The 118,872-nt window shown below is 53.5% G+C and overlaps 29 protein-coding genes across 29 annotated transcripts; 15 read left to right on the forward strand and 14 right to left on the reverse strand.

Moving 5' to 3' along the window:
- Window positions 1-6,586: 6,586 nt before the first annotated feature.
- TRIREDRAFT_39911 (uncharacterized protein) lies at window positions 6,587-7,805 on the reverse strand (the record flags this gene model as incomplete). The annotated part of the gene is made up of 4 exons (XM_006964803.1): window positions 6,587-7,046; window positions 7,100-7,322; window positions 7,451-7,480; window positions 7,583-7,805. Coding segments are annotated over 4 exons (936 nt in total), but the record flags the coding sequence as incomplete, so codon positions are not given.
- Window positions 7,806-12,310: 4,505 nt separating this feature from the next.
- On the reverse strand, window positions 12,311-13,864 carry TRIREDRAFT_121702 (uncharacterized protein; the record flags this gene model as incomplete). The annotated part of the gene is made up of 2 exons (XM_006965123.1): window positions 13,543-13,864; window positions 12,311-13,454 (listed from the first exon to the last, which is right to left on the reverse strand). The coding sequence occupies exons 1-2, from the start codon at window positions 13,794-13,796 to the stop codon at window positions 12,311-12,313; spliced, it is 1,398 nt and encodes a 465-aa protein (XP_006965185.1). The 5' UTR covers window positions 13,797-13,864.
- Window positions 13,865-15,668: 1,804 nt separating this feature from the next.
- On the forward strand, window positions 15,669-16,942 carry TRIREDRAFT_3823 (uncharacterized protein; the record flags this gene model as incomplete). The annotated part of the gene is made up of 2 exons (XM_006964763.1): window positions 15,669-16,434; window positions 16,521-16,942. The coding sequence occupies 2 exons, from the start codon at window positions 15,669-15,671 to the stop codon at window positions 16,940-16,942; spliced, it is 1,188 nt and encodes a 395-aa protein (XP_006964825.1).
- A 1,086-nt stretch (window positions 16,943-18,028) lies between these two features.
- Window positions 18,029-18,817, forward strand: TRIREDRAFT_61142 (uncharacterized protein; the record flags this gene model as incomplete). Its single annotated transcript, XM_006964964.1, has 1 exon — window positions 18,029-18,817. The coding sequence occupies one exon, from the start codon at window positions 18,029-18,031 to the stop codon at window positions 18,815-18,817; it is 789 nt and encodes a 262-aa protein (XP_006965026.1).
- Window positions 18,818-20,692: 1,875 nt separating this feature from the next.
- Window positions 20,693-21,900, forward strand: TRIREDRAFT_3824 (uncharacterized protein; the record flags this gene model as incomplete). The annotated part of the gene is made up of 3 exons (XM_006964764.1): window positions 20,693-20,721; window positions 20,799-20,948; window positions 21,054-21,900. The coding sequence occupies 3 exons, from the start codon at window positions 20,693-20,695 to the stop codon at window positions 21,898-21,900; spliced, it is 1,026 nt and encodes a 341-aa protein (XP_006964826.1).
- Window positions 21,901-22,049: 149 nt separating this feature from the next.
- TRIREDRAFT_77713 (uncharacterized protein) lies at window positions 22,050-24,192 on the reverse strand (the record flags this gene model as incomplete). The annotated part of the gene is made up of 5 exons (XM_006965124.1): window positions 22,050-22,562; window positions 22,636-23,348; window positions 23,770-23,834; window positions 23,980-24,011; window positions 24,107-24,192. 5 exons carry the CDS (start codon window positions 24,190-24,192, stop codon window positions 22,292-22,294), a joined length of 1,167 nt encoding a protein of 388 aa, XP_006965186.1. The 3' UTR covers window positions 22,050-22,291.
- A 168-nt stretch (window positions 24,193-24,360) lies between these two features.
- Window positions 24,361-26,737, forward strand: TRIREDRAFT_77714 (uncharacterized protein; the record flags this gene model as incomplete). The annotated part of the gene is made up of 5 exons (XM_006964965.1): window positions 24,361-24,397; window positions 24,462-25,095; window positions 25,165-25,719; window positions 25,786-26,057; window positions 26,139-26,737. The coding sequence occupies 5 exons, from the start codon at window positions 24,361-24,363 to the stop codon at window positions 26,630-26,632; spliced, it is 1,992 nt and encodes a 663-aa protein (XP_006965027.1). The 3' UTR covers window positions 26,633-26,737.
- A 479-nt stretch (window positions 26,738-27,216) lies between these two features.
- Window positions 27,217-27,809, reverse strand: TRIREDRAFT_107123 (uncharacterized protein; the record flags this gene model as incomplete). Its single annotated transcript, XM_006965125.1, has 2 exons — window positions 27,217-27,636; window positions 27,807-27,809. The coding sequence occupies 2 exons, from the start codon at window positions 27,807-27,809 to the stop codon at window positions 27,217-27,219; spliced, it is 423 nt and encodes a 140-aa protein (XP_006965187.1).
- An 869-nt stretch (window positions 27,810-28,678) lies between these two features.
- On the forward strand, window positions 28,679-35,210 carry TRIREDRAFT_107124 (uncharacterized protein; the record flags this gene model as incomplete). Its single annotated transcript, XM_006964966.1, has 5 exons — window positions 28,679-28,865; window positions 28,986-29,237; window positions 29,312-30,613; window positions 30,674-30,815; window positions 35,183-35,210. 5 exons carry the CDS (start codon window positions 28,679-28,681, stop codon window positions 35,208-35,210), a joined length of 1,911 nt encoding a protein of 636 aa, XP_006965028.1.
- Window positions 35,211-36,020: 810 nt separating this feature from the next.
- TRIREDRAFT_61076 (uncharacterized protein) lies at window positions 36,021-36,986 on the forward strand (the record flags this gene model as incomplete). The annotated part of the gene is made up of 2 exons (XM_006964967.1): window positions 36,021-36,104; window positions 36,222-36,986. The coding sequence occupies 2 exons, from the start codon at window positions 36,021-36,023 to the stop codon at window positions 36,984-36,986; spliced, it is 849 nt and encodes a 282-aa protein (XP_006965029.1).
- A 3,024-nt stretch (window positions 36,987-40,010) lies between these two features.
- On the forward strand, window positions 40,011-41,724 carry TRIREDRAFT_121706 (DAHP synthase-like protein). The gene is made up of 3 exons (XM_006964968.1): window positions 40,011-40,071; window positions 40,289-41,068; window positions 41,148-41,724. The coding sequence occupies exons 1-3, from the start codon at window positions 40,029-40,031 to the stop codon at window positions 41,453-41,455; spliced, it is 1,131 nt and encodes a 376-aa protein (XP_006965030.1). The 5' UTR covers window positions 40,011-40,028; the 3' UTR covers window positions 41,456-41,724.
- Window positions 41,725-41,912: 188 nt separating this feature from the next.
- On the reverse strand, window positions 41,913-42,451 carry TRIREDRAFT_107131 (uncharacterized protein; the record flags this gene model as incomplete). The annotated part of the gene is made up of 2 exons (XM_006965126.1): window positions 41,913-42,304; window positions 42,388-42,451. The coding sequence occupies 2 exons, from the start codon at window positions 42,449-42,451 to the stop codon at window positions 41,913-41,915; spliced, it is 456 nt and encodes a 151-aa protein (XP_006965188.1).
- A 355-nt stretch (window positions 42,452-42,806) lies between these two features.
- On the forward strand, window positions 42,807-44,036 carry TRIREDRAFT_107132 (uncharacterized protein; the record flags this gene model as incomplete). The annotated part of the gene is made up of 2 exons (XM_006964969.1): window positions 42,807-43,625; window positions 43,710-44,036. 2 exons carry the CDS (start codon window positions 42,807-42,809, stop codon window positions 44,034-44,036), a joined length of 1,146 nt encoding a protein of 381 aa, XP_006965031.1.
- A 6,309-nt stretch (window positions 44,037-50,345) lies between these two features.
- Window positions 50,346-51,806, forward strand: TRIREDRAFT_60758 (uncharacterized protein; the record flags this gene model as incomplete). Its single annotated transcript, XM_006964970.1, has 7 exons — window positions 50,346-50,520; window positions 50,615-50,761; window positions 50,832-50,875; window positions 50,948-50,954; window positions 50,997-51,183; window positions 51,263-51,682; window positions 51,770-51,806. 7 exons carry the CDS (start codon window positions 50,346-50,348, stop codon window positions 51,804-51,806), a joined length of 1,017 nt encoding a protein of 338 aa, XP_006965032.1.
- Window positions 51,807-53,075: 1,269 nt separating this feature from the next.
- Window positions 53,076-54,084, reverse strand: TRIREDRAFT_61420 (uncharacterized protein; the record flags this gene model as incomplete). Its single annotated transcript, XM_006965127.1, has 2 exons — window positions 53,076-53,747; window positions 53,830-54,084. The coding sequence occupies 2 exons, from the start codon at window positions 54,082-54,084 to the stop codon at window positions 53,076-53,078; spliced, it is 927 nt and encodes a 308-aa protein (XP_006965189.1).
- Window positions 54,085-60,341: 6,257 nt separating this feature from the next.
- On the forward strand, window positions 60,342-65,360 carry TRIREDRAFT_3830 (protein kinase; the record flags this gene model as incomplete). The annotated part of the gene is made up of 7 exons (XM_006964765.1): window positions 60,342-60,913; window positions 60,989-61,999; window positions 62,051-62,296; window positions 62,414-63,067; window positions 63,175-63,222; window positions 63,377-65,170; window positions 65,231-65,360. The coding sequence occupies 7 exons, from the start codon at window positions 60,342-60,344 to the stop codon at window positions 65,358-65,360; spliced, it is 4,455 nt and encodes a 1,484-aa protein (XP_006964827.1).
- A 485-nt stretch (window positions 65,361-65,845) lies between these two features.
- On the reverse strand, window positions 65,846-66,622 carry TRIREDRAFT_107137 (uncharacterized protein; the record flags this gene model as incomplete). The annotated part of the gene is made up of 1 exon (XM_006965128.1): window positions 65,846-66,622. The coding sequence occupies one exon, from the start codon at window positions 66,620-66,622 to the stop codon at window positions 65,846-65,848; it is 777 nt and encodes a 258-aa protein (XP_006965190.1).
- Window positions 66,623-67,313: 691 nt separating this feature from the next.
- Window positions 67,314-68,686, reverse strand: TRIREDRAFT_61127 (uncharacterized protein; the record flags this gene model as incomplete). Its single annotated transcript, XM_006965129.1, has 2 exons — window positions 67,314-67,816; window positions 67,924-68,686. Coding segments are annotated over 2 exons (1,266 nt in total), but the record flags the coding sequence as incomplete, so codon positions are not given.
- Window positions 68,687-69,756: 1,070 nt separating this feature from the next.
- On the reverse strand, window positions 69,757-71,801 carry TRIREDRAFT_107140 (uncharacterized protein; the record flags this gene model as incomplete). The annotated part of the gene is made up of 7 exons (XM_006965130.1): window positions 69,757-69,803; window positions 69,926-70,110; window positions 70,342-70,514; window positions 70,578-70,621; window positions 70,695-70,776; window positions 70,863-71,109; window positions 71,266-71,801. The coding sequence occupies 7 exons, from the start codon at window positions 71,799-71,801 to the stop codon at window positions 69,757-69,759; spliced, it is 1,314 nt and encodes a 437-aa protein (XP_006965192.1).
- A 2,157-nt stretch (window positions 71,802-73,958) lies between these two features.
- TRIREDRAFT_107141 (uncharacterized protein) lies at window positions 73,959-74,549 on the reverse strand (the record flags this gene model as incomplete). Its single annotated transcript, XM_006965131.1, has 2 exons — window positions 73,959-74,231; window positions 74,523-74,549. Coding segments are annotated over 2 exons (300 nt in total), but the record flags the coding sequence as incomplete, so codon positions are not given.
- A 259-nt stretch (window positions 74,550-74,808) lies between these two features.
- TRIREDRAFT_107142 (uncharacterized protein) lies at window positions 74,809-76,025 on the reverse strand (the record flags this gene model as incomplete). Its single annotated transcript, XM_006965132.1, has 2 exons — window positions 74,809-75,638; window positions 75,812-76,025. The coding sequence occupies 2 exons, from the start codon at window positions 76,023-76,025 to the stop codon at window positions 74,809-74,811; spliced, it is 1,044 nt and encodes a 347-aa protein (XP_006965194.1).
- A 2,929-nt stretch (window positions 76,026-78,954) lies between these two features.
- TRIREDRAFT_61097 (uncharacterized protein) lies at window positions 78,955-79,452 on the forward strand (the record flags this gene model as incomplete). The annotated part of the gene is made up of 1 exon (XM_006964971.1): window positions 78,955-79,452. The coding sequence occupies one exon, from the start codon at window positions 78,955-78,957 to the stop codon at window positions 79,450-79,452; it is 498 nt and encodes a 165-aa protein (XP_006965033.1).
- Window positions 79,453-79,836: 384 nt separating this feature from the next.
- On the forward strand, window positions 79,837-80,766 carry TRIREDRAFT_107144 (uncharacterized protein; the record flags this gene model as incomplete). Its single annotated transcript, XM_006964972.1, has 1 exon — window positions 79,837-80,766. One exon carries the CDS (start codon window positions 79,837-79,839, stop codon window positions 80,764-80,766), a length of 930 nt encoding a protein of 309 aa, XP_006965034.1.
- Window positions 80,767-82,409: 1,643 nt separating this feature from the next.
- Window positions 82,410-85,272, forward strand: TRIREDRAFT_61441 (uncharacterized protein; the record flags this gene model as incomplete). Its single annotated transcript, XM_006964973.1, has 4 exons — window positions 82,410-82,895; window positions 82,929-83,585; window positions 83,641-84,381; window positions 84,472-85,272. Coding segments are annotated over 4 exons (2,685 nt in total), but the record flags the coding sequence as incomplete, so codon positions are not given.
- Window positions 85,273-85,944: 672 nt separating this feature from the next.
- TRIREDRAFT_107146 (uncharacterized protein) lies at window positions 85,945-86,746 on the forward strand (the record flags this gene model as incomplete). The annotated part of the gene is made up of 2 exons (XM_006964974.1): window positions 85,945-86,418; window positions 86,729-86,746. 2 exons carry the CDS (start codon window positions 85,945-85,947, stop codon window positions 86,744-86,746), a joined length of 492 nt encoding a protein of 163 aa, XP_006965036.1.
- A 1,012-nt stretch (window positions 86,747-87,758) lies between these two features.
- TRIREDRAFT_3835 (uncharacterized protein) lies at window positions 87,759-93,754 on the forward strand (the record flags this gene model as incomplete). The annotated part of the gene is made up of 3 exons (XM_006964766.1): window positions 87,759-88,537; window positions 88,673-89,409; window positions 92,493-93,754. The coding sequence occupies 3 exons, from the start codon at window positions 87,759-87,761 to the stop codon at window positions 93,752-93,754; spliced, it is 2,778 nt and encodes a 925-aa protein (XP_006964828.1).
- A 72-nt stretch (window positions 93,755-93,826) lies between these two features.
- Window positions 93,827-96,154, reverse strand: TRIREDRAFT_61350 (uncharacterized protein; the record flags this gene model as incomplete). The annotated part of the gene is made up of 1 exon (XM_006965133.1): window positions 93,827-96,154. The coding sequence occupies one exon, from the start codon at window positions 96,152-96,154 to the stop codon at window positions 93,827-93,829; it is 2,328 nt and encodes a 775-aa protein (XP_006965195.1).
- Window positions 96,155-105,591: 9,437 nt separating this feature from the next.
- TRIREDRAFT_22257 (uncharacterized protein) lies at window positions 105,592-106,530 on the reverse strand (the record flags this gene model as incomplete). Its single annotated transcript, XM_006964783.1, has 2 exons — window positions 105,592-106,215; window positions 106,477-106,530. 2 exons carry the CDS (start codon window positions 106,528-106,530, stop codon window positions 105,592-105,594), a joined length of 678 nt encoding a protein of 225 aa, XP_006964845.1.
- Window positions 106,531-108,103: 1,573 nt separating this feature from the next.
- Window positions 108,104-111,217, reverse strand: TRIREDRAFT_107151 (uncharacterized protein; the record flags this gene model as incomplete). The annotated part of the gene is made up of 1 exon (XM_006965134.1): window positions 108,104-111,217. The coding sequence occupies one exon, from the start codon at window positions 111,215-111,217 to the stop codon at window positions 108,104-108,106; it is 3,114 nt and encodes a 1,037-aa protein (XP_006965196.1).
- Window positions 111,218-118,872: the final 7,655 nt, after the last annotated feature.

The following is a 118,872-nucleotide window of genomic DNA, read 5'->3' on the forward strand; positions in this document are numbered from 1 at the left end:
ACTCGAGGTCAACGCCCCCCCTGGCCCTGCTTATCTGGGTCGCTCAGATGTCATCCATTAATAGGCATTACAATGGGGGTTTCCACGGCGGAGTTTGATAGCAGATGCTACCAGAAGGGTCCTACATACAGTCATGCACAACACATCAGTCTGGTGTTAATTCGCGAAGCTTAGGTCATCCCATACAGTATCGTATGCACCGGGAGTGTGTGCCGGAGAGTGTGACAAAAGATTTACAGATGGCGAGCTTGACGACCAGACTCCATGTCCACGCCACGGCAGCAAGGTGATCACGACCAGTGCAATGCCGCCAGCTCAGCCTGACTGGCGTCTACCCGCAATGTGATGACAACAATCGAGCCCTGACAGATCAATATCGGTACCATCAGGTCGATAGGCGCACGACGGGTGATACTGGTCGCGGCGCTCTGCAGGTTGCCTGCCACAAGAGCCCAGGGGCAATGTTCAAGCCCAACGCAGCAGCGAGCCGTCGTGGCCGATCAGACAGCCTCAACAAGACAGGCACCAGTTGGCCCCTTGGGTCAGCGGCGGGAAGCGCGAGGCTTTCTCGTGTGGTACCCCCATTCGTATACCCATTCGTTCATGCAAACGGGGAACAAATCCAGATGAAGATCGCGATGCAGTCCTGCATTAATCCTGAAATCGCGATGCACGTGTCACGTTTCCCTGACGGATACATGGCACATCTCTACTTGCATGCGGTAAGCGTGAGCGGTAGAAGGAGAGATATGAGAGAGAGACAACCAAAGAGGGAATGGAGGCCCTATCGTCTCAGACCTGCTCGCTGGTCGCTGCAAGGCCCGACAGGAAGCCGTGGTGTGTGGCTGTTTGCATGCACGATGTGCCGATGGGGTCCGTTTCTGACCTGCAATACTGCTGCTGCTGCTGCTGCTGCCGCCTGTGCTAGCATCACGTCCCCCATCACCCTCATTGCAAACGCCCCCTTCTCGCGGTAGTTCAGGCCACTGCAGATTCATGCCTTACGATGCGGCAGCGACCATGACCAGCTAATGCGGACGGGCTGGCGGCGAGAGGGGTGACTGTGGCATCGTTTGCGCCTTGTCTATCCGAGCAAACGGACGAGCCTAGAGCTTCTCCGTGTTGCAATTCCAGCTCCGAGGCGAAGCCATGTAGGACGTGATGTTGCACGAACGACTGCTGCTACCGCTGCTGCTGTTGCTACTGTGACTTGCTTGGATGCACGATGCTATTCTTAGGAGGGAGTGGTGAACGGCGGCCAAGCATATTAAGTACAGGCTGCGCTTCGTCCTCTTCAGCTGTCTTCTGCACCGCCTTGCGTTCATTCCATTGGACACACACCGGACCGAATGGCATCCTACAGCATACGCTAGCACTGTTGGAAATGCTGCTGAAGATATTCCGAATGGATTGGGATCACACGAGGAAAGACATTTCCTTGACTACTTAGGTACTACCTACTACTAGTATTACAATCTGGCCCCCCACTGTGATCCATTGATGCAGCAAAAGAGTGATAATGGAATCCACCCGGATCTGCCAAAGATTTTGTCATTCATGCCGCCCACTACGTATGTACGAGTAGTACTACTAATCCATGTGTTTTAGAGGGCTTGGTTCGAATTTGCAGCGGAGAGGGGCGCATTGACGACATGGTGTGCTGTAAATAGCAGAGGGATCGCTCATGCTAATGCAAGTTCTTGCAAATAGACTGGGGGGGTCCTATTGAATATGTACTAGTACTAGTAGTAGCAGTGGCATCTCACTACCGTCATGCAGAGTGGCAGTCTTTTACGGAGGCGGTGACGGCAACGTACATTTTTTTGATGGATCACGTTTGCAGCAGATTTTTTTTTCTCTTGGTTTTTTTCCTAGTGGCGTGTTTTCTTCTTGAGGACGATGCGAGAGGTGATTTCATCGATTCAGCGCGTTGAATAATATGCTGCTGTTGGTATTAAGGCTTGATATCGTGGAAACTCTCTGTCTTAAGACGCGGCGGGAGGAATCAGCCCTCCCTTTGCTTGCGTATTGAATGCCAGACACTTGCACAAAACAAAAACAGACGGGAATCTCTCTCTCTCTCTCTCAGAGTCATAAACTGCCAAGATCTCTTTTTTCCGCTTTATCCTTCTTTGGGTTTTATACATGTAGTATACCTAAACTGAGTGCCCCTGGCAGTGCTAATAAACTCTGTGCCTTGCACTTGAGGGATCAGGTGGGAACACAAAAAAAGAAAAAAAAAAAAAAAAAAAAGCTTTTCTAGTATTTCGCTTTCACAGTATCTCAAAGATTTCAGGGACTGTTGCTAACTTCAAGCCCATGGAGGCTTGTGCCTGGATCGCGGGTGCCTCCCTTGCGGGAGCCAGCGGGATGGGCGTCTGAGAGGCTTGCGCTGACAACGATCAATAACTACGTACAACAACATAACACAAGAATAGCGAGAAAAAGATGGGATAGCCTCCCTTTTTTTTTCTTTTTTTTTTTCCTTCTTCTTCTTCTTCCTGATCTAGCCACGTGGAGATGAGATGGCAGAGAGAGTGGGCAAAGAGCAAAGATGTGGCTGTGCATGATTTGATGTCAAAGTTGAGAATCTTGAGATGATACCAGAAAAATTGTGAGTACCTATGCTGGCACAGTATGTGAACGTCCCTACGCCCTTTTCAGCCAAGCGGCCGGGACCGCAAGCCACAGCACGAGGAAGAAGCTCTTGGGGTGTGGCGTCTACGTCATGGGCGCGGAACCGGCTTTTTTTTTTTTTTTTTTTTTTTTTCCTGCTGGGTTGACAAGGTTGAGTCTCCAGCAACACGAAGGCATTTGTTGTCAGTTTCTCGGCTCTGCACGCGGTTGTTGTTGAGGAGGTGGTGATTCATTGGGTGCCCAACGGAAAAAAAAAGAAAACGAGACTTGACTTGCTCGTTGTCGATCTGCAAGCTCTTACCATGATTCTTTTGCCTATTTTGGGAGCTGTACAGTAGCTCTCTGTTCCTCTCTCTTCCCCCCCCCCCCCCCCCCCCCCCCTTCTTTCTTTTCAGAGGGTGTGATGTGTGTGCTTTGCAAAAAAAGGCGGGTTGATTGATGGGCAGGATATTGTCGCTGGCATGACGCAATGGACGTTCAATGAATCAGGGGACAAGACCGGGGGAGGGGGTTGATTGCTTTCCTCATGACACGTCCTCCGTCCACAATACACCCACACACACACATAGTACGCTGCTTTCTTGTGATGTGATGCGGAATATTACCCGGGGCCAGCAGCACGTTTGATACACAACCCGCAAAACTAAACACAGAAAAGGTTCCAGGATTTCGGGAATCGTCAGGTGTGCGATGGCTGGGGGAGTTTTGGGGTGGTTGGGGGAGGCAAAAAAAGGAGAAACACAAGTGGTCGGGTAGAATGACTCACCGACAACGACCTTGCTATGCTATGCTATGCTACCTATTTGCCAAAAGCCGCATTCACGAATCAAGGCGAAATGTATTACACTAGAAATGCGTGATGGGGATTTTTGTGAGGCAGCGTCGTCACGCCTCTTCCCCGACCCCCCAACCCCTTCTTGCTTCATGTTCCATTCATTGGATGGGAAGAACTCGCCTTGTGTCTTGGATAGATGGGGCTGAGAGAGGCTGGGGGTTGGGGCTGGGCGTGGTGTGGAAAGGCAAGGCAAGGCAAGGCAAGGCAAAAAGAGGACGCGCGTGTATGAGATGCCTCACCAGACTCGCGGCTGAAGGCGATCACGAAGGCGTCTTTTCGCGTCGTGAGGCTAAGATTCTAAGGCGTGAATAGGAGAAGAGAGTTGTGATATAAGTCGTGAATGAGGCTAATTAGTAGTAAGGTACTCGTAGGCAGCAGCCAGACGCGGCGCTTCTGGACGTAAAAAAACCGTGGCGAAGGATTCAATGCGTTTTGAGCGAATCAGCATTCGCGCATGTATCTTAAAGGAGCCGTGTCCATTTGTCGATGTCGCCTCATGGGAACATTCTCGATGCGAACCCACGCGTCGACGTGTTCACGTGCCACGTTCTGCTCTCTCTCTCTCTTCCTATTTCATTCGCCTCGTGTCTAATGTAAGGAACGCGCATGTGAAAGGACGATATACCCGCGTGGAGAAAAAGAGGCGCGCACCGCACCGGATTTGCAGAGAATGGGGGCGATTTACGATTTTGCGATATGCAGGCTTTTGACTCATTGGAGCTGTCAGTTGCCTTGTTCGCGTGCAAGTGATGGGAATGATTGGTTAACAAGTGTTCCGCGGTAGTTGGATGATGTCTACCTTTTCTCTGATTTACCTGTTTTTGCTTCTTTCCCAGATGGCTGCTGTCTTATCGTTTCATGCATGCAGGGGAGCATAGTCTTCTCATCCTTCTTTGCCTGTGATGGTGGAGGGGGGGTATGATCATTGCGTCGGGTGGCGATGTTGCTTCGTCGACACCGCGGTGAGATGTGAAGATTCACGGCGTGCGGTGGATGGGTTGGCTTAGGGAGATGGGTGTCTCTCGCACTGGGCTGATGTTAAGGAGCTTGCTTTAGCTCCTTATTGGTGAAAATGGTGGTTGACGCCGTGATGATGCTGGCTCATGGATGTGATGGGTGTTGTCATGGGGAGGAACGGTGTTTGCCTCATGTCAAAGCCAGGGGGGGTTGCTTCGCCAGGTGTAGGTGCGAATCTGCCTTGGGCTCGAAGTGAACAAGACGAAGGAGTGGTTTTTGGGCAGTGGATTAGAGTCACTCGAGTCACTTGATGGCTTTGATGGCTTTGATGCCCATTCCATCTCTGCTTCACTCCTCCCAAGCATGTGAAAGCGTCGACTCATCAGTTTGATGTGCCTTTAGACATGGAAGTCTTCTATTTTCTTGGTTTATTGGGAAAGGAGGGTTTGGAGTGCTGTCTATGGACTTTCTTTGTCTGGTTCAGCTATAGTCTTTCTGATGGTGCATCCCAGTGTTCGATTGGCTGTCGACCGCTTCCCTGGCAGCAGTACCTTACTTTCGTGTAAGTCAATGTCTGCCCCTGAGATATGTAGCAATGGCCAAGCTCCGTCAGGGTGCTCAATATCAGCACAGGATGAGATGCTCTGTGTTTTCAGCTCAGCGCAGCAAGTCCAATGGATTGTGTTGATCACAAGTTCTCATCCTGGAGCTTTGCAGTGAAGGTTCCAAATCCATTTGGTCGTGAATCACATTAGTATGTACTTCATCACCATCCTCCTCCTCCAGACAGGAGCGCGAAGCCAAATTCTGAGCACGCTGCCTCTACAGACAGGCCACTGCGGGTATGTTATATTGAATTTATCCAGTCAAACGTTTAAATGAGTCACCAAAGAGCTCCCCTCTCTGTCGACTAGCTTAGCTACAAACCCGTGGGCAGATAGGCGATCTATCAAGGGGCTTGTTAGTTGGTCAGCATCTGGTGTGGCGTTTTATCCTGGCTCCTCTTCTCTTTATGTCTACAAGAGCTCCGTTTCACCTAGGATTGTTTAGATTCGGCCTTGAGCTCACGACTACAAATTGCTTGTAACACCGTCAAAGCTACACCGACCATGGGAGCATCAATGATCAAGGACACCAGCAGAATCTTTCCAGGGATCGGATGTCGCGTACCGAGTATTGACCCCCGTACTCTTCTCTAGAGATATTGAGCAGCTCTGCTCCATATCACCAGGAGAAATCAACTTGTCAACCTGTCTTTTGAGATCTGTCTTCTACTTCTCAGCCAGAACGCCGACATATCTGGGTGAGGTTAAGCATAATCACCGCCATTGAACATCGATCTCATTGCACATGAGGACAAAATCGCTCAAGACCAGATCTATAATGCTTTCTCTACGTCATCGTCTTTGTTTGAACAGTCTACCTTCATTGTTTATTGTCATCCCAAGATGATGGACTTCTTCAATGCCAAACTGACATTACGACTTCATTTTGCCCCTGAGCGGATGGCAAGTCTCCATGTGTCAATTTTAGTAGTCTACACAAACTCTACTGTCAATGAAATTTCGAGCCAACTTCAACTCTCTCGGGATAAGCAAGTCTTGCAGCAATCCATTCTCTTCGACACCGCCAGCGGATCGGCAACGTTCGAATACATGTGTATATATCTACACTTGACTGCGAGCAAAGCCGACCACATGCGCCAATATCATGACTATGCGAATATCAATGAGCATGTTCTTCGAATCCATGGTCACCACAGCCCAACCCAGTTAAGACCTCGATAGGAATCTTGATCCTTGACGTTGCAGTAACTCCCCAGGTCTGATTCAAACACCGCTTGCTAGTAAACAATCCCATCTTGCGCCAAATCACCCAACCATCTACCAGATGCATCCCGGGGTATTCCAGTAAAAGGCATCTCTTCAACGAGAGGCTGCACAATGATTCCCAGGTAAGTAAGGTTATGCTTCTCGTCCATTGATGTTCGAGAGGGAGACGATCGGGTTAATGCACAACTGACCCCATATAATGTCCTGTCTCAACACTGCTACTCAAACCGAGCAAATCATGCAGCCTCGAATCTCTATATCATTTGCCGTCATATGCAAAAAGGACCATGTTTGATGGTGAAACAGGCAATCAAGCGCCGTCCAAGGGCTTGTATCCGTATATAGTGTGGAAAGGAAAGTATGAATGGAACTTGGGTATGCCGTTGTGTTCGGCAATGATGGATTTGCGGACCTCGACGAGGAACATTTCGATTTGAATCGTCGTCCATCCCAGTCCGTGATGGAGTGGGCGCCTGGCTAGCCCAACAAGCCCCCACATGATAACATCTCGCAGAATGTGGCCGCACTCTTGGAGTCGCCTCAGCTTTGGCCATGGGCCGTTGGGGCACTTGAGGTCTACCTGGCGGATCCCCTGGAAGCCAGCGGCAGCGAGCTCGTCCTTGACGTTGAGGATGGCGTGGAGATTGGAGCCGAGGGCGGCAAGACCGTCCCCCAGATATCGTAAAAAGTCACGCCAGGCATATGGTTGGTTGCACGAATCGTCGTCACAGGCAGCAGCATAGTGGAACTCTTGAACCTCGACGTAGCCACCGGGCTTCAAGTGCCTGTAATGAGACAGTTCTGTTAGTTGGGTACGTAGTTCAAGTGCTGAAGACACGGGCAGACTTGCTTGTAAACCCGACTCCACAGCTCAGCCCGGTCCTTTATTGAGTGGCAGGTGTGGCGGATGTGGATAAAATCAAACGAGTTTTCAGGATACGTCCACCCCGCTTCATGTTCGATGTCGTCGACAACGAACATGACGTTTTCTGGGACCCAATCGGGCTGGATAGGTGATAGATCCATGCCGTGAAATGTTGTGTTGGGATACATGTCGGCCACTAGGGGAGACGATGTTAGAGGGGAAGATGGAACGAGACAAACGCATGAGACGTGCAAGGGGGTGGTCCGCGCCTCGTCCCATAGGTGTGCAAGACCGTAGCAAGACAAACCATGAGAAGTTACTCACTTTCCATAGGCCATTTTCCTGTCCCGGTACCTGTTTCCCTCCTGTTAGTACAGGAATAGGTACGTCGAAGCAAAGTGTGGAAATCAAAAGGAGGTCGTGAGCAGATTTTTGGGCAGATTGTCTGAGGCTCACCTAAATCGAGGACCTCAGCACCAGGCTGTTGCAGCCGTTCATGGACAGGGGAATAAAAGTATACGCCTTCGCAAAGGTGTATGATCAGATGATGCTTGAGGTCGTCACGGTACTGTTCTGTCTCGTCGTTGGGGAAGGCATATTGCCCGGCATGGTAAGCATGGTACCGTAGGCCTCCATCGATGATGTGTTGGCGAATGCTCTCGGTGAGACTCCGTGTATCGTCACAGCTGTCTTCATCCTCGACGTATTCGCCTTGCTCCAGATTCTTGATACGAAGCGCCTCTTGTGATGTACCCACGGTGATGGCTGAGCCGGTAGAGGCGGGTGTTGGAGGGCGACCGGTACGTGGTGGAACCGGTTCGCTACTTGCGTCGTCCTCGGTCATTGTTGTTTGTCGAAAAGGGGAGATGGGGATGAAGTCGTATGTAGCATGTAGGTTTGTCTAGACGTGGGATTGGATGCGAGAATGTGCAAAGGCCGAGTGTGCAAGTGGAAAGATGCGCTGCAAATTATGATGGCTGATTGTGGGTATCGAGGAGGTGAACAGAGTCTGGAGGTTGAAGGCGATTTTTGAGTGAGTGAAGGTTTGGTGGCCAGTCGTGTTTGTTAAAAGAAACTCTGCAGGTAGAGGTTGGCGATGTCCGTGGCCCAATCGAGACCAAGACCGGCCTGAAGCCTCTAGTATGATGCTGACTGACGACAAGCAGTAATGACCTTCAGCACCCGTGGTAGGGGATCGGATTATCGATAGGTAAGAAGCAGCTGTGGGCGGACGGTTACGGCATCATCTGGCGTACCGGGGGGATGGTCGACTAAAGTACTGTATGCTTCTCACAAAGCATTACCGATCAGGCGGCGCTAGACCCGGCCAACGGAGACGATTCTGGAGCCTCTGCTGGGTCCTGTTGTCCAAATAGAGACGGACAGGTTGCTATCGTGTTGCCAGTGTCGGCGAATGCAGAGCGGCGGCAGCCTATTGCAGTAGCGCTGAAGACCAACAGCGCGGCGGACAGCTTCACGCCTCGGTCTCGTCCGGCCGTAGTACAAGTCGGCGCCGGGCACGGCGTTCGGCAGGGAGTCGGAAGAAGGATGGAAGCTGGCACGATCGATCAGCAGGAGACAGACAGCCTCAGTCGTGATCGGTGCTGTTGGTTGCAAGTGGGAGAAGGACGAGACAGAAACCCCTTCGAAGCGTCTCGCAGCACCACTCAGACAAGGGGCCGAGTCAAAGCAGATGAGCTTAATACGCAGGGCGACGTTATACCGGGTCGTGCTCTGGGAGCGGAGTCCACCGCCAGGAACATGGGGAAGCTGACGTTGGCAGGGGGCGGAACGCAGGGTTCTTTGGATTTGGCAAAGCACGGCGTGAAGGAGTGCTTGTGCTCGTGAATAGTAGTAGTAGGTGAATGGCAAATGAGGGCGCTGACCGCCCACCGTTCGCGAATCGATCCAGGGTCTTGGTGCTCGCGAACCAGCCACAGGAGAGGAGGGGGCAAGAAGTTGGAGGGGACCGTATCAGACGAAGTACATCGGATTGGCCACCTCGTGATGGGCACGAGGGTTCGAGAGATTGCAACAACTCGGCACTCTTGCTCCGGCTCCGCAGTCCGGTACTCGCAAGCTGTGCCATACTGGTTGGCACACGTACTCTGTGGGTGCTGCAGCCTTTTCCTGCTGATTTACAGGCGTGAGCACTGCCGGCCATGGCCTCTCGGGTCCATTCAGGACGCTAGCAATCGAAAGTCCTGCCGTCATGCAGAAGGCTGTCCTTCTGAGCAGACGCTTGTATGTCTCCGACGGCGATGCTCCCCTCAGCCCATGACAAGCAACGGTGTAACCAACACATTCTTGAAGAGCGGACCAACGGCGTCTAAGGAGTCGTCTGGAATTCGGGACCAGCATCGATGCCGTGAAGCTTGGAGTTGGTGGCTGGCGGCCGCTCACGACTAGTCTCCAGCCCATGCCAGTGGCTGAAGCCTCAACCCGACCTGCTCTCGCGCTCTCCCGCATGGCGGCGCTTGCACTCCGTCGAGACGGTCCGTGATATGGCGTGACTGTTGTGTGGCGGCAGGATGTCATTGGTCGCAGCCCCGTCTGAGACGGAGCATGATGCATCGTAACCCCAAGCTCCGGAGACATACAGCAAGACAGCAACAAGCTTGTCTTGTGATGCTCAGGGTCGATCGACGTCGCATGATTCAGCGACCTTGCCTGCTCTTTTGTCTGCCCGCAAACGGGTTCAACTGCTGCTGTACAATTACTTGTACGGCCAAACGGCGACAGGAGCGAATGATTGACAAATGGATGCAACAACTGCTGATGATTTGGCGAGAGCTGTTTCTTTGGTTGGCGATTGATGATGATGATGAAGATTCTCCGTATTCGTTTGCCTTCAACAAAGCATTGGAAAAAAAAAAAATCTGTTTTAGTAACTCCGACACGGCTCAAGCAAATGAAAGGAAAAAAGTCTTGCAACTTCCAAATGGAATTAGCCCTGCATGTGCCTTCCTCCATCCGTCTGCGCATGCATCTCACTTGCACCTTCTCCGAGCCAGCATCCAGTAACAAGGGATTGTTCATCCTCGATAACGCCTGCCTGAGGCTGCTGGACCCTTCTGCCTATCTACGGCAGGTGCAATGTTCTTGCTTTACCTTACCAGCAGTTTCCCAAGTTGTCCGTGCCTTACGGTACCGAGTACATGGTACGAGCGCTTTGTACCTACTCCAGAACCTGGCTCGCGAGTCATCTCTGCCTTTCCACTCCAATTTACCTGCCAGTAGTTCGTCTCACCATCTCATCGATCAGATTAGGGCAGGGTTTTGCTCTCTCCAGCCTCTGTCTTTGCTCGGTCTCAGTCGCAGATGCTTGACGCTTCGCTTCGCTTCTTGGCTATATCGCAAGTTTGCCGGCATCAATGAAAGTCTGTCGTCTAAACATGCCAGCAGCACAGTCAACCGCTACCAAAATACAACTACAGACCACCACCCTTTGACCGCTGGATCATCCAACGCGATATTACGAATCCCCTCTCCTTGCGGACCGACAAGTACCAAAAATCTGCGGATACCAACAGCCCTTTTCTTCCCTGGGTCCCCCCCCTAGTCGGTTTCTGGGCCCCCTGTCCTTCCGAGGTCCTCTTTTTGCGTCCTCTCTCGGCTTCGACACTTCCAGTCGACCCGACAGAAGGGAACGCTAGACGCCTCCTCTGGTCTGCTTGGACTCGTCTTACCCACCACGAGAGGCATGGGATTGGCAGCTATGCCCGTTTGGAGCAACGAGCCGGGCGGGGAAGCATGAAATATCCTACGGCTATGGCGGTCCCTTTGAAACGATACGTGCAAGAGGGCACAGAGTGCAAGTCTTGCATTTGCTCATCGAGACTGGTCAGCGCCATGCATGATTTCACGATAACAGGCTAGTAGTAGTTCGAGTTCACTGGTCCATGCCTTGTGACCCATTGACATAGAGGACGGAGATGCTGGCGAGTTGGGATGGTGTGTCCTCCATCGTCTCTGCTGCTTACGGCGAGCGCCACCTTTGCCAATTTGATGCTGGCAAACTCTCACGACCCTTTGGCAGTGACGGTACTGCAATCGTGATTCCGGTTCTTCAAGGAGCTCTGTAGAGTTGAGGCACACAAGAGCTTAATGGTAGCCTATGATCAATGTGGCCCATGCAGCCATTGGAATTGAAATAGTATACTCCAGACAGTATACCCCAGATCATATCATACCCAAGCTCTCTCCGATTCTTCCTTTCCTTTGGGCTGAGTGAATGACTTGCCCAGTACCAATCACTTACCAACAAGACAAGTTGGTTGCTTCCCCAGCATTATGTCGATGTTTTGCAGACGCGGAGCCGGCTGATATGATCCAAGTTCTTCGATCACCAGGTGGCCCGAGTGGCCCTTATCACAAGACGCTGAGTAAACATCGTTTGCGCCCAACAGACAACTAAGCCAGATATTCTTATTACGATTCGTTCGGCTATTCCATATGTTAAGATGAAGGTTACGATTCCAGGGAAGGTCGAGACTAGCATTGTCCATATCTATATGCAAGACGAAATTTCGAACCATGGTATTGGGACTGAGATTACGCACTTGTGTTGGATCAATTCTCCGTCCCCAGACCCAAGAGAGCGGTGCCTGGCGTTTATCATGTTCTACCGGATTGCCGGGCCTGTAACAGTCGCTATGCATATCTTTCTTTCCTAAGAATGACTGTGGCTCATGCAGGAGTCTCATCCCAGCCCGCGCTCCTTAAGCTGGTGTAAGTGTGTGATATGGGGATTAATTCACACCCATCACTAGGTTCTGACATTATTTCTTGTCGATTGTAGCCACTGAATTAATCAGTCTTGATACACCGGAATGTTGCAAACGTAGAGCCTAGCTCTCGGAGAATGCTGTTGGGTGCTACAGGGCGTATGAATGCACTTCTGATGCTGCCGCTATGAGTCGAGGTCTATATCAACAAGGAGTGGTGCGCTTAGCCGTCGGAAACTCAATGAACAAGAAATATCAGTCTTATTAATGATAATTGTCAGGGAACCTTCAAAGCCCCTCTCCCATCTAATATTACGCAAACGTTTTGTCTTGAGATAGTCAACATTATTGTTCCAAGTGCCCTCCAACGTGCCGATTACATGTCCTGAGGCTCTATCGCTCTCATATTATGCCCTTCCTTTCGAACAGAGTGCCATTTCGTAGGCTGATAGATCGATTACAAGAAGACGACGAAGCTCAGTAGGACTCCGAAAAGAGTAGCCCCCAACTGGGTAGATCCAGCAACGACAGGAACTCCCGTCGGATGCGGCAAGCTGTAGCCATTCGTAGGCGCAGCAGGCTGAGGATAAGCCGTCTCATGGCCAGGACGGTGCTGCGTAGGAGCAGGAGACTCGGGCTTGTAAGCAGGAGACTCGGGTTTAGACGCAGGAGACTCAGGCTCGGACGCAGCAGGATACCAAGGCTTGAACGCGGGAGACTCAGGCTTGGACACAGGGGGAGGCGGAACAGGGCACTCCGGACCGCTGCAAGGAGACTGAGCCTGGCAGTCGTCGCCAGACTCGCTGCAGACGTGGTGCGCGTGGCAGTCCTCGCCGTCCTCGCAAGCCTCGTGCCGGCACTCGGGCCCCTTGCAGACGAACTTTGTGCGGCACTCGTCGCCCCAGCACTTTTGCTTTGCGCACTGGCCGTCGTAGCAGACAATCTTGGTGCCGCACTCTTCGCCGGCGCACTGGCGGTAGTGGCAGTCACTGTTGTCGTTGTCGTCGCAGACGACCAGCTTGTGCCAATCGTCGTCCTTGTCGGAGCAGGGCTCCGGGTGGCAGCTTTCGCCGTTGCAGACGACACGTTGGCGCTGGCATTGCTCGTCGTCGTCATCGCCTTCGCGGCAGGGCTCGTCGGGGGCGCAGTGGTCGCCGTAGCAGGTGATCTTCTTCCTGCTCCATTCGGGCGTCGGGCAGAGCTCGGTGGTGACGGTCACGGCCTGGACGACTCTGTCGCCGAGGGGGCAGTGCGGGACGTCGGGGGCGCAGGAGGTGATTGTGCTGGTTGTGGTGCTGGTGATTGTGCTTGTGTATGTCTGATGGGGGGGAGGGCGGGTGAACTGCCATCCGCCGTGGCTATCGCCCTTCTCCTCCTCGCAGGTGTCCTCGTCTTCATGGTCGCGCTGCTCGTAATGGTTTTCGCCGAGCCTGATGTACAGGCTCAAGGTGACGACGGACGATGGACTCTGTTTGTCCCAGTCTGATGCGGAACGACCACCACAGATCTGGCTCCCATCACCGGGACAAGGGGTGTCGCATTGATCAGAGTCGACTTTGTCCGCTGTTTCAGCGTCAAGTTCATCACCACAGTAGCAGTCCCTACAGAGAAAGACCCACGGTCAGTATGAGCATGAATTAGGAGAGAGGTAGTTCGACTTGGATGGTGGCAAGACGAAGCGCAACATACTTGTCCGAAGTGCCAAAGTATCTACCGGGACAGCTCGCCGCGCAGAAATCAAGATTCATAAAGTCCGTAAAGGCCACCTTTTTGAAGAGCGGGAATCCAGCAGTCGAAGCTGCACATCCAAAGAATCGAAAGTCACCGACGACCCATGGCTGTGCGGCGGCATCGTCGTCAGACTGCGGCCAGGAGTCCGAGGTGTTGCTGAAGTGGCCGAGGGCGAGTTTGGCGCCGAAGGCGATGATCAAGGGGAGGTGCATGATTGAGACCGAAAAGAAGAATATTGTTCAAAAGAGTGAATGAGAAGGCTCTCGGATTATAAAAGAGGGGAATCAGAGAACTGGCTGTAATGCTGCCGGTACACGCCTTGATGGGGAAGAAAAACTGCTTCGTCGAAAGGGAAGAGTATCGCCATTTATAAGTCGGCGAATGAAGCATTGTAGCCTGCCGGGCGCGTCGAGGAACATAAACACAGCTCATCTTGAAAGATGCTCACGCACAACCAACAGCAGACTCTCATACTTCATCTTGAAGAATGTTCATGCACCAACACCCAGCTTCTATGCACACAGCAAAGAGCGTTATCCCTCGTTACTTCAGCATTCTTCACTCACAAATGAAGATACCAGCACCCAACGCCCATAATCAGTCCTTCTCAAGGCATTCTGTTACAACATGTTGCTTCAGCTGCCAACGCCGTCTCAGATTCACCGAAAAGGCAGCAGCCATCTCAGATCTCGTCTAAATCGTGTAAATCGTAGGAATAAGGCATGCGAATTGGGGCGATCTTGGCGTAGAGAAACATTGGAGTCCAGATACTCAAGCCTAGGCTACACTCCCAGCGTCACTGACAATGATGATGCTAGGTAGTGTCAGCTCAGCTATCCCGATGAAGACATTGGTCTCACTTGATTGAGAGAAGCTGCTAAAGAAAAAGAAATAGGATGACGTTGTGAGACGAACGCGTCAACGTGGGACTATGTCAAGGGATCGTAGAGTTGGTGGGGGGGCTGTGAGACATGAAGGTACGGAGAACAAGGAGAAAGTTCCTGTCAAGTCGAGGGAGGACTTGCGTTATGCTAAAGCAGACTCGTACAGTAGGACCAGACTCTGTTGCAGTAGCACAAACAGTTGTGTTATTCTACATAGCTTGTCCAGGTGTCCATGCAAGCAGAGTGTGAGGAAAGTGTGTGGGACGGTTGGGAGATCAATAAGATGGCACGGTGTGCTCATAAAGCGCCTTGGAACAGAGTCGTGTTAGCAACTCTATAGCGACCGTTTAAACTGACGGCATTCACAGGGTTAAAATGCTGACTGAACCCATCACCTAAGAGTCTATCGCCGTCACCGTTGAGAGCTCTCACAAATCTGGTGCAAATATTACAACAAGGGCCCACCGCAAATCCTCCGATCAAGTCATCTAGAACAGTAGTAATTAGTAAATGTCACGATATAACAACTCTATCTCCTCTTGGTCCTTTTGTCCAAGAGAACTGGAGCCACGGCATCTCGCTCCATCGGCACATCAAGTCCCGCCACGAAAATAGCCTCAAAACACCCCCCCAATTTCAACCCACAACCAAACGACTTTATCCGGGAATAAGGCAAGCGACCCTCATCACGAAAGCCTTGCGAAGAGTCAATCAACTCTTTATTAGCTATATCAATTTTCGGTCGAGCATTGCCGATGCTAAATCCCGGGTGGAACGCTCTTGAATTGCTCCTCATTGAAAAACCCTGCAAGCTCGAGGCACACGGCACACACGAAACCCACATGTTCATGCGGAGAACTCGTGGGTGATTCGCGCCTCTGCTCTGCGAAGCGGGATTCGTTGCTTGCGAACAAGACGGCTTGAGGCCAGCTGCGGGGAAAAAAAAGAGAGAGTTCGGAGATGGGAGCGTTTCCAGGGTTGCGGATGTTGCCACTGCTAACAGCGGCAAAGCGGCTATTGATGTCATGGATGAAAAAGACGAACTGTATGGTGTTTTGCAGAGGCAAGCATATAATATATGGAGGGCTCGTCGGCGCCGACACCATGACATGACCGCACTCCTTCACACACCTATCTCAAGTTCGTGGCCAAGGTGAAAGCTGTTTCGAAACACACCAGCAACAGCACATCTCACACAAGATGACGAGACTCCCCTTTCACGCCGACCACATCGGCTCCCTCATCCGGCCAGACTATGTCTCGGAGCACCAGAAGCAGTTTGACCAAGGCAAAATCACCGCCGAGGAGCTGCGCACAGTCCAGCAGTCCGCCATCAAGGAGGCCGTCGACAAGCAGCTGCTCAACAACGTGCGAGCCCTCTCGTCGGGCGAGTTCGACCGCAAGTACTACTTCTCGGGCTTCTTCGAGAGGCTCGGCGGCTTCCGCGAGGTCAGCCCCGTGCCGTGGGAGCTCGCGCGCCTCTCCGCGCCGCCCATTGCCGCGCTCAAGAAGTCGGGCCAGCAGTACCCCATGGCCGCCGTCTGCGAGGGCAAGATCACCTACGAGAGCAGCCCGTACCTGGACAACTGGCGGCTGCTGCGCGATACCCTGCCGCCGGAGCAGTGGGCCGAGTGCAAGTTCACCATGCCGCCGCCGTGCTACTTCCACCTGAGGCTGGCGCCCGGCAAGTGCTACAGCCCGGAGGCGTACGGCTCTGACGAAGACTTCTTTGCGGACCTGGCTGTGGCGTATCAGAAGGAGATCAGGACGCTGTACGGCGAGGGGCTGCGGAACCTCCAGATCGACGACCCGACGTTGGCGTACTTTTGCTCAGATGAAATGGTGGAATCGTTGCGCAAGGAGGGCGTGGATCCGGATGAGCTGTTTGAGCTTTATCTGAAAGCCCACAACGACTGTATCGCGGATCGTCCTGATGACATGCATGTTGGGCTTCACATCTGCCGAGGTGAGTTCTGAAGCTTATAGGTTTCACATTATTGTGTCGTCTGTGTCGTCAGAGCTAACAGTTTTTCTTCTTCCCTGCACTGCCAGGCAACTTTTCAAAGTCTCTTCATTTCAGCGAGGGATCGTATGAAAAGATTGCCGAGCGTTTCTTCAAGGTCCTCAACTACGACACCTTCTTCCTCGAGTACGACAATGAGAGGTCCGGCGGCTTCGAGCCCTTGCGCTTCCTGCCCAAGGGCAAGAACGTCGTCCTCGGCGTTGTGACCACCAAGGACCCTGCCCTCGAGGATCCTCAGGAGATCAAGCGGCGCGTCCTGGAAGCCGCAAGGATCATTGCAGACGGTCAACAGCGCAGCGTCGAGGAGGTCATGGAGAACATCGGCATTAGCCCGCAGTGCGGCTTTGCCAGCGTGGCTGTTGGTGCCGAGGGCATGACGGAGGAGAAGATGTTTGCGAAGCTGAGGCTGGTGAGAGACGTTGCAAAGGAGCTTTGGCCTGATCGGCCTTGAGAGATATGGAACTAGGATATTGCGAGTGAATTCCATAGCAGTTATACCATTGATATAACGTCTGACTGTACCGACCTAGAGCATTGATGTAAGTGATTGGCGCGGGAGCAGAGCTGTGACGACCTGCACACTTCATTGTGAGAAACATACCATATAAGTATATTCGTCTTCTAACAACTGTATGAACCTGGGGATGACTGTCACGTATCATAAGCTTGAGTCGCCCTCAAGTTGTGATTGTTGGTAATTTCCTTCTGGTTCGTCCGTCCAATAGCATGGCCATTTCGGGCTCAGTTGATCTTTCTGCAAGCGATGTGTAAGATGTCATGACATTTGCCTGTTCGATTTATTATATACCGCTTGCTTGAAGAGGTTTCAGCTCGCCAAACCCTGGATCAAATCCTTCAGCCTACCAGTAGGATTCGATTTAACGTAAGCCCTAGGCACAGACAGGCGATCCTCTTGTCCATTGGGAGGACGATGAGGGTGCATGTAGTGGGTGTGGTCTGTCTCGTCCACGCCCGAGGGCCCGACGTGCATCTGCGAGTTCCGCTAAGCCCCCTGCAGGTCGACCGACATGCCGTACCAAGAATATATGCCAGTTTGTAATGTTGAATAATGGCTTCTGATACAGCCCCTACTTTCCAATGAGAAACTGGTACGTAGAGATCACCAGATGAGGATCGTGATATTGGTCGATACAATGGCCGTGCTGCCGTCAAAGAGTAGCTAGTCCTGAAGGATATACCTCAAAAAGGGATGAAATGCAACCATTGGGAAGGGACACTGAGCCAGAGTGCGATACTCGGCATGATAACGAAGGGATTCGATGCGCATCGTGCATAGAAGAAAGCTGAGTGGCCGGGTTGTCTGCGAGAGGGTGTGAAGCGACAGCAAACCAAAAGGGCCATGTAATTCGATCAGCAAGCGATATATAAACACCATCCTATTTCATGTCCAAAAGCTTGCGAATTCACTTATTACTTTCATATGCCAACCTGATCAAGCTCATCGCTTGTCCCCGCAGTCACCATGCGCTTCCTTTCTAATTCCATGGGCCCAGATCGGCAAGCCCTGGGCCCCCAGATGCAGGTCATCGCTGCTGGTCTTCCACGATGCGCAACATCTTCACTTCAAGCTGCTCTGGAATCTCCCCATCTGGGATATTTCCCCTGCATGCACATGGCCCATGTGATGCCCAGCAATGAGCGTGCCGAAATCGTCATCGAAGCCATGCAAGAAAGCGACAAGAAGAAGCGACAGGCACTCCTACACAGGATTTTCGACGGCTACAAGGCCTCTGCCGACTTTCCTGGGTTCTGGTTCATCGAAGACCTTATGGACATGTACCCAGACGCCAAGCTGATACTGAATCAGCGAAAGGGAGGCGACGAGTCTTGGCTGCAGAGCTGGAACAACAGCCTTGCGTTCTTCCGCACCTGGACGTATCTGCTGCTCTGCCTGCCCGTCAAAAACGACCGTCTTCACTGGCATATGCACCAAATAGCAAAGAAGCAGATAGGCAAGCGGTGGCACACAAAGGATCTAGATGGCTTCTATGACGCATACCAGACGTTTGTGCTCGAAGAGGCCAGGAAGCGAAACCGTGAGGTATTGACTTGGACGGCCGAGGATGGCTGGGAGCCGCTGTGCAAGTTCCTGGGCAAGGGTGTGCCAAAGGAGGAGCCATTTCCCTGGGTCAACGACGCTGCAACCATGACGCTCATCAAGAGGATCCTCATCGCGAGGGGAGTTGCATCGTGGCTGGCAATCTTTGGCAGTGCTTATGCGGCATGGACTTATGGACCAGTTCTTGTGCAGAATGCATCGCATCTCGCTCAGCACCGGCTGCGGCACGCTCGTCAGCTGCTGTAAAGGAGGCTGGCGAAGGACATCAGGACACTCATCTCGAGCCGAGATTATCCGCTGAAGTAGGTATGGAGTATGATGCGGAATAGAGAGGACAGTCAGTGTTCATCTGAGGATCAAGGAGAGAGGTCATCAGTCTGTGTATCGTTATCGTTGGTTGAGGTGAGTGAACAAGGACTGTTGTTGAATGCAAGATTGAGTCCGCAGCATCAAAGACAAGGCACGTGAAGAATCAGTAAATTCTCGTTGTTCCAGTCAGCTGGACTGCAGGTGATACAGTTGATGCCCAAATTGGCATGCGGTAAGGGGGCAGGTGCTACTGCTCCGCCTGCCATCTGTGAGCGTCGATCAAGCGAGATGACGTCCACGAATGATGAGCCTGGGGAAAGGGGAAGGAGGAGGAGCTGGTTATAACGTCGACTTCGCAATAGTTAGGTAGTAGGTAAGTTTAAATGCCTGGTGATTACATCGGAAGTGCTACATCAAAAGTGTTGATATGGTCAACTGGCAAAAAAAGAAAAGAATCGTGGTTGCATCTCCTCCGGGAAGGCTCGAACTTCCAACCTCCTGATTAACAGTCAGACGCGCTAGCCAATTGCGCCACAGAGGAAATCGATTATTGATTTCAGTTGCCTAATTTTAACTTATACATGCACAGCTCGGTTGTGCGTCTTCACAAGCCTGTATACACCCTATGCTCGTCTTTACACTGGCACCCTTATTACTGCTCGTTTCGTGCATCCTTTCATTAGTATTACCATTCGATCGGGGTCCTCCGCATGTTACATGTGATGCTGATGCCTTGCCCTGTGCTGCTGCGTATCACTGCAATGTTTGACACGTGAATGCCCCTCGATCCGTCCGTCCGTCCCTTTGGCTGGCATCCATACCAGCGACTTCTCCTCCTCAACGCCCCTCGAGTCACTCTGACATCCGCAATCATCTTGCTATTATTACAGCAACCTCGTAAAATATCCCTACCAAGACACTAACCTTAGTAAGGTACCGTGAATACCCCCCTCCCCGGCCTCGAGGAAGACACCACGGTGCGTCATCCACAGCTCCCGAAGCCACCCTGACAGCCGCTTCAGGCGCAGTCACGAGCACCACCAGCCGCCGCATTCGCCATTTGCGGGGGAAAGTCTCACAGCTCTTCCAAAGTACCTTAACCGCTGCAAAGCACGCACACAGCTCGGCACCAAACGGCTGATTCTCTCCCACTGCACCAGACGCTTCATCCCGTCCGCTTTCAGCCATCTCAGGTGCCCGCCCTGCCATTATTACCTACTACCACCAGACGACACACCGAGTCCGGCTCACACGACACGACAAGCCGCATCCCGACTCCTGTTTGCCCTCATTGCCGGCCCCCTTCCACAGCAGTTCGTCTTCGACCAAAATTTCCATTACCAGCTGCAGGCAGGCGAATAACTGCCCACTGCTGATCCCTGCCGAAAGGTCTCTCTGCCACCGGAACCTTGGCCGCTTAGAGGCGTTTTGCTCGTCGCCGTCGCTGTCATCATCGTTCTTGTGTCAATCGCCGTTCCGTCTAGAGACCCCGAGGCTGGGCTGGGTTGCAAACAAAACGGGCTGCTGGGCTGAGGCTGCCGTTGAGCCCAAGCCTAGGTTTTCTCCCAACGCAGACAACCCCTACCTTACCTTACCTTACCTTACCTTGCCTTATTCTGCCTTGTTATTACCTCCTACTCTACCTCTCTAATAAACGGCCACTTTCGCATATCCTCATCCTTACAGTAGCTTGGAGGCATTAAGCGACATTGACCATCTCTCCTCCGACTCCTCAACCCGTCCGCCCTAGAATATATAAGCCATCCTCTAGACAGCTCAGGCGGCCGCGTCAGGCCTCGTCGTCCCGCCATCATGTTCGACCTCTTCGCGATGCTCTTATCGTGCGTATCATCTGCCCCGCCATCCATCCGATGCCGTCACTGCTAATCACGGAACGCTAACGCTTCAAGCACAACAGCTCGATCGCATCCTTCCTCTTCCCCATCTTCGCCTCCTACAAAGCCCTCAAGACGTCGGATCCCGCCCAGCTGACGCCATGGCTCATGTACTGGGTCGTCTTTAGCTGCTGTCTGCTGGTGGAATCCTGGGTCTACTTTATCCTTGCGTGGTACGTCTTACAGCTGTTCCCGCCGTCTCCGTCTCCGTCTCCTACCGGCTAGTGATTGCTTGTGTGTGGTCTGGGTTTCGATATTCATTCTCGCGGGTTTTCTAGGGTCCCATTCTATGGCTACATCCGCCTTCTCTTCTTCCTCTACCTGATCCTGCCGCAAACCCAGGGCGCCCGCGTCCTGTACGAGCAGCACGTTCACCCCTTCCTGCGCGAGAACGAAGCGCAGATCGACGACTTCATCGCCAGCGCCCACGAGCGCCTCAAGGCCGCCGGCATCGACTACTTCCGAAAGGCGATTGACTACCTGAGGGTTAATGTCCTCGGCCTCCCGCCGTCCGAGCCCGAGCCTGCCACCCCTCCGCCCAGCGCCTACCAGAGCTACACGCAGTCGCTGCTCGCTCGGTTTAGCATTCCTTCGGCGGCCACGCCTGCTGGCGCCGCAAATGTGGGATCGGATCTCTTTGGTCTGCTGGCCAGCGCCGTGAACGCGGCGACGGGCGGCTCGGGCAGTCGGACCGATGCTGGTAGCTACTCGGCGTCGTCGGTGGTCCCGTCGCACATACAAGATTCGAACGAGAGGATGACCTTCATCGCCTCTCAGCGAGACCGCCTCAGCGTCCTCCTCACGGCCCTCGATCGGGAAGCTGCGCAGCTTCAGCGGAACAACGGGCAGTCGCAGTCGCGATCGCGCTCCAGGCACATGGACAGCGATGAGGAGGTCACGCAGCGGCCCCCCAGCGGACTCAGCGGCTGGAGCGGACTAAGCAAGAGCCGCAGCGAGACGGATTTCGAGAAGATTGACGCCGAGAGCGGGGCCGAGGACGAGTCCAACCTTCGGCGCCGCCATGCCGGAGGCGGCGAGGGTGGCGGCAGCGGCTCATGGATGCCCTGGGGGGGCCGCGGTGGACAGCCGGGCGCAGGCCATATCTCTGGACCAGAAGAAGACTAGGAGGATTAGGAGCGTCGAGGCAAATGGCTGGCCCGTGAGTATGTAGACAGTCCGTCACCACCGCCAGGCCGCATGGGCACTCGTGTGGGTGCTGTGCGTGCCTGCGTTAGGAGAATAGAATCTGGCACTCGTTGAGAGGTTAATGGTATATCGAGGGGAGTGATCAGAGTCGCGCCCCCATGCAAATGAGTCTTGCCATATACTATGCCCTGTTTGTGTGTGTGTACATGATATTGCCCCTTGGGTCTAACCGGAACTGCTGCACAGCATCAACCCACAAACCGATTCTCTAAATCATCATACAAGTCCACTGCTCGCCCGTAACGCCACCGAGATTTTTTTATCGTTTCCCCCCATTAGAACTTCCTCAACGCCGGATGGATGAAGCACCTTATTTGCTGATCTTGTAAGGGTATGCCACATCCACGTCGCCTTTCCTGTACCACTGAAGTCGCTTCTTCTTGGTCGTGACGTGCTCTACCCACACCTCCTCCATGTGGTTCTTCTTGAACCAGCGGATGAAGTGAGGATCCCACAGCTCGGAGGCGATGCCCAGGTCCTTGCAGCAACGCATCAGGGCATTGGACTTGCATCCTTCAACGGCGGAAGGCAGCTGGTCGGCTGAGAAGTACGAGTTTTCGCCCTGGGCTTGCGAGACAAAGCTAGAAAGCAGTCAACGTTAGTAAAGACAGAGAGCTCGCAGCAATGACGTAACGGAGTTTTTTCTTTTCTTACCGGCCATCCACAATGAGCGCATACTCCCGCGTCACAATGGTGTCGCCAACGACGGCCTCGCCCTTTGGAATCAAGCCCCAGCCCATGGGGCCAAAGGCCTCGTTCAGCCTCCTCCGGTACTTGATCTCCGGCAGGTAGACGACGCCGTCGGGCTTGACCTCAATGTCCTTTTCCTCCAGGGGCTGCATCAGGACCTTGAACTGCTTCTCCGTCACCGGGCGGGCGGATATCCCGTAGAAGCTCCTCGTCCAGTCCACGCTGACCGGCTCCGCCAGGTCGGCGGCATTGTCCTCCCTTGCGTCTTCGTAGGCGATGCTCTTGGCCTGGTAGACGACGTCGCTGTAGCTGGTGGGCACGGAGGCTGCTATCGCGGGCTTGGGCGTCGGCTTGGGAGCGGGCTTTGCGTATCTCGGCGGGACGGGAGAGGAGGAGGAGGAGGAGGAGGAGGAGGTGCTTGGCTTTGCGGGAGGCGGCGGTGCGGAGGATGATGCGTCTTCCGTTGTGGACGTCGTTGATGGTGTTGCTGAGTCTGTGGCATAGAGGCGTGCTGGGGCTTGGAGCTGTCTGAGGGGGAGGCGGGCGAGAGGCCGCGAGGCGACGGCGAAGGATCTGCGTGCGGGAAGCATGTTGACTTTCTTGGAGATCAAGCTGGCCAACAATTTGTAAGGGGGTGTTTGTCCGGTGAGAGTCTGGAAGCAATGGCTGAAGGTTTGCTGGATTCACGGTATTATCTGAAGAATTTCATGTGTTATCGGCGAGATGGGGCCGGTGAAAAGAAGTTCCGGGCGGCCGATCTGGTTTGCCTCTACCTAATGATGAATCATTGCAAGCAAAAGATAGAATAGCCTCCACTGGTTCTAGAGACAAAGTAGATATAAAATAAGTTTGAACTCTTGAGAATCGATGCATGAGTCAAGGTAGGTCTATTTGATATTGATACAGTTGCAGCTTGTTGTGGTGATACACGTCCGTCTACGTGTCTTTGGTGCTGGTTCTCTCGTTGTTGCCATGACGTTTCCAGCATTCCTTGAACTCCTCCATCTAAAGCGAACAAGCCATGCGTCAGTGTTGCTAGGAACATGATATAGGACAGAATGGAAGAGTTGCAGGATGTTCCATTCATAAGGGACTTACCTCTTTTGCACATGCTCTCCAGTCCTTCTTTTCGTAGTAGCAGTCTGTCATCTTGGCGTTTTCGTCTGTTCGTCCAAGTCAGCCCTACCCTATACCGGGAATGCAGTTTCCTGTCTTCAATTCTTCAAACTCGACTCTGAATTCCTCTTCGGTCCTTGAGGCTGATGGAATAGACCCCCTCATAAATCACTCGTTTTCAACTCAACTCACCTGCACATCCTGTGCTGAATATCCGTTTGTCCCTATAACCCCCAGAAAGAGGAAGCACGGCTTAGCGTCGGCACACTCTCAACTCTCACGCAACAAGAAAAAAACAGGTCAACAACCCGCTACTCACCACTCGTCCGGCTCATCGTCGTCCTCAATTGCCGCGGCTGCTGAAGCTTCCACTGCCGGCGGCTTTTCCTGCGCTTGTCCGGGCATCTCGAGAGGAATCCGCAAGGTTTTCAAAGCTTTCGGGAGACGAGCTGTGTTGCTGCCGCAGCGCTGGTGGATGTAAGAGAGAAAGAAAAGAGCAAATATCGATTACACATATTTAGGTGGCGTGACTCGGCCTCCTTTCATTCCCACGCAACGGGAATATCCGTCATCATGGCGCCCAGCCGACTCAATGTTCTCGTGCACACAGGTATAACAGCCTCAATATCTGCTGCGTTACTTGGTATATAATGGCAACTAACTGCAAGCCAAAGGCACCGGGACCACGGCCGAGTCTGTCCGGCACTGCATGTATTCGCTCCGCCGGCTGCTCTCGCCAAACTACGCCATCATCCCCATCACCGAGACGGTCCTGCTCAAGGAGCCGTGGGCACAGACTTGCGCTCTTCTCGTGTTCCCCGGAGGCGCCGACCTGGGCTACTGTCGGGTGTTCAACGGCGAGGGGAATCGACGCATCAGCGACTTTGTCCGCCGCGGGGGCGCGTATCTCGGGCTCTGTGCCGGCGGGTACTATGGCAGCAGCAGATGCGAGTTTGAAGTTGGGAACAAGGCCCTCGAGGTCGTCGGCAACAGAGAGCTTGGCTTCTTCCCGGGGACGTGTCGCGGCGGGGCGTTTAAGGGATTCGAGTACAGGAGCGAGAGGGGAGCGCGGGCTGCTGCCATCAAGGCGGAGAAGCAGGCCCTGCGAGACAAGTTGCCGGATGACTTCGCCGTCTACTACAATGGAGGAGGCGTCTTTGTTGGTGGCAATGCAACTGGAGGAGGCAAAGTCGAGGTGCTGGCGTCGTACAAGGACGACTTGGATGTGGACGGGGGGGACGAAAAGGCCGCAGTGATTCTATGCCATGTGGGAGAAGGCAAAGCAATTCTAAGCGGGCCGCACCCAGAGTGAGTATCCTTCTTGTGAACATCAAAGAGAGGGGAATTGCTCTCTTAGCTGACCTTGATCATGTCAAGATTCGCACCCGCCAATCTCAAGCCCCAAGCAGACATTCCAGGATACGGCGAACTCGTTGACAAACTCGCTGCAGACGACAGATCTCGAACCCTCTTTTTAAAGGCCCTGCTATCCGAACTCGGCCTCGAGGTCGTTCAAGACGATTACACGCCCCCCTCGCTGTCCAGCCTTCATCTTACCGCCCTCGACAGCGGCAAGGTAACGGAGCTGCTGTGCGACTGGGGGGACGCCATCGAAAAGGAGGACGGCCATGAGTTCATCCGCGGAGAGGCGGACACCTTCCAGATTGTAGCCCATCAAGAAGGACTGAAGTTGGATGAGCTTGAAGAGGCTCTCCCGCAGGTCGACACGATTGATGATCCGAGCTCCATTATCAAGAAGATTGTTACTCATGAGGACAAGTTGCCTAGCGATTCCCTAACACCTCACTTTAGCCACGAGCGGTTCTACTCTGGTTTGAAGAGGTACAGGAGGATTGAATCTGGGGCCGAACACTGGGGCGATGCCTTGCTCTATGGGGATGTCGTCACCAGCACCAATACTCTACTTGAAAAGTGCGTCGCTTCATTCATTTGCCGTCCGTTTAATCATTCACAGCTACTGACTCAAACTCGTGAAAGAAATCCCAAGCTCAACAGCAAGCTGCCAACCGGCTTCGTCTTCACTGCCACCACTCAAATCGCAGGACGTGGACGAGGATCCAACGTCTGGGTCGCACCCCCGGGCTCGCTTCTCTTTTCCGTCGTCATCAACCATCCAGCTCACCTCGCCGCTTCGCGGCCCATAGTCTTCATCCAGTACATCGCAGCTGTCGCCATTGTCGAGGCCATCCGCTCGTATGATGCGGGCTATGAGAACATGCCAGTCAAGCTGAAGTGGCCCAATGACATCTGTAAGACACTACTCTTCATCCCCCCCTTCTCAAACATGCTCACTTTGCATGCATCCACCTCGCTAACAGCAGCAACAATAGACGCCCTTGATCCCACAAAGCCAGCATCCTCCCAATCCTACGTCAAGATCGGCGGCATCCTCTCCCAGTGCAGCTACTTCAACGGCGCCTACCAAGTCGTCCTGGGCATCGGCATCAACGCCACCAACCCGCGCCCAACAACGTCCCTCTCCGACCTGCTCCCGCAGACCGCCGCCGCGCCTTTCCACATCGAGACTCTCCTCGCCCGCATCATCACGCGGCTCGAGGCCGTGTACGAGCAGTTCCGGCGCGAGGGCTTCTCCCAGGACCTGGAGACGCGGTACTACCGCCACTGGCTGCATACCGGCCAGTCTATTACGCTAGAGGCCGAGGGCGGCGTCAAGGCGAGGGTCGTGGGCATTACGCGCGATTGGGGGATGCTGCGGGTCGAGGAGACGGATTCTGAGGGGCGAGGGATCGGGAAGATGTGGAGTCTTCAGAGTGACGAGAACAGCTTTGACTATTGGAAGGGACTCGTCCGGAGAAGGGCGTAAAGCTTGCAAAGCATAAAACCCCCTCCTGATGCTAAGGTACTGCACTGCATCGCATCCTCAAGGTCCCGCGGTAGACAAAGGCTCATCTAATCATCAAATTTACACAAGTGGTATGTTACATTGTTTCCTTATCGTACAAACAAAGCAAGCGAATAACGCGTCTTGAAGTCGACTCCAAAAGAACGCCTCTTGCTTCCTCTCCCTTCTCCCTTTTTTGTGTGTTCGTCTAGACCCAGTCTCCTGTTGGCTTCGAAGCCTCTAGATGTCCTCTCCTCCATAAACGCCGTGCCATGCCACTGTTCGAGTGAAGATGTGGTAGTATAATTACCCAGAAATAAAGGAAAGAAGGTCAAAGAAAAATCGTGTGCAAGAAAAAAGAAAGGGAAGAGGCTGTCTTGTTTCTCTTTCGTCATCTGCCCCCCCTTTTTGCAGTGGAGGAGCCTTCGCGGCCCTGCTCCCCTCATCCCACTTAGCACAGCGAGCTGCCGCGTAAGCTGTCCCTCCCTCCAAGCCAATCGCATGATACCGCAGTCGATTAGAATAGTATGTATCATCCGCTTCGTTCAAAATGGAGAATCCCTGGCTCATTTATCCTTGTAGATCTTTGGCTTCCACCCGTCCTTGGCCTCAGCTTCCATCTCGGCCTTTTCTCGTATGGGCCCGAGCTCGGCCTCGAAGCGCTCCTTTGCCCGCACAATCTTGCTCTGCAGGTAGAAGCTGCCGCCCTTTTCCGGGTTGTTGGCGTCGAATAGCCGCTTGTACCGCTCGAGCACCTCCTCGACGTTGGCCTGGCCGTTGGCGGGCGGCTTGACGTTGAGGATGCGGCAGGCCTCCTCCAGCGTCATCCCCGCCGTCAGAGAGGCTCGGCCGGAGGGCGTGACGCCGGCCTTTGCTTGTGCGCGCTGGTACTGCGACGAGGCTTGGGCCTGTCGGTAGGCGGCCATGAAGGACCGGCCGAGGATGCGGGAGCCTGTGAGGAAGGCCGTGAGGACGAATTTGTGCGCCTGTTTGTGTAGGAGAGGTTAGTTGCTGTCGATCCGTCACAGAAAAGCGCCGCGGCCTCGAGCATTCATTCCGCCATGCTGTCTCTTGTCGCAAAGAGGAAAAACGTCACGATGGCGGCATGAAGACTCGGGACCTCGGCAAGCAAAGGAAGAGAACGGCGCGGACATACCATGATGATGATGTAGAACCCAGTGCAGTCAACGCCAGCAAGATAGAATATACACTCTCTTGACACAATAGAGAGTCTGTGAAAGTCGTTGGAAGTGCAAATGTCCAGCAGACAAGGCGTGAACACCGTCCTGCGGTTTGAAAGTGCGAACGTTCGAGAATCAGTTTGCCTCTCGAATTTTGCCAATGCCGGCGTTGCGACTTGATGCGGGAGGCAAGCTGCATTTTTCTCGTTTACCCGGGATTCTGCCGCTCACCGAGATCTCTCACCGCGGTCAATGGGAGAAAGGCGCCCACCACTCGCCCCCCCACCATCTTCGTATCCCAGCAACTTCCAGCCACAGCCGAGCAGGTATTAGTATTATTATTATCTGTCCCCCCCCCCTGAGTGCCACGCAATTGCCAGTCACATTAGTAACCTTGGCTGGGTCCGGCAAACTCGAGCCCTATTGGCAGGATATTCTCCTTGTTGTTGCTCCTAGACCGGAGAGTCAGAAGCTAAATTGCTATCTCTCCGGCATCTGCAAACCGCCCACTCTAGCTTTGCCGTTATACGCGGGTTCTGCTGGCTAGACGGGGGTTGTCTTCCCCAGAAGCTTCACAAGCCTGTTTCATTTTCTGGTGGTGAGGCTGAGGGTCCTTGCTTGTGGTCTGTTCCTAGCAGCAGAGAGTCGTCATCACCTGCAAGGGTTTGCTTGTGAAGAGGCCAGCTTCGAAAAGCGATTTATTACCTGACCTCTTTGGATCCTCTCCTCTGCTCTCCATCCGCTCATTACTACGAGTTATAGTTTGTTCAAACGCTTTATTGTTGTCAAGTGAACCGGAGATCAGACAAGATTCAAAGCAGTCATGGCGCCCCATGAAATCGAAGAGATGCTGCGGCGAGAGGGTAGCAAAGTCTCTCCCGATCAATACGATGAGTCCACTGAGCCAGCTGAGGCTCGCCAGCGACGGACGGGGCTCTTGGTGCCCATCTTGGCAGCTTGTCGAGAAGTGTGGGTGTCTGAGCCGGACGAGCTGGAGCTCATGGTTGAGAAACTGGGTGACGGCAGCAGAGACGGTGAGTTGCTATCAGGCAATCCAATGAACCACAACCTGAGCAAGCTAGTTGCGGCAAACAGGACGAGAACGGCATTTACTGGAAACCTCCCCGACTGACCACATATTTGTATCCATGCAGTCGCTTGGCGGGGCCCCTTTGGTGATTCAGGAATCCTTGAGTTCTTCCTCCGGATCTTGGCAGGCAATGGCCTGAAGCAAGGGCTCAAAATTCACATCTTGCGGCTGGTCGGGAACTCTTGTGCAGATACAGACGAGAACCGTGCGAGGGTGATCCAAGGAAATCATCTCGATACCGTCATCAATCTTCTGCAAGATGAGAGCCTAATTCCCTTCACCATTCCCGTGCTGTTCAACATTCTGGTTGATTACGGTAAGAGCATTTTCTTCTCAAAAGATTACCTGAGTCGAGACATCAAGGATACTAATGGATGCCTGCATAAAAAGAACCTGCACAGCTGGCTGCTTCACAGGCGAATCTCAACCAGCGACTCATCGACCTCCTGTCCTCTCCAACTCTTTCCAACTTCATCGTCTTCGTCCCCTATTTCTGCAAGATTCTCGCCCTGCTGGTCAGCCAAGAAGGCGAAGCAGCTCGTGCCAGTCCCAGAACTGTCGAGGTCCTTCTCAACCTGGCCATGAGCCCGCCGTCTCGAGATGACCTTGACGACTTCACATCGCTTGTTTCCGTGGCGGGTGCTTATCTTGCCAATGACAGGTTCCAGGCCGCCTTGATCCAGGGACCACTGATGCAACTTTTCCTCTCTACCTTTTATCACGCCCATACGCACTTTGACCTTTCGGATATTGATGATGCCGATCCGGCAGCGTCCCTGAAGAAGCTTCACTCCTCCCTCCTCATCAATCTGGCGGATATTACCGGCAACGACCTGTTCGCCGCAAGTTATCCATTGCAGAGCCCCATCGCGCAAAACCTGCTCGCGTGGCTTCAGAGCTCGAACCTGCAGCTCCAGACTGCAGCTTGTCTCGCCTTGGGCAACATCTCCCGCTCCGACGAAACCACGACCTCACTCGTCCAAACCTACTCGGCGCATGTCCCCTTGGTGAGGCTCCTCTCGAATCCCGATATCACAGATGCGCAGCTCCTCCATTCAGCCTTGTCCTTCTTGAAGAACCTGGCCATCCCGGTACAAAACAAGCCGCTTCTCGGCGACCTGCTGGATGTCGGCTGTGTGCCGCGATTCTTCACCCTGGATACCTCGCCGCAGGTGCAATTTGCCGCCGTGTCTCTGACTCGGCTGCTCCTCATCAACTGCCCTCCCAACGTCGCTCGCATCTGCGCCCCTCTCAGCGCCGACCCGGCCAGCCCTGCGCACGAACGCTCCAGCGTAAGCGGCATCATCTCCCTCTACGAGCGCTCCGATGCCGAGCCCACAAGACTCGAGGCCGCCCGGGCTGTGGCTGCAGTGTGCCGCATGCTTCACTCCAGCCCAGTCGCCCCCTTGCTGCCGGACTGGGACGGTCCGGTCGAGCAAGACGACGACGACGCACCTCTGGACGAAGAAGGTCGGCGGCGGGCATACTTTTACAGCAAGCACGACGTAGCGAGGGTCCTCTCGTTCCTGATTAGCCAGCAGAAGTGGCCGAGTCTCCGCTCGGAAGCGTGGTTCGTCTTCGCCCTCATGTGTCGCTCCAAGGAAGGCGGCCGCGTCATCGTCGAACTGCTCCAGATCCACGGCACCATGACGGCCCTCATCAAAGCCATCACAGGCAGGGACACGCCCCTCAGTGAGACGGCATCCACCACCACCACCGCCGCCAACGAGCAGCTGGCCGACGAGGCTTCAGTGGTGGCCTCCGATGGGCAGATTGCTTCCATGGCGGAGGGCCTGGGCTTGCAGCCTCAGCAGGCGGACCCGAGGCAGAAGGAGAGCATGGTGCGGGTGGACCGGGAGAATGCGCTGGTGATGCTCACGGAGCTGCTGAGGTCGTGGGGCAGTCGGTTGCCTGGCTTGAGGGTGAGCATCTTGCAGGATCTGGTCAAGGAGGGGACGGAAATTGTGGCTGCGCAGAAGGCGGCGGTGCCTTGAGCGAGGGGCGGTTTATGGCCTGGAGAAGGAATATCTTTGTCCAGCCTTGACCTGAAATCGGTAAATAGTATGAGGAGGCTCAATATATACTCATCGGCCAGTATCTTCAGATATGCGCATATATACGGGGTATATAGATATAAATCAGTATACATATTGTCACATTCGCGAAACGCAGATAGCAGCATGACCCGTCTTGAAGAGAACAACTGCAACTTTCTTCACGATAATGGGAGTCCGTGTGCTTCATGCACTCGTTTCAAATTAATGCCAATTGGCCCTTTTTGTTTGTATGAGCTGCGCGTAATACAGGTGGGCAGAGTCGGTTGATCATGCAAATAATTTCTTTGACCTGATGTGTGTGACCTAAAAGAGCATATAGTAAGGCAGTTATTTCTTTTCCTCCCGTAACCTGGCCCAGCACACAAGTCATCAAAGCTTCGAAAACCGAACCCTTGCCACACGCACACACACTCCCGTTTAGAGGACGCGAAAGAGCAAGAAAACCCTTAAAACACCAGTTTCCCTTTTTTCTAACAAGAAGTTTATTTCTTGGCAGACTCGGCCTCGGCCTTGTCCCGAGCACGCTTGTCGCGGGCACCCTGGTATCTGGCGTTGCTTCGGGCAATGCGAAGCTTCGTGTAGGCACCACCCTCAACACCGGCGGGGATCTCGCTCTTGCTGATCTCGGAGACACCCTCGGAGACGTGGGCGATGGGCAGGGCAGCGGCGATGGAGGAGACCTTGTCCAGCTGGGAGACGTCGGTCTTGGTGTCACCCTTCTTGGGGGCGTTGGACTTGCGGGGCAGGAGGATGAGGCGCTCCTTGTAGGCCTTGAGGCGGGCCACGTTGGCGGCGAGGCTCTCCTCGCTCAGGTTCTGGCGGCGGAAGTCGACGGCGATGCCGATGGTGGGAGCCAGGGACTTGGAGATACCGGCCTCCTGTGAGATTCGTTAGAAAATCCATACCCAGCTAGTATGAGAGCGTTTGCAATCTCTTCTCCCCGTATCCAAAGGCCTAGAAATAGTCCGATTTTTCCCATTTCGCTCTTTTTTTCCTTTCGAGGCCCCAGAGATTCGGGAAGAAGAGACTCTCAAATCAAGTCGTACCTTGAGCTCGGTGAGGGTGAAACCACGACCGGCGCGGACCCGGCGGTTGTACCTAATGGTAGGGCATCGCACGACGGGGCGCAGCTTGTCGACGGGACGAGGAGCGAGGGCAGCAGCCTTGGCCTGACGAGCAGTGCGTCTCCGAGACTTTCGGCCGGGCTATTCGAACAAACAAAAGTCAATATCCCAATGTTCCAGATTGTTCGAATGACGCTTCTTTGAATTTCTGATTTTCGGGTCGCTCGTGGCAGGAATCGCATACCTGGTCAAAGTGGGTGCGAACCCGTCTCTGCCAATCCTTGCGGAAGTCTGTGGGAGGAGTCAGTCGCCATTCATCATCAATCGCATCGTCGCTTCGGAGGTCTTTTTGGCGGGATGGTGCTCACGGTTGCTGATGATCGTCTGGTTGTGCTTGATCGCCTGCACGGGGGGGGAAAAAGGTCAGCAACTCTGCAAAGTCGAGCAATTCGGCGTATCCATTTGGGGGGGGTCCTTGCATACCATTGTGTCTGCTTGCGATCAACGTGGACTCCGGTGTCGTTGTTCGGGAGGCGTTGAAATTTCGGAGGATGAGACTCGTCAAATTCGTCGAAGGGTTTTCGTGCCCTACAATCGATACGTACCTCGTGGGGACATGCCCTGCCGCGCACCAAAAAAGCGAATCCTGATCACGTGCCCCGCTTAGCAAGAGCTGATGCCTTGGTGCCTGAGACAGCCGCTATTTGGCGCCAGGCATCAACTTGGAGCTATAAAACAGCGTGCACGCTGCGGCTTCTTTGCTTATTTTTCTTCTTTTCTTCTTCATACTTACCTTGTTTCGAATACCCCAGCTCAAGAATTGGGGTATTCAGTAAGGAAGGCCTGCATTGCACATCGCGGAGTCATTCCTTGCTCCATTGTCCTTCGGGGCCATGGGAGGCGTAATTTTTGATATATTTCACTCCGTTTTCATTGTGAGACTGCTACATGCAGCATCATGAAGAAGACTTTGTCCCTGGAACTCTGTGATTCTGGCGGTGTTTCATGCACGGTAGCCTATGTACGGCGGCACAGCCCACCAACTTCATCTGCCGCGCTGCGTAGAATAGAGTGCGAACACCGAAGCGCAAGTCTCGATAGATCTCGGCTTCTAGCAATTGACGTTCCAAAATCCGTAGATGCTGCTACTCTCTTCATGGCTGTGATGCGCGACCATCTACGAGTGCCTACGACGATCCACCAATCGTACCTAGTGAACCATCTGCTAAACCCATGACATGACTGTACGTTAATGAGACGGTTCGATGATGCCAGTATCATTTGGAGCAGCTCAATGATAGACATCCAACGCGATTCCTCTTCTCAAAATCCCAAGCCATCTCCGTAGTGCCGACTCTTCCCATCAGCTTTCTTTCCTCAGGGAAAAAACAGCCCATTTCTGCTCCCCCGGAATTCTCCCGCGCCAATCAGATTGAGCGAATTCCACACTTCTTGGCCGATTCTGCGGCTTGCACCTTGTCGAAAAATCTCACGAAAACCGATCCAGCAAAACCTCTCTTCATATCACCTTTTGCCCGTCTGCTCCTGTCAATCAGCCTCTCTACCACTTTGGCCTTTCTTCCAGGTTCAACTACTGACAGGTTTCCTCCCATTTCTTTACAACCCCTAAACTTCAAAATGGCCTCCCGGATAGGGCCTCGGAGCGTCAAGGACGCAACCAGATTCACCTCCACCATACCCCACGCCACCTCAAAGTCTGCCACTTCTGCCGCGACCCCCAGCGCCGCCTCCAGGATCCCCGGCGAGACGCCCGAGCAGCGGGTGAGGCGATTAAGGCAGGCGCATCTGGCAGCGCAAAGGGCGCAGGTCAGCAAGACGGACAAGGTCATTGATGCGTCAAGGCGCTTCTTTGATGTGGCCCACAGGTGGACAGTGGGGGGCCTCGTGATGTTTACAGGTACGTGGGCAAGCTGGAGAGGAAGGGGGAATGAGCTGGAGCAAGAACAGTGACGGGAGAGGAGCTTTCAGAGATGAACGACGAGTCTGACATGCATTCTTTTCTCCAGTCGTTGCCGGCGTCGTCAGCGTATACTCCGTCTGGGACATGCTCCGCTACAACCGCGCTCGCCGCGCCGAATGGATCGAGGCCCAGCGCAAGTTCGAGGCCGACGAGCTCTCCACCGCCCGTCTTGCCTACCTCAAGGGCGACGCAACCGAGGAGCAGATCGCCCTCGTCGAGGAGGCCAACCGCGAGGCCGAGGCCAAGGGCGTTCGGCTGCCTCCCCTGCTGTCACCGCCCGAGCACCGGACGCATTTCGAGGAGCACGTCAAGACTGCATTCGACACCGGCAAGGCGGCTGAGGCCAAGGGCAAGGGCCTGCTGGGCTTCCTCTGGGGAGGTAGCGAGGCCAACACCGCCAACACCGATACGGAGAACAGCAGCAGCGCAACTGCCATTGTCAAGGATGCGTGGGAGAAGGAAAAGGAAAACCAGAGGAACGGAGGCAGCTTGGATCAGCTCGGCCTGGAGACCGGGAGCGCCGCACCAGAGCCCAAGAAGAAGGGCTGGTGGTGAGCTCATGGCCGGCGGCGGATAAAAGTTGAAGAGGAAGAAAGGGGAGGAGCAACGAAGAAAGAGAAAAACTATATATCGTGTTATTTGGGTAAGGAGGGCGGCAGTCGTGTATCATACTACATGTCGATGGGCTTGCATTAGATGGAGTCGGGAGTTCATTTGTTGTATGTACTATAAGGGGACACACCTCCCAGCTACAATGATATCATGTGCATCTAGATGCATTGGTTGGGCATGCGGGACTGCAGATACATCTGGACAAGGGAGCGGAAATGAAGTGGATGATGTGAGTGAAGATGCAACTGTAGGTGAGTTTGAGGCCGTCATGATACCCAGGGGGCGGTGTCAGTCAGCCTTGGAGTTTCCGAGGTGGTTTACAACGCGATAAGTTGGACATGGAGGGCGTATTACTTTGCCGCAATCGTACAAGTAAGCACCTCTTGCATCCAAGCAATGGGAGCAAAGCAGCCATCCATCCGGGCCATCTGACGTAGTGTCACGATAGAAGGGCCAAGGCCCCTCAATCGATTGAAGAACGCTGCTCAGCATTATATACATACCATATACAGCAGTGATTCCATTGGCAGCATCTCATGGCTTGAAGGGTGAGTGCATTGAAGCGCAAGCGCTAGGAAACCTCGCCAAAGCTGTGCAGTAGATTCGCCAGGCTCTGAGCAAGTCATTGCAATGCAAAGATTTTCATATGCCTCGTCTGTGTACATCAATCAAGCGAAAGAAGCATAAAATAATATGTTTCTCTGCGTGTTTACTTTTCATCAAGGTCCACGAGTAAAGTCATTCCATCTCGTCGCATGGCGTGTGTTGGTTGGTTCCAAGGGTCCAGCCTCAACAGCCTTGGTGTTACCGCCTCATTGCGCCTGTAGCCTCAAACTTTTTAGCATCCAGTGGCGCTGCCTACTTAGCAGTGCTAACACAATCAAATCCAGCAGCGATACCGGATCCAGATAAGACGGGCAGGAATATAGAGCGCTCGATTGAGAGCAAAAGTCTACAGTGATCCTGCAAACACATGACAAAGGCACGAGAAAGGCTCTGTCTCGGTCACTGCCTATTAAGCAGGAGCAAGAAGCACCGCGGAGCTGGCATATAAAGCGCCCAGGATTGCCAGCACGGTCAGGGTTGTTGGCTGGCTAGCCACTCCCTTTTTCCCTTTAACTGCCGTCCCCTCACCAACTGCCAGCCGCTCTTGACTCTCAGCTGCCAACCCTCTATACATATCTCACCGCAGGCAAGGTAGCCATCACCCACCTGGCCAGCACTCTCTCACCTCCGTCTTGCTTGACATCGCTGCTGTTCTTTTCTTTTCTTTTTTTCTTTTTCTACGCTCCCAACCAATCGCCATTCTCTTTGCATATCATATTTCTGATCAACGCACTCTGGCATCGTGCAGGGCTTCCGCAATGGCTGATACGCAGTGCTACATGGGCGTGGGTCGAAAGCGCGGCCGTGACGGGGACGAGGAGGAAATGGGCGGCATGTCCACGGGCTGGGAGCAGCACCAGAGCGTGAGTCCTACGAGAACCCAACAGATATGAGAGAGAGAGAGAGAGAGAGAGAGAGAGAGAGAGAGAGACGAGATGCTCTCCCCCGCAAGAGGCAGCCTGTGCTAACGGTCCGAGCAGAAACGAGTCCAGTACCTCCCTGTCCGAAGCTCACCAGAGTCGGCGCAGCAGTGGCAGACTGCATCATCTCTCACCTCCCTCAGTCTCAGCTCTCACGACCCCGTGCCGCAGCCCGGCTTTGCTGCTTGGTCGCACCAACCTGCAGCAGGCTCTTCATCTTACGGTGGCGCGGAGCCGAACACGGCAGCGACCTCTGATCGGATGCCGACGCCGATGCACCCCAACTTTGCCGCCCAGGTGCGCGGCCAGCAGCACGAGTGGGCCGGCCCTGGTCCGGTTGTGACGACACTCAACGGCGTTGTCAACATGGGCCATCATCCCGCAGGCTTTTCGGATGATCAATCCGTGCCTCGCGCCATGTCTGGTCTGGAAGACTGGCAGGCTGTGCAGAACCACCGAAGGCTGCCCTCGCCCATCTCGGAAATCGAAGGCTGCACCCGGGATCAAGACTGCAGCGACACTAGCATGATGAGTGATGATGGCATGGGCGCGACCGTCGATCCTCCACTGCCAAGCCCTGTGATGGACCACCCCAGCACGATGATGGATGTCGAGTCGCCGGCACAACTGCAGGCGGTCGACCGCGAGGGGGACGCGCCTTCGCCTAGCCCTGGGCGCAGAGGCCATATGCGAAGCAAGCATACCATCAACAGCTGGACGTGGCAGCCGGGGATGAAGAAGAGCTTCAGCATTGGCTACCGAGCCGACTGTGAGAAATGTCGACTGAAAGTTCCCGGGCACTTCAATCACATTGTCATCTCATAGCAGGGGAAGACTAAAGTCATCGACAGCAGATCCGATCCGGATTTATAGGATACCGCCGTCAGGCCCCTCGATTGGCAGGCCAAGCGACATGAGCTGGCCAAGTTTTCCGACTACAGACAAAACAACATGAGGCAGCAAGCAGCAAAGTGCACAGGGACGGTTGCCTTGCCGAGCCGGCGGCTGGAGTTTCCCGTGTCCAAGCTCAAGCAGAGAGCCTTTTCAACACGAAGCAGGATGAGCAGCCCCTTCTGGAAACGCCAAAGGCTGGTGGTGGATCGCGACATCCACGGCCACATCGCTTGACTTTTTTTTTTCTTTTTTTGTCTTCTCCTTTTTTTCCTGTTTCTTTTCACTTTGAACGACAATGATTCGGCGTTGGACGGAAGGAAGCTATACTTGCGACGCACTCGTTATTGTTATAACGCATCGACACTGTACAATTCTCTAATATTTTTTCCCCTTGTTCTGTTACACATGAGGAGACCAGCTACGACTGGTCTGCCGCGAGCTATACTTGCTCCCGCCTCGAAGAAGCGCACATTGGAAGCGATTTGCTTCATACATGCCGACGATACACACATACACACACACGCCGATGCTTCTGGGATGGATGACCACTGGGTAAACGACGGGCAGATTAATGAGTAGCGACTTTTTTCGGTAGACTTAATGAATCGACATGACTTGAGGCTGATGAACCATCATGTGCACTGTTGATCTAGGGATTTGACACTCGGCTTGAACACTTTATGGTCATGATGAGTAGTAGAGAGAAACAGCAAAAAGAAATCGTTGAGATGACAGATCTCCTCCGGGAAGGCTCGAACTTCCAACCTCCTGATTAACAGTCAGACGCGCTAGCCAATTGCGCCACAGAGGATTTGGTGATGCAAATTGTGGTATTGGGGTACATGAAGGTGCATAGCGCAGAATGGCAAGTTTGAGTTTGAGTCTGTGCTTGTTGGTTTGGTTGGTCTGTGGCATGCTGAAGATGAGAGGAATTCTATGTTGGGGGCCGTCTTGCATGTTGGCTATGCGATGGTGTCGAGGTTGTCTTGTAGGCCCTGGCGGCTTCTGATGTGGGCGGTGGGAGACCTGCTGAATGCCTGGGTATTACAGGAACAGGTAAGGTCAGGTAGTTGGAGGTAGGTACTTGTAGGGAGCGTGTGAAGGTTAATTCGTGGTGCTGACGAAAGGGTGGCACGGGAGGAAGAAGACCATAATAGAGAAGGGTCGATGGGTTGAGAGTCTTTTCACCCTGCGGTGTAAGTCTTCCGGGGGGGGGGGCATCCCTGGGAGGGGGAGGTGTGCGATTTGGCTAACGGATCAGAGATGTCGAGGCGTAAGATCGAAGAGAGAATTTCACTCTGGTCTCGTTGCATGATGCTTGCCTTTATATGTCTATTTACTCGGCATGTGTTTTTCTGAGTTCTGTAACATCTGAATCAATGTTCTATAGCTGCTAGGACCTATAGATCACTGGTCTAGGTGGAGTGGTCCCTTGCCCATCTCCTCATATCTAGCAGGGACATGAAACAAGCACAACTACAATCAGCAGTTGCGAGCGTCTGGCATAAGAGAACAATCGGGGCACATGTACTTAAGTTTGTTTGCCTACAGTCAATGGCTCTCGATAATTGCCTTCATCTTTGGATACTCAAGTCCTGATGCTGTGAGTTACTGAATACCTGGGTATCATGCGCATGGTGCAGGGTAAATGGTGGTAGTAGTGGTGGGGTTATTACTCGGGGATTCCGACAGCAGCGCAAAACTCCTTCAAAGCCATCGGTACCTACTACACCAGGCGGGTAAGGCAGTGCATAATGGGAGGAATAAGGTGAGGTATGTTCAAGTGTGTTTTTCAAAACTGCTGCCTTTGTAATATTCCGTAATATGCCGAGCCGTGAGTGCTGAGAATCTGGAGTACCGGAATATCAGTGGCATACCTACCTGCTACGGTGCCTTACCTACCTACCTAGTAGGCTTCAATATCTACTCCGTCGCTGCGGATTCACTCGTTCGGCGCCCATCACCAAGATCAATAAGAAGCGGCAATGCCTCAGACTATTCACATTAGCATGGTTTAAGCTGCGCAGATTGTGTCCTCTGCTAGGTGCAGACAAGCCCCTGTTCTCTATAACCATAAGGTTTCTAGGCAAGCATGTAAGTGTAGAGCTATATTACGCTGCAGGAAGCATGAGGATTGACCATCCAGATGAGACCGCATGAAAGCCTATGCAATAAGTATCTTATTCCAAAGCGGAAGACGCCAGTTTATACCTTGTGCTAGACATCAACTGTTTAATAGGCATCAATTGTTTAATTGTAGGCATATGTGACTTCGTGGTGCATCCAATTGACGAAAAAAAAATATATGTAGAGAACAAACACGTACTTATAGTAGCTGTCTGGTGGAAATGAACGCCGAGTTGGCGGCTTCTCAAGCACATGCCGAACAAGGCGGCGTCAAGGAAAAAAACAAAACCAGCCCTCCGGTGATCAGCTGTCAAGGCTGGCTGTGGACCTCTCGACATCCTAAAGCCTTACTCGCAGGCGGCTCGACTCATATACTGACCAATTGTAAGCCTCTAATTGACCACTCTGAGAGCTAGACCGACGTAACTGTGGCCTCTTTTTCCCTTGTTTTTTCTGGACCGAGTTTTTTTTTGGGTAGCTCACGGCGCATCCACACCTCCGAAGCGCGGCCGATTTAAGAAATTTTGTCCGGCATCTGGGCTGCTCTCCGGTCTACAAGGGTGATCTGACTCATTGGGAGCTGGCGAGTGCGCTGCCGGTTGTATATCTTGAAGCTGTTGCCCTCGTTGGAAAATATATATTCTTCTAGAGAAAAACCTGACTGATTAACCTCATTGCCTTCCAATTGTGATACCCTTGGCTCGACATCTTGCGAGATTCATCAATCCGACTTCGAGTGACCCCGCCACTCAAAGTCGCCAAAACACCCCACCATCGTTCCAATTCCTCGAATTTTCTCCTCTTCACCATTCTTCTTCCCAAGAACCACAGACAACTACAAACAAGATGGTTGGCGTTGACGCAGAGATTATCGCCGATGATACCAGAAGTGAGTGCAGAATCTTGCCAAACAGCGCCCCAAAGCTGCGAGGAATCCGAACTGCGATGCCGGACCGGCGCCTTGAAGCCCCTTTGACACATGCAATTCCGGTGCTTGCGCCAAAGGGCTTTTTGCGCCATTGCGAAGTGCTCTCTCGGCTACGCTGTTCTTCACTGGGAGACGCAGTCATTCAAGACTCGATCATGGGCTAACAGCAATTCGATAGTCCTGGGTCAGGATCCTTTGATCCCCCCGGCTCTGCTCATCTCCGAGATCCCCATGACTCCCAATGCCCTCCAGACCGTCGTCAAGGGCCGGAGAGACGCTGCCCAGATCATCATGGGCCAGAACGACAGGCTATTAGTCGTCGTCGGTCCCTGCTCCATCCACGACCCCGAAGCCGCCCACGAGTACGCCGCCCGCCTCAAGCAGCTCTCCGAGAAGCTCGCCGACGACCTCTGCATCGTGATGCGCGCCTACCTGGAGAAGCCTCGCACGACCGTCGGCTGGAAGGGCCTGATCAACGATCCCGATATCGACTCGTCCTTCCAGATCAACAAGGGCCTGCGCGTCTCCCGCCGGCTCTTCGTCGACCTGACCTCCAACGGCATGCCCATTGCCACCGAGATGCTCGACACCATCTCCCCCCAGTTCCTCGCCGACTGCATCTCCGTCGGCGCCATTGGCGCGCGAACGACCGAGTCCCAGCTGCACCGTGAGCTCGCTTCCGGCCTGTCCTTCCCCGTGGGCTTCAAGAACGGAACCGACGGCAGCCTTGGCGTCGCCATTGATGCCATTGGCGCTGCCGCGGCCAAGCACCACTTCATGGGTGTGACGAAGCAGGGCCTGGCTGCCATTACCCGCACCAAGGGCAACGAGCACGGCTTCGTGATCCTGAGAGGCGGAAGCAAGGGCCCCAACTTTGACAAGGAGAGCGTCCAGGCGGCCAAGAAGATGCTGACGGACAAGGGCCAGAAGCTGGCCATTATGATTGACTGTTCTCACGGTAAGCTCTTTCTGCCATAATCATGTTGAAGACAAAAACTTGGCCTGCAAAATTGTGAATCGGGTCTAACAAGACGTAGGCAACTCTCAGAAGAACCACAACAACCAGCCCAAGGTTGCCAAGGCCATTGCCGACCAGCTGCGCGAGGGCGAGCGAGCCATTGTCGGCGTCATGATCGAGTCCAACATCAACGAGGGCAACCAAAAGGTCCCTGCTGAGGGTCCGGCCGGTCTCAAGCGCGGCGTTAGCATCACGGATGCATGCATCAACTGGGAGGACACAGTCACGGTCCTCGAGGACCTTGCCGCTGCCGTCCGCACCCGACGCGAGGTCAACTCGGGTGCTCCTAGCGCAGAGGCCAAGGTGAGCACTCTGGAGGAGGACTAGACGTAGTTTTACCGGAAGGGGCGTATGTGTGTACGATGAGAGAGAGGAACGAAAAGCATGAGGGTCGGTTTGTTGATTTTGAACATTACGATGCGTGAGTTTATGCGCGCGAATCCTGGCTTCCTCCCTGGCCAGCGTAAATAAGAAAAGTTTTAGGGAGAGCATTCGACACGGATATCGAGAAATTGGCGCACCAAAGGAACATGTATGAAGGCATATATTGTTGGCTGTCCACTTTGTCACAGACGGCGCACACGAACCAGTTTCAGAATAGAACCATGAGTTGCCTACACAGCAAGATGCCGCATTCAAAGTCCGCGTTCCGTGTCGCGAGCAAGTACCAGTGAAGGACCCTTCAAGTCAAGTGTTTCCCCCCAAACGCCGCGCAACCGTAAAGCCAAGAAACCCCATTCGAATTTCGGAAAAAAACAAATCTCGCAAAAGGTAATATCATGTGCTATCGAGTGCCGCCCACAGCAGCATAACTGGCGCCCAGCCGCCCCAGGTTCCGCGCCTCCCTCCACTCGAGCACCCTCTTGAAGGCGGCCCAGCCCAGCAAGCCCAGCGTGCCAAAGATGAAGCCCCAGACGATGATCTTGTCCTTGTTGCTATCGCGCTGGAAGCACATGGTGACGACGTCGTCCTCGTCTGCGTTTTCGCAGAAGCTGATGCCCTGGCTCAGGCAAAAGGCCTTTGTGCAGTCTGCGCACGAGGTCGACGCCGTTCTGCGGGCGTCATGATGGTCGTCGTCGTGGTGGAAGAGGGATCGCTGGTCGGATTGGTGTTGCGGGCCGAGCGGGATGATGGTGCTGTTCTTGAAGCAAGTGCATTTGCAGAACCGGGGGGCGGCTGCGGGTTCATGAGGTGTCAGCTTTCGGATTCGGATCGAGGGGGATATCGTGGGTTCTGAGCGGCTTTGAGAATGAACTTACAAGAGGCGGAGGCTAGCGCTACGAGCGCAGCGAGGAGGAGCACCAGCAGATGGATTCGCGCCATGGCGGGTTCTGCTGATGCGTCGAAGATCTACGAGGTATGATTCTCGCTCCAACGTTTACTGCATCTCGGTGTGTACCTAGATTCGGATGAAGATTCAAGGTTGAGGGTGATAATGCGAATCCCTTGCGCTGCCGAAACTGGCGACAAGGCTGACCTCAAAATGTGGAGCTACTCGATGTCATCCTGCGCTCTGGTTGGCCCATTCTCGCAGCCCCATATGAGGAAAAGTTACAGTTCGAGTCTGAACTTTAGCATCTCAAAATCCATCCAGCAAACCCCCGGCCGAACTCTTCTCCAACACCGGGCCTCTCCCTCACATATACACACACCCGCACCAATGGCCCGAATAACAAGGATGCGGAGACTCCAGTCTCTGCAACTGGCCGTCCCATCACAATGCGCCGCCGCACCCCGACCGTCCTTTGCCGCCGCCCGCGCCATCTCGACGACCAGCCCCGCGCGCAGCAAGAACACGGACTGGATCCGGGGCAAGCTGTGGAAGGGCGAGGCCCCCGGCCCGGCCGACCCTTACACGCAGCGGATGGAGCCCGAGGCGCAGACAAACCTGCCGGAGGAGGCGCTCGAGAGCAGCAGCAGCAGCAGGTCGCGCCGTGACAAGACGCCGGCCGCCGTGCGGGAGTCGAGGCTGGCGCTGCCGGGCAGGAGGACCGAGGTCGCGGCGGAAAAGGAGCTGCAGGCGTCGGACCCGACGTACGTGCCTGCTGCGGACGCGGAAGGGCTGGAGGAGATTGGGCCGCTGAGCACGTGGTGGGAGCAGCCGGGCCACTGGGGCGAGGAGAGCGAGTTCAAGGGCTTTGGCAGCGCCGTCAAGGTCGTGGAGAAGGAGGTTCTGGAGGTGTATCTGCGACGGGCGGTGGTGGAGGCGCTGGCGCTGCAGCAGAAGGGCGTCTTTGCGGAGTGGGCTACGAAGAAATGGTCCGAGGGGGGGGCGAGGGGCGAGATGGACCAGGCGCTGGCTGCGCAGGTGGAGGTGCAGGATGGCAAGGCTACGTTGAAGGGCGATGCTTCGGCGATTGCCGAGGCTCTGACGAGTGAGGCTGAGGAGGTTGAATCTACGCCGCCGGTCATTACTGTCGAGGAGGCCAGGGAGATGACCAAGTCGTGGGATTCATCATGGAAGAACGTTGCGTTGGACAATCCCCTACGATTTGCGGTATGTCATTTCAGCGCCCCTCGTTGTCCCTTCCCGTGTGTGTGCGTATACAGCGTTTGCTAATCCATATATCCTCCTGCACAGCTCCGCAAACGCCTCTACCAACTCACAGGAGTCCTCATCCCCGACGCCAAACTCGCCGCCGCCAACACCGCCAAGCACATCCTGACCCTCGCGGCGCGGGACCCCAAGCCGCTGAAGCTGGCGCAGGTGCTCGAGAAGCGCAACGCCTTTGGCGACCTCGCCAACGTAAAGGTGCACGAGCGCAGGGTCGGCCCGATCGACAAGGAGGTGGCCGTGGGACGGTGGAAGGTGATTGAGGAGGAGCTTAAGAAGCGCGACCTGCCGGTGACGGGGTACGGGGACGCGCCGCGGAACAAGGAGAGGGATTGGTTGACGGGGAAGATTTGATGGGCTTTGTATGATTCTATGGATGAGTACCTACCTATGTCTGGGTGATGTCACGGGGAAAGAAAGGGTACCTAGAGCAAAAAAAAAAAAAAAAAGAGGTGTATGAATATACCATGTACAACAGCCATCTTGTCAAACACAAAAAAGACACAAGAAGTTTTCTGTATTCTGCTGAGGCGCTCTAGCTGGTGTTATGAAGATATACCTAAAGGTAGGTAGGTCAGGCTGTTGTGGCATACAGGACGAACAACACCCACTGTCTCTCCGTTATCTTCCCCGAATCTGGCCCCCGGAGAGTCGATTTGCCCGCAATTGCTGGCCTTGCGATTCGATGCTGCAATCATAATGCTAAAACTCCAACAAGGAATCTCTAAATAGAAATCGGATCCTAGGCCAGAGGAGAAAAAAAAAAAGAAAAGGCTTGGTACCCCTGCTGTCAAAGGCAAGATACTCTTGGCGATTGTGCTTCCATAGCAGATATGCCGGGCAAGGCTTCTAGACCAACTACCTACCTACTAATACATGTAAGTAAGGTAGGTAGGTACTAGTAGTGACCCTTTCTCCCTCATCCCTCTCCTCTGATCGCCTCCCTATGACAAACCTCATGTCAATGATTTCAGACGGCTCATGCGTTATGCGACCTTATCATCTTCATTGGCTACCACTTCTATTGTTGCCCTCTTGACGGTACTACAACTAGAATGGCGGCAAAGCCGAATCGCAAGTATCAGAAAAGATCTGAGGCATGGATCTGGGCGCCGAGATGCGCCGATGAAGCGGCATTTAGACTTTTAAGAAGCCTGGAGCGCTAGAACGGCATCGCATTGAGCATCTTTAAGCACGCGGCTTCAAGAGGGAAAAGATTGGATATACAGCCGGGGCAAGGTAAATAGATAGGAGTGCTGCTTGTCATGGCAATTGGGATCGATATGCAACATGTACGCGTCTCGGGTGCCAAGGTGTGCTGCAACATAATACAGTAAGACTCCGTGTAAGAGAGAGAGAGTGTGCCGTATTATTATTACTTTCAATAGTAAGTAGCACCGCATAAAGAGGGTGTGCTGGCGACGCCGAATCGAGTCAATGTTGCGCCCGGTCCTCGACACTTGTCTTGACCTGCCAGGCTGGATGACAGGGATCGCCTCGAGAGGGTCGTTTTGACTGACAGCTAGACTAGGACATGCGAGACGCATGAAAGAAGGCCGCAGAACAAGGTATGTACGAATAGTAGTGTGTACATGTATGCTTGGGGAACGGAGGCGGCGGCATGTTAACGAGACAAAGACATCTTCATGAGAGGTGGCATCGAGCTGGGGGGATGCGACGGCACTTACATTGTGGTTCATGTGTATGTACATGTCGCGAGGCGAGATGCTCAACTTGCGCTTCTTGCTGTGCAAAGTACATACATGTAGGTATCAGTAACGACTCCTGTAGCGATATGCTTCCCGGAGGGCGGCGCGGAACGAGGACCGTGATATGGAATCGTCTCTACATGTTCCTAGGTATGCATGCCATAGACAAACATTGGGACCCTTCTGGAAACAGTCGCGCCATCGACAGATCTGAGAAGCCATCGAGAACCGTAATCAAGGTCTCAAAGCCCTTTTCTGTGATGGTGGTGTCGCGATAGGCGTCTAAGATATCTCTCCGATGAGCTGACGACAAGGAGCAATGACCCCAGCCTGCTGGCGAGGAGCGTGTAAGACGGGCTGGGCCGTTTCTAAGATTCCCTGCTAGATTCGTCAATGCCGCATGTCGCTCGCTGGTTCATGCCCTCCAAGGAGTGGCCTGAAAGAGTAGAAAGCACCCGTCAATGGGGCGATTGAGTCCAGTTCGCGACATGAATTGCGAGGTGCGTGCATGAAGAGGGCGTCACTTGGCCTTCATGACGACACCGGCTTATGCCTCACATGAACTACGACGGGTGCGTATGTTTACTTGGTAAGGGTACATGTATCTATGCACTCAGCAAGCGGCTTATATTAGGAGGCTGGCGCAACTCCGATGACATTGAAGCTCGCTCTGTCGAAGTCAGGATGTTTCCATCTGATGCGGGCAGTCTAATCCGTGACCATCACCATCACCCGGGGCGGCCCCAGACAGCAGTATGTATACTTTAGAGAGACTGAAGGCAAGGCTAACAAGCCACGGCGATCAAGGCAAGGCATGGGGGCATTTTAGTACTAGATCCAAATGTCTCTCCAGGATTTTCTCTCTCAACTCCGTCCGGTGGATTTCTCCATCTGCTACGGAGTAATATGGAGTAGGGCTTGGCTGGGCTAGATAACTAACCCAGTGCTGTGCTAGTATTATCATGCCATGTGCAATGCCTCCCCCCAAAGGATGCGCGCGTCCAGATTGGTGATGCAGACTCTCTCCCTGGGCTCTGCTGCATGCACTTCGTATGTATCTACACCGCTCTCTTTTTTTTCCACCTTACGAGTACTATGTATGTTACAATACGGCCTTGTCGAACGCGGGCGAGGCAGATTGGAAAGTGTCGGAAGCGAGACAAGGCGGAGAGTCGTATGCGCATAGTAGTCAACTCGGCTCATCCGAAAGTCATCTGCTGGGACGAGATTTTCTCCTCAGGCAAAGGGGGGATTTGCCGGAGCGTTACCGATCAGGCAACGTGAAGCCGAGGGCCAACCCCCCCCCTGGGCATGCAGTCTGCCGTGATCTGCCACTGCTGGCGTGAGGTGGACATTCGAATTGAAACCCGTCAACCAGACGCACCGTCTTGTCCGTTGCCTTGTGCCTGCACACGAGATGCTGCTCTCGTAGTGGGAGCTTCGCGGATGGCTCGCGTACCGAAGTTCACGATGATCCATTTCTCGTCGTCCCGCCATCGCTTTCCGCCATGAAGAACTGAAGAAGAATATGTACAGTGAGTTGTTGCAAACCGGACCGGCTCTCCGTCTCTCTTGGGGACCGCTCATCTCAGCTCGGGCCAACGGTCCGCGGCGGCTTCACGTCCCGACGGCTGAGCGATGTCCGCGCCGGTGCGCTTCCCGCTCGAAGCGCTGTGCCCCAAAGCTCGGAGCGAAGGCCGTCGGTTACACGTAGTCTGTCTCTCTGGCCTGGGCTGGTGTTGGTTGGTTGGTTGGCTGGTTGGTTGGTTGGCCTGAACCTCAAGTTGCCCGTCTTCGTTGTTGTTGGCTGCAGATGAACGTAATCTTCAACGTGTCGCGGGACCTGATTTCGTCAAGTTGATTGCGGCTTGTTCCACTGCATGCACGTGCGTGCAGAGCCGTGTTGTACCAGAAGGCAGCACGCTGCAATAACTACTGGAGCCGCTTCTCTTCCTTCAACTGGAGGCTGGGTCGAAGTGCCACCGGTTTTAGGACATCCATGATACACGTACGCATCGAGCGTGCGGGCTCTGGCTGCATGTGTAACGAGCCTATCATCAACGAATGACAGCAGCTTCAACGTCGGCGGACATCCGTTGCCGCGCAGCCTCTCATGACAGGCTCAAACTGCTGTTGGTCGTATTTGTCGCTCAATCAGAACGGTGGTGTTGCCCTTTTTATCCAGCCAGTCACGGCGGCAGGCTCAAGGACCATGAAGCCCGCATCTGCATGGCTGGCTGGCTAGCCCTACCAGGAGCAGGTGAGCACATACTACTACATGTACATGTATGCAGCACGGGCTGCAAGGAGTCGGCCCAAGCGAGATGGCTTGACGTTCGACTACCTGCCAACGTCAAACTTCACGTTGCCTCGATGGCAGCACGCGAAGCAATAGGAGGCTTGATGATGATGCCTTGTGCGACAACTCCCGGCATGATGCTTTGTGCTTGGTTGGGCCACCTTGAAGAAGCTGAGCTTGTCCCAGGGCTCCCATGAATGATCCCTCTCGAGTCCCATGGCAGTCGTGGCCAGGATCAAGATAATGTCGCTCTCTGCGTGCTATCATCAAGCTGCGTCAAGCATCGACAGCCGAAGCCTTGGCCACCTGATCAAGTCCTCCTGGTTGGAGGCTGCCGTGCTGGCATTTGGCCTCCTTTCAAGGAGCCCTGACTGGCTGCCTATCCGGGACATGGGGATTGATATCTTGTTCAAATACTATACTCGCATCTTCAATATCATATTTTTGTACCCAAAGGTAGGTCGCAGAGAAGTATCTCTTGTCGACAAGTATCTTGTCCTAGCTGATGCCCTTCTAATACCGTCAACAGTTGCCGATGCAATACAACCGCACTCCTGCACGGCCCTACACCCCCATCATGTAAAAAATATAACATGTAGGCGCCTGCAACAAGCACTCGGCCTTATATCTGTATGCTGACGATCCACATGCAGACAAGCAGCATCGTCTTTGGTTCTACGTGTCATATGCCTCATATCTGTATCATACAAGATAGGCAAGAGTGCGTACATACTACATGTACTTGGGTTTTAGGCATGTAAAGCTGGGGTTTGTCGGCTGTGTCGCTGCTTCTGCCGATAAATGCAAGGCCTCGGCGATACCACCTAAATGTAGATTATTATATGGACATGTGGAAATTTGTGCCATCAGGTAATACGGAGCAGCTATCGATGACACATGCTGCAATCACCATGGACGATCTGGGACTTGCAGTACTAACATGAAGAGTGAAGAGTAGTAGATGCCTTATACTGCACTTGTGGCCGATACGACCCGTTGGGAGGGAGGTAGCCAGGCAAAGTGGTATTTTGGCAAAACGCCGGTAGACATGGATATTCATATGAAAATTGATTGACTACTATCGTGCTGCTCTCGAAGCTTGAGCCTGTCATAGTCGATCTTTACCCAACTCCAGATCTGCACCTGAGCACCACTTGGGGGGAGGGGGGGGGTTGCAACAACACCTCCCTTGCCAACACAGCTTTCGACAGCCATTGGCGGCTTCCCTTCCCAAGGTTCTTCTCTTGTTCTGGAATAACTCCGTGCCTGACTATCGTGTTGGTTCCTCCATCGTCTCCTGGGCGCAAAAAGCGGTTAACACATGACTCGGCCGGTCCTTACAGCCGCTTTGGGACCCTTGAACAAGTGGACACGACCGGGGTGAAGAGCACTGTCCTGTCCTGGTCCTGTCCTGTATGTAGTTGTACTGTCGTCCGCATCAGCGAACGAGGAGAAGGGAACTTTCTGCCCTCTGCCCTCTGCCCTGTGCTCTTGTTCCCCCCCTCTTGTCCATTATCAGACCCCCTAGTCTGCGGCTTCTGTTGTGTCTGTTTTGTGCGATAGGGCGCCCGTATCGTCCCTAGCCCACGTTGAGTCTCCCCCAGCTGTTACAACTACGTGACCTACCTACGGTACTGTCGTCTACATGTGCCTTATGCTGCGCGCCGGCATTCCGAGGACTGCGCTGAGAGACGAGACTGTAAGCTGGGCGTGTCGATAGCCTCTTCCCAGCGAGCCGGCCCGCTCCGATTCAGGGATTCGCATAAGGTGGAAGATTCTTGACAGTCTCTCCGGCGGCCCGGTTCACGCTGAGACGACCTTGAGACTTGCTGGGCACAAGCTTGCAGGAGCCGATTCCCATCGACTCGGCCGCGGCAACACACAACGGGGCAAGTCCAGACTTGGAGTTACGTCGAGGCTTTGCCTACCTTACCTACCTAGTGAAGGATAGAAGCAACAAGCAACACGCACGCATACCAGACGGGGGAGGAAAAATAATCCATAAGCCGAAGCCACGACCCAAACCTTGAGGCCAGCAGCAACCAAAGCGGAAGCTGAACAGACGCCAAAGGCCAGAGCCCAAGCCAAAGAGAAACGCCACGCTCGACAACTCCATCGACTCGCATTGCCCCATTCATCCTGCCTCCCCATACTATTGCGCACCAGCAGCTGGTCGCCTTTCCCTCTACAGCTTAACTTGGAGAGCTACTTGCTGCAAGCCAGCGATCGGCCCTCCCACTTCTTCAGCAGCTAGGCCAAAGCTGCTCATCTGCCGCAAGCTGACAAGAAACCTGCATCTTTCATTGACAAGAGGCGGACGAGCGAGAGACTCGACGAAACTCCCGCCTGATTGCAGCTCATACCGACGCTTCAGCCTGTGACTGCAGCCCGACGAGGCTCCCGAGTCACTTCTGCCCGAGGGCCGCCTTCTAGGCCTTGTATTCCTGGACACCATAACATGGGCGACAACCCACGGCCTTCATTAGCTATCATGACAGAGCCGAACGGAATGATTCCCCCCGATGAGGTGTGTACGACGAGACGGCTGTCTGTGCAATGGCCGCCGTCCTTCTTGGCCACGATGGCCCAGTCAAGTCGAGACTGCTACTGACATGCACCTTGACATAGGCTGCGGTGTCACCGCCGGACGATGAAATGGACGAGGTAAGTGGCTTGTTGCGCGAGTGGAATGCCAGTGAACGCCCTCTGACTCCGGGCCAGGGTAACGATGTTGGAAGCTTTCAGTCGTCGTTGACTTCCGTCACCTCATCGATACTGCATGGTGTCGTAGGCGAAGGCCAGCGAGTCTATGCCGCGTATGGGAAAGAAGGTACCGTTGATTCTCTTCCACCGTGGAGCGCAGATCTCTCCATTGCGGTCGCTGGTTGCAAGCTTGTGTGTTGACCTGACTCCGATGTCTCAAGAATACGGGCTCCCTATGGACGACCAGGAACTCGATCGTATGGACCTGTGTCACACCAAATACTTCTCCCTTCTGAAGCAGCGACGCTTCTTATCCCCGATAAGTGAAAACCCGCAGAGGATCCTCGACCTGGGATGCGGCACAGGTAGTTTAAACCCCGGAGCTTTCTACACCATCCGTCGGTTGCTGTGTGCTGGTTGACGCTGACTGTTTCAAAGGCATATGGTGTGTCGAGGTCGCCGACGACTTTCCCGGAGCACAGGTACGATGCCTCCCTGCATTCGACCATACCTGATTGACGCTGGGACTGACAATGAATGCTTCCTCTACCCAGGTTGTCGGTGTCGACATCGCCCCAACCCAGCCGCAATGGTATGTTTGAGACACGAGCCACGCATTACGCACGATGACGCTGATGAGGCTATCAAGGGTCCCGCCCAACTGCTCGTTCGAGCTTGACGACATCGAACAGACCTGGACATGGAGGGCAGACAGCGCCGACTTCATCTTCTCTCGCGACCTGATTCTGTCGATACGGAACTTTCCTAGATTGATTGACCAAGCATACAGGTATGGCTCGTTCAGCCCCAGAGCGAGATCGGCAACCTTGTCTTGTCCCTCCTTCTAAGCTGACATATCTGCTTGATAGACATCTAAAGCCTGGCGGATGGATCGAGTTCCAATGCCATACCGGACTCCTCCAATGTGACGACGGCACGCTGCGTGACGACAGCACATTTCGACATTGGGCGAATCTCACAAAGACGGCATGCGAAAGATACGGCACTCCAGTGGATGACCCGACCCGCTTCAAGGAGTGGTTTGAGCAACGAGGATTCGAGTGCGTTACGGAGGAGGTGTACAAGATGCCATGCACCCCCTGGGCTAAGGATAAGCGCCTGAAACTTATTGGGGCCTGGGAGCAGCACAACCTGATGAACCACCTGGAGGGCTTGACGATGCGCCTCTTTCAGAAGAGCCTGGGCTGGACAGAAGACGAGATCCTGGTCATCTCGGCCCTGCTACGCAAGGAGCTACGCGACCTGGGTGTCCACGCATACTGGCCATAGTAAGTCTCTGTGCCCGACGATGAGCTTTTTTCCACTCCGCGCAGTCGTTTCAGGCTCAAGGAGGACGATTTGCTAATTTCCAGCAGCTACGTTGTCTATGGTCGCAAGCCCTTGCGACCATGAGGCCAATCGTTGATGCGCAAGGCTTTTTCTGCATGCCTTTTTGGCGACTTTTACCGGCGACAAGGGTCATCATGCAGCCATTACGAAGGATGCATGAACCAGCCAATCAAATCCTTATGGAATTGCTTCGTCATTGGTGTTGAAGAAAAAAAAAAGGAAAGCAAAGAAGAGAAAAAAGAAAGGAAAATCAAGGTATCGGAGGGCGCAACTACCGATGGCCTGGGAGATGCGACGACTCATCATCATCGGTTACCACATGCCGCACCAAACATGCATACCGAGCATCGATATTCCTATCCTTTGACGACGTCGATCCGCCGGGTCACATGGCCTCGGACAAGAGATAGTAGTCTTCACCAAATGCTCTCACCGCTGCTCTGGCCGCCCCATAAAAGCCGCCGAGCAACTTGGGGAACCAAACGCATCACGACGCATCTGGACGCGAACGGACTAACCAGCATAAGCCGCCTGCTGCGTCTGCATCAGACCCTGCTGGTATTGATGGTATTATTGCGCGCGCCAGAATGTGCTTACGAGGTGGAAATGCCACGCTGCTTGCTTTGTTCCTTTCTTTACTAATACCCTTTTCCAAATGTTTTATATCTCGCCGATTTCTGGTCTGGGCGTCTAGGTCTGCAATCCGGCGATGTGCTTGCCTGAAGGAGCAGCACGACGGTGTATTAGGATACACGAACGGAAGGATTCTCTTGGCGTTTCTCTTGCTTTTGTGATTATATAGGCGTGCTGCATCGGCATGATTAGCTGCAGAGGCAGCAGGGGCATCGGGATTGGGGATCATCATGACATGACGGCTGATCACACAGCCACGATGAACCTTTGATGGCTGTTTGCTTTCTCTCCCGTCCTGGGTATAGTATGTATATATAGAGAGAGGGGGTTTTTGCTTTTCGACCAAGGGCATTGATGGGCGCCTTATGGAAGTCGATTGTACGAATTATGTGTGTATCAATGGCTGAATATACGTATCCTGGATGTAATTTACCTGTCTAGTTGAGCCTGACTGTTGCTGTAGTACCTATTCAAGGCATACGTACACGTTGCCGGCTATTGAAAATACTCGTTGGTGGCCCAGCTTTCTGAGCTCAACTCGGCCATGTAAAAGGTGATGCTTACACTTTGCAGGGATTCTTATATGCGTATAGTTGCGGTAAGGCTTCATACCCTCTTTGTGTGTAATAACAACTGCTGTCTATTTAATTGCAATTGGCAGTTTGATGGAACGGTCTCTAACTTGTACAGATATACCCCTTACTTCTTCACATACGGAGTGGATTCCAACCATGTCCTCAAGTCCTTGAGCTGTGGATATTGCCTTCTCAGCGCCTCAATATCTGCACCATAGCCCTCCCTTTGGAAAAAGTCAAACATGGTCCTCATCTCCTTGGACATGGCCAAGACCATTCTCGCTACAACGTCCCAGGTGACGGGCACAGGAGAACCCGTCTTTTCGCGAAAAATGTCCGACAGCTGCTGAAAAGTGACTTGGTCCCCGGCGAGCGAGATGGCTTTCCCGCTGTACTCCTCAGGACGGAGAAACGCTTCGGCGGCGACGTGGCCAATGTCCTCTGTGGCGACGAGCTGGAGAGGCTTCGCAGCGTCTCCGGAGAGCTTGAGCTTGATGGCTGTGGCGAAGAGCTTGCCGAAGAAGCCGCCGTCGAGGTTGTCCATGAAGGCGACCGGCCTGAGGATGGTCCAGGACATGCCGCTGTTGGGCTTTGCTGCGGAGTTGACGAGGTGGTGCTCGATGTTGTGCTTGCTGACGAAGTGCGGGATGTCGGTCGGGTTGGTGAATGATTCTGGGCCGTGGCGGTCGACGGAGGAGTAGACGAAGTGCTTTACGCCGGATTGGAGGGCGGAGTCGATGAGGGCTTTGCCTTGGGCTTGTTCGATGGGGGGGCCTTTGGGGCCTGGTTTGAGGGCCTTTTTTGAGTTGTGTGAGTTTTGACTTGGACGTTGGTTTGGGGGAGAATATGTTTCAGTGTGTTATTGTTTATGTGATTACCTGGACGCTAAAGACTCCCCATGGAGACGAGCCGGTGACTTCTCTCGCTTGTTGGAAGAGGGCGTCTGTCTTGTTGAGATCGCCCTGGAGGAGAGTGACTTTCGGGGATAGGCTGGCGAGCCTTTGGGCGGAGGGGGAAGTCTTGTCGCGTGTGACGGCGAGGAGCCTGAAGTCTGCGTTTTTGGAGAGGAGGGCGCGGATGGCGGCGCCGCCTTGTCTGCCTGTGGCGCCGGTGATGAGGAGAGAGCGCGACATGGTGTACATGTATCAGGCTGAGTGAGGTTGGAGGACTGAAGGGGAAGCGGGAGTTGTAATACTGAATGGAGCTTCTACGACCACAATTGAAAAGGCTACATACGGGTACATGTACTTATTCAATCTTCTGAATCATGATTTCTATCAGAGTCATGCAAATAATGTCTTAATCATCCTCTCGTCTATTCGATTCGATCATTGACGGGGCTCTTCGCTGGAGAGGGTTGCTTCTTTGGGCGAATATCGGGGTGGGTAACTCCGCAAGATTTGGCGGGGAGGGGGTTTTTGCGACTCCATATTCGGCATCCGCCAAGAAGGCCGAGGGCCGAGTCGCGAGATCAAGCGCGCGGCTGTTATCAGGATGGAAAGATTGGTGCTTTGTTGAAGATTCTTGAGGCGATTGGCTTCTTTTTTGGGATGATTTAGGCATCGTTTACTGTATGTTTTGTAATAGTTCTTTGGGATTATGAGGAAAGTCTTGTGACTACCTATGGTCGGGTAAGTGAGCGCGTTTCTCTTCCTCGCGAGAACACCCGGCACTTGGGCTGCTTTGAGCTCGTCACGGAATCTTGGTGATGATTTTTGAAGCATTTCAATGAAAGCTTCAATAGCTATCATTTACAACCTGAGGTATTGTGCCTTCTTAAACACTTTCAGGCATCTCGGCTTGGCATCATCTTACGTCTTAGGTACTCGCACCTAGGTAGGTATGGATTGTAAAGTACTTTGCTGGATACGAAAAGACCATATAAGCTGCATAGGTACTTGCAATATGCGTCATCAGGATGTAGATATATAGGTAGGGCTGTAGGCCAAATTGATTCGCATGAAGGCACCCTACTCCATGGACAATCTCCTCCAGCTTTCAAGTCCAAAAAATTTGCCAATCTACAACGGCCAATTCTACCTTACATGTATGTCACCGTATACACCATGCTTGTCTCAACTTTAGTGTTGGTAACACATTCATTGTACCTATCAGGAAGAAAAACTATTACTATGAAAGACATGGTGTGAAAGCAATTACAGGAGTGTTTTTAACATATAGTAACTCTATATTCTTAACGGCCTAGGTACATATAGGGTCTGGTTATTAGGCACCTCACATCCGGTTAGCAGGCACCTCAAATTGTGGCTAGGGTGCCGTTAGACGCCGGTGTCGCCCTTGCCTAGCAAATTGCTAGTTAATTAAGACGCTAATGTCTAACGGTGCCTAATAAATGCATATTAGGATAACACTTAGCTATATCTTAATTAAATTTAAAGCTATTCCTAGTCTATTTACATTAAAATAAAGCTAATCTTTAATACTTTCCTTATCTGCTGCTGTTTTAGTAATAAACTCCTTGCCCTCTACTAAATTATTTACTTTCTTACTACTATTACTATCCTCGCTTATTAATATAAGCTTTTTAAGGCATTGCTATAGTAATAGCTGCTATATAAGGATATTAAGCTCCTAATTAGCATTCTATAATAGCTACTGTATCTTTAAGGGTATTTTAAAGTCTATATCCTCTTATAGCATTAGTGTTAGTAATAGGGCTAGGGCTAGGCTAAGGCTGCTGTTACTGCTACTGCTAGAGATAATAATAATATTGCTAGCGTCTAGCACTGCAGATAGCTTTAGCAACTAGTCTAGTAAAATCTTTAGTAACAGGGCTAGCCCTAGGCTTAGGCTTAGGCTTAGGCTTAGGCTGCTGCTAGAGATAATAATAATGTTATTAGCGCCAGTAGGGCTGGGGCCAGGCTCCTTATTATTAACATCTTCTAAACAGACTAATGCCTATTAGTATAACCTTTATATCTTAATACTAGCTTTATAGGTGTTATTTTAAGCTATAAGAAGAAGGCCTCTTACTATATTTAAAATTAAAGCCCTAGATAAGTCTATAGCAGCTAGGGCTATTAATAAGGGCGCTAGCGCTAGCACTAGCGCTATCCCCTTTAAAAGGACAGCCGCAGTTATTAATATTATTATTATCCTAGCTGCTGCTACTACTGCTGCTTTAGCTACTGCTGCTGCTATATTAGCCTTAGCTTTCTTAATTACTAATGTAAATTTAAATATAATAGGCTTTTATTAGGATATTATTAAAGGTGTAAGTTTAAGGGCACCCCTAGGTCTACCTTTAGCCTTAATAATAGCTAGATTAAGGATAGGCTTTAAAGTCTGCTACTTAGGATTATAATTTTAATACTAATAGTAATATATTTTGCTAACTTAAAGCAGCAGCTGCTGCTAATGCTATTAATAAAAGATATATCTACAGGGTAACCTATATATAACCTAGATTATATAAAGAAGGCAGGGCATTATTAGTAGTCTCTTAGGATTATAGCTAAAGCTTTTAAGCTTATTAATTAGCATTTATAGCACTATAAGTATAACCTTTATATATATAAGTAAAAAGAGATTACCTATAATACTAGATAGGATTTTATTTTTCTATTTAGCCTATTTAGTGCAGATAGCAGAGTCTTATATCTTTTAAAATAGCTCTAGCTTTTAAAAGGCTATAGCCAGGTCTCCTTAACTAGACTAAAGGAAGTGTTTAATAATAGCATGCATTAATTTAATAATTAATATTATATAATAGCTAAAGTATATAAGGCAGTTAACTTTATAGCTTATAATCTTAGCCCTTTATAATATTAGCTATATTATTATAATATAACCTATAATAACTATAAGGTATATGCTAAAAAGCTAAAAAGCCCTTAGCTAATTATTATAAGTTTAGGTATCCTTACTGCTAATAAGCTTATTAAAATTATTAAAGAAGCTTTAGAAAGTCTTATACTATTAAATTTAGCTATTAATCTTAGTAGCCTTAGGGAAGAAGCTTTTACACTTAGCTAGTATATTTATATTAATATACTAATAGTAAAGGATATATAGTATCTGCCTTATAGCTAAGTGCTTATCTTAGGCCTTTATTTAGGCAAGCTTTTAGTTTATTATTATAGTTATTAGCAGCAGGATTCCTTCTTTTTTAACTAGCTAGATAAAATAATTAATAGCCTAACTATAAGATGCCTTATTTTTAGTATTAAGGAAGGCAGTAGTAACTTAAAATATTTATTTTATTTTAATAGCGCTATAAATATTAAATAATAGTATATTAAAGTAATTAGTCTTATATATTAAGTTATAAAAGATAATATTTAAATATTATTATAAAAGTTATATTCCTAACTATAATATAATAAAAAGATTAATAATACAGCTGCTATTATCTTTTTTATTAAAGAAGATGTATTTCTCTTTATTCTACAGCTATTAAAAGAGCTATTTAATAGGGGTGCGGCTAATAAGCTTATTACAGTAATAGTAATAAAGGAGGTTATATATATTAAACCAGGTAATAAGCTTAATATTAAGGTCTTTATTACTCTTTAATTATATAAGGATTTATGCTAGTCTAATGCTAGAATTCTAGTTAAAGATAATCTTATCTTTTATTTTTATAAGGCTGTCTTTTTAAAAGCTTAGTATTACTCCTAGCTTTAATAGTAGATAATTATATTAGCTAGTAGTATTACTATTTATATATTCTAGGCACTAATACTAGACTAGTATAGCCCTAGCTTTCTCTTATAGCTAGATATTAATATAAAAAAGGTAACTAGTCTTTTAAGTACTAGTCCTCTATCTCTTAGATTTATATAAGCCTTTCTTAGCCTAAAAGATATAAAACTGGCCTTTACTATAGCATATTATAACTATATAGCAGTTAGAGGTATTAAAGCTATTAGGTTATTTAGTATATATAATAAGCTTATAGCTATTAGATTTTCTAACCTCTTTAATATAGGAAATAGCATTTTATTAGGTTTAGAAGGAAGAGGAGAAGATATAGTTTATTTTAGTATCACTTACTTATAAATAGCTTTAAAATTAATAGTGTAATAATAGAGTGTAAATTATATGTTTACTTAGTAAGTTAAGGTATCTGTTATAAGTGCTCTTATAAGTACATTTATTAGGCACTGTTAGACATTAGCGTCTTAATTAACTAGCAATTTGCTAGGCAAGGGCGACACTGGCGTCTGACGGCACCCTAGCCACAATTTGAGGTGCCTGCTAACCGGATGTGAGGTGCCTGATAACCAGACCCTACATGTATGTAGAGACGGTGGACGTCCTGCGGTTGTTGGACAGGGCTCCTCACCTCACCGAATCTCTCCCCGGATAGGGTCATTGGAAACGCCGCCATTCGCCGGAGCCTATGCGCCCTAAATTACAAGCAGCCCATGTAATCCATATACTAGGCGGCCGGCAAGTTGCCGGAGGGGACGGGCTCCGAAACGGGTCTGTCAGCCCTAGGGAGAATGGGTCATGGGATACATATGTGGTATTATGCACGAAAGCGACAATCAGGACTGGAACAAAATGGGGCATAACTTGAAGTAGGTCAAAGAGACGCAGTTTGAGAAAAGGAACTGGTCAGTTGGGGGGCGTAGTTTGGTATTATAGAGTACCTGAGCATCAATATATGAAGGGGGGGTGGAGGAGCTGGGAGAGCGCTGAGCTTGAAGCAGCGCATAACATTAGAACTACAGGTGTCTACGTGCACGCGGATGGATGTAACTCTCCCTCAAGATCAGTCATGGACATGTACGGCCATGAGCGACGAGAAGCAGTGCTGATGCTGAAGAAACCCGGTGCGACGTGCTGTCAAAGGAGGGCCCCTGTCTCCCCGTAACTGTTGAACCGATGTCATATGGATACATCTGCCCAGTGTGAGCTCTGCTATCCCTGGGAAACAACACGTTTGGGTTACTATGTAGCCGTAAGCAAAGATAGCAAAAACGAAGCTGACATTTGAGCATCCATGTACAACATCAGCTGTTACACTTTTGTTTTTCAGGAAATATCTGGGAAACACTTCTAGTTCGACGATGTTTCCTCTATTGGGGCTCTTGTGTCTGTGATGGTGATGAAGACGGGCTGCCTCGCAATCTGCGTGTCTGTACTTTGCATTAGTTAGATGGACAACTGAAGTGTGACGTATTATAGCTGGTGATATCAGATCTTGTCTGGCGAAGAAGAGGTCTCTCGTCTGATTGGCTCGGCGATGGCCGTGGGAAGAGGCTGTGGAGATGACAATTAGGAAGATGATGTTTCAACCTCTGATGGTAACACGACAGAGGTACACACATGCATGTACCTATGTACAATGCATACGGTCAACTAATATGTACTTAGTGATGCTATAGGTAGCTGTACGTGAATTCTAAGTAGACATGAAGTCAGTATGATTCCAGACTTGTTTGACTCTTCCATCACGAGCCATGGATATCAAACATCAAACATGGTGATGGCAGGAGAAGTCGTGTCTTCCCCTCCGTCGCACGTGCAGACACAATCAAATCGATGCTGTGCCTCGTGTCTTTGTCCGGCAGCCCACAAGTCGCCCCCAAGCGGCACATCCTCATTGGCCGGCCGGCAGAAGACCCTACAAGGTACTGGTACGGGGGGCTGCAGGGGCTGCAGGGGTTCAGGAGGGGCCCTGTTAGTGGCCTGCCTGCGCCGCTGCGAGTGCGAGGGTGCGCTAAACAGCCCGCTGGAAGGCCTCAAGGCTCTTGGGGGTGCCGCTTGTAGCGAGCCAGGAGGTCGAGGCCCACTGATGCGTCCCTGTACAGCCACTAAGGCCGCAGCCGCTGGGCCACAGCAGATTTGAGGTCCATTCCGGCCATTTGATGTTTGCCAGCATTCTGGTCCATCAAGGACGTGCAACGGCCCACATGTTCATCTTTGAAGCATGAGCTTCGACCACGGCTGTGCGACGTCCGTTCGTGCTGCTCCGGAAAACTCAGCAGCCTGGACTCAAGCCGCTGCTCTTGCTCTTGCTCTGCTTCGGAGCATCGTCCACCCTTGACGAGGACGCCGGCCTGCTGGGCGTGGCCACACCGAGACCAGCTGCCCGAGCTCCAGCGCCTGTCCAACATCCAGTCCGATAAGAACTACCTTCAATACCTTGCTAACCTTCAATACCAACGACGAGACCAACGACATCGGCCCAAGTTCCGACAGCATCGACGCCCAACCGACGACTTCTCTTTGCGACAAACATCCTCTACCATAGGCAGCCTGACAAGCAACCGCCCCCCTCGATTCGCTCGCCGAACCATCGACGGCGGCCCGCGACGGCCGCGATCGCTCTCCCTCGAGCGCGACTGAGGCTGCTCCCAAACAACCCATCTTTGAGGCTCTGGGGCGGGCTTCCTCCTGCTCCTCCGTCTTCTCGACCATGTATCAGGGCAGCCAGCGGCATGGCTCGGCCAACGATCCCTCGAGGCCCTTCCAGGTGCCGCCTCCGCCTCCGCCTCCTGCCATGGCACCTCCCATGACCGGGCCTCAGATGAACATGATGGTCCCTCCGCCTCCCCCGCCGATTCGCTATCCTGCCGTGCCTGGTCAGGCTCAGGGCATCATGGTGCCTCCGCCCCCGAGCGGCCCTCCTCCTGGGAGCGGCATGATGCCAGCGCCAAACTGGCACGGCAACTTTGGGCGCCTGTACGATGGCCGTCCCAGCTACGCCGTGCCTCCGCCGCCCCCTACCAACCAGCACCAGCCGTATAACCCGACCAAGTTCCACCAGCACCACGCGTTGCAGGCGGGACAGGCAATGGTCGTGCCCCCTCCCCCGCGCCCGAGCGACGCAATGGGCGCCACGTATATCCCCACGGGGGAGACATATGGTGAAGGCGTGGGCATACCGGGATTCGGCCGGGAGGAAACGCAGACGTCGTGGCTCGCCTCCCCGTCACAGAACGGGACCGAAACGAGTGCCACAACGCCAATGGAAGAAAGGCAGCCGGCGTATATGGGAGGAAGCCACGCAAAGGGCCCGTCAACCGCACCGAGTGCGCCTACTACCGCCAATGCGCCGAGCAGCATCCCTCCGGAAATAGCAGCCCAGTGGCCGTTGGACAAGGTCTTGCTATGGCTGGCGCAGAACCAGTTCTCCAAGGACTGGCAGGAGACGTTCCGGTCGCTCAACTTGTACGGAGCGCAGTTCCTGGAGCTGGGCAGTGCGCACGGCGGTCGCGGAAACTTTGGCATGATGCACCAGCGGGTGTACCCTCGACTGGCGCAGGAGTGTACTAATAGCGGGACGGGATGGGACCAGCCGAGAGAGAGGGAGGAGGGGAAGCGCATGCGGAGGCTCATCAGGAGCGTCGTCACCGGCCGGCCTGTCGAGGCTTCTAAGGCGATGCCCTCCCACAGCCGAAAGGAGTCTACCGCATCCAGCCAACCCACGACGCTTGTCCCTGTGAGCTCAGATGCCCCAGAGGCTCTCGAGTCGCCGATTGTGCCAGTCAACGCTCACGCCCGAAGGTTCTCCCAAACCAGATCGACAACAATGCCGCCTGCAAACAGCAATGACACCACGAATCATAGGACGATGCTGAAAAATCTCGAGCTTGGACGGCAGAGTCCCACTGGCGAGCAGGCAGCGCATTGCTCGAGCCCGGCCGCCAGCCCAGCAACCCAGCCCACACTTTTTCACTCGGCTACCACCCCGATTCTATCATCTTCGCCCAACTCATCCAAATTCACACACCGGTCAAGGAACAGCACCGACTCGGCCGCGTCCAACGCCGCAATCTATGGGTCGGGTATTCCACCAGAGGCGGCCGGGCTCATGACGCGCGGCATGAGCCTGGCGGAGCTCATGTCCTCCTCAAGAAGTCAAGACAGCTATTCCAAGCATGCCGAGTCTCCGTCATCTACCAAGGACTCCAAGGGCCTCCTCAGCTTCTTATCCAGGAGAAAGCGGCAACAAGTAGACGGCGCCTTTCCTTCACCTGACGATCTCGAATCTCCCACTTCACCTGCCTTCCACAAGCCTCTGTCAATAGCTACTACGCATGGATCGGATGCTGGTTACGCCCACCCGGATCCGTCCAGCATCACTTCACACTACGGACCAAGGCACGGCGCTGGCCAAGCTAGAACATACGTCCTGGCCACCATGGACCACTGGAACTATCGGATGTGCGATATCACCGACGCAGAGAGCGCGGCAGATATTCGACAAGCCATCTGCCACAACCTCGGCCTCCCCGACGTTGAGGGCTCATTCATCTATCCAACCGAGTTGGGCCAGTTTGAACATGCTGAGCCCCTAGACGACCAAAAGCTCCTCACTAGCAAGCGCGTCAAGGCCGATTCTGCAGGCACGCTCAAGTTCTTCGTCACGTCGCATAGCGCGCTCACCCCGAGTCTGAGTAGCGAAGTGCCCAGCTTGTTGTCGCCCGACGCCATTCCGCCGGGCATAGATGCAGAGGCCTACGCGCGTCTCAATGGACGCCAGAGATCGAGCTCATCACCGCCGACGTCTCGATCCAACACGATGAACTCGCTGGCAGCAACGGACAAGGCGGACGAGAACACCCTGTCCCAGGAGGCCCTTGACTACAAGGCCGAGATGGCCAGGAAGCAGCGTGAATACCTCGCCAAGAAGAAGCAGGCCAACATGAAGGATCCTCCCGAATCTGTCGTGGGCTTCGGCATCGTGGGTAGGAATGTGGACTTTGACCAGCCGCGGCTCTCGCCATACGAAGACAGAAAGCCCGAACACCTCTTCCCTCAACGACGACCGCCGGCGCCGCCGAGTGACCCGTCCGCAACACTGATCAAGGCCAATTCGCTAAGCAGGAAAACAGGACGGCAGATGAACGGCAACGCCGCTGCCGAAGGGCACGTCACGTCGCGACCTCCGCTACCTTCCGCTGCCAGCTCGTCTGAGGCTGAGTCGACGGAGAACGGCAAGAAGTCAAAGTTCAGCATTCCCGCCGCGGGCATGGGCGGGTTTGTGGGTGCGGCACTGGTCGGCATGGGCAGAAACCTGGGAGCCATCGGACAGTCGACGGCCAACGGGCCGCGAGGCGTGTCTCCCAGCAGAACCGTGTCACAGCCAGTTGCGGCCAGCAACGGCTCGCAGCAGCTGTCGCCAGGTAAGAAAGCAATGTCTACTGTTGATTTTCGTGAATTCGGCTCGGTGAGGCCCAGTCCGGGCTCGGGCTCTCCCAAGACCCTCACTTGGAGCCCGGGCAACATGGCCTTTGTTGTACCAGACTATACACTCGCCCCCTTGCCCCCTTTGGCGGCCGCAATTTCAAGCAGTGATGAAGCAAATACTAAAACCAACATGATAGGGCAACCTCCGCCGTCGCCGGCAGAGCTCAGCCCCGGTTCGACCAAGCCGTCGCCGCCCACGGCAAACCCGCCATCCCCGCCCGCCAACAACAACAACAGCAACAACAACAGCAACAACAGCAACCCGAAATCACCTGGCCCGGACCTGGACTTTACGGACACGGATGTGCAGTTTACCCAGGCGCCAACCACACAGCAGTCCTCGTCATCTGCGCAGGGTCGCCCGCCGCCGGCCGACGATAGCGACGACGATTCCGACGATGGCCTGTTTGCTATTCCGCTCGCCGGCCGAGGAAAAGGCAAATCACCGACCAGCAAACCGGGACATGCGCAGAAGCCCAGCTTGACCGTGAATACTTCGCGAGCAAAGGGCAAGACCTTGTCGGTCTCCTTCACCTCCCCCAACTCGACAAACGAAAACGCAGACGACTGGTCTAGGGCTGGCAACGGTTCTCGACGGACTCCTGGAACACCCGGCTCCGAATCCTGGGAGTCTGACAAGGAAGTCAAACTCGGCCGCCGCAAGTCGTTTATCGAAAAGGACGTGTGGGCGAATCGACCTCCTACCGACGACTTGCTCAACAACCTCGACGACTTCTTCCCCAACTACGACCTTGACGAGCCTGTTCTCGAGGATAGCGTCTCGGCCGAGATAACAACGTCTCCGATTGCCGAAGTTGAGGAATCGCCCCAGCAGACTGCGCCTCCTCCTGTCCCGGCTCCTGCCATGTACCAAGACAACATCAACTCTACTCCTGCTCCTGCTCCTGCTCCTGCTCCCGCTCCCGCGGTTGCATCCTCTAGCCAGTCTGTCTACGACGGGGACACTCTTGGCTCCGACGAATCGACGTTGAAGGCCTTGGACCGCCGTCCGTCCATACAGACTGTGGCACAGAAGAGCATGAGGCGCTCTGGCGGGCTTGGACGTATGAAGTCCATCCGTGAAGTTGCCCGGGGTGCCCACGAGGCCAACAAGCGATTCACGCACGCCCAGGCGCCGCACAATGCGGGCAACGCCAGCACGAGCGGAATCATGCGCCGGAAGAGCACCAAGATGTTCAATGCAAACATTGTGCAGATCCGGCCGGACCAGCGCGGCAGCATGATTTTCCCGCAGATCCCACAGGACACTTTGCCTAAGCGGCAGACGACATTTAGGTGGTTCAAGGGCCAGCTCATCGGCAAGGGCACCTACGGCCGCGTGTACCTGGGTATGAACGCCACGACTGGTGAGTTCTTGGCCGTCAAGGAGGTGGAGGTCAACCCCAAGGCGGCGGGAGGAGACAAGAGCAAGATGAAGGAGCTCGTGGCGGCCCTGGATCACGAAATCGACACGATGCAGCACCTGGACCACGTCAACATTGTGCAGTACCTGGGATGCGAGCGAAAGGAAACCAGCATCAGCATCTTCCTAGAGTACATTCCCGGTGGCAGTATCGGCTCGTGCCTGCGCAAGCACGGCAAGTTTGAAGAGTCTGTTGTTTCATCCCTCACACGACAGACGCTGTCTGGACTGGCATACCTCCACCGAGAGGGCATTCTGCACCGAGATCTGAAGGCAGACAACATTCTGCTGGACCTGGATGGCACGTGCAAGATTAGCGACTTTGGCATCTCGAAAAAGACGGACAACATCTACGGCAACGACAAGTCAAACAACATGCAGGGATCCGTCTTCTGGATGGCGCCCGAGGTGATTCGGTCGCAGAACGAAGGGTACAGCGCCAAGGTGGACATTTGGAGTCTGGGATGCGTCGTGCTGGAGATGTTTGCGGGCCGGCGGCCGTGGAGCAAGGAGGAAGCCGTGGGTGCCATCTACAAGATTGCAAACGGAGAGACGCCCCCGATCCCCGAGGACATTCAGGAAACCATAGGCCATCTCGCCGTGGCGTTTATGATGGACTGCTTCCAAGTGTAAGTTTTGGAGGGATGGTTACAAAAAGGGGGTATATTGTGCTGACAAAACTTGAACAGGAACCCATTTGATCGACCAACAGCCGACGTGCTCCTATCGCAGCATCCATTCTGCGAGTTGGATCCCAACTACAACTTTTACGACACCGTCCTATATAAGAAGATTAAGGAGACGTACAAGACGACGTAGAGAGCCAGTCCGTGCGGCGAGGTTGGTTGTGTGAAGCGCGAGTGGCTGCGTCAGTGGTTTGTCAACTGCCGAGGGAGTTTTGCCCTGTGTTGAGAAGAAAGGGGGGATATTGTATGATATAGTTTAGGCAAGGCATGTCTTGGGTCTTTTGGATATCAAAGAAGCACAAGAGGAGCAATGGAGTTGAGTTGACGGAGAGTGTTTGTTTCCTTTGCTACGGTTGCTGGCGGCCGACAATTTCGAAAGGTATTTTTTTCATTGTTTTTCATACTGCTACACCCTTGTTTATTGGGACTGGGTTCATGGGAGTTTGTGTCTGCCCGCGCGGTTGAGTGTATTTGCGTCTACGTGTATACAAGATACGAACGGTTATATCGTGATTTAACTCATGTACTGTTCAAAGCGACGGGAGCAACAGGATGTGCAAGGGGGGGGAGGGTTATCTTCCAATAAGGTACATCATATCGCAAGGCTATAGACAAGGCTCATTCCCTCTTCCGCCTCTCCTCACCGTCCCTCTCATCCGTCCCCAGCGCCCAATCCAGCAGCCCAATCCCTCCAAAATACACATCAAACCGCTCATGGTGGCGATCATGCTTCCTCGCGGCCCCGCCAAAGAAGTCGTACCCGCTATGCACCGTCGAAGTCTCTACAAGCTGCATGGCCAAAAACGCCCACATGGTCAAGATGTGCGCGCCGAGGAGCATCGGCGGGATCAAGATGGGCAGGACGTTTGCGGCAATGTGCTCGACGGGATGGGCGTACTGCGAGGCGAATGCGACGGGGGCGGTGAAGCGGTGGTGCGTCTTGTGGAAGCGGCGGTATAAAGGGGGATGGTGGAGGATGCGGTGGGCTGTGTAGAAGAGGAGTTCGCGGAGGAGGATGCTGATGAGGATGTGTGTTGAGAATTCTCTGCCAGAGGGAAAGTCGGGGTCGATGCGGATGGCTGGGGCCCGGGAGGAGGAGGAGGAGGATGTGCAGAGGAGGAGGAGGGAGTGGAGGACGAGGACGAGGAGCTGGTTGCGGAGGCAGATGCGTATGGAGTGGAGGATGTCGGCGGTCGTGGGCTGTTTGGGGGCGGGTTGGAGCTTGTGGAGCGCGGAGAAGCGCGGGAGGAGGGTGTCGAGGGAGAGGAAGAGGGTGCAGGGGAGCCACCAGAAGAGGAGCTGGATGAGGAGCGTGCCGGCGAGGTCGATGGCGATGGGGTTGTGGGTTGAGACGATGCTGCTCCAGAGGGCTTTGGCGGAGGGGAGCGTCGTCATGGTGGGTTTGCTGAGGATTCTTTGTTTTTCTCGTATTTCTGAGGATGTTCTTGGGGGAGGGTTGTCTTGGGGAGCATATAATGGCTGGAATATCATATATATATATATTAGAGTGTTGTATGGTGGTGGCTCTTATACGATGACAGTATCCCCCTCATGATGATGCTCCCCCCCCAAGGTTGAGAGAGTCTGACACGGCGCGGATGGAGTTGATATTGAGATGGATGGGTTCGGATCTTGCCTCGGCCTGTGAGTGAGGGGGCAAAAAACGGAAAGGGTTTTAAGGGGGGAAGAGTAGTGAAGAATTACTGAAGTAGAAAAAAAGAGAGGGACTAATGTGTAAGAGAAAACGGGATGTGGCTGGACGGGCCGGTGCTAAAAGAAGCTAGAAGAGGAGGAGGAGCCTGTTGGATCGGTTCCCCACGTTCACAAGTTCAGCTTGATCCGGGGGATAGTAGTAGTAGTAGTAGTAGTAGTAGTAGTAGTAGTAGTAGATAGATAGATAGCAGGCCGTGGAGATGATCTCGATAGAATACTACAAGTAGTAGTCATTGTTTGTTCATCCCTCGGTATCTCATATTGGGGCTTGCATGGCTACTGCGTCTCCCGTGGCCTCGTACATACACTTACACGTGCCTCGGCTCTCACATGCTTAACCCAAGAACATCCATGCCTCTACAAAAAGCAGTATTCACCCTCTCCAGCCCCCCTCAAGCCACTCCTTGACAATCCGCCAGCTGCCCTCGCGCACATCCCCCGGCACCGTATGTCCCGCCCCGTCCACCGCCACAAACGCCAGCCTCCCCCCCTCGCCGCCGGCCTTCCACGTCCCCGTGGCCGCCACGCCCTCGGGCAGCGGCCGCCAGTGCGCCAGCCGGTAGTCGGCCAGCCCGCTCCAGCGCAGGTTGTCGTACGCCCACATGTTGCCGGGGGTGTTGACGATGTAGTCCTCGTTGCCCTGGAGGACGAGGACGCGGATGCCGGCGTCGAGGACGGCGGCGACCTGGCGGGCCGTGGGGCGGAAGGGGTCCTTGGACAGCGTGTAGGCGGCGTTGAGGGGGATGTCGACGTCTTCAAAGGTGAAGGAGGGCGGGAAGCCGAGGGCGGCCTTGACGGCGGGCTGGTTGAGGTAGGCGGTGATGTTGCCCTTGCGGATGTCGGCGCACCAGGGCCAGTTGGGGCAGGGGATGTGGACTGAGAAGAGGATTTGGTTTTTTAGTCATGATGATGATGATGATGATGATGACGATGATGAATATGATATCGAGATGAGGGGGGGGGAGGGAGCTTGCTTGACTTACCGTTAAAGGGGTTCCTCTTGCCTGCCTCGACCTCGGCGTAGTAATACGGGTGAACGACCTCCTCGAGAAAGGTCGTCATGCCCCAGCACTCGTACCCGTCGTTGCCCGCATCGCAGTTCCTGTCCAGCTCAAACACCTTGGGGACGCTCCGCCGCAGGGCATCGCACGTCGAGTCGTTCATGATCTTGCCGTGGTGGCCGTACCCCCTGCAGAGGAACTCGTACGTGCCCACCGCGGGCGCCGCAAAGTCAATGACGGCATCAACAAGAATCAGCGAGGAGATGTTGCCCCTGAAGGCGTCCGGGGAGTCGAACCGCCGGGAATCGAGGATGTGCTTCAGATAGACGGGTCCGTAGTGTCCGCCGTACGACTCGGCAGCGATGTGGATCGGGAGATGGGCGCGATCGGGAAAGATTTTGCCAAAGAAGATGTTGAGAAAGGCCTGGAAGTCGGCCGCGCCGTCGACGTCGTGGGCTTGCAGGGGAGAGCCCGGGCTGCGGGACGAGAGGCCGACGCCGGCGGGCTGGTCGAGGAACAGGACGGAGGCGTTGTTGTTCCAGGCAAAGGGGTTCGGGACGGTGGCGTTTGCGCCCGGGTCGAGCCAGCAGGCGCCGAGCTCGTTGAAGAGGCCCATCATGGAGCTGCCGCCGGGGCCGCCGTTCATCCAGACGATGACGGGGTCGCGCACGGGGTCGTTGCGGCTGTTGAAGAACCAGAAGAAGAGGCGGTGGGAGGGCGTCACGTCGACGGTGCCGGTCCATTGGGATTCGCCGTACGTGGCGCATGTCGAGTCGTTTTGCGGGGTGAGGGTGTACTGGCCGGGTTGGAAGGGGGTTGATGCTGAGGAGGAGGAGGAGGAGGAGGAGGAGGAGGAGGAGGATGTTGTGGTGAGAGTGTCGATATCGGGGTTCGTCAGTGGCTGTTGGGCTCCTGGTGCAAAGTTTTGAAAGTGGAATGATGGGGAGACGTCAAAGTCGAATGATTTATACTGCTTGGAGGTTGGGAAGAATGGGGGAAGCCGGAGATGAGCTGTTGCGCTGCTGACGAGCAAGAAGCCCGAAGCAAGGACGCCTCTACGCATCGTGAAGCTTTGGGGTTGTAACTCTCTCTCTCTCTCTCTCTCCCTAAACTGTTGATGCTCAGACCACACACGGAACAAAGTACATCTGTAGAGACAATACAGATCAGATAGTCAACAACTTGACGCCTGGTAACAAGAGCATGAGTGAGATTTTGATCAGCTTCCCCTCCCGCGGGGTTCGCCTACTGTACCCGGTTCCTACGCGTTCCTCTATTCAGACATGGATCCTGCATGTGTTGTTGGAGTAGTAGTTGCTTATTTAAAAACTCGTGAAATGCCTTGATCGCTATCACGACGACAGATGGGGAAGAAAGCCAGCATAAGACAAGCAGATAGTAGCAAGAACAGAAGCAGCAATTATAGAACAGAAGCAGCAATTATTCAGTCAATTCATCACTATCATTATATATCCGGTATTTATAGTCGTCATGGTAAATGTCCTTTCAGATCCGTAAAAGACACATGCATAAAGAAGAGGAAAGGAGAGAGAAGAAAAAAAAAAAAAAAAAAAAAAGAAAACAAACAGCATCCGCCAGCTGCAACCAAGACGTCGTCCCTTTGTCGTCAAACCAGTGAAGCAATCTACACACGTCTTATCCAAGCAAACAGCTTCCTTCCCTTTAAGACATAACATAACATAACGTACGTTAGGATCCCATGTACCGATTCATCAAGTCGTGACTTCGTTCGTCTTTCCATGGACATGTCCGGGTCCCTTCCACGACAACAGCTTCACGCCCCCCCTTGTTCATTCATGTAAGCGTGGCTAGCATCGCTCGCATGCGTCCAGGGCCAGGACCTATTGTAAATGGGGCCCCGAGTCAGCTTTTGCCCAGCTTCGAGAGGAAAAGGGGAAAGGGGAGAGGGGAGAAGATAGCGGCGCACCTTATCGGTATTTGGGCACGCTGATGGACATCCTACCTTTCTTGTCCTTCTCGATGCGCGCCGGCTTGTGGGAGGCGACGCGCTCGACCTGCTCCTCGTAGACGACCAGCTCGCCGTTGGGCAGCCGCTCGGTGCGGATGACCTCGCGCTCGCCCGAGACGCGCGGCCGGATGGCCAGCTCCTTCTCGAGGGCGCGGATCTCGGCGCGGATCTCCTTGCCGCTGCGGGATCGCGACCGGTGGCGCTGCTCGACGAGCGCGTAGTCGCTGCTGCTGCCGCTGAGCCCGAGCCCGAGGGCGGCGCCGCTGCCGTGGCTGCTGTGCCGCGAGTGGCTGTGGCGGTAATGACTTCGGCGGTAGTGGCGATGGGTGTGATGCCGCGAGTGCGAGCGGTGGCGGCTGCGGCTGCGGCTGCGGCTGCTGGACGATCGCGAGCGCTCGCGGTCGCGGTACACGGTCTTGTCGACGAGCTCGACGGCGTCGCGCGGGGCCGCCTCGATGATGACGGGCGGAGGCGGAGCGGGCGCCGCGACGACGATGGTCTGGGGCTGCGGCTGGGGCTGCGGCTGCGGCGGAGGAGGAGGAGGGGCGGGCGTCTCGTGGTGGATGATGAGCTCCTCTCGCCGCTCGCGGATGATGTCCTCCTCTCGGCGGTCACGGATGATGTCTTCTTCGCGGCGCTCGCGGACAAAGTCGCCGGCGGAGGAGCGGGCAGCAGAGACTTCCAGCTCGCCTGTTGAGAACGCGAGGTCAGTTCGTGTGTCATGAAGAAGATAATCAACGGAAGAGAAAAGGCGTCGACTTACTGCTCTTGTACTCCTCGCTGAGCTTCAGCAGGTAGTCAATGTTGGCTTGGCCGAGTGCCTTTTGGACGACAATGACGTTGCCCTATAAACATCACCAGCTGGTTAGTTTCTACTACTGCCATTTTTCCATCTCACGCCATGCCATGCCATGCAAGAACAAACACACACCTCTTCGACAAAGGGATAGCCGATGTCAATCAAGGCCCGCTTCGACACCAGCCTCAGGGGAATCCGCGTCTTGCCCTTCTTCGGATACTCGCTCTTGGAGCTCTTGGCGCTCTTGACGGTGGTGCCCCCGCTGCTGCTGCTGGAGCTCGAACTGCTGCTGCTGATGCTCGACGACCGGCTGGACGACTTGGACACGCGGGACCGGCCACGGCGGTGGTGGCTCCTCTTGGTCGAGCGCGAGTCGCGGCTGCGGCTGCGCTTCTCCTTGACCACCTTGTCCTTCTCCTTTTCCTTCTCGCGGATGATCTCGCGCTCGACGATGCGCTCGGCGGGATACCGCGGCAGGGGCTCGTCCAGGTGGTCGTGCTCGACGTGGATGTCCTCGTAGAAGCGCTCGTCGTACCTGCGGGCCGGCGGCAGGCCGCGGGTCTTGGGCAGCGGGATGGGCGTGTACTTGGGCGCGTGGTAGTCCTCGCGCAGGATGTCCTCGCGGCGGATGTCCTCGCGGCGGGCCGGCGGCGGATACTCGTCGCGCTGGTCGAGGAACCGGGGCAGCGGCCGGCGGTCGTAGGTGTCGAGGGACGACTGGCGGCGCAGCAGCGTCGGGCGGCGAGGCGACGGGTCGCGAAGATACTCGCGGTCGCGCTCCTTTTCCATGACGACGCGGCGGTCGTACGAGTCGCCGCGGACGTCGGACCGGCGGTCGAGGCGGTCGAAGCGGTCGTCCTCGTAGAAGCGCCGGTCGCGGACAATGTCGTCCTCGTAGGACGTCCGGCCGTACTTGCGGTCGAAGCGCTCGTCCGAGTGGTCGCGGTGGCTGCGGCCGCCGCTCATGAAGACCCGATCGCGCTCCCGCTCGCGCTCCTCCTCGACGAAGCGGCCTCTCTCGCGGTCGCCACTGAGGCGATCCCGCTCCCAGCGATCTCCACGGCTAGCCATGGCTTTCGTTGTATGTGTTTGTATTTGTATGGGTGTGTGTGATTGTTCCAGTTGAGATGCCTCTTCGATAGACCGGGGAGGGGAAACAAGGGACTGATTGATGAGTGGAAAGAAGCTAGGTCTCTGTTGCGGTTATATCACTCGGCTTCTCTTTGTTGAGGCGGCAACTGAAGATCAATAAAAACAGGACACCGGCTGTTTTTAGAAAAAGACAGTTGGGAAAGAAAAGAAAAAGGCTCTGAAGCTCGCTCTGCTGCCTCGGAATGAACTGAATAAAAGAGATGAAAGAAAATGATGGTAAAAAGACTGGCGACACAACGGCAGAAGAAGAGCACCAAAGGGGACGAGAGAGGGGCCCAACACTCACACACCACGCCCGGCTATATGAAATCACTCGCCCTTTTCTCTCTCTCTCTCACACTCTCTCTCGCTCTCTCTGTCTTCTTCCCTTCCGTCCAAGCTGCTGCGAACTGCTGGAAGTGGGCGGCGATGACGTTTGGGTGTGCTGAGCCCCGCTTCAAGGGCCTTTCCAGGCGGTTCCAGGATTTTGTGACAGGGGTTGCTTGTCTTTTTGCACGCTTTTCTGCTCGACCTGGATGATGCTAGCACTGAGACAGGCCGCGAGATGCTAGTGGCCAGCTGTGAGGCGCCCCCGTGATGATAAGCCACGGGTGAGGTCACGGACAAGAGGCCGAGCAGGGATGAGGGGGAGGTTTATGCTCGGGAGTGATCGAGAGAGGGTGAGGGGAGGGCGGGCTGGTGTGATGCTCGTGATGATGCCGAGGGGGGAGTGTGGCTGGTGATGGCGTGAGATTGGTGTTGATGCCTGTTCCTTCACGGGCACATTATACGAGTATTAATTCATCCGTTGCAAGATGAATGCTTTTATACTTATGATGAAAAAAGGCAATACCTACGGACACAAAGAGTCAGAGTCGGGAATAAGAGCTGCAAAGACGGAGAGACCACGGGAGACGCGTCCGCAGGTAGTACTACTGTATGCAGCAGCAGGAGTCCTCATGTGGCTCTGCATCCATACACACAATGTGAGCCCGCCCTTTTTTTTTCTTTTGGTCATTTTCTCTGTTCAGGTGAGGAGGAGGAGGGACCCCCGGTGACATTTCCTGCTGGTCGGACGGCAGACCTCCCCAAGACATGCCTACGAGTAATAGCACAGTACTACTAGTACCACGATCAAGGACAAGGACAAGGACCATCTGCCGACCTGTAGGAGAATAATAAACGGCCACCCCACCGGGTTCGCTGTCAGTCAACAAGGATAACCTGAAAAGAGGAGAATCGAAGGCGACGAAAATCAAGGCTTTTTAGCTGCATTATGGGGGGAGATGGAGATGTTGTTCAGCGGAGTAGGAACCCCCTGCATGAACAAAGAGCATGGACCCTTGCGTGGTCGAGGAGCGGTTTCGGTTGAAGAATGGCTTTGAAGAGGTGAAAGGGTGCTTTTTATTTCTTTATGAGATGCAGGTTTGCACTGGCCAAGATGAGTCAAAATTAGATGAAAATGGATGAAGATGAATGAGTATGAATGAACAGAATGAGTCAGTCAGTGAGTGAGTGAGTGAGTGAGTGAGACAAGTAATGAACGATGTGAACAAAAGATTGAACACCAAAGACTGGAGATGTGATTGCTCACACAGAAAGAGAAGCCTCTCTTTCAGCTGGCAAATCAAAACTCCACCAGCAACAAGGACCTTGAACACAAAGGATGCTGCCACCACCTGCGTACCTTGCTCTAGTAGTAGTAGCACACTGCATACAGCAATACGAGAGAATCCATAACATCGTACGGAGTGCATTCGACCAAAACCGCCCGACCTCGTTATTACTCGACAAAGCCTAGAGCCAGCCCCCCAAGAAACTCTCCGCAAGCCCCCCCCCCGAAACCCCCCAATAGACTCAAAGCTTCCCATCATCACTCACATCTCCCCTGCATGGACCCAGCGTATCCTTAGCCCATCGACAGCGAACACGACGACGAAGAAAAAAAGATCCTTGAAAGCCTTCCTTCCCTGCATCCATCCTTTGCGAGCTCCGGAAGGCGGAAGACGATGGTATTACTAGTACCGATTTATATTACATACGAGTAAAACCTACCAATAGTCGACCGATTGTTGCAGTGCCCGTTCCGTCTTCCCCTCATTGGGCCGGCAAATCGATCATATCTGACATTCCGTGCTGCTTTGCCGTCCCACTGCCTTGACGGTACGGTGGCTCCTTTTTCTTCTTCTTCTTTTCTTCGCCCCCTTGACTTTGGACTTGCTGTGCCTCTGCGGGTTCGTCTTCAATTTCTTCAGATGTAACTTTTCGGGGTGGCTGGATGGCAAAAGATTGAATGGGTACTATTGGGCTGCATGCGGGTCGCGATGCATTGATGCCCATTGCCTGCCAAGGGTCAGGCCATTTGTCTGTCTAGTATCTTGGTTTTGTGTAGTATTATTACGAGTACGTACGCGCGGGTTCGCCGGCGATGCAGGGCGAGCTGAGAAAAGGGGCAGAGGACGACAAACAGACCAAGGAACAATGAATGGGAAACAGTCATGTAAACGCTTTCTGTTCTGCAGTCTGTTCGATCGTCGTTCACGCAGAGCGCAAATGGTTTTTTTTTCCCAAATCGGGACTTGTCTGCATCAGTTGCCTTTTCGGGCCAGGGTCCCTGCGATGTACTCGTACAGGTACCTATGTATGTTCACAGGCACTTACACGCGAAGCATCAAACTCACGTCTTCTCTACGAGATGACAATAATCGCATCATCCATCATCCAGTGCCCAGTAGAAAACTTCTTTTACTTGTTGTCTTTCAGCTAAAATAGGGCTACCTTGTCATGCTTCAAACATGCCGTCAAAGCGACTCGTCCATTGTCTCATTTCGAACTCAATGCCAGTTCAACAGTGATAAATAGTAGTATATCCAAGACAAAAGCCACGCCCAACTAACCAAGCCTTGCAAGCATCATCATCATCATCATCATCATCATCGTCATCTGCTTAGCAGCCAGCGTAAATGGCATTGGCATACAAGGCATACGTATCAGCATGGTTCAAGTTCTGCGCGGCGCTCAGGCTCCGAACAAAGTTGTAGCCGTAGCCGCCGTAGTCCTGCGTGCCCTTGACCTGCGTCAGGTGCGTGACCTCGTGGATGTTGGTCGTCGCCTGGTCCTGGGCGTGGCACGACCGGGTCAGGGCCGGCAGCGCCGTGAAGTACAGGTTGCAGTAGACCATGAGGCTGCCGCTGGGCAGCGTGTAGGCCAGCACGCCCGACGAGCACGAGCTCAGCACGTCGGAGCAGTAGTAGCTGGCGACGCCGCTCGTCGTCGAGCTGCACTCGGACGCGACCCGGCCAAAGACGCCCGAGACGGTGCTGCGGACGCTGCTCGACGACGACTTGAAGTACTCGCTCAGCTTCGACGCCGACCCGGACGCCGCGGCCTGCTGCGCCGCAGAGGCGAGCGACTGGCAGTTGCGCAGCGCCGTCTGCGTCACAGACAGCTTGCTGCCGGAGCAGTCGCTCTGCACGCGGGTGCGCTTCTGGTGGAACGCGATGCGGCGCGCCGAGGCTGCCTCGCCGTCGACCGAGACCGAGACTGTGTTGGTCTCGAACGGCACCGAGCCGACCAGCTCGGTCGAGTCCTCCTCGGCAAAGGAAAAGGCGCCCGTCGACTGCACGTCGTACTTGCCCCCCACGGACAGGTCGTGGGCCTCGGCAATGTCAAACGTCACCTCGATGGACTCGCCCGCGGGGATGCTCTGGAAGGCGTCCTCGTCCAGGTTCGCGGTGGAGATGCGCTGCCGGATGCCGTCAAAGGGGACGGTGTGCTCTGAGCTTATGTGTTAGTAGTACGAACGCACAGTATGTTGAATGGAGAACAAATAAGGAGAGAGAGACATGGGTAGATTAAGGAGTCTTTGGTAGAAATTGAGGACATGGATGAATCAAGGAAGACTTCAAGTAGATAAAGGAGACATCGATGAATGAATCAACAAGGCATACCTCCGGAGCTAATCTTGACCTTTTCCACAGGGCTGCTGTCCAAGATGGTGCCGGTCTTGAAAATCTTGAGCTTGTTCTTGCCAGTGTTGGTAATGACGGCCTTGATCTCAGCGTTGCCGGCGCTCTCGAGCTTGATGTCGAGAGGGGTGGGAGCCTTGCCAGGGGCGGCTGAAGCCAGGGCGGCGAGGGCAAGGAGACCAGAGATGAACTTCATTTTGAGGACAGAATAGCTGCGATTGGAAGTGATGCTTTGGAGACAATGGAGACGCTTTACAACCTCAACATCAGCGATGGGTTGCCCCTATTTATCCTTGAGTTCAAACTGATAATGACGGCGACATCCGGTTGCGAGGGTATCAGGGCCACGGAGGGGAGGGGGTTGCTGTCCCTTAGAGCCCCGAGCAAAAGGTTCTTGCTTCTCCATCATGATCCTACCATCATCATCAGTCTGTTGTCATGATCAAACAGGGGACTTGCATGGCGAGCTTCACATACATACACAGCCCCTGGAAGTTCATCCCGCGGAGCAGGAGGAGGAGTAGTGGCCCGCTTCCTCCTTTGCAATGTTGTATCCCAAAGAGCCCATGGAAAATAGAGTTTCCTCCCACCATTAGCAATCGAACTTCCTCATTAGGGAGACATATCCGTTTGTTAAGAGGGCGGATTGCCAAGGTAACGCATACATGTAGTCATTCGCTCGCCGTCATGCCCACTTACAATATCATCATCATAACCGTATATGCAGTTCTGCCAGCAATTCTTCATTTATTCGTAGGATACAAGGGACACGGACTAATCTCCAATATCTGTCTGGCTCTGATTGACTGTGTTTGATTGCTTAGAGAGCATCGTTAAACCTTTGAAACTCAGGCTATTCACTCTGCTCGAGCCAACGTGATATTCTTCACATGTAGGTAGGTAAGTACACTGCAGTCCGGATAAACTTGACGTGCGGTAAATAGCGGTTCTACCATGCAATACCGACACTTCTCAGAGCAGCAAGATAATTAGCCTTTTCATTGATTACAGCTACATGCCGTTGCCGATCCGACAGTCCGTCCAGGGCGAAGCAAATAGTATATCAGCTCCCGACCACTAACACCCCGTCCCCCACCCTCCGCCTCGATGCCAAGCGATCAAGCGCGAAACAAACGATATGCCGAATAATCAGCTTCCTGAATTGGTTGTAAATTCCCGGATACGCGGGGATCTCTGTGAGATATGTGTGCAAGGGAAGATAGAAGAAAGCGGGAGGCGGACTTGTGTAACAGTTTCTCGTATCCTCATGGATGGCTGGCAGTGGGAATGGACTTGGCGCTTGTGAGGTTCTGCCGGCATGTACGCCAACATCGTAGTTGGTGATTTGCCTTTCCTACCTTGGCGATAAGTCCAGATACCATTGGTATACTTCATGATATATAGCTTGCCGTGGCATTGTCTGCTGTATAAGACTACATGTGGGAGGAGACGTGGAAGACTGGACGACTTCAGATATGCGTGCTCAACTTATTATAAGAAACACATTATAGATAGGACCAGCCTTCAAAAGACAAGCCATCGACTTCAGTTGAGATATGTGCCAGAGGTCGTGTTGGCGAGGATCCGGTGACTTTCACCGAGCAAAGTCCGAGAAAACAATATTATCCATAGAGACTTCCTAATTACGACCTCGGCATATTCATATCCATTGACTTCGATATCAAGTACCTAATATGGCATTCAAACAAGATAAAGACAGATACAGCCTCCCAAAGAGGGACATCGCACTATGCCCACCAGATCTCCGCACGATCGGCTACGCAACCGGGTCGCATCGCATGGGAACGGTGGCGATTTTCGTTTCGTTCGCCGGGGATTCTCTAAGCTTGCTCAGGACGCTTAATATGTTATTTATTTCCTCAAGAGACCTTCCCCTTTGGGTTCCGTATCCCAGATATCGGGCGCCTCGTGGGAGTTTTCTGGAGACATAGGTGCTTAAATCTCATCACTGTCCAAGTCTTGGGCCGGGACATATGCCCAACAAGGAAGCTCGGCCCCTCAATTGTGTTATCAAGTTTGTCTTGTTTGATACCTTCGACACGCTGCGTATTAGATAAGACGGAAGTCTTGGTACGGTGAGTAAAAGTTTAGCCGTTTGGGGGGGGGGGGGGGGGTTGCATGCTTGGCAGAGAAGCGTCACCATTTTCGACGAATGCTGAGTTGTTGGGGTTGGATATCCTCGGCTGGCTGGAGGCATAGAGTGGTGCTCATGGAAGGCAATTATCTACATGAATCATAGGCGTGGCTTTCCTCTCAATCAATAGTTCAACTGGCAACTCATAGTGTATATTTACGTTGTGAAGCCGTCCTCTCACCCATACTCTCGGTGAGACGTTGGATCGTCGTCCCAATCGCCGGATGCCTCCTCAGGCTAAAGGTGATAATAGTACGCTTCAGACAAGCATAAGGTAAAGGTTAATGACAAGCCTTTAACCTTGTTTTGCCTCCATGTATTCGGTCTTCAAGTACTATCCCGCTGGTTTATGCACAAAAGTGCCCTGCATAATGGCTGTATTGCCTAAAGCAGAAGCTCTCTGCAACAGAGTTGTTTATCGCGGAAGCGACCGTCCGAGGTGTGTACATGTAGGAAGCATCGGTTTCGTTTAGCGGCTTCGTATCCAATATTTGTTTGTCTTGCTTGGCGTCAAGGCATTTCGATAGTGATTCTGTTCTGGCTCAGGTTTGGCGATGATGGGCCGGACAATAAATGATCTCTTGTCTAATGCCGTGCGTGTAAATGGAGGCAATGTTTGGCAGCCGTTACGCATCTCCATCACAGACCTATCTAGTGTCTTCATACAGCATTGCAATGAGGTGATGGAACAACTTGACATCATCAATTAACAAAGTAGAAGGAACTGGATTTACCGTCCTCAACTCACCCCGCACTCAGCAAACAGCACAAACGCACTCACCCCCCTTTCACCAGGGTTCATGATTGTGTCTCTCTGTGAAGCACGCCAGAAAGCCTAGACTTCGCCGGATACCTTCATCCTGCCTTTGACTTTCCGATGAGCGTTGTCCAGAGTGTTAGTATCCGCTCTCTTCTCGGCTTGAGCCTCTTCATCTCACTCGCTACATTCTTCCTCTGGCCAGCCGCTTCAATGGAGCATCTCGGCAGCAAAGCGAGTCCAATCGACCGTCTCCGCGTAACCATTGCGCAGACCAAGACGTCTCCTCCCACCATCACCAGCACCGTCTTCAACGGCAATCCATATCCCGTCACTGTCCTCTTGTACAACTCGCCGTTGGATACAGCCGCACCAACCATCGGGCTGCTGACCATTACGCCCGACGGCTCTGCACAGCCGCTTGAATTGCCCCGGATCGAGTTGCGCAGAGAATGGCCCCCCAAGCCCGAGTCACTCATTCAGATTGGCCCTGGGGAGAGTCAATCTGTAGACATCGTCCTGAAAGAGTTTATCACGTCGCAGCTGGACAAGAAGGCGTCTGTTGTTCTCAAGGGCAGTTGGGATATGGTCTGGAACAAGCAAAAGGACGACGTTACTGCTGAGATGTTGGAACAGGCGCAGAAACAGCCGAATCCCGACATGTTTACTGGCACCTTCACCACAGATAGCCTGGAGATAACGATTGAATGAGTGACTGTATCTGCTTCAGCTTCACAATACATGCAATGTTATTCATGACGGTTGATGAGCAAGCCAAAGTCATCGTGAATCGAGGGTACTTGTACTTGTACCTGAGTGGCCCACGCTTAGAACGGGTGGCTTGAGCACTAAAAACATCGTTATTGTTTAGGTAGTGTTCAGAACGCATTTTCCTTCAATGAAATTTCCTTCCGTCATCAAAGCAATTGCGGCCAAGGAAAGAATCTCACAGTCAAAGACCAACAACAAATGCGCGCACTCTTTGTCCGCCGCCATGGTTATTCTCAAACTCTTTGCGATAAATGAAGCGTCATTCCAAGCTTCCCACGTCCTTCCTCCCACGGGCTTGTACGCAAAGCTGAGCCGTTTGCAAGGATGAATCGCGAACCAATCGTCTCCCCAGACACGCCAATGCCAAAGGGCTACGGATTCCTCAGAAAAGGCAATCCCTTCATGACGGCACTCTGCCGCCGAAAGACACACGAGGCCAGAAAGACGCTGTATGTCGTCTCAAGCCGTGGCCAACAACAAGGACTCAGGGCACCGAAATGGATCATCCACCAGGTCTTTGCCGAAGAAAAGGCAAGTCGCGAAAGGAGACGCGGTGCCGTCGAGAGGCGCGACGCAGCCACTCAGGATGCGTTTGAGGCGGCCATTCTGAAAGGCTTCCCCAGGATTCCAAAGAAGGATCTGACGACGGTCCTCAAGCGCACTCTCAGGAAGCGCAGCGGCCGGGTTGGCCGTACCGCAACGCTGGACTTGGACAAGAAGGCATATCTCGCGGTCCAGGCACATGTCCGCCACTGCCACACGAACTATGATAGGCTCACCAAGGAGAGCCGGGACCGAGATGCTGCCAGGAGGGCTATACGAGACAAGGTGTCCAATCTCTTGGTCGAATGGGGTGGCAAGCCAGCAGCAGTGAATCCCGGAGCGGACAGGGACAAGAACAACGACAGGAGACACCATCGGAAGACTCGAGCATCTCGAGAGGCAGTGGCCCGGACGACTCAGCGCCTTGTTGCACGCAGGTCTTCTGCGTCGAAACTCCAACAGCCGCCGAAACAGAATCGGCCCTCCAGGAGAAATCAGTCACAGCCTGAATCGCAACCAGTGGTTATCGATTTGACGCAAGACGATGAGGAAGACGACTCCGAAAGAACCGCATCGGCAAGTCGAGCGTCTTCTGAGGACGAGTTTGGGGATTCATCAGCGCAGGAGGGTGGCGACGGCTCGTATGAGCTGTCCGACGCGATGGACTCTGACGGAGATTACGAGGTCGACAGCGACTGGCTGTCGAGTTGACAGAGTTGCCGCTGAGGCTGGATAGTATCTGAACGGACCCGGTTGAGGGCAGGCATAAAGAGCCGGGCTTACTTTTGTTTTCTGCGTAATTAGCATAGCGACAGGTTCGACAAAGTACTAGTGGGGGTATGAATTTGCAAAGTGAACATCTACGACGAGCCTCGTTTCTGTCTTATAGTAGTAGTACCTATGAATAGAACCTTGAACCTTGCTCTCTGGGGTTTCGGTGACGTGCATCTCATTATTCGCATCTCCATCGTCAATCAAAGCCAGAGTGGAGAGCGTACGAGTTCAAATGAGGGCACATGGATGTGTCTATACATGTAGGTAGCATTAGTACCCGTCGACATCCAATGTATTACCTCTACCTCTCTACAGATACCCTGCCCGCCACAGTCAAGCCACCCGGACCTTCTGTCAAGCCCTGACGCCTAATAGCACCCGACCTTCTGCTCCGTATTATAGGGCCCTTCCCGGCTCTCTTCTAGCGCTGGCCACGGCTCGCTTCCCGCCTCTAGCGCCTCCAGCCGCCGTAATTTTAGCACTCCAGGGCTTGTAGTAGTGCTAATACCACCAATTAACCCCACGTGATGGGCAGCTCCTTGTCACCTCCATGAGCTCCCCTGACCAGGATTCAGATTGATGTGGCCATGCACGTAATCTGGCAGCAACACGCTTCTGACAGCTGCGATCTGCCTCTTGGTTGTTCTCTCTCTTTCTCCTCCCCATACGAGCCTCGTGTGTCTTCTTTCGCCAGTCACTCCTTTTTGACGATTCTCGCCTTTCTGCGATTCATTCCGTCTTCCGTTGACGAGTACATTCCTTACATCTTCAAACCCTTGGCGCAACTTGACAACACAACCTCGAGCCAGTTTTTGCCCCTCTTCTGCTCTCCAAGTCTGCAGCGTGCCCTTGCTTGATCCATTGCATCCATTGAACCGATCAATTCGACGCTCGACGTCCCGAAACTCACCCCAGCTCAGCAGGCCGCTTCTCCAGTCCAGCTCAAACACCACCTGCAAGGGACTCATGTCAAGATGGACACCTCACAGAGACGAATGAGCGGCATCCCGCGCCCTTCTCGGCTGCCTCGCCCTGTCTCGGGTATCGTCCAACCTGCACCACCATCGCCAGCTACTACTTCCACGTCATCGCTTCGCCCGAGGCCGTCCCGCGACAGCCTGGCTGGAGATGTGTCCAGTGGCAGAGACATCCAGAACCCAAAGCTGCGAGCTTCTACCTCTCGTGGCCAGCTGAGACCTTCTGCCAGCACTACCAACAACGGACGTCCGCCAGCCTTGCGAAATTCTACGTCGAATACCAGCCTTCGATCCAGCTCATCTCGCACTCCCGCTGCGAAGCCCGCCGCCCCGGCTCCGAAGCCCGCACGAGCCGTTTCATCGTCTAACAAACGATGGAGCACCATTACCAATGCCCCGGCGGCGCAATACAAGCCTTGGGCAGAACCGGCAGAACCGGCAGAACCGGATAGGGACGCCTTCGAAGCGGGGGCAGACACGACGGAGCCATCAAACGACATACTCACCTCATACTTGAACGACTCTGCAGGCGTCCCGGAACCTTTGGAGAATCACGAGTCCCCGGTTGCCTCCCCCGGAAGGAGCACGCCTCAGGTCACCTCGCCGAGGCCTTCTCTTGCCGAGCGTACAGTCGAGACTCTTTCACAGCTGCCCTCGTCTCCTGCTTTAAGCAAGAAGTCGTCTTCATTCTTTGACTCAATACGGCCTACGTCACGCGCCGAAAGTACAACCTCAAGGCCGGGCTCCAGCTACACCTCTGGCGGATCTGCAGCGCATCTGTCTCGCCCGGGTTCGAGCGGAGCGGCTGACGACATGGGATTTTCGAATCCCAGAATGTCATCGGCAAATTTATTCAATAGACGCCGTTCAGTCATCAGCGGCACCTCTGAGAGAACGCCGACGGCTGCCGCCAACAGCTCGCAGAGACTTCGCCCAGCCAGTCGTGCTTCCGGGATCGCCTCAAAGCCGTCCGCCTCCATGCCGGATGTTAGAAGTCCCAGTCCATCTAAGCTGGGCAAGCCTCCAACGAAGCCTGTTTCTAAACAGGCTCCAAAGCCAGCAACCCAACCTGTGAAGAAGAGGACATCAGTGTACGGCCTTAACAAAAAGGCATCGACGCAGACGCTCGAAGCGGGTGATCATCCGACTGCCTCTTCCTCCTCGTGGGACGGCACTATTGCGGCACCCGCCCCAGCGGCGAAGGAATCCGCTGCTGAGCCCGAGCAGCCAACTCAAAAGTCCTCGACGGCGCTTCGAGATCAGATCGCCAAGGCAAAGGCAGCTCGGAGGGCGGCAATGAAGCAGACGCCCAGCGCTTCGTCAACGACCAATGATGTGGCAGCGCCGTCGAACAATGGCTTCGACTATGATGCAGCATTCGATGACCCCTTCAACCTGAACAAGGGGCAGGATGCTGGTCAACAAGTCCTGAAGCAACGCATCGGGGCATCGAGGACCAGCGGAAAGCTGAATATTGCCGCACTAGGACTCAAGGAAATACCCGGCGAGGTTCTCAAAATGTACGACCTGGAGACCATTGGGGCCGGCGGAAGCTGGGCAGAGAGCGTCGAATTGACCAGGCTGGTTGCCGCGGATAACGAGATAGAAACATTGGACGACGCTGCATTCCCTGATCTCGGCCCCGAGGAGCTTGAGAACGACGAAGAGGGCCGCGGCAACATTTTCGGCGGGCTTGAGACACTCGACATGCACGGCAACCGGCTGGTAACCATTCCGATGGGCTTCCGCCGCTTCACCCAGTTGACCACTCTCAATCTGGTGAGTCTGTCCGTGGCCCTGATGTTGATTGGCGTTGTTTATTCACACTTCTTAGTCGTCCAATCGCCTAGAAAATGGATGCCTTGAAATCATTTCGCAGATGACGGCCGTCCGCGATCTCAAACTGGCCAAGAACCTCCTCTCTGGGCCCCTGTACCCCGGTCTCGCGGACTTGAGCGCTTTGGAGGTGCTTGATATCCACGGTAACCAAGTGTCTGCCTTGCCGCCCAACGTCGAAAGACTGTCTCGGCTGCGCGTCCTCAATCTGAGCGAGAATAGCTTTGAGTCGCTCCCCTTTGACGGACTCTCGAAGCTGCCGTTGACTGAGCTCGATGTAAAGAAGAATAAGCTTTCGGGGACTCTGATTGAAGAGCCGATAGGTTCCCTGCCGATGCTTCAGACACTCGACATCTCGGTGAACAGGCTGATGCGCCTTGTACCGGCTGATGCCTCCATCAGCCTTCCCGTCGTCCACACCCTCACCCTCTCGATGAATCGACTCCAGGAGCTTCCGGATATGACGTCGTGGACAAGCCTTATTACCCTTGCAGCTGATGCCAACAACATTTCCAGCATCCCCTTAAGCTTCACCAGCCTCGAGAAAGTGAGACAGGCCGACTTTTCTAGCAATGACATCCGGGTCGTGCCGCCTGAGATCTCTCGAATGGACAGCCTCACGATGCTGCGACTGAGCGGCAACCCGCTCCGTGACAAGAAGTTTGCTTCGGCGTCGACAGACGAGATCAAGGAAGCGCTGTCGGCGCGGCTGGAGCCTCCTCCACCTTACGAGGAGCCCGTATCCCAAGCACCGATCGCCACCATCATCACGCCGCCAGACGCGGAGAAGAAGCCACAGCCGGACAAGGTCGCGACAATCGCCGCGGAGGATACGGACAGGTCGGAGGGCGACGAGGACTTTGCCACGCCTCCAACGTCTGCGCCGCACTCGCCCGCCAGATCCCGTGCTCAAACCGTCCTCAAGGAGACTTGGCAGGTCAAGCCGGGCGGACTCCTGGACCGTTCACGAACCGAAGCGTCTTCCCTAAGCCCCGAAATGTGTGCCGAGCTGTCGAGGAGCTACCAGATCAGGCAGGCGCAGCTTCACCATAACCTCCTGAGCGCGTTCCCCGGGTCGCTGCAGTTCTTCTCGCAGACGCTGACATCTCTGTCCCTGGGCCACAACAAGCTCTCGGGCGAGGCCTACCTCAGCGAGGAGCTGAGCCTGCCGGCTCTGACGGAACTCAACTTGAGCTCGAATACCATCACCAGCCTAGGTCCGTTGACAACATTCCTTAAAGCACCTGCACTGGAAAAGATTGACGTCTCGCTCAATCGCCTCACCGCCCTGCCGCTGGATCTGAAGCAGAGCTTCCCCAGCCTCAAGGTGCTGCTTGCGTCAAACAACCAACTAACGGAACTTGATCCAGCTGCCATCAAGGGCCTCAAAGTTGTTGATGTGTCGAGCAACAACATTGCTCACCTGGATCCCCGGCTGGGCCTGCTAGGCGGCAAGGACGGGCTCGAGCGGCTCGAGGTGGCGGGCAACCGGTTCAAGGTGCCCAAGTGGAACATCCTGGAGAAGGGCACGGCCGCCACGATGAGGTGGCTCCGAGGACGCGTTCCGGCTGCCGAGATGGAAGAATGGAGAGCCGAGAATGGAGAGGACGACGACTCCGACTTGGACTAGTATGCATAAGCTCGGAGGCTTGGCTTTCGATTGCCTTGCCCAGTACTTGGCTCATGGTTACAGCAAAGGGTCTGTACTATTTTCTGCTATTTACATTATTTGGTCTGCCCGTGATGGGGACAGAACTGTATATTATCACATGGGTGAACTGCGGGTGCACAAGGTAGAACGATGTATGGAGTATGGATAACTATGGAACGGTAGCAAAGGTAGGTAGATATACCAGTTGGGCTTGCACGAAGGCGCGCGGGCAGTATTTATTAATCAGTAATGTATATATCTGTTACCTCTGAGCACTTGGGATATTGCTGAGACGCGCCTAGATGGAGAAACAGTAAGGTAATATGTAGAGGCGTATGAGCTATCAGTAAGGTAAGTACCACATTCGGCATCTACTAGAAGCCGACTCTCTCACCATGTAAATGAGCGTGTCGAGCAGGTTCAGGGGGTAGGTGCTACTCTGATTCTTCATGCCTTGAGTCAATGTGAGCAAGGAAAGACTGCCCAAGACCATCTCCGAGGTTATTTTGGTTCTATCAATCTTTCAAGTAGTCCTTGGTCGTCCTCACCTCTATCTACCTACCTAGCAATCGCATCAACAGCTGTACCATTTGCTGTCAATATCATATCACACATCACATAGCACACATCACATATCATTGTTTTCACAAGATGGATCCCTCGGCTGCAAAGTTTGCCATGCGCAGCAGCAACAAACACAGCTCGAAGAGGACGACGCCGCACAGCCACCGATTCAGCCGCGATAGCACCATCACAGCATCACCACCGTCAAGAGCCGCAGCAGCGTCATCATCATCATCAACCGCAACCAGCACATCAATAAGCCCGTACCCGTACCCGTGGAGCACGGAAGACGGCGGCTTCCACCCGGAGGACGGCTTCCAGAGCGAGGGAACGCCGTACGACCCGCGGGCGATTGTGCGGGTGCTGATCCCCGTCTCGATCGCCGGGTGGCTGCTGTTTGGGGTGATTTGCATCCTGTGCATCAACGGCCGGGGCAAGGCGGGCCGGTGGATCCCCGAGTGGTATCTGGATTCGGAGGGGACGCGGAGGGACAGGGCGCTGGTGGTGGGCTGGTGGGTGGTGGTGATTGTGCTGTGGCCGGTGATTTTGCCGGTGCTGGTTGTGAGGAAGGGGGTGAGGGTTGTGAAGGGGTGGGTTGGGTTGATGGGGAAGAAGAGGAGGGAGGCGAGGATGTTGCAGCCACGGGAGGGGGAGAAGGGGGAGGATGAGGGAGTTTGAGGGGAGGTTGATGGTGGTGGTGGTGGTGGTGGTGGTGGTGATATGGGGAGTTTTGGTGTTTTGGGGGTTTTTCAGGTGGGTTATAGGGTAGGTGGTGGGTTGGAAAATGGAATAGGGATATTGGCGCATTGCTTTGGCGGCATGAGAGAGAATAGGGAGTGTTGTAGGCGCGTATATACTAATAAGACGAAAGGAAAGCAAGCAATTATGAGTTTCATCATGAATTGACAGAAATGAGACGTTGAGAAGAGAAAAGCGGTCATGATGAAGAAACATTTTGAGGCATAAAGAGATGCTGGTTGCTGGGCCAGGCCCCGGACTGGGCCTAGCGCCTGTTGTAATCCGAGATTTTGTTTTTCCCGTTCCCGGTAGGTACCTTTTCCCTTGTAGGTACCTATTCTGCAGGCTGCACGAAATGAGACGGCTGGCTGGCGAAAGGTGAGGTAAGGTAAGGTAAGGCAGGTACCTCGTACAAGTGCCACCACCCTCTTTTTCTTCCTCATTCACGCATGCAACACCAACGCACGACCCCGTTCGACAACCACAGCTCGACTCTCTGGCTGTGCCTCTCCGCTTACTGGCACGGATGCTTATAGGAGAGACTCAAAGACGACGAGCAGCTTGTAGAGCAGCAAGTACGGCGACGATACGGTCCAATTCGATGGGATAACGCTACTCCAGATCACCAGGCAGACGCATCCGTTGTCTGCTGTTTGTCGCAACGCGGGGCGGTTGGAGAGGTCGTGCTCAATTCGACCCGACTCAATTGTGTCCAGCCTGTCGCTGTTTCTGCGAGATTTGGCTCAGGGTTGACGATCCACGGTTCACGGGTCACGACACGCGGGTCGCGGTTCTCTAGTCACGAGGCGTGTCTGGGAGTGTCTCTTGTTTGCTCAGGCGCCTCGAGGGAGACTGAGGGCGGACTCGTGCTTGTTAGGATCCACATCTCTGTCTCTCTCTCTCTCTGTGCAGCTCTCCCTTGATATCTGTGAGCTGCTGGCTGTCCGCAAGATAGCTAGAAAGGGCAGGATCCCGGCAAAAGAGTCGCCTCCACTCGCTCGAATACCGATTTACCCTCGAATTTACACACATCACGGATACCGTGCTCCATACCTCGATCTACAATGGCCTCTGACTCTGAGGCGGACGCTCCTCGCGTCAATGGCAGCGTCGAGGAGCCTGCTGTCGGTGGCCTTGACCCGACGACACCTCAAGACGTGGGCATGCATTCGCTGTCACAAACGACACTCCCGTCCACAGAGGTCCCGGGGTCACCCATGGACGCAGGCCAGTCGTTCAAGACGGAGGCTGTGGACGACCGGCCGGCCATCACCGTTATCCCGTCGTCGCTGACACCACCGCCGTCCACGCAGGTCGCGGCCGGCAACGGTGCCTCGAGACGCACCTATTCCAACTCGCAGCAGTCGACCCTCTTCTCACCGCCGGCCACCATACTGAACACGCTGCGGGAGCGAGAACTGGAGTCCGACTACACGCCGCCCGCGCCGCACCAGGTGCTCGAGGCGTCGGCGGACGAGCTGCGCGCCATGCTGCAGACGTGCATCGCCGAGAACCAGAAGCTCAAGATGGAGGCGGCGCACCACAAGCTGCAGTATAACCTCCTGAGTCTGCAGGCGGACGAGGAGTCCAAGCGCGCCGCGGTCGAGCACGACATGGTCCGTCGCGAAGTGGACGCCCTGCGGATGGCGGAGCATTCGCGGCAGGCGAGGCGGGAGCTCAGCACCGCGTCCGAGTCGCTGCAGAACAAGTACTTGCAGATGAAGATGTGGTACGAGGCGGCGGTGGAGGAAAAGGAGGCGCTCAGCCACAAGTTTAAGCTGGCCAAGAAGGTGATTCAGCAGAAGATGGAGGAGACCATGACGCTGGTGGAGGAGCGCGAGATGCTGCTGAACCGCATCCGGGAGAATCGCGAGCACTTTCACATGCTGTGCAGCCCGGGCGGCATCTTTCACGGCGCCCTGACGCCCAAACAAGCAACAGCGTCGACATCGCAGCCGCAACAGCAGCAGCAGCAACATCACCATCACCATCACCATCACCAGCAGCAGCAGCAGCACCATCATCCTCACCACATCGGGACATCCCGCGCCCTGCATCGGGACGATACCGACGGAAGGGAGCACGGGCTCTCGGCACTGCTGGAGGCCATGAGCCAGAGTCAAACGCAGGACAACAACGCGATGGCGACGGCAGCAGCCAACAACAATAGCGCGCCGTCAACGCCCATGGTCATGGCCCAGCCTGCTGCGCGGCTGGTTAGGAGACACCAACGCAACGCCCAGTCCATGTCCTCGCTGCCCACCACTCCGTCGAGCAGACTACGCAGCGACAGCACCGGGCTGCTGCCGTCGGTGGACCTGGTGGCGCAGACGGAACCCAGATCCCGCTATTCGCAGCGACGATTCGTCCCGACGACGCCGCCGTCCCAGAGGTCATCGCGGCGAAGAAGACGCGAGAGCACCATCTCGGTGGAGGACACGGAGGAGCTTGCTCGACAGGCCCTGGAATCAGTAAAGGCGGTGCAGTCGCTGTCATCGCGAGAGGCACCTGCTGGGGAGTTGGTCAGCTCACAAGAAGATGACCATCAGCTCGAGGACAGCCAGGCGAGCCAGGCGGCGGCCGAGCTGCTGCGTCGGCACCCGGGCCAGGGACATAGGGCGGCATCTTCATCGGTCCGGGACGGCACCGCGGGGCCGGCCGAGAAATCTGCAGCCATGCAGGCCAAGCTGTTTGCCGGCGGCAGAACGGCAACCGGGGCCGAGAAGCGGAAGCTGGCCGTTGACGGTGAAGCCGGCGCCGATGACGGCGAGAGCCCGCAGAAGAAGCTGAGGGCTAGCGGGACTGCGTCGGAGAGTCGGCGTGTTGGGCTGGGGATTCAGTACGGGCAATAAACAAGAGATTGAAAGATGCGAAAGAGCGGACAACTGGATGAGCCTGGCTCGGTTCAGATTTGTGGAAGAAGCGGGTTATTTGAGATGAGTGTGAACTTTTCCGCAGTCACGGCTGGACGATGTTGAAATTGTATGTTTGGGTGGGCTGTGCGGTCTATTATTCCCCGAGTTTTCTGTTCCTTTCTGATGAATGATGACACACCATCTGTTTTCATTTGGCTTGCATGTTTGGGAGGAGGTTTGCTTGTAATAGCGGTCAGTAAGAGAATTGAAGCGGGACGGAGATGGTCGGCACGGGATCGGCTAAGGGGTCTGGTGTCACGGGGCACGACGGCACAGGTTGATCGGATTCCAGTTCAAGTGTCTGGGCTTGGGAATGATGGCGGCAAGTGTTTATGTACTAAGTCAGACGACCTAGTCAGTGGCCGCCCCCGGTCTGTGGCCACGTTTTACGTAATATGGCCACCTTCTATATTAAAAATGGCCACTTTCTAGGTTATAACCTAGAAAGTGGCCATTTTTAATGTACTTAGTGGCCATGACCTAGGAAGTGGCTACACTATAGTAATAAGCTTAGGAAGTTAGGAAGTTAGGAAGTTAGGAAGGAAGAAAGGCAAGATGCCTTTATTTTAATAGAAATATATAATAAAAATTATGCTCTTCCTCTTCTTTTAAGGCCTTGGCTATATCTTCCTTTAAGGCCTTGGCCTGGGCTGCTTTTATAATCTTGTTCTTAGTGTTAATAATCTCCTGGATCTTAATAAACTGACTATTTAGATTCTCTTTAACTTTCTGTTTCTTTTATAGCTAAAGGCTTTTAAGTTAGCGCTGTAGCTTTTAAATAGTAGCCTTAGAAGCTGCGATTATAATGTTCTGGTTATCTAGCTGCTTTTTAAGCTTTTATAGAAGAAGCTAGGTCCTTAGTAATACTATCTTAATTGCCTTAACTGCTTTTTTAACTTGCTGTAATTGTTAAGGCGTTTATAGCTTAGTAATAGTATCTGGGATTGCGTCTTTTTTTTTCTTTAGTGTTTTCTGTAGTGCTAGAGGTTTTAGAAGGACTAGTTAACTTATTAACAGCTTTACTATATTAACTGGCTATAGACTAGAGCTATGCTAGCTAGCTAGTATATTCTGACTTATTAGACTAAGCTTTCTAGCTGTAGAATAGTATTTAAGGAAGATCCTCTTTTCTGCTGGCGTGGAGTTATTATAGTCTTTAAACTTAGCTAACTTTTAATAATAGTATAACTTAATAGGCGAGAAAATTGAGATATTAAGCGGCTGAAGGATGTGGGATATGTGCAGCAGTAGGAAGAGGAGATAGATATTGTTTTTAAAGTATTTATAGAGGAAGTTGTTTATATAGTGGCTGCTGTGGCTGTTAATAATAAGTAGCTGTTTAGAAGGAGTCTTAGGCTTGGTTTAGGGAATGAAGATCTTTTATAGCCACTAGATTATAATCTTATTATTAGTCTAGCCTTTCTTTAAGGACTTAAAGACCTAGTTAGCTAGGAATTCTACTTCCTTAAGGAACTATTACTGCTAGACTGTTAGGCCTTTAAAGATAACTAATAGAGGAAGGACTATGCCTATTACTAAGATACACTTAAGGATAGAGGTCTAGTATTATAATTTAGGTTATTTTTTTAGTATAGCCTTCTTAGCAGTAGAGCCTAATATAAGTCTGTTAGTGCTGCAGCCCTTAAGGATCCTAGTCTTATTTATATTATATTAGTGCTTTATAGGAATGTCCTTAACTTCTGGTATTACTTATAACTAAAAGAAATCCTTAATAACTTAAGTTATAGCTTTATTTAAATAATAGGAATTAATAGGCTTACTTTATAAAGTCCTGACTTTAGGATTGCAGTATAAAAAGCTATTTATTTACTGTTTTCCTAGTGGCTTATTATTACTGCCAGCTTTAAGGATTCTTATTGTAAATTGCTTAACCTGCTAATATGTAGGGGGAAGACCTAGATTGCCCTAAACTAGGATCTATTAAATAAGATGAGATTCCTGCTTTTTAAAAAGGCGTTAAAGGAATTCGTATACCTTAGACCTTAGTAAGCTGCTGTTTAGATGCTTCTGTAGAGTTAAGCGGGGGATCCCTTAACGCTGCGCAGCCTTTTATTATAATATACCTTGTTTAATGTCTCTAAGCGTGGAAGAGATTGCTTTTTTAATAGAGTCGGTTATAATAGTTAAAAATACCTAAATAGATTGAAAATTGACTAATAAATAATAGAGTTGTGGCAACTTGAAGTGTGGGTTATTAGTGTTAAGGGGAAAGTCGGTTAGGCGAGCGGGGCGAAATGGCGGTGGCCATGGACTGGGGGCGGCCACTGACTAGGTCGTCTGACTTAGGGAAGCCATAAAAAAAAAAAAAAAGGTCAAATCACTTTAGAAACAGTTAATAATAGATTATCAAGACCTGTTTTGTCATGTAGGTCTATGTCGAAGCCGTGCGTTATGAGAAGGGGGGGGATAAGACCTTTGCCGGCAAAGGGGGAGCGGAACGGCGTCATTGCCGGATCTCAGTTCCGGACAGCGCCAGATATGAGCGGGAAATGGAGCGGAATCAGCGCCTAGAGCCGGTATGTATAATGGACCCGACACTGGAAAATAGTTGATAGCATCCACTGAGTGCTGACTGAGGGGGGGCGAACCTACAGCGTTGAAGATAGTAGGAGAACCCCATTGCCGACAGCAACTGCCAGCGGCGGATACGGGGAGGTGGGTTTATTATTGGGGGTTAGTGGCGGGGAGATGTGTATGTAAGTTGAGGTTCATTAATACTGTCCATAACACCAAGTCAATGACACCGGATGCGAGTTCATTTCATACCTGTTCATGTGAGCCCTTGTGTTTATATTTCCTCTCAATCACTTTCATACCTCTTCTCAATCAATTTTCATACCTCTTCTCAATCAACTTTCATACCTCTTCTCAATCAACTTTCATAGCTTCTCAATCAACTTCACCACAGGCTTCACTCATCAGCAGCACAACACAACTCAACACACACACACACACACACAGCCACCATGTCCAAAGGCCTCGCCGCCATCCTGACCAAATCCCCCTCCGACACCGTCATCCTCAGCTCCCTCCGCACGCCCATCTGCCGCTCCTACAAGGGCGGCCTCAAAGACGCCTACCCAGAGGAGCTGCTGGCGGCGGTGCTCAAGGCAACGCGCGAAGCCGTCCCCGAGCTGGACGCGGCGGTCGTCGACGACGTGGGCGTGGGCGTGGTGCTGTCCGAGCTGGGGGGCTCCAAGGCGGCGCGCATGGCGCTCAACCACGCGGGCTACCCGACGAGCACGTCGCTCTTCACGGCGAACCGGGCGTGCGCGTCGTCCCTGCAGAGCATCGCGCTCGTGGCGGCGCAGATTGGCGCGGGCATGGTGGACGCGGGCATCGGGGCGGGCATGGAGAGCATGACGAGGAACTACGGGAGTAAAGCGATTCCCGTCAACGTCTGGCCTGCGCTGAAGCAGTCTGATGAGAAGAATGTGAGGGACTGCGTGATGCCAATGGGCTTGACGGCGGAGAACGTCGCTGTGCGGTATGGCGTCGGCAGGGCGGTGCAGGACCAGGTGGCTGCGGAGTCGCATGTGCGCGCTGCGAGGGCGAGGGATCGGGGTTGGTTTGATGAGGAGATTGTGCCGGTGCGGACGCGCTTCCAGGACGTGGATAAGCAGGGGAATCCCGTGGGCGAGGGGCAGCCGCGCGAGATTACGGTTGCGCGGGACGATGGCATTCGGGATGGCGTGACGGTTGAGGCGCTGGGGAGGTTGAAGCCTGCGTTTACGGAGGACGGGACCAGCACGGCGGGCAACTCGAGCCAGATCTCGGACGGGGCGGCGGCGACGCTGCTGATGAGGCGGAGCACGGCGACGGAGCTCGGCTTGGGGCATCGCGTCATGGGCAAGTTTGTCGCTGCGGCGACGGCGGGCTGCGATCCGGATGAGATGGGCGTCGGGCCGGCGGTTGTGATTCCGAGGCTGCTGAGGAGGCTGGGGCTGGAGAGGGAGGATGTGGATAGGTGGGAGATTAACGAGGCGTTTGCGAGCCAGACGGTGTATTGCCTGCGGGAGCTGGGGCTCATGGAGGCGTGGGAGAGGGGGAGGGTGAATCCGGATGGGGGCGCGATCGCGCTGGGGCATCCCCTGGGGGCGACGGGGGCGAGGATGACGAGCACGTTGATGCATGGGCTGAAGCGGGAAGGGGGGCGGGTTGGTGTTGTGAGTATGTGTGTTGGGACGGGCATGGGCATGGCGGGCGTGTTTGTGCGGGAGTAACGACTTGGGGAGAAGAAGGACTTGTGTCATGTTCTAGGTATATCAAAGCTACACTACCTATCGTCATGTATATTACTTGGTAGTAAGTTCAGAACCGTGCAATAGAGCGTCTGTCACTAGATGTCTGTGCTGCCCCCCCCCCCCCCCCCCCCCTTTTGTGATTCCAGTCCGCCTGAAGCCCCTGACGAGCCCCGTCATTGCATCTCGCTCGATGCCTCGCCCCTGGACGACGCCTTTCCTGCCGGCGCTGTCCAGCTTCATCAACCCCGACTTCACTCTCCGGTAGTCGCCAAAGAACCCGTGGGCGCGAGCGTCGTCGCCTCGCATGATGCCGTGTCCCAGCGTGACGCCCCAGGCATCGCCCACGCGAATGGCATGGGCATCCGGCCTCCTGTCAGGCTGCAGGAGGACCGAGTATATGCTGCCAGTATAAAGAACCGCGTCATCCGACATGCTGGCGGGGAAGTCCCAGCCTTTGCCGTCCGTCGAGAGAGGATGCCACGGCGTGACAAGCACCGAGCCGATGCGACACAGCGTCTCGTTTGATACCTTTGTCTTGAGGACCATGGCCACCTTTTTCGATCCCAGGGGCGTGCGCACGCGAGTGCCGTGCCTCAGCCTTCGAATCTCCGTGACCCTGCCCGAGGCCAGTTCCACGGCGGTCGAGCCGGCAAAGCACACGCCCGACGAATTGCGATACCTGGCCATGGACGAAGGCTGAGTAGTGGTAGTAGTAGTAGTGTGAGATGTGGTTCCTCCGCCAGAAGATTGGCGACGGCGGCGGCTGCTGCTGCTGCTCAAGACGACTCTGGACGGCTCAGGGGCGGGGATGCTGTCAAAGGCAGTGTCCAGCCTGTCGCGGCAGGCGATGAAGAGCGGGCTCTCGGAGCCGAACTGCAGCGGCGCCGAGTCCTTGAACGAGTTGCAGATCTGGCGGCTGAGGGCGTTTGCGTACGACGGCAGATAGTGCCGGCCCCATTTGGTGAAGAAGTGCGGCGTGGAGAGGGCGAGGCTGATTTGGCCCTTGGGATGCTCTCCGCAGAGATCTTCCAGCAAGGATTTGTTTAGGTTGTCGGCGAAGTCTCCGCTGGGCAGAGTTTCGATGAGCTGCGACAGTTCTTCTCGTTTCTTGATTTGTTGATTGGCTAGTGTCAGGGACTTGTATTCTCCGTCTGATGCGAGAGGGAACAGGGTTGAGATGAAGCTGAGGATGAGTGCTCGCGACTCTTGGTAGGCCATTTCGGCAGGCGAGAGAGTCTCCGCATCAAGTGCATCGCTGCCGCCGAGTCTTGCTGAGACTAATGATGATGATGATGATGATGACCTCCCTGCCTCCTCAAAGGCGAGAGTGGCCTCGAGTAGGACCGAGTCCGAGGCCTGCTTTTCCTGTGTAGCGCCCCTGAGACGAAGCCAAAGGTCGCGCGACTGTCCATACTGAATGTTTCCCAACGATATCGTCAGTTTCCTCTGCCGGTATCCGAATTCAACCGGCGCCTGCTGATTCACAGCGTCACCAGTTGTCTGCTCGACCTTGACAGGGCTCGCATAGCTGAGAGTCAACGAAGCATTGGTTGCAAACGTAGACTGCAGATTGGCAACGGCGTGAACAAAGACGGTCCCAATCATGCCCGCGTCCGGGATAAAGGCGTAATTGCCACCGCTGAACTCGGCAATGGACTTGAGCAGCCCGGATCGGAGAGTGTACCCAAAGCCAAACGTGTGGATCGTGGCCGGCAGCGGAGGCATGGCCCTCAGCTTCGGGATGTACCCCTGGGGCGGGCACATGTGGTTCGGCTCTCCGTCTGTCAGCACCATCATGGCCGGCACCCGGTGGCTGCGGCTCAGCTCCTTGGTGAAGAGCTTGATTGCGTCCAGCATGCCGTGCCAGAGATTGGTCGAGCCCAGTGGTCGCAGGGCCTTGATTCTCGCGCGGGCTTGCTCCTTGTTGGTGTCTGTCATGGGTTCAAGACACTGCACTACCTTGGACTCGGTCTCGAAAGTGACGATGCCTAGACGATCTCTCTCGTCCATGGTTTCGATGATTGTAAAGGCCGCATGCTTGGTCAGGTCCAAGACTGACAGACCTGTCTCTTCGCCTCCTTCGCCGGGGACTGGGGCCGCTGCGCACATGCTTCCGGAGACGTCAATCACTAGGACAATGTCGCAGGCCACATGGCTGATTGGCTTTGCGGGCTCCTTGGGCGGCTGGATCTTGACGAGAAGAGCCTCTTTGGAAGGAATGTGATGGAGTTGAAGGTCGACAGGGCCGGAGTGGGCGTCGTAGGGAGGCGGATCCCCTGCAGCTTGCTTGGGCTTGTTCTCAGCGATGGAGAGCTGCTCGAGCTGGGCATGAACCAGCGGAACGTCGGTCGGCTGATGGTGTTTGTTGAGATTGGTCATGGCTGTGAGCTTGTGCTGCAGTCTCCTGATGTACAAGTGCGCAGAGTTTGGGCAGGATATGACAGAGAGGAGACAAGGTCATGCAAGATGTGGAGGGGAGACGAATGGGGTGGCAGCCAGACTCAACCAATGATCAACCAGGAGGGTCCAACCAGACGATGGACGTCTTCCCAATCATGCTCGACAGAGGAACTCAACTGCCGTACTTATACTGCAACAGAGATGCCGTTGCTCTGACCATTGGCCAGTTCGCCTTTCTCGAGGCTAGTCGGTGCCCTTCAGCCGCAGCAGCTCTTGGGCTGGAGAGCCTCCACCTCGGCACACGCTCCCTCCCTTGTAAGACACGGCCTGTGATTCACCCGCCGAGCTGGACTAGAGCTGGACTAATCCTCAGAGTGATGGTCAACTTCACCGTCAAACATTCTCAAGGCATCAATGACAAGAGTTCCCCGTTCCCCGTTCACCGGCCACCGTTGCCCCTTTTCGGCAGGCCTTGCCGTAGGATCAATAAGAAGTTGAAAACACATGCCGGAAAGGCGATAAACAACGCAGGAGAGACATCCGATAGGACAGCCGCACTAGCAAGGGGTCGATCTGGCAGAAGGATGAAATCTCGGTTTGCGCATTGGAGGCTGAGCGACGCTTTGGCATTGGCAATTCCAGCAAATTGGGCCAATTGAGGCAGCTGGTTGGCTGGCGTTGAAGCTGTTGGGATAGAAAGCAGTCTCACTTTTGAGATCTGCCTGGTGAAGGTGCCTTGGGCACAGCCACTGAGGCTAGGGGCTAAGCTGCAGCCACATTGCTTGACTCGAATTGTCCCCTCTGCTGCCTCGGCTTGACAATGTTCTCGGCATGATTAACTTGGATCATTCCAGCTGAAGCTGGACTTGACGATATGCACCTACCAGATTTATGCCGTCATGACCGGGAGATTGACTCAGCCGGCAGGATTCTGTTGCTCCGCTTGCCGGCAGATGACGGCCAGCTGCTCCCCAGATCTGCCGGTTGCCTACAAGTAAGCGCTTGTGATGACTTACAACCGACAGCTGCCCTTGAGCAGCAACTTTGGAACAACTGATGCGTGAGACCAATGAGCTTGAATCATGGACTGTCTCTGAAGATTGTAGCTTATGAAGTCCAGAAGGAATGTATACAATCATGGGTGTTGTAGATGGATCTCAATCTACAATCACAGCGTGAGAGAGCTACAAAAGCGGTAAGCTTCATGTCTGGCGGCTACGGACATCAGAGGCCTCACGAGTCGTCATCAGAGTACTTACCCGTTGACCGACATTTCTTAACACGCTGCCTCAATTTCCCCTGCCTAAAGAAAAGGATGATGATTTGAACAGAGTCAGGGAGGCCTTATATACTCCTCGTGACCTCCCTCTGTCGGCTCTGCTCTTTCATCTCTTTCTCATCAAAAATCCTCACAGACTGATACACAAGATGAAGAAACGCAAGAAACACAGAAAACTTGCATCATCATGCCTCCTTTTTAGACAGCAAACAGAAGCTCGGCCAGCAGCTTGCTCCATATCCGAAAGCCAATATTCGCCTTTCATAAAACGTCGCCCATGGCCCAACTACTGATCGAGGCGTCGAGAGTTGAGGAGAGTGTCTGAGCCAACGAAAATATTGCAGGAATACGTCCTGGCGGTTGAAGAGAACATGTAAGTCGGCATCTCATCTCGCCACCACCACCACCACCCTTTTCTGACATTGAGCCCCTCCCTCTTCGCACTCCAGATGCGCACCCCGAAGAGCCAACAGCTGTTGCTCCCGGAAAAGAAGTCACCACATTCGGACCCTCGTTGCTAAAGATAAATGAGAGCAGAGATGGCACGGCTCACCAATGTATTCAAACCGCCTTCCAACCTGTGGGTCTTTCTTACAGGCCGGCCCTGGCACGCTCAAGTTTCCTTTCCATCCATCATTGCCGCTCTCTATCCACCAGACCGCGTTGACGCGGCTTAACATCATGACCCCCTACGAGCATCAACCATAAAGGCCACAATTTCTAGTCCCACGTGGCGGGACCTATAGCTCGCAAGAATAAAAAGACATTGGCGAGGGAGCCGTCGAAGCTGGAGCAGCCATGCTTCTACCACAGAGTCTCTTCGCTATCCGAATCGAAAGACCACTCCACGACTAGATTCATACCATTATCGACATGTCTGATACAAATACGGGAAAGGGTTTACTACCTGAATCTCAACCGAGGTCAAATACAACTCGAACGCCCCTCACCCTTTTACAAAATCACACATAAAGATTGCAGGATACACATGTCAAGCGTATGTTATTGCTGCAACTCCAGTGCCCCTAAATCTGCTGACCATCCACATGAAGGACAACTAACCTTCTTCCATTGTAGTGGATGAAGCGAGTCGAGTACCCAAGGACATATGTCTGCTGCCAATAACTGCCCTTGCCTATTTCTCCTGCTATATGGATGGGAGACAATAGGCAGTTTGGCCCTCAAGCCATGGATGGCCACGATCGGCTTGACAAGGCCATCATCACTCAGCAATGTCACCGATGTCTTCTTCGACGCATCAGGGACGCTGGCAGTTTCCATAGCTCACCCTTCCACAGGTCAGGTCATGAGCCCTTGAGGCTTGGAGCTTCCTTCTCTCACATTGTTTCCTTCTCGACCCCGTCCCTGTCCCGGCACCTATACTTCGCAACGAACGACATCTGGCGCTACACACACAATGCCTGCCACCCAGGCAGCGGGCTCCTCGCAACGGACACACCGAGAAAAAGTCCGCGACGAATCGGGATGCAATCTACATTGCTTCAACGACAGAAACTGATTCACACATGCAGTCCCCTAATCAGACAGAAGAAAGACCAACAACTACCTACTGGCGTAACACCGTCAGGGAAATCCAGCCACTATTGTCATCCCTCTCTTGCACGAAGAAACATCACGATTTGTCGGTTTTTAGGGGTCCGCATTCAGTTTCTGGCCGTATATGGCAGTGGCATCACTTCGACTTTATAGTATGAAGGCTTACTCAATTCTATATCGGCAGCCAATTGGTATACCCGTACGATCACGCAACACGTACTCTCATAGCCGCCGCTCCGGGACACCTATAGGGGCGCAACTATTCCCCTTCAAGTGCCATTGGCGGCCATGATGAATATTCCAACTGCGGTCTCGGAATCAGCGCGCGCCAACATGATTCTCCGTCAATCTCGAACTGCAACAGCAAAACCCATCTGCCACTTTCCAGACGTGTAACACTCTCCAACCAAGACACAACCTTGTAATGGGAAACACATGGCAAACATACATTCGCTCATCAACGAAGAAAGCATATCAAAGGAAACATCACTCAGTTCAGATGCATTTCCATAAGCAAACGTCTGGGCAAGGCCTTGGCGAGAAACTTGTAAGTCAGATTCTCCTTCTCCTTGCGAGAGAATGCACCTTGACTTTTGGCGAGACGGCTTGAGTGTGTATTTCTTTTTTCCCATCCACATCTGATCCATACGTCCTCATTCTCGTCAATTCCTCGAAAACATGTTCTAATATTCATCTCCAGGACCATCTACCCAAAAAAAGCAGTCCGAGTGCTGGCGCACGGCCAGCACCCAAATAGGGCCGCCAAACTGTCACCTCTTCAAACACGCAGCAAACAATACAAGCAAGAGCAAACTCATTCAATACCGCTATACAGCTACCATAAGGCCAAATTATCAACACCACTGTCCCAGAAGTCCAAAGCTCAACTCTACGGATTGAAGAGTTGCAAAGGATATCCAAGATTCGGCCCTCCCACCTCAACAAAAAGCAGCTCCAACACCAAATGATTACTGAACAAAAAGAAAAAAGAGTGGACCAGCACAGCGTCTCTCTCTCAGCTGAAAGATAGCAATTCTCATCTGACGGATTGGGAAGGACTAAAAGAGGATTGAACTAACAACTTTCGACTTATGTTGCTGAGTTTTTTCAGTCGTCTTTCGTTGTATGTACAACATGTCAACATTGTACGTTTGTTGGGTGGCATACATGGTTCCTGGTCCAAGTCACATAAAGATGCGATGAAGGTGACGGATCCCACGATTTAACAACCATTCCGGCGCATAAACCAAGTAATGTAGTAAATGTTTCATTATTCAATGCTCTTAATAGGTATGACTGTTCGTCTCTTTCTTTCGAGCATGCCATATCAATCTCTCAAGTCCCAACGAAGGACGTCAGCTTGGCCTTGCCCCGGACCCTCGCCGCCAAGTGCACATAATGTACAGCATCAACAACGAATCTACCTAGTCCAGAGTTCCATCTCCACTTGGAGCCAGATCCGTCCCCGGCCGCCTGTCCTTGGCCCATTGTCCGTCACCTTGTCCTTGTTTGTGTTGAGATTTCAGGTCTGGCGTAGTCAGGGCGAGGCCGATGCCATCTGACGCTAGTCTGTTTCCTAAAGCGTGAGCATGCCTGGTACATGTATCAAAGCAGTGCTTTGTTGGGGAACATGACTGGGAGCGCAGAGTAGACAAGTTTGCCAGATATTGACAACATAGGAGCATATATAAAGTAGGCATACAAATAAGGTGACTCAACTCGTGTACTTCATCCTATGTTACGCACCGCCAACGTCTACAACACTCTTCATCCACAACTCAGCCTGTATCTCACCTCATCCGGTTCATCATGACACAGACGCAGACCGAGCCAAATCGACGCACATATCGCGGATCCTGCCACTGCGGCGCCTTCGTTTACGACATCGACCTCCCCGAGCTGAGGGTAGTCGTGGAATGCGACTGCAGCTTCTGCCGCCGCACGGGCAACCTATACGTCCCGACCGGCGAGGACGCCAACTTCAGAGTTGTCAATGGAAGCGAAGGGAATCTCACGTCGTATACATTCGGGCCAGGAAGCAAGATTCACAAGGTAGAAGTAGCTGAGAAGTACTCGTAAATACCTCTAGAGTAGCCTGCTGACCCTGACTTGTATAGTTCTGTCCGATATGCGCAACAAGTCTTCTTTCGAGAATGCCAGACGGCCCAGCATTTATGAAACTACTGCTCAACGTGAGTCGTAGCAACGTTTGTCTGCTGTTTGTAAGCCACTGCTCACGGAAATTGCCCAGGCCCGAGCATTTCACGACGTGGACGTGGGTTTCTTGGAGCGGAAATAGTGAGTAGGGCAATGAGGCTCAGACCTGATCCGATACTGACAGGGCACAGCATCTTCAACTCCAAAGTTGGCGCCCAGTATCAGCCTCCAGAGCACAAAGGAGACATGCCGCGTATCGTTGAAGGCGGCCGGCTTTACACTGGAAGCTGCCACTGCGGTGCCGTAACCGTGGCACTCTCGTGTAGACCACTGAAAGAGCCCAGCGAAGAGAGTCTCGTTTTCTGCAACTGCCATGTATGTCAGAGGGTAAGTTGCGCCCTTCATTTGTCACTCCTCCACCGTGCTAAGCTTGCAACACAGAACGCATACGTCTGGCTTTTCCCAAAGTTCGAGAGCATTGTCCTTTCGGGATCCAAAGCCGACATTGGCCGCTATGCGTTCTCGGAGGGCCTGACGAGCAAGTCTTTCTGCCGCGCTTGCGGTGTCGGCATGACCTACCTTATGAATCAGCCCGTTGAGGACAGGGACCTGGCACCGAGTGAACCGTCATGCCGAGCGTATCGAGAAGTCAACACATCGCATCCAGTGAATGCGCGTGTACTGCACGGGGTAGACGTGAGTGAATCGAGGTGATGGTTGAGGGGGGCAGCAGTCATGCCATTGTGATGGCGACTCTCGGAGAGGCCGTCGATGGATAGAAGCCCGGCGTCTCTCACTGATAACATAACATAATCACACACATAATGCCGCCTTGGTCATTTCAGTTCCTCTTACACAATGACTGTGCTGCCTTTGGATCCGTTCGCTTTCGACTTGGACTTGGTGTTGCTGCAATATTGTAGCAAAATCAGCACCGCTGGTTGGACAGCGAGGATGACTGCCATATGCATTCCAGCAAAGTGTGCGCACCTGCAGTCTCGAGAATCCACCTGAGAGCTCTCCCTCGCCTGCAGCAGCGGCAAGATGTGAACATCACTCCGCCACCGTTGTAGCCAAGAATAGGCTTGTGATCAGGGCTTGATCCGTACCATGGCAATGATGTGCAGCTCCCTGAAGCTTCATCGCGAGCATGTCATCGTGCAATGCTGCCCCAGTATCTCTCGAGTATTTGGCGGAGGCAATCTGAGCTGAGAGGGATACGTGCCAAGAACGAGTGCTCGTGACTTGCCCACTTGCCACTCAAGGGGCACAGCCGTCAAAGGTTCTACCCTCTTTGAAGCATCACCAGCAAGGCAGCCATACAGGCGGCTTCGGTGACGTCGATGGACATACAGAGGACGAGGCTGCATCGCTTCCCCGGATTGCCCCGCGGCCTGGAATGGTCGAGGTACGTACCCCTGTCTCACACGATGGCAGGCAAGCAGGCAGGCAAGCAGGGCTGGCGTCCCGGCTAATCTCGAGGGTTGCAGGTCGTCGAAGAGCGGTTCGCCACAAGACACAGCCCCCTTGGGCATCCAGCTTTTTGTCGTTTGTAACGAGACACAGTCGGGGCTTGGTTGCGAGCATCCGTCATAAGGCTGCCGCCAAGTCGTCGATCCCTTGCATGCCGCTGGATCTCGTTGGATCTCGCCTCTTTCTTGTGCTGTCATGTAACAGGAACCTGGATCCAAGGTGCTGTGCTGTAGGTAGACTTCCTTGATGTCGACGTTGAATGATTCTTTTTCCTCCAGTATGACCAATGTCAAATGTTGCTCGCTCGGCACGATGACCATCTGCCATCTTTGGTGCGTGAGAAACAGAAGACACGAGACGGCCACCGGCTGAGACGGAAGAGGATTCACTCGGTGTGATGAGTCGACGCGGGTAGCCTAGACCCGGCAAGAGAGGTTCTGGATGCAGCCATTAATACCAGGTAATATCACTACTGACTGCATGGTCCAAAGAGCATGCAGCTGCAGCTGCAGCAGTACAGTAGCAGCCCCATCAATATCTGGCTGTTGGCTGCTGGCTGTTGGCTGTGCCGGCATCCCTGCCGCCACCTCGTCTGTGCATCAAGCTTCCCCGCACGTCGAACCGCGTCCGCGTCCTGCTAGCCGGGCCAGAAGCCAACCCTACCTACCTAAACTCTGACCATTTCAGCCAAAGAAATCAGCCGCCAACCGGTCTCTTCTTTTAGTGTGGTGGTGGTTGTTGTGGTGGCTTATTATCGTATGTCCGTATAGTGTAGGTATTGTAATTGGGTGCGTTGCGTTGGGCGTTTGTTGATGATATGGTCTGGGAGGGGTGGCGTGGGGGATTGACGGCCTTCTGCCTGCTGAGAAAAGGGCCAAGCAAGCCTGAGCGACGCAAAAGCCGTGGGCGAACGGGCCAAATGGGCTGATTGTCGTCCAGTCATGCGATGCAAGCGAGATTTGGGTGGACAGAGAGAGAGCTGGAGAGCATCCCACGCTCTTGTGTTTTTCTGTGGTAATTTGTAGAAGTGGCAATGAGTAAGAGCTCGGGAGGAATCGGAACGGCTCTTTGATAGTGGTAGTAGTAGTAGTAGCAGTATTTCGATGGGTGACGAGGGACGAAGAGGCACAAGGCAGAAAGAATGCAAGAGAAGAACTTGAAGTGAAACCGACATCGTCATCGCATGGCCCCTCTGTCGGCAGCACTCCGGCCCTTGATGTACAAGATACTTAATCTTTGATGAGACTCCCATCTTAAAAACACCAGCAATAATAGGTAGTCCTTCACCTTACGATATAATAGTACCTACTCGCTGTAGCTTCACATGGAAATCCAACGACATCAAAAAACATCAAATCGAATTTCGAGGGTCCTCCCAGCTGCGCATTCCCCAATGGCCCCGCGGTCCAATCAACGGCCCCATGCCAAAAACAAATACTAGTCAATACTACCCAGAATAACTACCTACCTAGGCAGATCGCACTTCATCCCTGTCTGGCGTCGACGCCACTTTTCTGCGCATCCCAGCCGGTCCTTGTTACTTGTCATCCCACCTATGGCAGCGCCCCAATTGCCCTGATGCGGTACATGACAGATGGAAATGCGTCATCAGAATCCCGATAAGTCCTTCTTGGTCTCGGAGATGGTCGTGTGAAAGGGCAAGCCAAGGCTGCGTGCCATCTTGTTCGGCCTGTGTCCCTCCCTCTTAGACAAGTTGCCAATCATGGCTTCCGAAGTGCGGAACTCCATCCCATCCCATCCCATCCCGATCGTCCACATCCACATGCCCGTCCTGTCATGCCTCCTCGTCTCACTACTACTACTAGTAGTAATACCCTCTCCACCGGTTCCGTGATGCTACGGCTTGCCAGACGTCCTCCATTGTGGCCCCGTATAGTGCACTACTGCCTAGCCATAGCATGTCTCAGTCGTCCTGAGCTGTGATACTTAGCTGCAACCTTGATTTCACTAGCAAGCTGCCATACATAGATGCTTTATGAATGTGCCGTCACAATTTTCCCTCCTCTTAGCCCTGCCCACCCTCCCCAGACAGCCGCCTCGTTTGAACTATAATAAGTTGCTCCTCCTCCTCCTCCTCTTCGTCTTCAACCCTTTCCTTGCCTCTCTCCTCACTCTACTACACTCTACTACATATCCTCTCTCTTCACGAACCACCTCTTTCTTCGCAAACGAGCCTCTTCAAATCTCTCAACCATCACCCACTCCTAGCACAACCATCATGCCTGCCTACGAGTACTGTTGCCAATGCGGTGGCATGATTGTCATCAGCACGACCTGCACTTGCTGCGGCCACAAGCAGTGCTCCCACTGCCCCATGTGCTAGACGACTGCACACAAGGACTTGTCGAGACTACTAGGCGTCTCAATTGACAGAGGTCCGTCTCGACAATACTACCATCGATCTCTCGACAACGCGCAATACTTACACCCTCATCAGCACCACACAAAACAAACCATTACATGGCACCGCAAGAACTCTCCATCCGGCCGCCCAAGTAACCATCCAAGGCTGGCCCTTATACTACATGACCTCAACAACACGACCGAAACGCTTCCTTTCTCCTTTCTGTTTTTTCCCGGAGCGGACCTCTCGTGCGATACCCTTATTCCTCTTTTACGACAAAGCACTCTTGCAAAACATCTCTGTACTTCTTGGGTTTCTCGGTTTTATGGGCTACGGAGTGGTTGTTTGCGGGCAATTATGTACTATTACCAAGAAAGCACATCGACGCTTTTTTCTCTTCCCTTCCCTTTTCTGCTGGATCGATCCTGATTTTGATTTACTGGGACAGATAGGATAGCTGTTGATTTCCGAAAAACAAGAATACAATATACAATATACAAAAAGTCTAAAATCAAATCTACGAGCCTCCTCGTCATCACACACACGACTTAACCATTTATACTACTTAGGGGAAAAACAACACCCTCAATAATCCCTAACCATAAAAAAAGTCTTACTCTCCACCGGCCTCTCCTTGATCCTAAACCCAAGCTTCTCATAAAACGGCACAACTTTCCCATTATCCCCCGCAACCCCAATCCAAATCCCTCGACTCTCGCTCCCATCCCTCATCCTCCTCACCCCCTCCACACTGCCCACAAACCTCTCCAGCAACTTCCTCCCCCACCCCATCCCCTGCACCTCCGGCAACAAGTCAATGTGCATCGTCGCCTTGTACTCCGCCAACAAGTCATCATTGCCCTCCACCAGCAACAACCGCGGGTTATACGCCAGCCGCGCCAAAGCAACCTCGTTGACGCTCCCGTCCGCCAGAAACAGCGGCTCCCCCTTGGCCTCGAGATCCTCCGGCCGCGTCACCTCCCCCTCCGGTGAGACGTCGAGAACATCCGTCACGTACGAGTCGTAATCGGCCACAAAGGCGGCAATGTCGGGACACCCTATGCAGTACCCCACGGGCTGCCCTGCGCCGTCGTCGAGCACGAAGCACGTCGTTGGCGAGAGGTGCGTGTACTGGTGCGTCCAGACGTAGGGGGCCAGGCGACGGCCGGCCGCGGACGAGGCGAGCGCCGGATTGAGCGTCTCGCGGCACTTGTGGGAAAAAGAAGAAAAGAGTGTGTGAGTGTGTGTGAGAGAGTGAGATTTAAGAGGGGGTAGTGGCAGTGACAAGCTTAGAATAAGGAGAAAAAAAAATAAGGGATCACGAGGATGGGAAAAAAAGAGTGGTATATAGGAGGGGGGGCGGAAGCTTGTCGTCACCGTCAGATTCGGGAGCTGGCCATAAGAGCCAAGCGTCCCGTCGATGACATCTGGGGAAAAAAAGCTGGGGAAAAAAAAGGGTTTTCCACTTACAATGTGAGCCATGCCGTCAAAGTCGGAGGGCTTGTACTGTCGGATAAACGCCATCGCTTTTACAGTCTTGTCGACCTTTTTCTAGAGGATCTCGTGATACTCTAAAGTTGATGAGTCTGGACTGTACTGTCAGAACTTGGTGCAAGCCGGCCGTTCGTGTGTCGGTTTCCTCAGCTCTGCAAGCTTCAATCTCACGCAACCTCGCCTTCTCATTCAAACGTACATACCTCTAGTCTCCTCAGTTGACGCGTGAGCAATAGCCAAAGTGTATGGGACGAGGCAAGATAAAACAGAACAGAACAAAAGATCGTCAGGCCAACACCGCAGAGGAAACCCGGCTTCGATGTATATATGCTCGGAAGTTGTAGAGCTTCGGGTGTCGACAAAAGGTAGAAGCATCCGTAGAGTTGAGTCAAGTCTCGGAGAAATAACCCCTCCCCTCTTCTCTCTGGGCACACATTATTCCCCCAACTCCTTTCACCTTACGTGGGGGAAAGGATTGAAAGACGATTGATAACACAAGAGATCAGTTTCGCCCTATCTCCCCTGTTTCCCCCGGTCTCTTATGGATGTCACACACCGAAGCATTGCAAAAAGCAGCTAGGAGAAAGGAAATCGCTAGCCGACAGGCCCCGAAGTAACGTAACTCTCACGCCCTCTTTTTTGGTTCAGCTCGGGGAGCGTCCAAGATGTTGTCCATATGCCCGGCTCGGCCTTTGCCTTGTTTGATTGAGCCAAACTTGCAGACCATATGGATCGTCTCTTTCCATTTCCCCGAGGCTCTGCATCATCGTGACCGTAAACTTGCCCTGATATCCAGAGATCGGAGTATTGATCAGTTTCCAATGGTAACTCGCAAGCGCATAATTGCTAGAGCTCCGCCGAGGAGCAGCACAGCACCGGCTTCACGGCGAAATATGTAGCCAAGGCCAGCGTACTCATCCCTTTCTTGATCACATCTTCAATTCACCCAAAAGTCATCGTTGGGATATGAATTGCACTACTTCGCAGCTACGCTATCTGTACTCACAGTGGCACTTCGCCGCACCATCCGCCTCATGATAGCATCGACCGCGTCTCCCCATGATACCACCCCGCCCGCCAGTCCCCCTTTCCGGTGTGAATCGATTTCTCTGTGCTGAGTTGCACTCAACTCATGTCTCCTTCGAAAGAGCAGATCCCGACGCCGTGATTATGATTCAAGTCCCGCCTGAAAAGTGTTCCACCAATAAATCGCTGCTTTACAGAGAAAAGAACAAGTAGAATGGAAGAAGAGAGAGGAGGCAGAGCCGCTCCCTAAAAAGATTGCATCCCTGCATCAACACGTATATACCCACAAGTAGGTTGACAGGATGAAAGATGAAGAATACGTCGCATATAGAGGACAAGAAAGTGCAGCAGAAACAAAAGATCGAGAAAGCGCACGTGTCATGTCGGATAGGGTACAGCCGTTATAATATTACAATGTCGATATCGGCAGGCGTCTCTTTGCCGTTCCATTCCGTTTGCCTCAGGAGGCTGAATGGGACGTGACACCTTACAAGAAGCAACGAGATGCGCCCAGATCACGTTTGGGAAGAACAAAAAAGAGATGGGGGAGGTAGAGCTCGACCCGGCGGTGCGGCGCTCAGATGAGGCCGCCCGGAAGGTCACTGCCGGGGTTGCCGCCGTGAGGCATGGGCGGCCTCATGCCGTTGCTGGGAGGAGGGACGTTTCTCGATCTGAGGCTGGTGCCTTCGCTTGTGGCCTTGCGCAGCTTCTGTCGGCGCTGGGCCAGAGTGTCGTCATCCGACTCATCCAGGCCGGGGAAGCCTCCGGGGACTCGCGGCGATGGCATGCCATCCTCGCTGCCTCGGCCCAGGGTCTTGCGCCGGGGATTGATTGGTGGCAGTGGAGGGGCTGCTGCATTTGACAACAAGTTCGGCGTCGACGCCGTCGCTCCGAGCAGGCTGCCGTTTCTGGACCTCGTGCCCATGCCGACGGGAGAGGCCATTGGGGAGGGCTGTCCTGCCTCATAGGGAGGACGCTGTCGAGCACTTGGAGGGCCGTGCCTCATACCCGTCGCGCTTCTGGCACTGCCTGGCGGACTAACCGGCATGTACTGGTCGTCGTATGCATTCGATCCGTTCCTTAGTCGCATCGGTCGAAGGGGAGGGGGGCCCGTGTTGCTCGTTTCGGAGCCGCTCCTCTCTCGCTCCGAAGGAGCTCGCGAGCCCGCTCGGGAGGTTGCGCGAGAACCACTTCCATGCCGAGACTCGTCACGCGCCTTTCTATTAAACATGGCTGGTGGAGGGCCGACGGCATCGTGCGACGCCAATCGTGCGCTCAGCGGAGGTCGTTCCGAGGGACGTGGCACTGTATCCAGATCCTTCATCTTCTGGAGCTCGAGGCGGGCTTGGCGGAATGCCTTCAGACCGACGTGGACGTTGTCCTCCTTATCCGTTGAAGTTCCCTCATCAGATGGTCGCTCTCGGGCTTGCGTTGACCGTCCTCGACGCGAGTCGTCTGCGGCCTCCGTGGAACCTCTACGAGATGGTGGTAGACTCCCGTTAGACGTCGACGACATGACCATCTTCATGGACCTAGGCTGACTCTGGTCACGAGCGTGCCGGTCAAACAGCGAGGTGTGGCTGGACTTTGATTTGAGGATACCCAACGCATTTGTTCGCGGAGGGGGGACATCTTTGGGACCCTCCAAGGCTGACGGTGTCATCGGAGGCGGCCTGTCCATCTCGGCATCCACCATTGAGCCCAGCTTCTCGCGGACGCGTCGAGCGCCATCGGCAAGGTGACGGGCGAATGCATCCTCCTCCTCCCTCTCCACATCGTCGTTGGAGATCCTGGGCCGGGAGGGTGATCGGGACATAGGGCCCCGCCCATGGGTGGCCAATGGTGCTGAGCCTGGACTACGGTCATGATCCAGGCTCCGACCACTCTGCGCCTTAGCCGGCTCCGAATCCTCTTCCGGCATGGGATAGATCGAGGAGGCGTTGCTGTCGCTGCGCAGATGAGCCCGCACCATGCCACTCAAGCCGGTAGTCGGTCCCAGGGTGGGAGAGTCCGGCGGTGCTCCAGGCATAGGACTGGGCGCAGCCGAAAGGCTACCAGCCAGCCCCCGGGAACCGAGCGAGAGAGGGGCAGGGATGGCGGGCCCTTTGAAGGCTGGATGATCGCCGTCATTGGGTCTTTCAACTGACAGACTTGGATTTGGCAATTTGATGGAATTCAGGGCTCCGTTCAGCATGGACAAGTCATCGTCGCTATCATCGAAGAAGGAAGGGGGATCTTCGGGGCCTACTGTTTTGGTTGCCACAGATTCAATCTTTTCTGGTTGCGCTGCTGATGAAGACTTGACATCGGAAGTGGCAGAGACGCTGGATTCCATTGAGCGGTGACGGTTCACCGGCGTTTCTCGTCCTTGCTGTAGCTGTAGCTGTCGCTGGGCATATGTGGAGTCATCATATTTCTCAGCTGGTCTCTCGAAGACGCCCATGGCCGTGGCCTTGCCCCTGTCATTGGGCTGGATAGCAAGCATCGGATGGTTTTCTGGCTCACTCATAGGGGGGCTGATGGGCGCGGCACCAAAATTCGACTTGGGGGGACCAGCGGCCGGAAACTTGGAACTGGGCTCAGAAGGAGAAGTGGCTGCAGAGTTGGTGGTCGAAGGAGTGAATGACCGCAGGTTGGGGGCACTAGCCTTTGCCAGTATCGGCCGTCTCTCCAAGATGCGATCGCCAAACAGACTGGCAGTCGGTGAAGCCCCATCCGGTATCGCAGATGCAAATGGGCGTCCCTTGGACAGGTGATCCATCCTGGACATGGCTGATGACTGCTGGTCTTGGATATCGCGGCTTAGACCCTGCTCATAGAGACGTCGTGTCCGGAGGACGCTCCGCTCCGCAGAAGACGACGAGGTGGACGACGTGAACTGGGAGTCCCTGACGGACGGAGCGCCTTGTGAGGTCACCGACGTCGCGGTGGAATAGCGGGCGGCAACAGACGACACTGTTGAGCTTGTCTCTCGTCGCCGACTAGTCTCAGACCGAGACTCTGACAGCAGTTCTGACTGAGACTCTTGCAGAGGCTCTGACTGAAGTCCTGACTGAGGCTCAAGGTCTGCCGTCTCATTGGGAGAGGGTTCGCCACCTTCAGCAATCTGCCTTTCCTTCTCTGCCAACCGCCATTTCTGGAATGCCGACATGCCGACATCATCCTCGAGTAGCGTCCGGCTAGACATGGGGCCGTCCTTTCCCGCTCCAGAGCCGTTCGCCGGGAGCCTGTAGACTTTTTGTCGGCCGCCAAAGAGAGTGTTGCCGTCGACGGGCTTCGCCCGGTTCATGACGCTTCCGGAGTCATCAATGTTGAAAGGTTCCAACCGGGAGATGGAGGGTGACCTTATCGACTCCACTTCGGCTATATCTTGTAGTCCTCCGAGGTTCCAATTTGACTGTCCGCGGGGAAAGAGGACGCTGTCATCACTCGCCTTGCCTACCTTGGTGGTAGGGTCGTCTTGCTCACGCAGCATAGAAAAACGAGCCGAGAGGCCAGTCATCAGCAAGCTGGTTCTGAAGTCATCGGTGGAGGGAAGAGCACTGCTGATGTCGAGCTCGGGCTTGGTTTCTTCGCTTTGGCCTTTCTTTTTGCCAAACATTCGAAAGGGGCTGGAGGACTCGGACTCCATCGACGGACGGGCACTTTCGGCCTCATCTTTGCCCTTCTTCTTATTCCGGAATACGTTCATTTTGATCGGAAGGACTCAACAAGAGGCAGTAGCTTTCTTAAAACGAGTGTATCGGGCCGAGAATCGGATGTCGTGTCATAAAGTCATCCACTGGCGTGTCGTGGATTTCGTGCGTTAAGTTGAACTACCAGCAAAGACGTCAGACATCAAGCGCAAAGGCGAACCATAGTGTTTGTGGTGGATGTGAGCATGAGGGTGTCGGCATGAAGCGGTTTGAGATGGGCCAAATCAGGTTGGTATCGTCCACCTCTTTCAGCAAGTTGCGCCAGTCTTCTTGTATCTCGTTGCTGAGTTCTGTTTTTGCTTTCTTGCTCCTTGTTGATCTCGGTATGTCGCGGGTTGTCCTTGAAAGGCGAATAGGTTGGGTAGGTAGAATAGCAGTGTTGACGTACCAGGAAAGTACCAATGGAAGAATGGGATGCCAAGCCTTGTAACAAGAAGGCGAAACGAGAGTTCGAATAAATGAAGAAAGAGTTGCGAATCCGATTTCCGAAGAGACTGAGAAAGGTCCAGGGCGCTGTCAAATGTAGGATGCCACTTCGATAGGCGCGCCGTGACTTGGCGCTATGCGTGACGCTCGACGGGTACCTGCAGGACAGCCTCGCAGCAGAATGCGTGCCAATAAAACGGCCCTTGGGCTGTGGTTTGCGTTGGTTGTAGACGGCGCTGCAGGGGAGCAGCTGCTCGGACTTGCCACTCAAAAGGGGGTTTTGGGCGTTGGCGTCGTGAGACCAGGAAGCGGAACACGATAAGGAGCCTCGGATATCACAAGGTCGCGCAAGAGAGCATGCTTCGGAGGCGGCAGCTGTCGACAAGGCGCAGTCGAGTCGGTGATTGCAAACACGGCGGCGACGACGATCGGGTTCCTTCGTGGCTGGTCGTAATGAGCGTGGACGCGATGGGCGGGATACCAACGACTTCGCCTGCTGGACAAGAAGAGAAGGGGAAAAAAGGGCAAAGCTGGTCGCTGGCAAGAGCCGTGAGCGGATGAAGAGGAGAAAAAAAAGAGTGGAGAGAAGCGTGCGAGCCGGGCAAGGGTAGAAGAAATTGGGATCAGGATGCCGGCGATGACAAGAAGGGGCTTGAGCTCGACTGGAGCTGGCGATGGCCTCCAGCTCTCCATCCGCCGTGCTAGAGCCTAGCACCCGACCTCTGCCAGGTCTTGTGCCTGAGCGGCGGGCCGCTAACCACAGGCCGCTAGCCACTAAACTTCAGGTCCTGGCAGGCCTGGCACCCTGGCAGCCACTCAACAGCGGCGTAGCGCTCAATGGCGCCGCCTGTGCCTCTCCGGCCACGACCAGGGGGGCGCTGTGGGCTGTGGACTGCCTGGGGACAGGGGCCGACCAGACTTTTGTCTCTGAAGCGTCCAATTCTGACTTTTCAGTTGGTTTGTTGATCCCTTGCTATCGTTACTGCTGTTGTTGTTGTTGTTTTTGCTGTTTTGTGGACAGACTCGAGGGTACCTATGGTGAGCAAAGATGACGAACGAGTGTCTGATACCTAGCAGTACTACTACTACCTTGTACAGTACCTACTAATATGCAGACGCTTTCACGCGGCCCTTGCATGCAAGGTGCAGGCGAGCGCTTGATTGGTGGAGAGGGCTGTAGGTTGGTGTTCAGCCAGCTGCGTGTCTTAGACACATGCAGCCGGCTTTCCCCTGATTCACCGACACGGACAAACGTGATGCAACGTGAAACTTTGGCTCAGACGCCGCTCTCTTTCTCCTCAAGGCCAACTTGCCTCTCAATGAAAGTGCTGGATTCTTCATCGTGTACCTTCGGTACCCCCAAGAACTCATTCCACCTCTCTTAATAACTTACCTTAAGGTACTGTAAGTACAAGTAGGTACCTCGTGGTGAGGCATGCAAACTCTCAGAGATGAACTGCCTGGGGGCCTCGAGGGCAGGTGCAAATGGCTGTGTCTCGGCTTGGTCTAGCGCTGCCCGCCTTCCACACAACATCAACCCGGCTCGACAGACGCGCAACTGCGAGTACCTACCTTAGGTACTAGGTAGTGAGGTGTACAAAGGTTACTTGGAACAGGGCAGTCCTGACACTCTCGTAGTGCTGGTTGATACCTTACTACTAATCTCTCCCTTACATCACATTATTGCTTGTTTACACCTCATCTGCCATCAAACACGGGGCCCCGTCAATCCTTGATCACTCCCCAAAGCGTCCGTCACAGCGGGCGAGACGAAACTCAAACATCCATACTACTACTATATCGCAGCCTGCCCTGACATCTGATAGGCAATTCGAGCCCCAATCACAGCTTAGCCGACCGAAGGGATGGCCTGGTAGCGGTCGGTTCAATTGGTGATGCGCCCGTTCCACAGCATGCATGCAAGCGATATTCGTCACCACTCAGAAGCAGCCACTCTGTCGCCACGAGAACTTCTGTCGCAGCTCCGCATTCACGGCCGATATGCACTTATACGCACCTGCAGAAGGGCCGCTCAGGTACTACCTAGGTAGGCTGTGGCAAATGCATGCGACGGAGCAGATGCACTCGGACAACGCTCCCTCTGCGACTGTCATCTACGTGCCCCAGATACTTACTCCCTCTTACGCGGTGGCGCATCAGTTGCTTGATCCAACAGAAACAACAGAATGGCATTAGCCTTCCAAAGTGGCCTATTGGCTCGAAGAGAGTGCAAGGAGGTGAGCAGTTCAGCTGTAGGCGCATCGCACTCGCCCCTTCTGTACGGTTGGGTAGCTATCCAGAGCCTGCCGTTACGACTGATTAGCTCTTGTAGATCAGGAGACATGGAAAAAGCAAAGTGACCCGGACAACAGCTGAGACAGACTCCTATTTTCTTTTCTCTTTCTCAAGGCTCACGGACACGACAAATGACAGGTCGAAAACATGAGGCCGACTCGAGCGTGGGACTCTTGAGGACTGGCGATCGCAGCCAGAATTGCACTTGTATCACCATCGCTCCAGTTGTGGCCATCCTCGCTCTCTTTCGATTTGCCAGTGCACATCTATTGCGGCTACAAACTGGATGCCTCATTTTGCTTCAGTTGGCTCAACAGCGTTCAGCACTCTCGTCCAATTTCTTCAAGCCGGTCGGACGTGTACCTGGACGCCAAATGCTGCCCAACCGCTTGCCGCCCGGCATCTCCACCAGGTCATAGCGCCTACATCGCATCGGAGCTCCATCGCGCATGCAGGTGCGGTTCAGGTAGATGGCGAGATTTCCCGCGTCTGGACGTTCTCCGTCCGAAACAGCCGAATGGCGAAGCGATGCCTCGGGACAGCCGGGGCACGAGATAGGGCACTGCGGTGCAAAGGGGGCTCCGTACGAGTACGCCTTTGCCGGCGAGAGCCTCGACCGGCCATGAAGAGCACAAGTCTATCACTGTTTGTCCCATGATCGACGCAAGCTAAGCAATCGCTCCCGCCAAACGCCCAACCTTGATGTCAACGCCCTGTTCGTGGCATACTCGTACGTCGACCTACGATCACACATGGGCCGACGTGGAGCATCTGGAAAGAAAATCGAGCCAAGGCCTCGCTTGGCATGTCGGTACTATATGCAGCGTGCGTGAAACCTCCCTGTCCTGTGAGACTTGAGGTAGTCCTTCGTAGGTGCAAAGTCTCGGCGCTCGTACTCGGCATGGCGTTTCGTCTTTTCTCCTTCTTTTTTCCCCGACCCACCGGATGTTCAATTTCAAGCTGAAGCACAAGATAGACGAAGCGGCGATCAACTCGGGCCGCTAATTCGTCTCCATGTTTGGGAAAACGTGGCCATGGTGATGGCATCGCCAAGGGAGAGCTCGCCAAAGGATTGACTTGTCGGGCGAGTCAACCTTAGCTCTTTGTCTGAGTGTCGACTGGTAAGCCACACGACAGAGCTCTCAGAGACTGTCGCAACTCATTTTCCAATGCTACCATAACGACTCGGCAGTGTGACAACTTGCCAAGGCACGGTTACTCTCAAATTCAATGTGTCTCAAGCCTGGCAAATGAGGCTGACGGTTCTCCTCAAGGACGACAGGCATTGATCAGCATGTATCCATGACACGGGATCTCTCGCCGGGCAGTCTTATGGGAAGCGAATGCTTTTGCGGAGACTTCAATGACACCGACGTGGGTCATGGAATCATTTGACGTTCCATTGCGTTTGTTCTTTGACAGTTTCCTAGTACTAGTAGTAGTATTACTTGTAGGGTCAGGGCTGGGAGTCGGGTTGGGTCTTCTCAGGCAGTGGAGAGGCCCGCGTGAGCCGGGTTCAGGACCGTGACCAAATGTGTGCACATGAGTGCAAAGTAATTCGTACTGCATACATACCAGGTCCCGGCTGAGGCCAATCTCCCCCACAAACGTGATCCATCAGAGCGAAGAGAGCTTGACCAGTAATAACCAATAATACAATAAAACCGGCGGCATGGCCGGTGCCCTGACGTCCCCGTCGCACACGTTGAGGCGCGGCAGTGTAGTACCCGTATGTATAAGGAGATGGAGGCGACACATATCGTCAAGCTTCACAACAGCTCCAACAAACGCCAGATTCTCTCGATGCCTGCTGTTTCTCTCGCAAATACGATCCCTCAGCAGATGATGTTCATGCCGCAGTCTTTAGGCTGTGACCTTGATCGATTCAAAGAGAGCCTCAGACAAGGGGAAAAAGGAAAAGAAAAAGGTTGAAATTAGACCAGGAAGTGACAATCTCAAACCCACTCACGAACGCGGCTTCCCAGAGAGCAGCCCCGCTTCGCAAACTTCCCCCTGACCGACGCTACGGCGCCGCTCCCCATTTCAGCGAGCCAATCAAAAGCCTGTTCCTGACGCTTAGCCCAATCTAGGATCTCTTCCCCTGACAAGCTGTCTAGGGGAGGAGCGGTGGAGAAGGATGGGCAGGGATGTAGACTACCTGTGTAATGACACCCAACCAATCACGAGCCAGCAGCGCCCGGAGGGCTTTTGCAGCCGCGCCAAATTCCGAAACACGCAGAGGCGGTCCAGGAAGACGGGCTGTTTCTTCATCTCACCAGATGCTGGCAATTGGGAGCTGGGAAATCGTGTCGTGGCGCGCTTGATTGGCTGCTTTTTGCTCGTGTTTACGGGAAGGAGATGAGCGGCAATCGGTGCCTTTCTGGCTACAAGGAAGGTCCTCGTTGCTTACTTACCTACCTAGGTCCTACCTTACCTGGTACTAACCTACTAGTAGTCATACGTTAGTACTAACCTTACCCAGGATAACGTCTCTACATTCAGGCTTTTGACGATGCCCATCGTCAGCGGGACGGAAAGCGACTCTTGCCATCAATCGCCATCTGATCTGGTACGGGTACGAGCATCAAGTCTTCCATCTCAAGCGCGACACGTCACGCCGGCAAATCTCACCGCCATCCTGTTCAACAGCGACAGCGACACCGGTCAATGAAAAGGCCATGTGTTTCCTCGGAGCCTTTCAGCGCTCGCTAGTCTCCGGCACGGCAGCCCAGAGCCAGGGCATCGCGGTGACCCCCCGTTCGCCCCAATTCCACGGAAATGGTTGAATGGCAAGGCTAACCCGGCAAAGCCACGTTGGCCGCGCTTCCATGCTGACCCGTGCGCAGCGAGTGCCATGGTTGGCGAGACAGGGCATGTCGGCTGGCTGAGGTGACTGCTGCTGAGGGTGTTCCTTTTGTCTTCCACAGACGAGGGATACGAGCGGAGATGGCGATCAGCCTCTCCACCATGGGGTCAACATGCCGAGGGATCGAGGTACGAGTTTATACAAAAGTCGCTCCGAATGAACGGGCAGCGCCGCGTGCGCTCCAAGATTTGCCGCTGAGATGGGGAGAGTTTTTTTTTTCATCTCCGGTTTTGTAGGGTTCCATCCGGCTCGGCTGAGCTTCCCGCGGTCGGCAACACGTCAGTTTCTGGACATGCATGGCGCCCAACCTGCATCCGCGGCTAGATGTGATAGGGGAGGCAATGCGACCTACGAGCACAGCGAAGAGTACGGCCAAGGCGCGCCAGTCTTGGACCACATATGCAAGATGTGTTGAATCTTTAGCAATGCGGCTTTTCATTCCGGTTGCTGCCACGCCGATGCTAAGACGAATTGGTCCAGAGCAACACTTACTTGTACAGGTGCTTCTAGGCAGATATAGTGAAGAAGAAACACTCCGGAGAACCACATCGATTGGTGCGGCTGTCACCGATCTGAGTTTCCTTCTTCCGCCGTGCATGATGGGTGCTACTATTAGCATTCGATTGACTCTAGTAATACTCCAGGACCTTGATTACTAGTCCGATCGACAATCGATGGAGCCTCTCATCTGCTTCCCTAGCAGCCTACGCCAGCGGATACGAAAGGGACGCTACCTTTGATCCATCGGCGTGGGTGCCGCTACCGCTGAGGAGCAGAAGCTCCGCGTTTCTTGGTGGAAGACGACTACTACCTGGTAGAGCACAGAGACGATTGCGCTGACATCCTTCTTGATATTGAGTCTTGTCGTCACTGTTGCGGTGCATATGGATACAACAAAGCACGGAGCAGAAGTCCAATACTGGAGCAGTAAGCGAGTTTTGATCTCCCGCATATTGCGTCTTGGGCACGAAGTGCTAGGCAACGGTATCTGATAGAGAGTGGCTGTCCAATATCCCAGCTTGGCTGCCTTAGTTGCCCAGCATCCAACGCTTCTCGATATAGAGTTAATTGCTGCTAAACAGTCTTCATTGCATGAACATATTAGTAGGTATCAATGGAACCTTATACTGCCTGAAATCAGAAGGTTTTTTGGCAGAGAATTGAGTCAGTTTATCTAATTCGGGGTACCAAGCAGTAGCACTGATGACATCTTGACTTGCTGAGATGCTGGATAGCCACCCTCTTGATACCTCTGTGAGCCTACGTAAACCACAGACGCCTGAGTGATGGTTATCTTGAATCCCACTTACCTCAGGCACTTCTCAACGACAAGACACGCCTCTGTGGTGCGATCCCCTTTAAAAGGCACCGTCTCGGGTTCAGGCGGCTCGAGCTGACAAGATGACCAAAGCTGACCGGTCATGATTACGACTTTGCAGGTTTCTTTCTGTCCTTAAGAACAGAAGAGACAATTACAAACATCTACTTGCACGCCAGACAACCACACAATTAGAATCATTTCTCCGCCATGCTCATGTCCCATGCTCCCCCGGCCCCTCTTCATCCTTCCAGCAGATATAAACTGAGCATATCCCGTAGCAAAGCTCAATGAAGAGACTGCTCTCTAGCATTGAAAATACTCAACTATAGTCTTGACGGCTGCTAGGAGATTGACAGCCCAACAAAAGTTTTCAAACCACAACTCTGTGACCAAAACAATCCAAACTCGCGATTCAGTAATGACGGGACACAGAATGTGCACAGAGGACGGACGAGGAGAGATATAGAGGACCAGCTTAGCTGAGAAGGGGTTCAGAAAGCCGTCGTCGATGCGAGCTGGCTCGGGCGCGTCTGCTACAGCGTAATGCGTTGCCATCATGCCCGCTGAGGTCCTTGGCATGTATGTATATGCGGCCATCACCGCATAGTAGTAAACTGTACAGCTTCCCTTCTGTCTGCCCACCCTTGAGCTACTGCATATATGCTACGGACGACTTATACAAGATGAATCGGTCGACACGGTTTGCTACTCTTGTGAAAAGAGATCTATTAACTGCCACGTAA

The sequence above is a fragment of the Trichoderma reesei genome, assembly GCF_000167675.1.
Source record: "Trichoderma reesei QM6a unplaced genomic scaffold TRIREscaffold_8, whole genome shotgun sequence".
Lineage (NCBI taxonomy): Eukaryota > Fungi > Ascomycota > Sordariomycetes > Hypocreales > Hypocreaceae > Trichoderma > Trichoderma reesei.

What these genes read in the sequence shown, in the direction of transcription:
- TRIREDRAFT_121706 (XM_006964968.1), top strand. Translation starts at nt 40,029, where the DNA reads ATGGTTGGCGTTGACGCAGAGATTATCGCCGATGATACCAGAA. An exon ending in TATCGCCGATGATACCAGAA is followed by an intron (nt 40,072 to 40,288) that starts GTGAGTGCAGAA and finishes GCAATTCGATAG; the next exon opens with TCCTGGGTCAGGATCCTTTG. An exon ending in TATGATTGACTGTTCTCACG is followed by an intron (nt 41,069 to 41,147) that starts GTAAGCTCTTTC and finishes AACAAGACGTAG; the next exon opens with GCAACTCTCAGAAGAACCAC.